General features: G+C 42.7%; 3 long non-coding RNA genes across 8 annotated transcripts; 2 read left to right on the top strand and 1 right to left on the bottom strand.

The window, feature by feature from the left end:
- The first annotated feature begins 44,425 nt into the window (after nt 1-44,425).
- On the top strand, nt 44,426-80,769 carry LOC132685567 (uncharacterized). Of its 5 annotated transcripts, none has more exons than XR_009613214.3 (4): nt 44,426-44,635; nt 75,284-75,505; nt 75,660-75,839; nt 80,397-80,769. It is a non-coding gene; the product is annotated as an uncharacterized LOC132685567 (long non-coding RNA). The 5 variants fall into 5 exon arrangements; XR_009613213.3 differs by lacking the exon at nt 44,426-44,635 and adding an exon at nt 67,381-67,610; XR_009613212.3 differs by lacking the exon at nt 44,426-44,635 and adding an exon at nt 67,381-67,776.
- A 5,664-nt stretch (nt 80,770-86,433) lies between these two features.
- LOC132685564 (uncharacterized) lies at nt 86,434-130,054 on the bottom strand. The gene is made up of 4 exons (XR_009613210.2): nt 129,909-130,054; nt 115,241-115,312; nt 100,630-100,747; nt 86,434-86,613 (listed from the first exon to the last, which is right to left on the bottom strand). It is a non-coding gene; the product is annotated as an uncharacterized LOC132685564 (long non-coding RNA).
- A 109-nt stretch (nt 130,055-130,163) lies between these two features.
- Nucleotides 130,164-143,695, top strand: LOC132685563 (uncharacterized). 2 transcript variants are annotated; one of them, XR_013550410.2, is made up of 5 exons: nt 130,164-130,282; nt 130,591-130,879; nt 133,301-133,450; nt 141,312-141,376; nt 143,196-143,695. It is a non-coding gene; the product is annotated as an uncharacterized LOC132685563 (long non-coding RNA). The 2 variants fall into 2 exon arrangements; XR_013550409.2 differs by having other exon boundaries at nt 143,045-143,695.
- Nucleotides 143,696-144,179: the final 484 nt, after the last annotated feature.

Genomic DNA, 144,179 nt, shown 5'->3' with positions numbered 1-144,179 from the left:
TAGTTCATTAATTATGGGGTCCTGACGTAATAGTTATCTGCAAGGGTCAGTCTAGGACCCAACAGAGTCCACATTTCACTGGTGACACATTTTACACATACAAGAGCAGAAAAATAAGTAGGAAGCAGTGTTAAATAATCAGGAATCTGGAATATTCTAGAGACCTTCTGCATATGGCTAGGGTTCCATAAAGGGAGCCTATTTTGATAGGAACACGCCCATCTAAACTTATTCAGGAAAACAAAGGAAATGGTCGTATTCACAGCAGGCACAGCCACGTGCACTACCGGGAATGGCTATGAAGGCTGCCTTCACAAAGCAACTTTGACTCCTTGCCCGCATGACTGCTTCTCTCTGGATGCCTTGATGCCTTCTGGTGAAAACAGAAGAACCAGTCACCAGCACCCATTTCCCAGCAAGATCTTCTCTGAGACGCACTTGCAGGGTATACTTTGGAAGAAGGTGAAGTTGTTGAGAAAGTCTCCAACGCCCCCCACACCCTGGTCCTCCGTGCACTTGAACCCTCCCTTCACTCCGACCCCCAGGCTGGTAAATAACCCCCCTGGGCTTCACATCCCTACGCAGAACCTTTCTTTGGGGTGAGAGACCCGTGCCCCTACTCGTGTTCAAATGTGTTATGTGACACGTACAGGCTCCGGCACTGCTTGCTTTCTCTGTCCCTTCTCTACGCTTCCCTTTGCCTTTGTCCCTATGTCCTTTTTTTCTGTCTTCTCCGTTTCTTCTTCTATTCTTTTTATAGCCAAAGTATAAACCTAGAAAGAGGATGAGTACTGAAGTGCTAACACTTGGCATCACGTATCACTCCCCATTTCACAGATGTCCACCCTCACCTCACTCCTCTGAGCTTACTTCCTGTTTTGTGTGAACCGAAGGCGATGATACTGGTCCCAAAGAGCTCCTGTGAGAAGGACATCGATGCATCACCTCAGTTAGTAAGTATCGCGAGAAAAGGTAAGTGCTATTTATTATCACCATCATCAATAAAATATCCCACATTTCCCAAGCCTTCTCCTGGTCCCCTGTGAGACAGTCCTTTGAGCCCTCTCACTTCTCACAACCTTGCCTCATCTGGCATTGGTGATGATGTTAACAATGAGGAGGATACAGTGAAGAGGATAAATATGACGGTGCAGACGGAGGTCGTGACATAGGGGGAAGAAGCGGGGAAACAGAGGATACATGAAGTTTAGTCAGTTCTCATTTGGGGCCAGATACCGCCCTGGGAGCTTCCCAGACATCGCCACACTTCCCTCGCGTGGCAGTTCTATGAGGCGGATGCTGTTATGACCATCACCCCCTAGCTTGAGGAAACGGAGGCCTGGCCACGTTCACAAGGGTAGTAAGTGGCAGGGCCAGACTCTGAACAGTCTTGCTCTTAATCGCCACAGCCCTCTGCTTGCCAAGGTTGCATGATGCTCTGAGACAAAGACATGATAGAAGCCACTTCCTCTGGTTCCAGAGAGCAGGGCAGGTACACTCTTCTCTAGGGAGGAAGAGGGGAACAGAGATGTGCTCATTAGCCGAGACGCTTGGGGAACAGTTCAGTGCACAGCAGTGCAGGTGCCTGACTGACGCGCGGCTCCCACAACCAGGCTGTCTAGTGTGGAAACCAAGGAAAGCACGAGAGCGGAGCACTCGCGACTGGGATGGGCGCCCTTACAAGAAGACACAGAAGGATCCCTCTCTCTATCATGTCAGAACACTGCAAGAATGCAAGCAGGGAGAGAGGACTCCCCAGGAACCCAATCAACCGGCATCTTGATCTTGCTGTTCCCAGTCTTTGGAACTGTGAGAGGGGCGCCTGGGGGACTCAGCGGGTTAAAGGTCCGACTTCAGCTCAGGTCATGATCTCACGATTCGTGTGGGTTCGAGCCCTGCTTCGGGCTCTGTGCTGGCAGCCCAGAGCCTGGAGCCGGCTTCGGATTCTGTGTCTCCCTCTCTCTCTGCTCCTCCCCCACTCGTGCTCTGTCTCTCTCTCTCTCTCTCTCAAAAATAAATAAACATAAAAAAAACTTGAAAAAGAGAGAATTTATCTTTCATGTTTCATAAATTTCCCAACTTAGGGTATTTCATGTCATATCTTGATAAACGAGTTTTTAAGACTGGGTTACAAAATCAGAAAAGAGCTTATTTTTTAGCTCTGTGAGTTTTAGAAGTTATTTACCACTTCTGCCCTCAGTTTCCCCACCCGTAAAATTAATATACGGAGAGTACCTAACCTTACGATGTTACGCTAAGGATGAAGTGAACTAACCTCTGTTGTCACCACTAACACGTTGGCTATGCTGTTTTTTGGTGCATGTATTACACGATGCAGTTTGGGAGCTGGGTCTGAAGAAGGGGGACAAGAAGAGGAAGGAGATCTACCATTGACCAAGTACTGAGTGTGTACGAGGCTCTGTGCTGAGCAGTATCCCCCAGGCTGTCTTTTATGCCTCACTGGAACCCTACTGCAGGCACTAAAATAATGCAGATAAGGAAACCAAAGTTCAGAGAAAACAAACAGCTTCCCAAAGATCGGCACAACTAGAAATTGGCAGATCTGAATCCAGCCCCTGTTTTCTTAGCAAGAATGCTACTCTGACTCACCTAAAAATGAGTGGCATCTTAGAGTATAGTGTGGCTTTAGGCTCCATCTTAAAAAAGCTTCCACGAGAAGATCAAAGATATTCATGAAAGCTTTTAGGAACTGACCAGCCCACCTCATCTAGAACAGGTACACAGATAGAAATTGAACCAGTGGTCCGTGAAAGTGCAGTCAAGGGTCTGTGATGCTCTCTTGGGTTTCTCTCATCCAGTGGCGGGCAGGAAGCAACTTCTGCTAACTGATCGCTTAATTTTCAGGAATACTGTAAGCTGGTTGTTATTTAGCTATTACTAAAATTTTAATTATATAAGCTTACAAATTAATTTCATTGAAACTGAAGGTAAAAAATACTCAAAACTGTTCACTTCACAATTAGATGACTACATTTTACTATTATCTATGCTTTTGTGGTTAATTACTTCTAACCGTATCTGTAGGTAGAAATACTATAAAACAGTGTGCCACTGTGACCTCTTTGTAACTGCATGTTGCCAATGATGTTACCTTGGAGCTTGACATCAGCCTCGGAGATGGTATTTACAGTGTGGATATCATCAGATGAAGTAACTCAAAGCTTGATTTATCATTGTGTTTATTGTTTACATCTAACAAAGTGATGGAAAAGAAGTTAATAATGCAGGTTGGAGTCAAAAATGTGTCTGTAGCTGTTATATTGTGAATAGGACAAAAATTGATGATTTAGTCTTACAGTGTTCAAAAATTACATTCTGATAGTATTTAGCAAAGTCATTCACTTCATTGACAAATGAGTGAAGATCTGGCATACATCCCTGTTTTATTTCCATCTTACGTGTTAATGCGAATGAAAATATGAATCAACATTCATGTCGGAACTACACTCATTCATCAGTTGCAATCACAGTTTGGCTATGGATACGTGAGTCTGGCAAAAATCAATGAAAGTTTCCGGAAGAATCAATTGCTGATACAGAATTCATAATCAAAGTATTGTATATTTTATTATTATTTATAAATGGAATGCTCTACGTTACATGAGTAAAATTGGTGACGAGCTTACCTACACATACGTTGTTTTGCAGACCCTGTGCTCAGCTCATCTTCACGGGGGAGGAGTTTTTCTATGAATCTGACTATTGCCCTTGGGTGCCTATCTTTCAAAAGAGTTAGAGACTGTATGCATAAATATCCATTCTGCCTTGTGATGCTGTTTTTCCATAATCCTGAGAGGCAAGGCAGAGACACGCCAAAAACCCAGGCGTCTCTGTTTCATTTGGCTGCCTTCTCTCTTTTTAGAACCATTTCGCTGTACTGAGACAGTGGGAAGAGTGAGCCTCACAGCGGCTGCAGCTGGTGCTATGGTTGCCTCAGACCCTTGCCATTCAAGCAGGGAGATCTGAGACTCAGGGGTGGGAATCCCAGTGATTGCCTCCCCTCAAAACTGCACTGGTAAGAGATCCTAAGCCTGCCCTTGGTGCAGGCAGATTATGTCTCTGTGCAATGGAGTTCTGCATTGTGTTTGGAGCTAAGGCCACAGCATAATGAAAACTGCCTTCTTGCCCATTATTTTGCTCTGGCAATATATATTCCCTTTGGAAACTGGGGATACCTTAACTGGATTTTCTTTTTCCCCAAATAGCATCTTAATCTCATCTTCCTGCACCTTATATTTATAATTATATATCTGACAGTTCTCACAAATTACAGAAACAGCCTGTCTCTCTGATTACACATGCACCCATCTCCCTTCCCTGCACTGGAGTCTTCAGCAACACTTGAGCTAGAAGACAAAGTCTGACGGGCTCCAGGATCTATAGGATCATAATATGGCTCCTTGAGGCCCCAGGGATGATAGGTAAAGCAGCATGAAACAAGGCAGAGATGGAAAAAAAAAAAAAAACACCCCAAATTTATATTAATTCTGTAATTTGTGAAACAAAGTCATGGTGCTAACTGTTCTGCAACAAGGTGAAAACTCTGTCTTTATCATGACAGAAAATCACACAAAGGGAAAACGAAGCCTGCTAGCTGGGAAAAGGGTTCACAGTGGTCAACGGTCCTCAGCACTCCCTCGTGAGGAAGAATAACTGCGTCCCTGACAGCCCATGATGTGGCACTGCCACAAAAGCCACACACACAGGGTTTGGAGCATGGAGCACGGTGGCCAGGAGCTGCTTTTGAATGTGCATGTTTCTTCCCCATGGGTGAGTAGATGCAAGGAATCTAGAAAAACAGATTTCCAGAAAATTCCATGACCGTTTCCAAAGACATATGCCCCTCTCATTCTGGCTTTCATTTGTCCACTTTTGAAGAGCAACTTTTCTGAGCAATGTTTTATTTTCCTTTTAGGTCTACTATCACAAAAGCTACTGCAAACATGACTATAAATGCCAACTAAGTCTCATTAGGGTAAAAATCAGAAAAGGATGTAGAATGTGGCAGAATAGGGAACCTGTCTGTCTAAACGTGGCATCTGCTACTCAAACCAAGCAACTGTTGTCCGTAGAAATATAGGACTGGTGTTGCCAGAGCTTGGGTTATTTTACAGAAGCCAGAAACATGGGTTTTATTAGAAATATATGAATTTTGGGGTGCCAGGGTGGCTCCGTCGGTTAAACATCGAACTCTTGATTTTGACTCAGGTCATGATTGCAGTATCATGGGATCAAACCCTGCACTGGGCTCTGCACTGGGCAGGGAGCCTGCTTAGGATGCTTTCTCCCTCTCTCTGCCCCTCCCCAACTCGTGCTCTGTCTCTCTCTGTCTCTCTCTTAAAAAACAATCTGAATTTTAAGGATGAGAGTTACCAATAGCTTAAAAATAATGATGACTTTGTAGACTGGAAACCTGTAGACTACCTGGGGGCCAATTTTGAGACGTCAGTTTACAACTAGTAACTGAAATCCATGAGGCAATTAAAAGGACATGAAACGTCTCATTTTACTACAAAAACTGGACACAAATGAGCTCTACGGACATACGGTGATTTAGCGCTGACAAACGGAGGGAGAGAACTCTTCACTCCATAGAATCTGATCTTTCCCACTTCCAAGGCAAATGATGCGAGTGATTTTGCCGTTGCAAAGTGCCTGAGGGCCTGATTACCATAGCTCAAGTCAGGCCAAGTAGTGATTCAATTACCTGATAGTGAACGATGAGCTGGACCTTCGGAGAGATTCCATGCTCTCCACTGACATTTTAATTACAAATTCCACAAACTGATCTATTGATACATCAGATAAAGGCATTCACACTTACCACAAAACCATAGAGTTCTGTAAATTTGTCACGTGGTATTTCAGGAGGCTGGTCTTTGTAAGTGCCTTTCATCAAGGAATGGATTTTTGTGATGAAGTCTTCAGGCCAAGGCCTTATCCATTTGACCACTAACAGCTAAGAAATGTTCCCCTTATCTTGTTTATCGACAACCAATTACATAATGACAATTAAAAAGTAAGACTGAAATTTGCTTACTTCTTGAATAAAGCAAATCTTTGCATTTGGTACAAATAAACAAGCCTAAACCAATAAACAGAGCTCTTTCTGATAAATTTATGAGCCGGTTTCCTAAAGCAACACAGTTGCCATTTCTGTAGACTCAGTGAGGCTCTTTATAATGTTCTCGTTCGATCAGAATAAGAAGCACAAATAAAATACAATGCTTCTGGTACCTTGAGGAGGGCTTAGTCAACACCAATGGCAAACAGATTCACATGTTACCAGTGACTCCATCTCCGAGATAAAGCTATAAACGTTTGACTAACTTCCAATGCAATATTTATGACAGTTCCCCCTAGAAGTAATTGCAATCTCCATAAATGCCTGCAATAAGAAAATATAGTTTGGGAAATGTAGGTTTTTTAATGGTTCAGCAGAAGGTTAGAGTCAGAGTACTTGTGAAGGAGAGGAAGTCAGGTCACCCCAATCCTTTCTCTGCCTAGCAGTCATCTGCAAAGCTTAAAGATTCAGGCTGCTGTTCAGGAGCCTGGGTGGCTCAGTCGGCTAAGCGTCCACCTTCAGCTGAGGTCATGATCTCTCAGTTCATGGGTTTGAGCCCCACGTCAGGCTCTGTGCTGACAGCTCAGAGCCTGGAGCCTGCTTCAGATTCTGTCTCTGTCTCTCTCTGCCCCTTCCGTGCTCATTTTCTCTATTTCTCTCTCTCTCTCTCAAAAATAAACCAAAAAAATTTTAAAAAATTCAGGGGGCTGTAAACACAGAAATATCTTTCTTGGTGAGAGAGTTTTCCTGTTGATCTTCTGCTTCTTAATGTCTCTGAAATCCAGCCATGATATGTGAACTGGATCAAGATCACCATAAATACTGGAAACATTATGTATATAATTATATAAATACTGGCCGGGTGAGACTATTTTCTGAGGCATGTATTTACGACACTGATTAAACAGAATACAAAATGTCACTGGTCTTGAATTCAGTGTTTACTTTCCTTGGGGTTACAACAATGGATGTGTTACCAAAGATGTCAGGGGGGAAAGATGTGGGTAAAACTTAATAAAAAATGAGAACAGTGGTTGGCTAATCCTGAGTTAATAAATAAGATACTTTCCCCCAAATGGAAAATGTCATTTCCCTGGGTATTTTTCAATAACTGAGGCTAGCTGGGGCTACCTTGCCAATGCACATTCTTAAAAAGTAAGAGGTAAGTGAATTAGAAAAGTTTTTGGGACTTCATGCTATCAAATTATAAGTTCAATGCATTTTTTTTCCACTGAAGTGACTAGTTGTTATGCACAGTTCATTTAAATTGAACGGCAGGTTAAACAGTACCCCATGTGACACTAAAATAGATTGACTCAAAGGGAAAAGTAACATCAAGCAGATTGGGTTCACACACATTCGACTGACTGATAGAACTTTCCACGTTCTGACCTTTCCCCGCGACAGTCTCTAAACTCCATAAAACCCGAAGACGTGTGTAGAGAGAAGTGAGTGTTTTGGAGGAGAAGATGTGACTTTTTCCTCTACGACTTTCCCAGGATTAAACGCACCATTAAGAGCACAAGATTCAGCCTCTCCATCCCTGCCCTTTTGGAGAAGGATGTGATACATCCTTGCAACGGCCTCCTGCGTACTGAGCAGACAGCCTGGCCCGCCCCCAGGCAGTGCTGAGAAACAGACCGTCTCGTCTGGTCTGGGGACCCTCCCTGAACTAGAGCCCTGCTCCTGCCTGATAACACCTCCGCCCCTGTTCCCACGCTGCCTGGTCGCTAGGGTGACTTGTGACTTGCAGCCACACCACGTTCAGGCCAGTATTTCTCGAGAGGATTCAAGATCCAAAACCTTTCTCAACCCAACGGAGACCAAAGCTTTAAGTGAGTGCTTTTACTGCCTGCTTGTGATAGTCTACTAACCACCGGAATCTATAAAGTTAAAGTCTGCTAATGCCTTAACCTTCCACAGGGACAGTTCCACTTCAGAGCACGAGTCTGACACAGGGGAGGTCCAGGGAGACCTCTGTACTCGCTGCTAGGCTGAGAGAGAGAAAGGGTTTGCGGTCTGGATCGCCCGAATGCTCTCGAGTCTGGGACGGCACGCCGTTGTTAACACACTGATTCAGATTCCGGCTACCAAGGTCACCGAGGGAGGAAGAACCACGTGTGCAGCTCTTCAAACACCCAGGTCGCGGGGACTCTGACTCGCTGCGGTCGAGGCAGTGGTCGAAAACTCGCGATTTGTTTTTAAAGCCACACGGACACTGAGGCACGGAGTTCGGTGCCACTTGGAACTGGATTCTGGACACCCCATCGTTACTGAGATCCGTTCTGGCATTACGTCTCTCTCTCCTCGATGGTGAGAGTAGAACACGCAGTACATTGTTTCTTCTGTCAAAGTTTTCTTGGACACCGAGATGTATAAGCAGAGATTTTCAGAACCCGCGTGGGGTTCCGTCAGGGTTTAGATCCCAGATTTTCCATTTCTTGGAATACTCCGCATTGATGAAGGAGCAGCGGAAGCCCAAGACGACTGCACTCCGACACCAAAATGAGTAAGCAGGACTCACAAAAAGCATCCCCGGCCACGCCGTCGATATGGTAAAAGCAAGTTCCCTGTGGACGTTTGAAAGGGCCCATGTCTCTTTCAGCCAGCACATCCTGGGTGGGCTTCCTGTGCAAGGGTGACTGTAAGAGAGACCCTCTCTGCTGGCCGGCTACAGGTGCCTCCTGGACAGCGCCACACGCCTTAACGGGAGCACTTCTGCCCCTGCGGTCCCAGGCTGCAGAAGGACTGTGTTTGGAGAGGACCACGTCAGGTCTAATTAAGTCTGCTTTCCATAGCCAAGGTCGACTCAGCACTGCACGAGAGTCACGGGAAACCCTAAGATTTCTGTAAATAACTGGACAGACCCATCCTGTCTCACTCACTCAAAAGCCAACTTGGAGTCTAATAAATTAAATCATTAATATTTAGATGCATGTGTGTGGGCCACGTTCTGAGTCAGTCTGGCTCCCTAAAACCGGCCACCAGGACACCGAATGTTTTTAGAGCCCTTCCTCATTACGAAGTCAGTGGAATGTGATTTCCCATGAGGTTTCTAAATGATAATTAATTTTTTTGCTCTGATTTGGAGGATAGTAGAGTCTGGCCAGTTACAACCATTTTATTTAACGTTCAACAAGAGGTTAAGAGTGAGGACTTTGGTATTTTGGTGCTGAAGTTCATATTTCATAAATACGATTCACTTCAAAATTATCTGTCCCTACAAAATGCCTTTGGCTCACAGCTCAGTGGGTTGAACGTTCCTATCTCTGAGCCATGTGATAATGGCAAAGACACTTCATCTCTCACCTTGGGCTTCTCAGCTGGAAAATGATAAGGCTGAACTTACCCTCAAAATCCAGGGAGTGGTGAGAAATAGCTACTACCCCTCATACATCTTGTGTTCAAAGATACGAATGCACTGTCAGCTGAAGCGATGCTCTTTCCCCCACTGGAGAAAGAGCCACAGAATAGTTAATGAGAAGAGATACAATTCACCGGGTGACACATTTGAGGAAAAAAGTTTAAAGTGACAAGCAGGGATTTCTCTTGACCCATCCAACCGTACTGCACTTTTCTCTGTCAGAGGTTTTTACGAAGGAATTACAGCTAATGACTCGCTGTCATCACGAGAATTTGGGAGAAGTCTACACCTGACCCTTCCAGTACTACCACTACTTGCGCACGAAAGAAACAATAATATCCTTTGATTGCCTATTATATGCCAGGCATTTTGGCATGTCTGTGTGTCTCATTTCATACAATAACCCTAAGGCACAGGCATAATTACCTCCACTTAGCAACGAGGAAACTGACATTCAGAGAAGTTAAGTAGCTACGCGAAGGTGGCACAGGCAGAAAAGGATAGAATCGGACTTGAACTCAAGCTCTGTTTGATGCCAGCATGGTTTTTCACATCCCATACTTTCCCAACATCCAGAAAATCCCAGTGTTCATGGGGAGCCAAAAGGGCATGCAAAGTCCTAGCTCCTCCCTCTCCTCCCAAACTCCCTTCATTTTTCTGCACTCTGAGCCCTTTGGCTCTGGTTGCTGGAAAACACAGCCTTGAAGAATTTCAAGGTGACCAATACGCCTCAGAGATTAGACCTTCCCGATGCTGTTTATACTGACAAGTCTCTCCAGCACAAGGCGTTGCCCTCTTTTTCCCTGGCCTGGCTCTGTGTCCTATGTGGGCTGCTCCCCGGCCCTCTGGCTTCTTCTGGGTTCACCTAATAGGGGACACTGGCAAGGATCAGAAAGCCGAAGGGGAGACGAGTCAGGGTGGGGTCATCACTGTCACCCCCCTCGCACATCCTGCCCACCTGCCGTCTGGCACCAGGCAGTTCTGCTTTTTTCCTTTCCTGTCTCCTGGGGCCCGGAGGTTGCCTGCCTCATGGCGCCTTGTCATCCCTCAGAGTCTGCTCACATCTCTGTATCTAGCTCTTCAATAAACAGGGGCGTGAACCTTCTGGTGAGCCGTCTGCTTCCTGCCCAGCCCCCCACTGGCACATGTAATTACAGCGAATTACGATGAACTGCCATTGTCACGCTTCCCAGGACTCTCAATGTACCCCCAGAATCTGAAACACAAATATGTATAACTCGCGTTTTTACAGCCCAATGGCCCAAATTCATTGCCCAAGCCCCACACACTAGTTCCTCAGTCTTGCCTCGGGATTGTTTCTCCCAGAGAATAATATCCTAGTCCTTAATATAGTCTCTTCCTTTGTCTCTGTACACAGAGACTAGCACAATTTTCTGTCTTAGAATCCTAGACATTCCACATCTCACTCAATCACAAGAGATATGCCTGCATTTCCACTTCCTAAAAAAAAGTCTGGAAAAAAGAGTCCAACACACGTAGGTTAAAAAAAAAGAAAAGTACAGTATAAATAATAAATTTAAACCAAAGAAAAAAACATGTGACATATATTGTCCTCTAAACTTTTGAGTTAGATTGCTTGGTAAGTTATAAATGTTTACAAATGTTGCCATCAATATGTCCTTGAGATCTAAATCTTTTTCCTTTGCCAGGTTTGCTACTTTTTTGCAGTCTTCATGGTTTCTTTGAAATTGGTTTCAGATACATTGTGTTTGGCGTAGGGCACTTTGATTCCAAGTCAATTTAGTTTGTTCCTCTGGACCAGGGAGTCTGGGGAGGGGGGAGAAGCAAGAGAGGCTGTGGCTGAGGGCAGGAGAGGCCACGTCAATAATTATTACAAAATGTATCTCTGAAAAGGAAAGGTCATTTTAGAAATGGCTGACTTCTCAGAGGTGGATAAATGCTCCCGAGATGTGGCTCCTGAATGCTTGGCTCACTGTCTTGATGGGGAGAAAAAGCCCTAAACCATTGTGGGGCCACTACAGACAGCAGCAAAGCCTGGGACAGTGACGGTGGCTCTAAAACTGTGTAGTGACCGTTGTCGCCAGCCACAATCCTTTCCCCAGTTCCCAGATATGACCGTTGCATAACACCTGCTTTGGCTTTCTACTAGTTCGGATGATCCTTGTAATAATACATCTAGAGGTTGACTGCAACATGTGTAAACAGTTATAGCTTATTAGGCAATTTACTGTAAAAGTTTAAAAGCCAGGATGTATCAAGTGCTTAACCCAATGGTTTCCTTAATTTCTATTTATTTACACTGTGCTTTCTCCCCGCTGTGGATTAGACTACTTCTTCCCAGCAGACAAGACACATTCCTGCTATGTAGGGCCCTGGATGGGGCTTCAGGATGACTGAGGATCTCTCAGGGTTTAGGTTAGAGGGTTCCCAAAGTATCATCAGAACCACCTGATCAGAGTTCCAGATACAAGTCCCCAGGCTCTACCCTGAAGCTTCTGGTTCGGGTTCTAATAAGGCTCTGAAAATTGCATTTATTTCTCCCCAAATGATTACAATCGTTTACCAGTGCAAAGGTTTTTACCAGTTCGAATATCTCGAGAATCTATGAGCCTCCAACTGGCAGGCCAGAAAAACACTGCTTTTTATAACCATCTCAACAGATCCAACCACTGAATGGACTTTCACAACTGCACAGAGCATACTTGCCACCTACCCAAGGCTTTAATAAAGGAAAGGATGTATATGGGAGGAGCAAGAGGGTACAGACAAATAGCAGGGCCCCCAGATCCTTCTAGGCACAGCTCTGATAAAGGCCTGTTCACTGGAGGTAGGTCTTTGTTACAGAGAACAGATTGCACATATTTCCAAAAGGTTCCTTTCTCCTCCTCCCTGACAAAGACACAGTCATTTTTCTTGGCTGTGTGCTTGGTGAGATTCCTGGAGGTAAGGGCCCTGAATGTACAGTCCCCCTCCTAAAACTGTGCTCTCAGGACTTTCTCATTCCCAAAGTGGTCCACACTGAGCATCCAGCATTATCAAAGTTACCACGTAAGTGTTTCTACGGTTTCTGCCCCAGCTAAGCTGATGTCAGTTGTCTTTCTCAGTATTCACTTGTCCCCAGATTTTGAAGTGGCCATTTGTCCCATGAGTTCAATTCTTTAACAGGTTCCAGAAAAGTTGTTGATTTTCTGTGCATTCAGCATTTTTCCTGTTGGAACAACGGGAAAATGACTTCCAAGCTGTCACGTGCCAGAGTTGAAACTTCAAGTACAACAATGTTTTTATAAAGAATTCCAGGGGCGTCTGGGTGGCTCAGTCAGTTAAGCGTCCGACTTCAGCTCTGGTCATGATCTCACAGTTCATGGGTTTGAGCCCCGCGTCAGGCTGTGCTGACAGCTCAGAGCCTGGAGCCTGCTTCGGATTCTGTGTGTCCCTTTCTCTGCCCCTCCCCTGCTCGCACTGTGTCACTCTCTCTCAAAAAATAAACATTAAAAAAATTTATAAAGAAGTTCTGAGTCCTTGTTGGGGTATAAGTGAGAGGAAGTCATGACGAAATATGACACGAGAAATGACCTGAAATATCTTTCATATTGTAGATAATACGTACAGAACTTTGCTGTTTTCCTGTCGGTGCAAAAGCAAGTTTATGAAAAAAATCAATGGGATAGACAAGCTTAATTAATTAATTAAATTGTTTTCTTAATTTAAAAAGTAAAGTATTTTTCTTACTTAAAAAAGTTAAAAAAATCAAGTCCATTTTAGAACATTTTTGTAATTCTTACTTAAAAAAGTAAAAAAAAAATCAAGTCCATTTTAGAACATTTTTGTAAAAACATTTTATTTGAGAGGTAAAAATTGTCAATTTGTTACATACAAATATTCAGGTTCTGTCATTTTGTAGAACAACCTGATGTTTCATCAACAGAGTGATTGTGGTCTCAGCCAGTCTTATTCTTCACAGTAAGCTCCTTCTGTTTTTTCTTCAAAGGTTTATTTATATATTTTGAGAGAGTGTTCGGGAAGAGCAGAGAGAGAGCGAGACTCTCAAGCAGGCTCAGGCGCTGTCAGCACCGAGCCCCAAGCAGGGTTCGAACTCCTGAACCTGAGATCATGACCTGAGCCGCAGCCAAGGTTTGGACGCTTAATGGACTGAGCCCCGCAGGCGCGCCCGTAGGAACCTCCAGATGAAAGGTACTGCTCATCCGTAAAGGATAAATGAGTGGCTCAGAGGAAAGTCTCCCAGGCGGCTTTGGAAGTAAGTACGCACCAGAAAGCACATTATCTTACTCACTTTTGCTGCTAGACACTGGTTATTCCATTCAGCTGACCCATATCACCTGAATTAAGGGCACGAGAAATCTGAAAACCGCATTCAGTGTGTGTGCTACGGAAGTCTGAAAAAAATAATGCTATCAATTGTAACAGGGTTCTTTTATTTTTTCCTTCGAATAAGGGTGATGATACGTCCTCTAGCCCTCTTCTAATCTTTGAAAATAGGTTACCACAATGCGTTTGGGAATGCACAGGTGCATACACACACACACCAATGATACTTATTTAGAATCACAAAGGATTTTAGACTGCCAGTTTTCACATGCCTCACAATAAAGATATGTTATTTCTAAATTTTCTGGCATGACGATATGCCAAGCGAGGAATGATTTAATCAGGCATTTGGAAATCATTCGGTTTTACATATGTGTGATCAGGGAATACAGATTAATTGGAAAAGAAAATGCAGTGTCACCAAAAGGAATATTGATCTTACCAGACGGCTGGAAGGTGGCTGCTGTAGTAATCTACTGGAAATATCCTGGCTGGCCCTTTAAAATTTATTTTTCACTGTAATTTAAAGAATTTGAAAGCCATATTCTTTCTGCAAGTTACAAAACTATTGTCTCACTTCAAAAATGTATCCTTTTCCCACTCCGGCACAAATTACTTATCGCTAGAGGTCTTCATAAGGGTGTGGGAAGTATGTTTACTCTAACACTGTCAGGAGGAAAACCTTTCCCTTCTTCCCTTCTGGGTTTTTTGGCCGGGCTTTCAATTATTAATTAAATTGACGGGAAACATAAACAGGAGTAAAACAAATTGAACGTTGTGTATGGGACTCAAGGAATGAACAAAAGAGACAGCCTTTATACCTTTTAGACAAAGAACAGTATATTTGTGAAGAATTGAAAAGACAAGGGAGTTGGGAGTGAGGTAGTGATTTAGTGAAGATCTGTTTATACAGCCTTCTGGGCCCAGAATTCCCCGTCTCTGATAAGGAGGTAAGATAGGCCCCAGAAGGACAATATGGATGCCTTCTACCCTCAGGGCCGCGGAGTGAGTGGGGGGAGGGGGGAGGGGGACCCTCAATGGAAATCTATTTCCTGCTTTCTGGGGGAAAGGAGGCTCAGAATATCCTTCTGGCACTTACTTAAGTAACTTCAGTTCAAAATGGTCACTACACCCAAGGGGCACATTTTGGGTGAAACGTTCTGCTACCCTTCAATATCCTTTTAACTAAAAGTGGAGTCCGATCTCCAGGGAACATTTAGTTACATCATGAAGGTAGGAAATTTGACTAACCTCTTGTTTTCTTATGACAGTGCTAATAAGAGAATTCTGTTTGATTTTTATGAAATCTCTTTTCCCAGAAAGAAAGCCCATACCTGACTGTAGGTGACAAGACAGATGTATTTACATGTTCTTTGCACAAATGGAGAAAAAAGATGAAAAGGAAATGTTGAGGTTTTTTTTCTCTCATTGTATGAAATTATATTGTGACTATCCAGTGTTGTCTTGTGTGTTTAGACATCTTGTGTAGAAATTTGATTTGTTGAAATAAATAAATAAGTAAACAAACAAATAACCATCCTCGACTGTTAGATGTTGTTCTATTATAACTTGGGTAAGTTATCTTTCTAAAACAAGGCATAAAGAATTGTGAGGCATATGCTATCTTAAATTGCAAGATATGTTAATGATAGTTAAAAAATTTTAAGTGGGTGTTGGAAACTCTCTGTTTTCTCTCTCTCTCTGTCTCTCTCTCTCTGTCTCTCTCTCTCTCTCGAGAGAGAGAGAGACAGAGAGAGACAGAGAGAAAGAGAATGCACATGAATGGGGGAGAGGTAGAGAGAGAGAGAGAAAATCCCAAGCACAGAGCCTGATGCGGAGCTCAATCCCATGAACCATGAAATCATGCCCTGAGTTGAAATCAAGAGTCAGATACTCAACCAACTGAGCCATCCAGGTGCCCCAGAAATTCTCTTTCTAAATCTCCTTGACCCCCCAAATTTCACAGGTCAGGAAGCTATGTCTCTGGAAGGATCACCAAAATGATAAGGTGGTAACCAGACGTCTGTTTCCTGATTTTCAGGCCCAGTGCTCTTTCCAAGTAAATCTCTAGTCGCTCATCCAGCCTGCAGCACAGGATGGCACCAGTCTGGTGGTTTTCGAGTGTGGGAAGTGTGCAAGAATGACAAGAATCCTGTCAAAGGGAGGGAGACACTCCCCAGCAACAACCTAAGAAACCAATGACCAAAACCAGCAAAGAACTTCCTTCTCAGATTACCTAAATCTTCACAAATTGTGAATTTACAAAAGAATAGATGGGCCCAATTTAAGAGCTTTCGGTTTTTCTAAGTGGAGCACTCACATGGTGAGTGAAAAAGAAATTGGCCAGGTCCATGAAGGCATTCTGATAGCCACTGAAGAGGAGAAAGAGAAAAGGAGAGGAGAGGAGAGGAGAGGAGAGGAGAGGAGAGGAGAGGAGAGGAGGAAGAGAAGAGAAGAGAAGAGAAGAGAAGAGAAGAGAAAAAGAAAGGAAAGAAGAGGAAAGGAAAAGAAAGGAAAGGAAAGGAAAGGAAAGGAAAGGAAAGAAGAGAAAAGAAAAGAAAGGAAAGGAAAAGAAAAGAAAAGAAAAGAAAAGAAAAGAAAAAAGAAAGGAAAGGAAAAGAAAAGAAAAGAAAAGAAAAGAAAAGAAAAGAAAAGAAAAAGGGAGGGGAGGGGAGGAGAGGGGAGGGGAAGAAAAGAAAAGAAAGAGGGAAGGAGAAAAAGAAAGTAAGGAAGAAAGAGAAGGAAAGGAGAAAAAGCAAGGAAAGGAGAAAATTTGTCTGAGAAAGCAAGAAAATGGGGTTCTAACAATAAAGTTGATGAAGTGTTAGCTGAATAGTGCTTTATGAATCTTTGTCTACAAATTCTCAGTCAGTTACTCATTTCTCATTCATCTGGGAGGAATGTGGATGTATTCAGGGACTCCATAAAGCCGAGTCCCGCTCCGGCTGGGAACACATGTGCCCACAGGGGCCACGGGGCCACTGCCCCAGTAAATCAGACCTTCCCAGCTGGTAGGAGGGAGCCTGGTGGGACCCACAGGTGCCGAAGTGCTGGTCCCCGTGCCCCTCAGGGAAGCTGGATGGAGCCCAATGCTGTCAGACCCCGACCAGCAAACAGAACTCTGCCATCGGGGATGGACCATAAAGTAGGGACTGTCCTCTCTGCCTGCCGCCTCCTTTTTAAACGACGTTTACAGGAAAGAGAGCATTTGGATTACACAAAAAATACTACATTCTGGCTCCTAATTTCAGCTCCAACACGTAAAGGGCTTAGAAATCAAACTCCCACCTTCACGACAACAAAACGCCAAACTGAACACTAACGACTTTTCTTAAGTCCTGCAGAGAACGGAGTTCACAAGGCAAAGCATGTGAATACGAAACCCCCGTCCCTGTGTAGTGGCTGCAGACTGAAGAATTTAGTTCCTCCGGAGGCTCCTGCTTTTCGTGTCCCGATTCCACCCTGGCCGCGCAGAAACACCTCCCTCTTTCAGCCCCGGGTCTACCAGGCCCTCCTCTCGGGATCTGTGCGGTCACCTGGCCCGGGAGACACGGAGGGAGGCGGTCCTGAGCTCGTCGGCACGGACGCCCTCACGCCGGAGCCCACAGCCCCCGGACCCTCGTCTGTACTCCCTCCCTGCTCACCCAGCTCCCAGCTGCCTGGGCTGTGGCCTTCTGGACGACGAGGCTCTCTTAACCCCTGTACCTGCGTGTGCCCTTTGCCCCAGTCCCGGCCCCCTTGACAAAGGTTCTCGTGGGGAGGGTCTGTCTGCCCCGTGGTCCCCAGCCAGGGTCCCAGCTGGGGAGTGGCCCCGAAAAGAACAGCAGAACATACCCACCGCTCGTTATCAGACAGGCGACTTGTGGGAGGGGGCTGGCCGAGTATTCTGAGTGCGCGCGCGCGCGCACACACAGATGCCCCTTGCCAAATACGGCGGGCGCACAGTCCAGTTGAAAGTTCCTGCACAACATGATGACGCTTCCCTTCCTGCTTCTGCGCCAGCACGTTAGAAGCAACGTTTTGGGGCGAAGACGGCACGCACCCCGGGAGCAGCAGGGCCAGGGCACGATCTTCCAGCCCTTAGGAACCAACAACAGCATCTCCAAAGGCAACATGGCCAGGTCTCCACCCGGGACACGGAAGTTGGAAGACTCATCACACTTTGGGAAGTCCAGAGCTCTGCCTCCCCAACTGGCACTTCTGGCCCACGCCGCCCTGCCGGGTCACAGGGAGTTCACGAGCGGGAGTCATCTCTCCCCCACGCAGTGCTGCTCAGGAACACCGCTGACATCCCCCCTGTGCTGGGGTGCCAGGCAAACGGGGCTGGGACGCCGACCCAAGGCAAACTCCGTCACAGAGGAAGGCGGGCGCTGTTAACCCTTCACACGACACCGTGCCCCGGTGGCACCCTTCGCTCACGGCGGAACCTTCCCCTGTGTCCACACGCGTATCAGGAACGCGAGGCCCAGCGCGGTGCCGTAAACTGCGAGGTACCGCACTGCCTTCGGCTCCCAGAGCGCCAGCTCACCCCCTGCTCATTTTTCATTTTTCATCGCAATCACAGAATCGTTTTCACGGTAGATTTAGAAAATAGAAATCGTCTAACATCCCCTCTGTGTTGCACTCTTTATTTATTTTTTAATTTTTTAATGTTTATTTATTTTTGAGAGAGAGACAGAGAGAGACAGAGAGACAGAGTGTGAATGGGGGAGGTGCAGAGAGGGAGGGAGTCACAGAATCCGAAGCAGGCTCCAGGCTCTGAGGCAGAGCCTGGCCCCAGGCAGGGCTTGCCACACATTCTCTCCCAGCACCGGCCGTCCTCTCTCCATAAGGGCGGCAGCGGAATAGGCCCCACGCAAGCCCAGCCTCTGGCCTGGGCCCCGGACGGAGGACCCCCCCCCCCCCCACCACATTCCCCGAGGTTCCCTCTTGCCGGGGTCACCCACATCCCCGGTCAGCGGGGCTGGTGAGCCAAGATGCTTCCCTGCTCCACCCTCAGCAGTGAGGCCCCAGCTGAGGCCTGAGGTGCAGCCCCAACCCAGGACTGGGAAGGGGCAGGGACACTAGGGAGAGCCCATGATCCAGACAGGGCCTGAGGGCCTCACTGTCTCAGACCTGCTGCTGAGGAGGGTGGCAGGTGAGGAGGCACAGCCTGAGCCCACCTCCCTTTTAATGAGCAGCTAGTATATTGCAGCCCCAGCTGCTGACCCGCCCAGCGGGCTCGACACAGGAATGCGCCCAGCCCTACTAGACCCCAAACACGGCCTTCGCCTCTCAGTCATCACAGACTGCCTATGCTTTTTTGTTTGTTTATTTATTTTGAAGGAAACAGAGTGTGTGTAGGGGAGGGACGGAAGGAGACAGGGAGACCCAGAATCCGAAGCAGGCTCCAGGCCCGGAGCTGTCAGCCCAAAGCCTGACGCAGGGCCCGAGCCCACCAGCCATGAGATCATGACCTGAATTGAAGTTGGGATGCTTAGCCAACTAAGTCACTCAGGCGCCCCCAGACTGGCCATTCCTTAACTCAGCTATAAATTATTAAGACCACCAAGGGGTTTTCAGCTCTTTCTTATAATGCTAGTAAATAGATAACCACCAAGGGATTTTCATCTTTCTTATAATGCTGGTAAATAGAAACATTAACAGAGGGAATGTTCCCTTGTTTTCCACACGTGTCTTTGAGCAAAAAAGCTCACACATAACACTGCATTGTCTAGGGAATAGTGGACTGATTCATCACATAAAATAATACTTCTATGTTCTAAAGAGTGTAGGGGTGCCTGGGGGGCTCAGTCAGTTGGGCGGCCGACTTCGGCTCAGGTCATGATCTCACGGTCTGTGACTTCAAACCCCACATCGGGCTCTGTGCTGACAGCTCAGAGCCTGGAGCCTGCTTCGGATTCTGTGACTCCCTCCCTCTCTGCACCTCCCCCATTCACACTCTGTCTCTCTGTCTCTCTCTGTCTCTCTCTCAAAAATAAATAAACATTAAAAAATTAAAAAATAAATAAAGAGTGCAACACAGAGGGGATGTTAGACGATTTCTATTTTCTAAATCTACCATGAAAACGATTCTGTGATTGCGATGAAAAATGAGAAAGTAAAACCACTTGCTTAAAAGAGTTTTCTATCCAACAATTAAATAGGTAGGATAAAGAAAATAGTTTAAGAAAAATTAAGAAGCCAAGGGAGTTAAAGATTTCAGGGTGTTTCCAGATTTTGACCACCAGGGTAGCCTGGGATGACTGAGTCTAGGAGATACAGCACTCCACTTGCTGGAGGCAGGTGTCCTGTGGAAATTAGGACAACCAACTGATCTTGATGGGGAAGCTCTTGGGGCCGCACAGCGCGGGCTTCCTGTGGGGGGGGGGGTGCAGGATGAGACTTCCTCTTGCAGTTACTCCCTAGTTAGACCCATGGAAACCTCCGGCTGGGGTAAAGAAGACGGGGAGGAGGAGAAACAGGAGGATATGTGACAGTCAGCAGAGCAGGGGCCCTGCATCACAAAGGACACACCGCCCGATGCACAGCCGTTAGGGATGCAACTCCCTCTGCCAAATGCTCCGCTGGGACCAACAGGTACACTAGGCCAGAGTTGAACTGCTCTTTCCATCAGTCTCTGTCTCAGATCTGTGACCTCCTGTCTGGAGACGATATTTCACTCAGCCTCTTATCCTGGGCTTTTGGTTCCAGGGACAGAAGCTGTCTCTGCAAAGGATAAATGTTTCTTTCCATCTTGCCTTTGAGATCCTGAAATCCCTGTCTGTAGATTTCACAGCTCAAGGGGTCCTTTGCTTCAGGACGTCTCATCTCTTGTTGCAAGTCACGGTCCGCCTTGCCAGGAAACCATCCTGCCAAGCTCCCTTTCTTTCTCTCGAAAAACTCAGTCACTTCATTTCCCTTCGTCACGAGACGCCGAACTGCCCTTCTGATCGAGGCTTCCGTGGTCTGGACATTGTACAATACCCGGTCACGTGGGCTCTGCTCTTAGTGCTGATGGTGTAGAACCGATGTTGCTCTAGACCATTATTTGACATTGCAGCGTCCTTCCTCTCCTCCACCGTCTTTTGCCTGGTCATCCACATGCTGTCCCTCCTCTGGCTCCACATTATCACTTGTGTCCTCTTCTCTCAGAAACCTGCTAATTCTTGGTTCTTGAGCCAGTGGTGCTGCAGAGACAACACCTGACTCTTCGCATGGCCAGAGACATCGGCACGGAGATGAAGAATCCTTTCAGTTGCCCACAGTACTTCTAAAGGTGTTCCAGCTTCTTCTGTTTGTGTTTTAATGGATTGCTGGTTCCTGCAACATCACGATCTTAACTGCGGTATCATACAGGTTCTTTTTCATCTGAACATCTGAGGATTGTCTTTCCCCAGTGTTTTACTATCATGGACATGATGTCTCTAATTATAGGCTTGTAACAGTCCGGGTCATCTGGCATTTTGGAGTTTATGTCATTTCCATTACAGAATAAGACACGTCGAGGACGTCTTATTCCATTTTGCTATGTCCAGCACTGGATTGCTACTGGCATGTTCCTTACCTCCTTATTTAAAAAAAAAAAAAAAAAAAAAAAAAAAAAAGCTTTTCTTTGACTGAAAATTCTGTGTAAAACCAAGATAATCTTGACCAGCTGAACAATCACACCACACTCTGTCATCTCCCACCAATATCCAGGGACAGCCTTGGTCTTCTATCATGATGTGCTTTTGCCATAAAACTCTTCGCTATTTCCTGGGTTGTTCAACCCTACAGATCCCCGCTCGATGGGATTCCTGCCTAGTGGTTCAGTCTGCAGGAGGGACCCCTGCAGCTATCATGGCTGACTGGACCACAACACATCATGGCCATCACTCAATGGAGCTGCTCGCTGAACCCAACCTGCACCAGAGAACCAAGGCTGACCGTGCCTGTGGAGGGCTGGGCGGGCAGGAACAGAATAATAAAGAATTCACATGCCCTCTCCTTTGCTCTTGGCTTTGTCTCTACTTAAACTTTTTCTTCTAGGTTCCCCAATGCCCACCCCGTTCTCTGTGCATACTGTTTCTTCTGCCTTTCCTCTTTCCTTGCCCACGGTGGGGGAGCTCAACCATACACAAAACCACGTCCTTCCTCACCCATGTTTCCCCAGCGACCATGGCGAGCCCGGCCAGGATGAGCTGCTCAGTGCTCTGTGCATGTTTATGGAAGGAATCAATGAATGAGCACCCAAATGAAGAAAGGAGAAGCAAAGCCACTACTGGTCATCCCTAACGGGTATTACATAATAATCTAAGTCGCTGGTTTCCTTAATAATTTAAAACTCCTGGCAATGTAGAACAGTGGAGTACATGTGATTTAAAATGTTGAACAAATGTTTAAGATCATGTGGCCATGCAACATTTATCAAAATGTACTAGTTTGGACAACAAAATGATCCTCAATTTTTTTAATTAAATTTTTTAAAATATTTATTTATTTTTGAGAGAAAGACACACACACAGAGTGTGAGTGGGGGAGAGAGAGAGGGAGACAGAGAATCCGAAGCAGGCTCCAGGCTCTGAGCTGTCAGCACAGAGCCAGACGTGTAGCTCGAACCTGCAAACTGTAAGATCGTGACCTGAGCTGAAGTTGGATGCTCGACTGACTGAGCCACCCAGGCGCCCCTCTCAATTTTTTTTTAAATAAAATATTTCAATGGAGCCAATTTCCTGTGGTTACGTTTCAGTAGAATTAGAAAAAAGCAGAGAAAATTGAAGTATAAACCAGGAAGCCCTCACCCAACAGTGAATCTGTGATCTTGGAATTTCAGCCTCCAGAACAATGAGACATAAGTTTCTGTCGTCCAGAAGCTCCCCCAGCCTATGGTATTTTGTTATAGCAGCCTGAATGGACCAAAACATTGTACATAGTAAAACAGTATCTTTTAGATTTCAGAAAGTTGGAGGACTTTAATTAGAACTTCCAGGGCTGAAACAGAGTGGCCATCTCCCTCTTTCTCTCTCTTACATAGAGAAGGTAGAAATTGAAAATCAGAAAGAATGGAAAAACAAAGATATAGAGGAAAACAAATCTCTAGCTCCTAGAATCTGTGTGGGGAGGTGCAGGGATGAGCCGCTGGGAAGAGCCGTGCTGGATTCCAGACCAGCCTCTCAGTGCCACCTGCCCCTCGGGCCCCCGCACTCCCAGCTCATCATGGAGGCAAGACTGAGAAAACACCCATCTAGGCTGGCCAGAGGGCTCCAGCCCAGATTGGAGTGTGGAGGTTGTGCAGGGCTGAAAAGCACAGCCTGGCATCACCACTCAGAGAAGTTTTCTGTCCAGGAGGACTGGGGATCGCCCTTGTGGCTTTATTTGTGCTCCCTTCTACGAAACAATTAGTAAGATCAATTCTGAAAGAGAGAAGTGGCAGATAATGAGCTAGGTATCTATAGGAGGATTGTTGCAAAATCTGGGATGTGCCTGTACCTGCTAATGGGATGAATGAATGAATGAATGAATGAGTGAATGAATGATGTGGACACAGCTGTTGGATGAATCTATGTACTCGCAATGAACTCTGTGAACTCTGTAGATGCTTTAAGCCATGGTGGAAAAGCCACATGCTGCTGGCAGGTTTTGGGGAGACACAAGCAAACCCACTCTACTCAAGGAAGAGCTGTGCTCACACAAGCTGAGGGCCAGTTGTGGAAAAGAGTTCAGAGACAGGAGAGGCATTGCTCCCTTAACGTCTGACCTTGCCCTCCTGTGGCTCTCAGGACAGGTCAGGACGGGGCGTGATGGGCTGACCTCACTGTCTATAGGGTAGACACCCCAACTGCTCTGTAGTGTCACCTGCAACCCTTGGTCATCACACGCCACAGAAGATGTTAGGGTCATCCTACCATTTTCCCAAGTGGTGGTACCCCTTGCTTTCTCCCCAGCAGAGTAAGGCAGTTCTGGTTTCCAGTGTCTGGGCCAATTCCTGCTGTGTTCATTCTAATTGCAGCCTTTTGCCTGAGGTGGTGAGTATCACCTCACTGTGGTTCATGACTATTTCCCTGATAAGAAATGGTGCTAATTACTTTATTGTCTTACTGAGCTTTTGTATTTTTTCCTTTGTACGTTTTCCTTTCAAGTCTTATGCCTACTTTTTTTTTTATTTCTTTGCAAGATATGTATTTCTAATATTTATTTATTTGGAGACAGAGTGAGCAGGGGAGGGGCAGAGAGAGAGAGGAAAAGAGAGAATCCCAAGCAGGCTCTGTGCTCTCAGCACAGTGCCTGACCCAGGTTTAAATCTCATAACCATGAGATCACGACCTGAGCCAAAATCAAGAGTCGGATGCTCAACCAACTGGGCCACCCAGGTGCCCCTGCAGTAAGTTTTATATATTTTAGGATAAGCCATTTCTCAGATGAATTTTATGAATATTTTCTTTTTTCTAATTTTTTTTTAAAAATTTTAATTTATTTCTGAGAGACAGAGAGAGACAGAGTGGGAGCAGGGGAAGGGCAGAGAGAGAGGGAGACACAGAATCTGAAGCAGGCTCTGGGCTCTGAGCTGTCAGCACAGAGCCCAACGCGGGGCTCGAACCCACTAACTGTGAGATCACGGCCTGAGCTGAAGTCAGATGCTCAACTGACTGAACCCCAGAGGCGCCCCATTTTATGGATATTTTCTAACAATGTTTCTCTCATCTCATTTTCTCCACTGGTGCCTTCTGTTGAGGAGAGTTTTCATTTTCAGTGAAAGGCAGTGCACCCATTTCTTTTTATCTTTGTTTTTGGTTTTAATATCCTACCAAGACTTTTAGCCTACTCCAATTTCATGAGGATATGCTCCTGTTTTTTGTAGAAAGCTTATTGACGTAGCTTTTATATTCAGTCATAAAACTGAGTTAATTTTACATGACTGTGTGGCAGAGGTCAGGATTGATTATATCTCTTCTGAGATACTGAGAAGTTTCAGCAATCTCTGTTGAAAAGACTTTGTCTTCTCCACTAAAGGTCTTTTTACATTGACTTGGAGAACCAATGTCCCATTTATAGAAACTGGGTAGATGTCTGGATTCTCTATTCCTTTTCACTGATGTACTTCTATGTCCCGATGCCAATTCAGTATTATCTTGATTCCTGTATTTCTACACATGAAATCATGAATTTTACACATGAAATCATGTAGTACAGTCCTCCCCTAATGCATCCTATATGAATTATGGAGTAAGCTGGTAATTTCTCTAGGGTTATAAATAACATTGAGTTGAATCTAGAGACTATTGTGTTGAGAATTGACACTGAACCATATTGATTCTTCTGTGTTCTAAATTATTATTTGCTAAAATATAGAAGTATAAATTGATTGTTGTACATTGTCCTTGTATCCTCAGACCTTGCTAGATATAAGGATTAGTTCTAGTACTCTTAAAAAAAGATTCCTTAGGACTTCTCCATATCAACTCATACCTTTGGTGAATAGAAGTTTTTCTTCTTCCTTCCAACATTCTCACTCATTTTCTCTTTCCTTTACCATATTGCACATACTGGATCCCATACCCAACACTGAATAGAGGTGGTAAGAGCTGATTTCTTGGCCTTATTATCAATCACAGGCACAAAATTTTTCTATGTGTCACCAATAACATTAGCCTAAGTTTCTTAACAAACATATTTTATTACATGGAGGAAATTGTCCTCTATTCCTAATTTGCTGAGATTTTTAAAAAAAAAAATAATGAATGGATCATAAATTTTGTCACTGGGTTTTCAGAATCTATTGAAATGATTCTTTTCTATCTCTCCCTGATTAAGTGAATATATTGATTTCAAAGTGTGACATGCAAACGTTAACTTGCATTGATGCTATTATAAATGCCACTTGGTCATGATATTCTGTATTTGTCATATGCTGCTAAATCAATATATTTTCTTATGAATTTTTTTGACCATGATCATGAAGCACATTGGTCTATAATTCTGCTTTTTACACTGTCTCTGACATTGGGTATCAGGAAATACTGGTGTCCCACAATTTATCACCAACTCTTCCCTTTTCCTCTGTGTTCTGAAAGACTTGGTGTAAGATTGTTTCTTCCTTCAGACTGATAGAATTCACCGCAAAGTCATCTGACCTTGAGGTTGACTTTATGGAGAAGATTTTCAATTGGATGTATCATTTTGGAAACTGGAAAATTTTAATATTTATTGAGTATTGGGATATTTTCTTGGCTGAACAACTGCACACTCAGAGACCTGGATCCTAGCACTTTCTTTCCACAGGTATCACCTCCAGGATCTGCCTCATTTGAATGACTCTGCAGTGCCTTCCATGAAGTGCTTTCTTAGGAATAATTTGTCCAGACTTAATCACTGTTATAGGCGGTTAGGTTAGACTAATCAATCACGGCCAGCAGGTATAACTCCCCAGAGCATCATGGAACAAAAAGAAAGGATCCCTTCCCTTCCAGCACCACTCTCATGCCCTAGTGAGGTGCAGTGGACAGGGTCGACTTCTCCTTCATAAGGATTTAAATTCCACCCCCACTCCCCCCACCCCCACCTGTGGTCTTGGTTGGCAAACTTTGCAGACAGAGATGGTGAGGAGCCCAGTGGGGCCATCCTGGGAGGTATCCCACAAAACCTTGTGTCCTTCGTACTTGCCCTTGGTAATCCAGGGAGGTCCTCACACTTGTCCAAAAGAAACAGGGGCTCAGATCTCATCCTAGGAGAAAGAAGAACTCTCCTTTTTATGCATTTCTAGGATTTAGCCCACAGACAGACAGACAGACATGAAGGCTGAGTTTGAAAGAGCAGACCCATGAGAGAGGCCAGGGAGGCCTGGCTCGCCATGACCCCCATCATGTGCACAGCCTGTACGCATAGTGCCAAGAGCCTATGTTTTTTGAATATATTGAAAAAAAAGTGAAAAGAGAAAAATTGAAGCGCCTGGTGTATGCTGCCCTCTGCTGGTCATTTTCAGACAAAACCGTCATTGATTACACACAACAGGGGAGACTTCTCAAAGTGAGGGAATTGTCTGGGAAGCCAGTCGCGTCTGGACAGTGGCTGAGACAGGGATGAAGCCCTACACGCTGATTTCTCTGGTGGTGATGCTGAACCATTACCTTCTCCTGGCCCCTCCTTGAAGCTAAAGGGCAATGAGATAGAACTTATCCCCAACAGGACATGTGGAGACCAGTCATCTACCCGTCCACAGGGCACGCAGCACAGCCTGGCTTCTAATAACCCTCATGACCCTTGTGACCACATCCCAGGCCTTAGGGTGACTGGTTAAGCTTTTACCCCCCTCTCACTGGTCACCTACATAAGGAGGTAGCCACAGAAGGCCCGTGACCTGCCCAGAGATGGGTCTCTCTGCCTTCGAGGAAGAAACAACCAGATCAGAGCAGGTGATATAAACAAATATAGGAACCAGAACAAAGTATGACTACCTCAGGCATGGGGTTAGGAAGGAACCAGAACAATCTGCCTCCAGCTGGTGCTGTTCCTGAGAATCTGTGCTGAAGGGACACTCTCTAATGGTGGACTGTCAGGCAGAGACACAGTATCTGCAGTGTGTTGGTATAAGATCCAGTTGGTGCTGGGCCCCCAAGTCTGGGACCCCCACAATCCCTGCCCCCACCAAAATCTTCTGTTTCACTAAGTTGATGGCTTGACAGGCACAGTGTGTAGCCCTCATGCTGCTTCTGTTTTCTGGGAATACCCTAGTGCTTTCCCATTCTTTTTTGCCTGGTGCCTGGCTCAGAGGTGCATCCTTAGGGAAGTCAATATGGACTACTGCCCACTTCTGGATATGTGCTGGTTTCCAGGGGACCCTTGACTCCTAGTGGAATCTTCAGGACCACTGGTAGCAAGTTCTAAATGTTGGACCCATGTAAGGTGGAAAACCTGAGACACAGTGACAGTCAGATGACCTGTAGGTTCTAGATCCCCATTACATACCTTGATCACACCGATATCAAGGATCTGAGGCATGAATCCCTTGAGAACCAACAGACTCTTTGCTCAAAATGGTTGAGTCTCTGGACCAGGATCCAGATGAGCAAAGACTAGCCTGTTCTACACGGTGGGACTTGCCTTGTCTCAGACAAAAACTCTTTGCCTAAATACCTGAGGCTCCATCCTTGCACCCTTCATGACCTTCCCTACTTGCCAAACCTGGGGACATGTTTGATCTTGTGTCAAACTAGCTGCTGGTCAGAGCTATTCCATACACCCTACTCCCAGACACCCCAGTACTTGGCACAAGATGCTACCAGGGACACCAACATGTAAGCCTAAAGATCGCATTGTGAAGAGAGTGACATTGGGACACACCCATCACCTAGATGATTATTTTGAGGGCCACAGTGGCCCAGGTGTCCTAGAGATGTGGGGCAAAGGTGAGGAGTTATAGACTGACCCACTCCCATCTTCACTGGATGTCTACACTAGCCTGGCCTCTTCCAGAGGCTCACACAGACACAGAGCAATACATATGGGTCCAGTCCTACATACTCGCTACTTCATTGGCTTCCCTCTTCAGTCTACCCACATGTCAGTCTTTAATTTGAGCATAATTTATTGAGATCATGAAGGAGTTTACACCTTTGTCTTATAATGCTGATGATAGAAACGTTGACAGAGAAAATACGTTCCTATTTCAAATTTCTTTGTGGGCTAAACTGCTCATAGATAATACCACATTGTTGAAAGAACAGTAGGATAACTCTTCAAATAAAAAAACCGCTACTTATATTGTCTAGAGAGGATCATACGATGAGATAACATAATCTCAGTTTTCCAAATCTATCCCAAAATGTATACTACTATCAAGATGCAAGACGAAAGTAAATCCACTTGCATAAAAAGAGATTTCTACCCTAAAAATAAGTGTATGGAGAAGTCAAAGATATTCTGAGGATAAAATAAGAAATGATTATTGTGATGTTTCAGGATTTTGACTGCTAATGTTGCATGGAGACTGAATGAAGCCAAGAGGTGATACATGTCCATTTTCTGGGTGGCAGTGTCCAGGAAAGAAGAACAAAAGGTCACTGCAGATGAAAAAGAGGACAACTGGGCTTGGGGGAGAAGGTGGTTTATGTGGGTGCCTGCAGCCTTCCTGAATGAGGCTGGGGAAGAGGACACTTCCCATGGAGACTCACAGAAGACCTCTCATTGGGGAAGAGAGGAGGACAACAAAATGAAGGAGATGGAGGGAGGAGTGAAAGAGGTAGTTAAGTCAAGTCCCATCTCAAAGGAAGTGGCATCCCATGCACAGAGAGCAGGGAAGCAATTGTTCTCGCCAAATGCTCCACTGGGGTCACCAATTACACGAGAATCCACTTCCAGAAGCTGGAGTTGAATCACTCTTCCACTTCTTCTTTGTCTCAGGTCTTCGCCTCTTGTCTGGTGACGATGAATTTTGTTCAGCCTTCCCAGCTCTCCACCAGTCATCAGGAGCTCTTCCTTCCAGGATCAGAATCTGCCACAGATGAGAAGAAATGTTTCTCTCCAGCTGTAATTCAAGACCTTGGAATTGCTTTTGGTAGGTGTCTACCTCTTCAGTTTCAAGACTTATTAGGCTGCCGGCCTCAGAACTTCCCACCTCCTGCTAAGGTCAAGTCTGCCTTGACAGGTAATACCCCTAGATGCTCCATTTCTCTTTGGTGATGTAGTTCATTCACTTCATTTCCTTTTCCCTCAAAATATTGATCCTCCCTTTCCACGGAGGCTTCTTGGGTCAGGCACCTGTGTGATGACCTGTCAGGTGGGCTCTCTTCTTCCCTTCTTTGGCAATATTGCCGTGGCACTGCTTTTTCTCTCTAACCCGAATGTTTCAATGCACGCTTCATGGTGCAGCATACTTTGGTTTCCTCCTGAATCCCATTTCCTGGTCCTCAACATGCTCTCCATTCCATGGTTCCCCTAATTCCCTATTCTCATCCATGTCCTCACCTTCCAGGGAAACTGCCATTTCTTCGATCCTAAGCCAATCTTCCTACAGAGATAATGTCTGACACTTCACACAGGCCATGGAGATCATGGTGGGGACCTTGAGTCTCTTTTCAGCTGCTGGAAGATGTTTTGAGGATGTATTAGCTTCTCGCGCTCGTGTTCAACAGCTTTCTGTTCTTGGTGTGGAGGCTGAATCCTTCTTGCTGTCTCAGACATAGGCTGCTCTTGGTCTGAACATGGAGGTCTTTCCCTTGCCCTGTGCCTTTACCATAATGCATACGACGTTCCTTCTTGCAGGTTTGGACACATCCAGGTCACCAGCTCCTCTTGAGTTTTCATCTTCCTCCAAACCTAGGATGAGGCTTGTTAAGAGTGTCACGTTTTACTACGGCTCGTGCAGAACTGCTCCCAGCAGGTCCCTCATCTCCCTCTGCAGAAAGCCTTTCTTTGAATGACCGTACAATTCTGCCTAAAAGCTCGAGAACTGTGAATGCTTGAACTATTGCAGCATGGACAGTGAGACTTGAGCTCATACTGTCAGGGGCTTCTGGCAGGAAATGCTCCAGCATCTCCTGGGCTTGGCAAAGGCACACATCCCCAGCAGGACGAAGCTCCCCCGCAGTGGCCCAGTCTGACACAGAGGTGACCAGGGCCACCACGGTCAGTTGGACCACACCACCCCATGGAGAAGTCTGCTCTGGGTTCCATCCAGAACCAAACCTGCACCAGGCCACCGGGGCAGACCATGCCTTCTGAGGGTCAGGCAGGTAGTCCCAAAGCAATGAAGAGCTCGACTCTGCCCTGGGCTTTTTCTTTCCTCACTTAAGCTTCTCCTTACGTGGCCCACAGAGGCCTATTGAATCCATTATGCACAATGTTCTCTCAGTCCAGAAAGCCCCTCTTTCCACTGCCCACAAATGGGGCACACACCCACCTTGGAACCACTCTTTTCTCCCCCCCAAGTGGCCCCAGTGCATGAAACAGGGCCTGGCCATAATCTTTCATGCCTGTGCGTATTTGTGGAAGTGATCTTTGAGGGCACATTTGAATGAAGGAAGGACAAAGCTATTCTTAATTATGCCACACTTAGTGCTCTGCTGAGCAGCAGATAATCCATTTTGGCGGTTTAATTCTTGAGGATGTAGACTAGCAGAGTACTGTTATTACAAAGGCTGAACAAATTTTTAATATCGGACAACCATGGCGCGTTCCTCAGAATTCACCATTTTGAACTACAAAGAGATCCTCAAATTGCTTTGAAAGATAAAATACTGCACTGGGGATCATTTTCTACAATCCCCCTTTTTAAAAAAATTAGAAAGAAGTAACAAAATCTGAAGTAAAAGCAACGACTGCCTGGGAAATTCAGAGACGTAAATAGCCTGTAGATCCAGTGAGCCACCAAATAAAATTCTGCACAAGATGTGGAAAGTACAAACAATGAACACACTAACCATTATGGTCTGTAGGACAAAGCCAATTCTATTCAAGGAGGAAAATCCACATCATTTAACACTGAAGAACTCAAAAAAGGAAGGAGAATGAGAAAGTGAATCGAACAGCCGAAGCGTTTCTAACAACGTTAGATATTCACCAGGAAACACAGATGAATCAGAGTGAGAGGCACAGGAAAGGCTAGCCCTGAGCGTCTCAGAGCTCTGAAAATCAGAAGACGGACGCACAACTCCAAGAGCTTGTCACAGGGAGAGTATGTTTCCTTTCCTTACTGTAGTTTTAAACACTGAATGTGGAAGTATGGAATTGAAAACTAGGAAGAGCTGAAAACCCAAAGACAGAGAAAGCAAGTCTTAAGTCTTCCCTCAGAACCGTGCAGGACGTGGGCAGACCAGGAAGTGGCGGCTCCCGGGCCACGGACCCTCGTTCCCCACTCTCACTGCCACCTGTCACCAGCCCCCCTGCCACCCCAGGTGAACAGCACATCGCCCGGGACTTGGCCACACATGTGGCCCGTCCCAGAGAGGGGAGTCAGACATTGCCACTGAGGCCACCCAGGTGGGCTGGAGTTGGGAGGAGACTCCAGGTGGTACAGGGTGAGGTGGTCAGATGGGGCAGCACCCAGATGGGTTTTCTCAACCGAGGGCTCAGGGATGGTGTGTTCGGCCTTGTTTGTATTATTTGGTATCCAGAATAAGTTGATAAATGAGATGATAAAAGGGTAGAATGACGGCTTCTGGATTCCCTTTCAAGGAAAACTGTTATCAGCAATGAGGCAAGCATAGACCTTCCTTCTGGGAGGTAGCTGGTAGTGTTTGTATAATGGATGAATGAACGAGAGAATGAGCGACTCAGGCATGAGGCCATTTTTGGCCAATCCATGGTGATGCACGGTGAACTCTGTGGACTCTGCAAGTCGTTCCCATAAGTGAAGCTTAAAATCATGGTGGAAAAGCCACATGCTTCCAGAAATTTTCAGGAGACAAGTGAGGCAACCCCACTTACTCTGTTCATGAGAGCAGTGAGCCCCATGTGCAGACGTGGGAGTGGAAGCTCAGAGAGAGGAGAGGCATTGCCCCCTAAACCACTGAGGCTCGCAGGACACGTCAGGATGGGCTGACCCCACCAATCTGGGGGGCGTCCCTCTCTGCCACATCCTCCAGCCCCTGATCCCCAGAGGCCAAATAAGATGTTACGGCCAAAAAAGAGCTTACCCTTTTCCAAAGTCAGGGTACCCATCTGCTTTATCCCCGGCAGAGTACGACAGCCCCGTTTCCTCATGTCTGTGCTGGTCCCTGTTGTGTCCAGCTGTGTCAACTGTAGCCTTTGTCCCAGAGGTGTGGGTCCTAGGTCACGGTGGTCTTCCTTGGTGTTTCCCCAATGAACCATGAGGCCGACCACTTTGTCGCGTGTTTATCGACACCTGTAATCCTTCCTCAGTGCGTGTTCACGTCTTTAGCCCATTTTTGTTATTTCTCTGAATTTTTATTGGAGAGTTGTAAGAATTTTTATATATACTAGCGAAAACTCTTTTCTCAGGTAAATTTTACAAATGTATTCTAACAATTTGTGGCTTATCTCCTCATTTCTTACTGCTGCCTTTGGGTGAGCAGAGTTTTCACTCTTGAGGACAAGTCATCTACCCATTTATCCACTTTTTCCCTTTTTTCTTTATGGATTTATGATACTTGGGACATTTTTGCCGACTCCAATTTCATGAAGGTACTCTCCTGTTTCCTTATAAAACCTCATTGACTTAGCTGTTATATTTTGGTCTTATATCAATCTTAATTTTTGGTGATAATGTGTGACAGAGTTCAATATGGATTATCTCTCTTCATAGATATCCAGCAGTGTCAGCAATATTTGCTCAAAATCTTTTTTCATTTCCCATTTCCATATGTGGAACTTCAAATAATCATTCTGTGTATAATGGTACTTATATTCCCTTACAATGTGCACTTATAATGGCACTAGACGTATATATATACTATATATATGTATATGTGTGTGTGTGTGTGTGTGTGTGTATATATATAGTATATATATATACATGCATATATCTATACCTATACCTATATACTATACATATACTACATATATTAAATTTTTTTAATGTTTATTTATTTTTGAAAGAGAAAGAGAGACACAGTGTGAGCAGGGGAGGGACAGAGAGACAGACACAGAATCTGAAGGAGGATGACAGCTCAGAGCCTGACACAGCACTCAAACCCACAAACTGTGAGACCCTGACCTGAGTCGAAGTTGGATGCTTAACCAACTGAGCCACCCAGGCACCCATATATACACATGTGTATGTGTGTGTGTATATACTGTGTATATGTGTGTGTATAGTGAGATAACACATATATAATAAGTTGTATACACATATAGTGAGGTGTGTATAAATACACAGTGTATATATGTGTATATATAGTGAGATAACATATAATGAGGTATATATAGTGAGGTGTGTGTACCTGTATAGTGTGTGTGTGTGTGTGTATAATGAGGTAATATATATATAATGAGGAATATATATAGTGAGGTGTATGTGTATATATATATATATATATATATATATATATATATATACACACACTCTGTATATATGTATATATATGTAGTGAGATAACATATATATAATGAGCTCTATATATATGTATAGTGAGGTATATATATGTACCATATATACAGTGAAATATATATAGGGAGGTATATACTCACTGTCCATTATAAACAGTGTTAGAAACATGTATGATTTACAATTTTCTAGAATCCCCATAAAATCAGTAAAAAAAAAAAAACATGTGAAGTTAACTTTGACTATATTTAACCCGAAGTATTCAAAATATTATCATTTCAACACATAATCATATAAACACATTATTCTTTTGGTATTTCTCAGTTATTCCTTCCTTATAGCATCCTCAAATAAGGTGTGCATTTTGCACGTACAACATCTCAATTTGGACTAACATATTCCAATGGCTCAGCAGGTGCACCTGGCTAGTGGCTTCCTTGTTTGGGTAGCACATCTCTTTGTCTATCTTGGAGTCAAGGGGTGTGATGGCTAGTTTTATGCACCAGCTTGACCAAGATACTGTACCCAGTTATTTAATCAAACACTAACCTAGATGTCGCTGTGAAGGTATTTTGTGGGTGTGGTTAACAACTACAATTAGTTGACTTTAAGGAGATTACAGATTACCTTCAATCACGTGGGTGGGCCTCATCTAATCAGTGGAAAGCCTTAACAGGAGTAACTGAGGTTTTCTAGTGATGAAGAAATTCTACTTCAAGCCTGTTTCTGGCCTCTTGCCTGCCCTACGGACTATGGATTTGCCAGTCCCACTATTTCAAGAGCCGATTCCTTAATATAGTCCCTACTGTTCTGTTTCCCTGTGGAACCCTAACTGATAACAGAGGGCACCCACAATGTTGCTGGCGACTGAAATTCACAGCACCACGGTTTGTGAGAGCTCGTAAGTCACATCCACATTTTGAATCCTGAGGGAAGGCTGTCTCCAGCTATTAAGTGCTAATGGAAGGAACTAGAGTTAGCTTCTTTCCAGCACCAAATTACGTCCAAAGAAACTGCACAAATCGGTAGGATTGCTCTCCATCCAGCCCCAATTTGGTGTAAACAGATTCTAAGAAAAGTAGTGAAAATACAGATGTGGCCTTGCTCTCACCGCAACGTCACAGAGTCTGTGATTGTGCCCACTTACATCTCAGGAGTGTGTCTATGTCCGCGTGACGTGTGTTGAGAGGCAGAGAGGGAGGGGGCATCATGTCTCTGCCGCTGCGCATCTGTGCCTGTGTTTGTGTATCCTGACTGTGCGTCGAGTGGAGGATGTGTCCGTGCGTGTCAGGTCCAAGTGCTTGGAGACGGGTGTGTGTGTATGTGTGTACGCGTCGGTATCAGGGAACATCCGGATATGTGTGAACGTATAAGATGAGCATGACCCATGAGTTATGAGGCTCGGGCTTGTAAAACTCCTTTCTGGCCCCCAACGACAGCCTTGGGGGCCTTCCTTGCCAAGAAGCAACAAGCAGGACCAGCATCCATGTCCCCTCCCAGTCCTCTTGTTGGGAATAGAGTGTAACAACAGTGCTGGATGCCAAGTTGGGGTGCTGCTGGCCGGGAATATAAAGGGTTAGGACGGTGGGGGCTGAACCACAGCAGGACAGGACCTAGACCCCTCAGCAGTTATGTCCTGGGAGGCTGTACCCAGGGGATGCTTTGCAATCCTCCCCCGGCAAGAGGAGCATTTGAGACCCAAAAGATTTGGCTTGGCTCCCAGTCTAGGTGAGGCTGGTGCCAATCACCTGTTCTTGCACACCGCCTGGGGAACCACCAGCCCTCCTACCTGTCCTTCTGGTCTACCAGCAGGGAAATGGGATGGCCCAGCCACTGCCCACCCCCCCACCAGCAGGGAAATGGGATGGCCCTGTTCTGTACCTCTGTTCCCTCATCTACACAATAGAAAAAATAATACTATCTACCTCATACATTTGTTGGAATGGGTATACATAAAACAATCAGGGCTCATTACAGAGAAACACTAGTTTACATTGAGGTGAGTGGTTTAAGATTCACCCTATTTACTTCTAGTGACTTTCTAAACGTGTCAATATTTTTAAAGTTTTTCTTTTAATTCCAGTTAGTTAACATAAGGTAGTATTAGTTTCAGGTGTACAATACACTTATTCAACACTTCCATATATCACCATGTGCTTATCACAACAACAGCGCACTCCTTAACGTCCCTCACCTCCTCCACCCATCCCTCACCCACCTCCCATCTGGGGACCATCAATGTATTCTCTGTACTTAAGAGTTTGTTTCTTGGTTTTCTCTCTCTCTTATTTTTCCCTTTGCTCGTTGGTTTTGTTTCTTAAATTCCACATATGAGAAAACCTTACGATATTTGTCTTATTCTGACTTATTTCACTTGGCATAATACTCTAAACATGTCAGTATATTTTATGGAAAAACAAAATCAGGGGCGCCTGGGTGGCTCAGTTGGTTAAGCGTCCAACTCTTGATATTGGCACAGGTCATGATCTCACGGTTTGTGGGATTGAGGCCTGCGTAGGGCTCTGCACTGACAGTGTGGAGCCTGCTTGGGATTCTCTCCCTCTCTCTCTGCCCCTCCCCTGCTCTCTCTCTCTCTTTCTCCCTCAACAGATAAACATTTTTAAAAAATCATGTCTTCTCTGATATAGAGAAAGGTGTACTTAATTCTTTCCAATACTTTTGCCTGGTTTTTCTTTTCCTTGATACATTACAATGACTAGGAAAGTGTTCCATAAAAGTAAAATGAAGGGATATCCTTAACTCCTTCTTAGTTTAAGTGGTAAAACTGTACATGCTGCACCATTAAGGCTGATGGCAGCTACAGGATTTTTATTGCTTTCCATGCATAATGGCTTCTTTATTCTGAGTTTGCTAGAGTTTTTACCATAAAAGAGTAATGGATTTTGGGGGGCACCTGGGTGGCTCAGTCGGTTAAGCAACTAGCCTCAGCTCAGGTCATGATCTCACGGTTCTTGAGTTTGAGCCCCCGCCTCGGGCTCTGTGCTGATGGTACACTCAAAACAAATAAATATTTTTGAGAGAGAGAGAACTGACGAGGGGCAGAGAGAGGGAGAGAGAGAATCCTATGCAGGCTCTGTGCTGTCAGCACAGAGCACAATGTGGGCCTCAATCCCACGAGCCATGAGATCATGACCTGAGCAGAAATACAGAGTCTGATGCTTAACTGACTGAGCCACCCAGGCACCCCAAAGAGTAATGAATTTTTAAGTGATTTTTAAAAATCTATTAATATGAGTATATTGCTTTTCTTCTCTAGTTTGTTAATGGTAGTGGATTTCACCAGTTGATTTTTTACTGTCCACTTATTAATACAGATTTATTATTTTTTTATTATTCTTTATTGCTGGGATAAACATGACTTAGTCATGATATGCTATGTTTGTCACAGGTTGTTGGAAACATTTGGTATATTTTGTTAAGAATTTTTACAAACAGGGGATCCTGGGTGGCTCAGTCAGTTAAGCGTCTGACTTCAGCTCAGGTCATGATCTCACAGTTCGTGAGTTCGAGCCCCACGTCGGGCTCTGTGCCGACAGCTCAGAGCCTGAAGCCTGCTTCGGATTCTGTGTTTCCCTCTCTCTCTCTCTGCCCCTCCCCCACTCATGCTCCCCTCTCTCTCTGTCAAAAATAAATAAACATTAAAAAATTTTTTTAATAATTTTTACAAACATATTTATGAGGAGTATTTTCTTATAGTATATTCAGGTTTGATGTTGGGGTTATCCTGACTTTGTCAATAAACTGGGGCGTGTTACTTATTCTACTTTTCTGAAAGAGTTTGTGTCATTTTATTTCTTCCTTAATGTTTAATAGAATTCATGAGTGAAACCATCTGAGCCTGGAATTGTCTTCAGTGACAAATTTTAATAGGAAATTCACTGTCTTTGGTAGTTAGAGTGCTGTTCACAATTTCCTATTGGATCTGGTATTATTTTTGTTATCTTTTATTTTTGAAGGAATTTAACTTGGAAAACGTATTGACATGAAGTTGTTCATGGTCATCCCTTCTGCTTTCGATATCTATTGAAATCAATAATCATATCCCTCTTTCCTTCCTTCCTGATACTGCTAATTTGTGTTTTCTCAATTGTTATATTAAACCTTCTTGCTAGATATTTATAAATTTTCTTAATCTTTGCAAAAGCCCACTTTTGACTTTGTTAATTTTCTCCTTTGTTTTTCAGCTTGTTTACTATGAATTTCTCTACTCTTTATCATTTCCTTCCTTCTACTTATGTTGAACTTAATTTGATCATTAACTTCTAGTTTCTTAGTGTATAGATAATATATGCCGTACCTTTTTCCATTCCATTATGAGCCTTTAAGGCTATGCATTTCCCTATGAGAATTGCTTTAGCCATATGCCACAGATTTAAATGTTTCACTCTCATTATGACCCAATTCAAAATATTATCTAATTTCTCCTTTGATTCCTCCCATGACTACAGATTATCTAGAAACTACTGGCTGAAATGTGGCATATATTATTCTAGCATCCAGTTATGTTACTTGGAATGGTTTGTGATCTCAGGTCTGGCTTTTATGTGGGACCGGGGCAGGGCTTGGTCAAGAGCACATCATTCGCCTTTACTGAAGAGCACCCAAAGCTCCGTGAATAGTGAGCGGTGGGATTTGGCGGGAGAGGGTTGTTAGCCTCACTAGTCGGTACAGACGCTGCTGTCAGGCTTGTGTGTCGGGCACGGTTCATTCTAAGGTTTTCACACGGTTCTCTCCCTGGTCTTGGGCAGAATCCTGGCAAGCACACACTGGCGAGAGGCCCTCTGCTTTGGCATTCTTTCCCGGTATGGATGCCCGCACCCCCTCATCTTCCAGGTCTGTCTCCCCGAATCGGGGCATCACCTCCTTTTCTCTCCCTGTATCTCGACCTGTAAACTCTCTCAAGTCAGCAAGCTGGGGGTATCTTAAAGCTTGCTTAGATTTTTCTAGTTTCTCAGAGATCATTCTCAGGTGCTTACTATTCAATGTGTTAAAAACCACTGCTTCATTTTTTTTTACGATTTCAGCTATAAGCAAATGGTAGTGGCTGTGGACCGACAAGCCTTCATTTACCAAAACAGGTAGTGGGCTGGATTTGGTCAGTGGGTCTGTGATGAACTAGAGCAAGTCTAATCTATTTTACGATCAGACTCCTGAGAACGACTGGTTTTTAAAAAAATTTTGTCATATTTATTTATTTTGAGAGAGAGAGTGTGCATGTGTCCATGAGCAGGGAAGGGACAGAAAGGAACGAGAGAGAGAATCCCAAGCAGGCTCCACACTGTCAGCACCGAGCTCAACACAGGGCTCGATCTCACAAACTGTGAGATCATGACCTGAGCCGAGATCAAGGGTCAGATGCTTAACTGAATAAGCCATGCAGGTGCCCCCTAAGAGAGACTGTTTTGAAGAATGTTTTTCACCACCACAGAACTCTTCAAAAGCCTCTAGGTCCTATCCCTTCAAATTATGTATAATGTTTTGAAAAGGCCTAAGGAGACCGACAGACATTAATAAATATTTATTGATTTACACTGCCTGAGATTATAAATGAATTAACAAAAAAGAACTGGAACCAAAGTACAAAAACTCTATCACACAGATTTTTTGTTTTTAACTCTTCTTGCCAAAAAATAACATTTATCTCAAGTGGAAAAAAGTAATTCTCTATGTGAGTCTTATTGAGTGTTTTTAATTGGGATAAAGAATCACAAGATTAACTACACTGACATTAAAAATAAAATAAATAAAATAAAATAAAATAACATTAGAATCACATGAGCTTAAAAATAGTAGATCACACATCACGGCCTCAGATGGGGAAAAATTAAACACAAACCCTATTTTTATTTTCTCCTAAATCCCCATGACAGTTATTTTAAAAGTCTACTGTTATGTAATACATTAATTTTTCTTGTTATAATTATTGTTATTATTATTACTATATGTTCCAGTTGCCGTTAATACCAAGGACACAGTATCTGTTCATTTGTGGTGACATTTCTTGTGGAGACAGCAGAGGGCGCTCTTCCATTAAGATAGGCTACTTTATCCGCTAGGAAATCTGCTTCAAAATGTTTACTGAAGAGCAAGAAATGAATTCTAATACAATGATTATCTAAATGGCTTTCTTCAATTTATCAGTTTTCCAAAGAGATCGTTTCTTGAATTTATATACCATTAGTAGTATTCCTGTCCATTCAATCATCCTTGAAAATGTATAAAAACCACAGACCGGCCAAGAAAAGTCATCCACTCACATGTACATAAAAACTCAGTGAAGAATTTAGGGAGATACTAAAAATATAACTGGAATATTTCCAAAATGTGTCCATTAATTTTTCAAAGCCAGTTTAAAAATTTCTTTTCTTATGGAAAAATTCAAACATAAAAAAGCAGAGAGGGGCGCCTGGGTGGCTCAGCCTGTGTAGTATCTGACTTCATCAGCTCAGGTCATGATGTCGCAGTTCGAGCCCCACATTGGGGTCTGTGCTGACAGCTCAGAGCCCAGAGCCTGCTTCCGATTCTGTGTCTCCCTCTCTCTCTCTGCCTCCCCCACTCACATGCCTGCGTGGGCCTGCGTGCTCTCTCTCTCTCAAAAATAAACATTCAATTTTTTTTAAAAAAGCAGAGAAATTAAAATGATGAACTCATAATCCCTATCCCTTCTCCACTACGTCTCCCCCAAGAAAAATACACTCTGGATGATTTTGAACCCAGTTCCAAAGATCACATCAATCCTGCCATCAATTATGTACCTCAGAAGGATAAAAACTTAAAAAAAAATAACCAAACAGTATTGTCACACCTAAAAAAATGAACAAAAATTCCTTAATATTATCAAATATCGGACTATTGTTACCTCGTAATTTTTTACATTGATTGGCTTAATGGACCTGGAGAAAGGTGTAGTAGACTGCATTTGATTATTACATGTCTGGAGGCACTTTGAATTCATAGGTCATTCCTTTTTTTTTTTCTTGTCCCCCCTTAAGAAATTAAGTTTACCTTGAGCCTTGTTGCTCAAAGTACAGTCCATGGGCCACCAACTCTGACAGCTTCTGACGGTTTATTACAAATGAAGAATTTCAATCCCACCCCAAACTACTGTCAGACTTTGCATTTTAACAAGGTCGTCGGGCAATTTATACGCATGTTCAAGGATGAGCACTCCTGTCGAGTTTCTTAGCGTCTGTATTTTGCAGATTGCAACTCTGTGATGCCATTTAGCATGTTCCTCTGTCCCCCGCATTCCATGTCACTGTCATTAAGTCTGCAGGACTGACCAGACTGAAGGGTAGAACTACTTCCTGGGTGTTTTGTGTACTCTTACCGGGTTGAGTGTAATGTCTGACTTCAATACTTTTTATGTTATCATGAGCCACTGATCATCATTGCTTTTGCCTAGTAAATTATTTCATAGTTTGCAAAATGATACACTACCTTTATCACCTCTTCTTTTATTAACTGAGATAATTTTAAAAAGAGAAAAGATTTTTCTCATCTACTTGATCTATTTGATCTAAAGTTTGTGCAGAAAATGTAAGCTCAGTTTTCAGAATGATAAGTCATTCCCTAGTCAGGAACCAAAGGTGTCCAGGAGGTTTTTTTAAGTGTAATTATGAATTCATGACATTTGAAAAAATCACATTTGGCTGTAATTCACCAAATCTGGTTCTTGTTGATTAGTCAGTTGATTATTTTGTTGATTTTTCGGTCCTTATGCTTACTGATTTTCAATTTGTCCCAATTGCGGCTATTAGGATACACTTCTTGATGGTTCCTGATTCTTCTGACATGACCATGAGGTCAGGATTCTTTGATACCTTTCCCTGCTCTCTGTTATCACAGTATGTTCCAGGCTTATCTTGTACATTTCCTGTCCCAGTCCTGAAATCAACCATTTTTCTAAGGATCCTTAACTGGATTTAGGAGAAAATGGTTTTTAGAGATTGGAAGTTATGCATTAGAATGGTACTCACTGCAGTTGAATAATCATTCATTATTGGTTCTAGGATATTTTCCAGGATAGAACTAAGAAATGCACTTTTATATGAGTATATATCTTGAGTTATACTAATAATTTCAAATTCAAATTTGTTAATACAGGATTTTTGTTTCTCAAAATTTTTATTATGAAAATCTTGATTCCTAATGATATTAACATAATCATTTACAATTTTATCCTTTTTAAATTTTTAAAAAATTTAAAAACAATTTTTTTAATTATATAATTTATTGTCAAACTGGTTCCCATACAACACCGGGTGCTCATCCCAAAAGGTGCCCTCCTCAATGCCCATCACTCACTTTCTCCTCTCCCCCACCCCCCATCAACCCTCAGTTTGTTCTCAGTATTTAAGAGTCTCTTATGGTTTGCCTCCTTCCCTCTCTGTAACTTTTTTTTTCCCTTCCCCTCCCCCATGGTCTTCTGTTAAGTTTCTCAGGATCCACATATGAGTGAAAACATATGGTCTTTCTCTGCCTGACTTATTTCACTTAGCATAGTACCTTCCAGTTCCATCCACGTTGCTACAATGGCCAGATTTCATTCTCATTGGCAAGTAGTATTCCATTATATATATAAACCACATCTTCTTTATCCATTCATCAGTTGATGGACATTTAGGCTCTTTCCATACTTTGGCTATTGTTGAAAGTGCTTCTATAAACTGGGGTACGAGTGCCCCTATGCATCAGCACTCCTGTATCCCTTGGGTAAATTCCTAGCAGTGCTATTGCTGGGTCATAGGGTAGATCTATTTTTAATTTTTTGAGGAACCTCCACAGTGTTTTCCAGAGTGGCTGCACCAGTTTGCATTCCCGCCAGCAGTGCAAGAGGGTTCCCATTTCTCCACATCCTCGCCAGCATCTGTAGTCTTCTGATTTGTTCATTTTAGCCACTCTGACTGGTGTGAGGTGATAACTTGGTGTTGTTTTGATTTGAATTTCCCTGATGAGGGGCGACATTGAGCATCTTTTCATGTGCCTGTTGGCCATCTTGATGTCTTCTTTAGAGAAGGGTCCATTCATGTTTTCTGCCCATTTCTTCACTGGATTATTTGTTTTTTGGGTGTGGAGTTTGGTGAGCTCTTTATAGATTTTGGATACTAGCCCTTTGTCCGATATGTCATTTGCAAATATCTTTTCCCATTCCCTTGGTTGCCTTAGTTTTGTTGTTTCCTTTGCAGTGAAGAGGTTTTTATCTTGATGAGGTCCCAATAGTTCCTTTTTGCTTTTAATTCCCTTGCCTTTGGAGATGTGTCAAGTAAGAAATTGCTGCGGCTGAGGTCAGAGAGGTTTTTTCCTGCTTTCTCCTCTAGAGCTTTGATGGTTTCCTGTCTCACATTCAAGTCCTTCATTCATTTTGAGTTTATTTTTGTGAATGGTGTGAGAAAGTGGTCTAGTTTCAATCTTCTTCATGTTTCTGTCCAGTTCTCCTACACTATTTGTTAGAGAGACTGTCTTTTTTCCATCAGATATTCTTTCCTGCTTTGTCAAAGATTATTAGTTGGCCATACATTTTACACATGCCAAATAGTATTAGAATAACAAGACAAAATTATCACCAATGACATAATTACTGAAAAAAGTTTTATGTTGGTTTTGTTTTGAAGTTATTTGTTCTTAGCATATATCCCAGTAAAAACGTACAGCCAAATTGCTGTGCTTTAAAATTAGTCTGAAATAATTCCCATTTGGTTCTGTCACCAACTCCATGCAGAAAGTTTATTTATTTCATTTTGTTTTCTGTGTTTAGGAATGCTTTTCATTTTCACTTTGATTTAATTTTGCTTTATGTATGTAGATCATTTTCAGGGTTCCAAAGTGAAATCTCTTAAAACAGGATGTATTCTGAGAAGTGAAGCCAGGAGAACCTATTTTCAAAAAGTCTACCTGGGTTGATTTCACAACAGGAAACAGCAGCTAAATCAGGTCAAAAGTGCACGTGTTCCGGGGCCAATGCAGCCCAGGTAGGAAGCCTGGCCGGCCGCTCTTGGCTCCTCAAAATGCAATGCGGGCCAGCTGAAGCGGTCTCCCGGTGCACAGCCTACTCATTTAAGAAGTGCTTGTATGTGTCATTCACGCACTGTCGTGTGTCAGGCTGTGAACAATCGTACCACACTTTTTGGGGGGGGGGGGGGGAATTGAGATCATGAAGGGAAGAGAGGCGAACATGTATGTTTAACCCGGGGGAGGTCATTTCATCTTTCCGGTTCTTTCATTATCATTATTATTTGTCTTCATGAAAATGATAAAGTTGAATCAGACGACGGTTCAAATCCTTGCGGGCACTTGGACTCTGTGCTGTTGCGCGCCTGGTAGGGGGATCCCCACGACGGCCCGTCCGCGCCTTGCCGCCCGCGAGCCGCTCGTCACACGGACCTGGAGACCGACGCCCTTCCCTTCGGGTCCGTGGGCCCACAGGACTCAGCGGAAGTCGGTTCCAGGACTCGAGGGGATGGTCCTGAGGAACGTGGCAGCGTCCGCCCGCGCGTGTGGGGAGCTCCAGTTCCGGAGGGGGCGACTCCCCGGCTGAGCAACACACCTCTCCTGAGACTCTCCCGCCGGGAGCCAGCCCGAGCCGGCCTCGCGGAGCAAACACGAGCGGAAGCGGAAGCGGAAGCGGAAGCGGAAGTGTCCGGCCGGCCCTCGTCTGTTCCCGTCGCCTCGCCTTCGGCACGCGCCATGGAGCGTGAAAACGCCTTGTTACCTGTCACGCCGAGTCGGGCCCCCAGATGACCCGGCCGGGCTGCGTCTGTCTGCAACCACACGACAGACTCGGCGCAGGAAGTGCCCGACCACCCCCCCCCCCCCCCCCCCCCCCCCCCCCCAGTCCACGGAAACCTGAGAAGTGCTGAGAAACTAACCGCCAGCTTGTGGGGTGACTTTGGAAACGGTAGGCAACCAAGATAACATATGATAATTGCTATACGAAAAGTAATCCAAACGCACGAAAGAAGGCAAGACTAACTTTGTGGGAAATGGGGACTTTCAAGAAGGCATTTTGGTGAGGTCTTGAAGGATAAGAAAACACACTGAGGACATCTACGGGGGCAGAAGTATAATAGGGAATATCTGGGGGAGGCTTACTATCAAGAGTATTTTAGGGGTGCTCGAGTGGCTCACTTGGTTAAGCGTCTGACTTCGGTTCAGGTCATGATCTCAGGGTTCATGGATTCGAGCCCTGGGTCGCGCTGTGTGCTGACAGCTCAGAGCCTGGAGCTCAGAGCCTGCTTTGGATCCTGTGTCTCCCTCTCTCTGCCCCTCCCCTGCTCATGCTCTCTCTCAAAATAAATAAACTTAAAAAATATTTGCAATTAGGGGCGCCTGGGTGGCTCAGTTGGTTAAATGACCGACTTCGGCTCAGGTCATGATCTTGCCGTCCCTGAGTTCAAGCCCGGCATTGGGCTCTGTGCTGACAGCTCAAAGCCTGGAGCCTGCTTCAGATTCTGTGTCTCCCTCTCTCTGCCCCTCTCGTGCTCATTCTCTCTCTCTCTCTCAAAAATAGGTAAATTTTTTTTTTTAATTTTAAAGACTATTTTAATATAAAATTCAAAAACTCAATATTTTTTATACTTTCATTATTAAAAACCAAAAACATGTCACGAAAGAAAACCTCAACTAAAGCAAACTATAGTCCCATTGCATATCCATATCCTCATGGCGGATCTAAATTTAACCAATAATAGCATATAAAGTAGCGAATGGCGAGAACGGTCCATACAATGTCCAAATAGTTTTTACAGTTCACGCTATTTCTCTCAGCTCCTCTCCTTTATATGAGTCAGAATCAGACATTTGCTAACACAGGTGCAGAGTGCTCGTATTCTAGTTTCACATGCCTGAAAACCAGGTAAGGACATTAGAAGTTGCTTATATTTGGGTGAAAACTGCAGACTCTGATTAAGCTCCAAGGAAGACCATCCCTGCCCTGCCTGCACTAGGATGTGAAAGACAACTTCAGGCTATCAACTTTTGTTTTGTTTTGTTTAAGCTTATCAGCGTATTGTGAGCATTTCTTCATGTCCTAAGTGTTGTTTTAAAACACAGCTTGGGGGCGCCTGGGTGGCTCAGTCGGTTGAGCGTCCGACTTCAGCTCAGGTCACGATCTCGCGGTCTGTGAGTTCGAGCCCCACGTCGGGCTCTGGGCTGATGGCTCAGAGCCTGGAGCCTGCTTCTGATTCTGTGTCTCCCTCTCTCTCTGCCCCTGCCCTGTTCATGCTCTCTCTGTCTCAAAAATAAATAAAACGTTAAAAAAAATTTTTTAAAAATAAATAAATAAATAAAACACAGCTTGAATTGGCTGAATATTATCCCATCCTTGTGCCTTCTCATATTTAACTACTCCCCCCACAGTAGGACATTTAGGTTGTGAATTTTCATTTTATAAATAATCTGTGATGACTATCCTTATGGTAAACTAGTTGTGCCCATATATGATTTTTTTCGTTAAGAAATGAATAGACGAGGGGCGCCTGGGTGGCTCAGTTGGTTAAGCGTCCGACTCAGGTCATATTCTCACAGTTGATGAGTTCAAGCCCCACGTTGGGCTCTGTGGTGACAGCCTGGAGCCTGGAGCCTGCTTCAGATTCTGTGTCTCCCTCTCTCTCTGCCCCTTCCCGCTCTCTCTCTCTCTCAAAAATAATCATTATAAAAAAATTAAAAATAAAAGAAATGAACAGAGGATCTTTATTGTACTTTTTAATCCTGGGTGTCTATGAAAAAAAAAAAAAAGACACAGAATGGTAAAATTGGCCACAGTTGAGGATATACAATAATTTAAAACATGATACCACCCTGCTTTCTCTCAAGCATTATTTCTCTCTCACATGGTTCCAGACACAAGTGGTATAAATGTTAGAATAAACAACAAATTTGAAGAAGCTGAATTTAAAAAGTTCTCTATTATAGATGTCTACAATCTGGAGTCAAACTTGGTCATAATCATCCTGGAACATTTTTAGGCAGCTTAGGGAAGTGATTTAAAAACTTCGTTGCACATTATAATCATCTGGGAATTTATTTAAAATAGGAATTCCTAAGTTCCAAGCCTCTAATATTCAGTGTATTCTTTCAGAACTACTGGCTGAAGACATAACTGTACTGGAGACCTGGTACACATATGCCTGAATTAAAATATTTAGCTAAATTGTCCTAAGTAATTCTAGGCCACACAGTATCCTTAGTATTCTCAAAATTGATGCTGATGATTATAGATTCATCACCTTGTGTTTTACCTCCAGATTCCTAACACATATTTGTTATATTTTCCCTTCTCTTCTTTCCTTTATCCCCCTCTTTGTAGTGATTTTCTAGGAGAGATTGCCTTTTATCTCAATGATTCTTTACCATATGTAATTTTCAAGCATGATCATGGAAAAAATGCAAGTTTTTCTTTTCAGATAAAGTTCTCTGTTAAGTGTTCTTCAGACATCAATTAAAGGAATAGTACATCTTCTGATTTGAGACTCTGGGCAGACTACTTGGAGCAGGTGATTTGGGACAGGGTGGTATTCAGGTCACATCGTGAACACAGAACAAACTGCAGAAGCAAAAATGTTTCAGGTCCATAGATATAAAAACTAAATCACACTTTGGACATATCTTCATCAAATACGATATGAAAAATTACTTGCTCAAAGGTAGCTGTGGAAATTTGTTACAACTTTTTCATTCTAATTTATCGTAAGAAAGCCCTATTGAAGATACTACACAACCCAAGGGAAAGAACTTGGACCTGGAGACTAAACTATAAAGGGACTGTAAGAAAGAGCAAAAAGGAATGAAATGGAGATGAAATAACTCACCCAATTATCCCTCCATGTGATGGATCTTGGAGAACAGCACGCGTACTCCTCTTTCCCACACACTATCAATCTACCAGTACACAACAGTGTGTCCTCGAAACAGGCTCGTCAAATTGCCTATTTTTTTCTGCTATGTTAGGATTTTGTCAGGGGTTCACCTTCTCAGGGAAACCGTGGTTTTGATTTTTTCATGCTTCCCAGATGTTTGCTTCATTCTCCCATCTTTGTAAATTGCCCAGTTTACAGTCCTAGGTAGTAAAATGGCTGACTATGGGGAGATCATCAACATAAGTGATCACAAATCAGATTGTTTCATGACCAAAAAAAAAGAAAAAAGAAAAAAAAGAAAAGAAATCATAAACTTGAGTTGTTGATAGAGAAAGGGAATTTGTTTGTAAAATCAAATGAAAGACTGGATGATCAAACAACAGAAGGAATATGACACATCTGGGTCCTAACACCACCTGGAACCTGACACCCATGTGCCCCAGAACTCACTCTCCATTTATTCTTCAGGAGATATTTGGATGCAGGGACACCAATCACACATTATTGGCCCAACTTGCTAAAGAGGAAGCAAAGGCTAGAGGGTATAAGTGGCTTCCTGAGTCCATACTGGCTACTAAGTAAGAGAGTCAGACTGGAAACGGGACCAGTCTGTCTCCAGAGCCTGAACTGGGAAACTCTACGGTCTGAACACACCTCACTTGTTATGTAATGTGCCAGAACTAATTTCTTAATGCCAGTCATAATTAAATAGACTAAAATCTGTTATTTATTCTTGTTGTGTTAAAATAAATGAAAATTAGTGAAAATTAATCGATGGTTTAATTCATATCTTCAATATATTTTCATCATTTAAGAAGTGTATCTAAAATACATTGAGTTGAGAAACCCAACATTTGAGATAGAAAATAAAAGTCAATCATGGTCGGTACTGTGGACCTAAAGGCTACTTACCTTTTTCTACATGCTACAAAAAGTAAACTTGGATTACCCGAGTATGGCTTGGAAAACAGCAATTGCATCATCATCGACAACAACAATCTGATGTACTGATGTTCCACCATGTTATTCTAGTATCTTGACTGTGACAGTGAAACTGATGACATCCTAACAATGCAAGCCATTATTACAGAGCCATAAAACCTAACTTTTAAATGTTTTTGAATTAACAACAAAACAAAGCTTCTCTTATCACTTACTTTGAATTCAGTATGTTGTAAGACTTATTAATCTAAAGGGAAGATTTGGGTTGGCATTTACCATCATCGTTATGTACTTTCATCAATAATACTCATTAAATGTACAAGCTGACCTTTATTATTTAAATACTGCCATTTATTCTGGGATCTTCTTGTCTCCCTGAGAATTAAATTCACCTAATGTTCTTCTTCCATGATGTACAAATCTATCCCAGAAAACCATTTGTAATATCTGAAAAGAAAAGTTAGCAGTAATTTCCTCTCTAGTTATTTTGTGTCTCTTTTAAAATATACTGCTGGTATAGTATGTGAAACACTTTAACAGAATTTCTCAAAGGTCAATTCTATAATTGTCATATCTCTTATAATAATCTGGTGGTTTTAAAAAAATCAAGGTTGAACCACTAAAAAATGAATTTTAAGAGACTTCTACATCAAGAAAGATGGAATAGAAGTACTTTTCTCAAATTCCTTTTGGTAAGTACAGCTAACAATCATGGACGTTATATATAAAAGAAACATAAAAAGACACTAGGGGCGCCTGGATGGCTTAGTGGGTTAAGTGTCTGGCTTCGGCCCAGGGCATGATCTCACAGTTTGTGAGTTTGAGCCCCACATTGTACTCTCTGCTGTCAGCACAGAGCCCGCTCTGATCTTCTCTCCCCCTCTTTCTGTCTGCCCCTTCCCTGCTCCCATGCTTTCTCTCCTCTCTCTCAAAAAACAAAGAAAGAAAAGAAAAGAGAAAGAAGAAAGAAAGAAAAAAGAAAGAAAGAGAAAGGAAGGAAGGAAGGAAGGAAGGAAGGAAGGAAGGAAGGAAGGAGACTCCTAAAGGCCAACCGGCAAGGAACATCAGTACTTAAAGAACAGAGCACCAAGTTTCCTAGTTTTCTTTTAGTTTCATATATTCCAGACAGGGTGCTGGACAAGAGGACACCCGGAAATGCAAATGGTACAAATGAAGAAGCTCCAGGAAAAACTGGATGTTCTGAGATAAAGGATCAGGAGAGTGGCAGCCTAGCAAGACAGAAAGCTTTTGGACAAACAAGCACTCTGCTTTAGCCAAAAGCCACAGAAGAAACAGAGGCTCCACCCAACAGCCAAGGGCAAGCAGGAGTCTGGTCCTCACCCTCTCCAGGCCGCAGTGAAATGCCCCAAACTCCCTGTTGGGGTGGCATCCCAGAAAACCCAAAGGGAGCCAGGGTGTTCATCCCCGTGGGGGAGTTGCAAGCTCACACGTCAAAGGTGTCAGCGGAGGCTACACAGGGAGCCTGGGCTTCCACTCCACCTCTTGCGATCATAAAGGGTCTCCCCACAGTCATGCTAGAATGGTGACAGAGGGGGTCCAATGAAGAGTCGAATTTTCCCCACTGCTCTGCAGGAACAAAGCCACCTGGACCCCATGGTGTCAGTGGAAGACACGTGGGCGGTAGTAATGACACACCCCTGACTCTCCTTGCCAGGTGCTATCAGCAGAGGCCTCCTGAGAAGCCAGAAGTCCCAGCTCTACCTGGCGGCAACAAGGAGATACCCCTGCAGATGTAAACAGAGGCTGAGGAGGGAACTTGGACTTCCACCCCACTTGGAAATAAAAGGTGGCATTCACCCTTCCTTCACCAGAGGGTTTCAGTGGTTCTGCTAAAACAGAACATTGAAATAAAACTTCAGGCCTCATAACATAATGCCCCAAATGCCCAGAATGTGATCAATTATGACTCCACACCAAGAACCAGGAAAATTCTAACATGAATGAGAAAGGGAACGGATGAAATGTCAAGATGGTCCACATGTTAGTATTATCTAAGAAAGATTTTAAAACAACTAAAAAAATGTTTCATTGAGTAATACAAACATGCCTGAAACTACAAAAGAGAAAATTTTGCAAAGAAATAAGAAAGTCCCAGGAAAAAAAAGACATAAAAAGAACTAAATGAAAATTTTTTAAATGTAAAAATGCAATAATCAGGATTTTTTTGAAGCCCTAAAGGGGTGATCTCAGAAACACAATGCAGAGGGTAGAGGACAGAATCAGGGAACATAAATACAAAACAGAAATTACCCAATCCAAACAACAAAGACAAAATAGATCTCTCCAAAAGAATAGTACCTCAAGGTCATGTAGGAATAGAACAAAAGATGTGATGTTTATTCCATCAGAGTCCAGAAAGAACACAAGCAAAAGAGAGGAACTGAAAAGATATTCAAAGAAATAATGGCTGACAGTGTCTTAAGTACGGCAAAAGACATAAACCAACAAAGTAAAGAATCTGAGTGAATCCCAAATAAGGTAAATCAAAGAAATCCACACCAAGGCCATCACAGTCAAACTTCTGAACACAAAAGACAACACAGGAATCCTCAAAGCAGTGGAAGAGAAACGATACCTTACATTTGCACGTATTACATTTCTCATCTGAAACCATGCAGGCCAGAAGGAAGTGTCACAGTATTTTAAGTGCTGAAAAAACAACCGTTGACCCTGAAATCTATATCCAGTGAAAATAATCTTTAACAATGAAGGGGAAATCAAGTTTCATATGAAGCAAAGATAAAAGAATTTGTCACTAGCAGACTTACCCTAAAGGAACGGCTCTCAGAAGTTCCCTAAACAAAAGGAAAATGACTCACATCAAAATCTTAGGACAAAAGGAGGGCAGAGAGAAGAACAGAAAAAGTAAAAATGCATTTCCTTCTCTTGATTTTTCTAAATCATGTTTGATGGTTAAAGCAAAATGATAATATTTGATGCGGTTTTCACTGTATAAAGAGGAAATATTTTAAATGATTACAAATAAGAGAAAGTAAAAGTAAGATTCCTGCATTTCACTTAAATTGGTAAAAAGCTGATACCAATAGACCATGATAAGATATGTATATACAATGTAACACCTGAAACACTATAGAGAAGTGAAGATGGAATTCTAAAAAATGTTCGGTTCAATTTTTTTCATAAGAAGTCATGAAAAGCAAAACAGAGAAATGAAAATTAGAACAGAAAACAGAAAATGTCAGATTTAAAACCTAACACTAAATGTAAATGGCTTGAAGACACCAGTTGAAAGACAGAGTTTGGTAAAGTGGATTAAAAATGTAACCTAACTAGGGGTGCCTGGATGGCTCAGCCGGTTAAGTGTCTAACTCTTTATTTGGGCTTGGGTCATGACCTCATGGTTCATGAGATAGAACTCCATGTCGGGCTCTGCACTGTCAGCATGGAGCCTGTTTGGGATTCTCTCTCTCCCTCCATCTCTGCTCCTCCCCTCCCCCCACCTCAAAATTGAAAAAAAACTTAAAAACAAAAAATAACCTAACTAGTTGTTGTTTACAGGAAACACACCAAATGTAATGGCATAGGAAAGTTGAAAGAATTATGAAATCTGTGAAAAAAACAGATAGTTATATTTTGCTGTGGGCAAGATGCAGAGCAAGGCCTCCAAAACCGATTTCTATTCTCTGTCTCATTATCTGCATGAACTTACCGTCTCTACCCTTTATTTTGCATAATCAGTTAAATGAGAGTTTTCCCTAAGGGGCTCCTAAATTCCATTTCAGCTTCCAGAGTTACAAAACAGATGATTATTTTGAATGAACCGGAATTCACTTTAGTCAGAGGAGATGCCGTCAGGCAACTCCGATTTCCCACTCCTCCCCTATAGCACAGCAGAGAGCCACGCACGAACTGCGTGGAAGCAAAGTGAGGAAACATACAGAAAATGTTGGCCTTCCTTCCACATTGGGAGAATTCAGGACTGCCCTGTTTCCACTACACAGTGATGTTTCACCTGTCGTAAAATTACAATGTTTCTGGTTTGCGACCTCCATTTGCAGTATTAAATGTTTCTTGAAACACTATGGTCAGCACTAAGACTTAACTGCTAAGTAACAAACAAGGTTTTAGTGTAACTAGAAAAATGCATGAAGCATTCATTTGGTCATACGGCCTACAGACTTCTCCTGGTTTTCCCTGTTATGGGAACAAGCTAATGACTGGCTCAAGTGTAACTACAATTGGCTGTCGCTCAGCAAATATCTGTTGAATCCTCTCTACGTGCCAGACACAGTCCTAATCAGTGAGGCAACCATGCTGGGCTGTGATCCCTTCTCTTGAGTCTGACCATGTGACTAAGACAATTTACTATAAGTCTAAATATAAGGTATGTGGCTAAGTGTAACCATGGGAGACAATGTAATGAGAGTGGACTCTGCCACCTTGGTGTGAGCACGTGCCATCCACGCGACCTCTCCACGCTTCAATATCTTCACTTCAAAATAAAGATGTAAGGATTATTCTATTTTTATATTTTTAATGTTTATTTTTGAGAGAAAAAGAGAGACACAGGAAGAGTGTGAGCAGGGGAGAGGAAGGGAAAGAGCGAGACACAGAATCCGAAGCAGGCTCCAGGCTCCGAGCTGTCAGCACAGAGCCCGACGCGGGGCTCGAACCCACAAACCACGAGATCATGACCTGAACTGAAGTTGGACACTTAACCAACTGAGCCACCCAGGCACCCCTATTTAGTTTTTAAATGTTTGTTTATTTTAAGAGAGAGAGAAAGCGTGCATGCGAGCCAGGGAGTGGTAGAGAGAGAACCCCAAGCAGGCTCCGTGCTGTCAGCACAGAGCCTGAGGTGGGGCTTGACCCCAGGAACCTTGAGATCATGACCTGAGCCAAAATCAAGAATCAGATACCTAACTGACTGTGCCACTCAGGCACCCCAGAGACAGAAGGGTTATTTTAAAGACTGAATGACAGTACTATGTGCATGGCCTGTAATAAAGGTTCACTAAAACTGGTTATTGCTAGTATTGTTATGCAAATTACATCAGTTTTGCAATAGAAGTTGAAGACAAAACACAGCACAGAGGTAGGAACAACAGAAGTTGAAGACAAAACACAGCACAGAGGTAGGAACAACAGAAGTTGAAGACAAAACACAGCACAGAGGTAGGAACAATAGAAGTTGAAGACAAAACACAGCACAGAGGTAGGAGCATTGCCTTCCTAAATATCTACTCATCGAAGTAGCATTGGGTAAGAAAGCCCGAAGGAGGCAGAGTGGACTGAGAGAAGTTTAGAATCCAGTAAAGCAGAGTTCACGTCTCAGCCCAGCCATAGGCTTCGTGAGTTTGGCAACTTCCTAAGCTTTTCTGAGTTTCAGTGTTTTCCTGTACAAATGGAGACAACCTGTCTTGCAGTGTTCAGGGCAATATCTGTGAAGCTAACACCTAGAGTGCTGCGTACAGGGCCCAGCATACGAAGAATTTGCCATAAAAGGTAGCAAATGTGATAATGAGGAAGAGGGGTGTATAAGTGGATAAGGTTTGAATCAGGACCCAAAGTTCTGATCCACAGTAAGTGAGAATTCTTTTACTTGGAGACATACTAACTCTCGAACTGGCAGTAGAGGCTCTGCAGGCTTCTCTGTTTCTCTCGGTCTCCATCCTTGTTCAGACTTCAGCCACGCTGAGAGTCTTCCCACAGACCTTGCTTCACTTAGGAAGCAAAGGGACGCTGAAGACGGACGGACGGGTAAAACAGAACCTCCGCATCTTCTCCGTTAGTGACACAGATGGCTCCTTTTAAAACCACACCAGGCAGAGTTTTACCTTTTACATTTTAAAGTCAGAAGTCATAAATTCTTATCATCTGTCTCCACGTTCAAATACTAAGACTGTCACATGGCCACAGTTCTGGGAGGAAGGGCCCCTTGGGTTATTGTAAAACTAGATGGTTATGATGTACAGTTCACGCTAATGAAGGTAGGCTTCCAGTCAGGAAGTGGAGTCACTCCCTGCGGTGAGGCCGTTAAGTAGCCAGGAATGAGACATGTCTATAATTAGAGAGGCATTAGGCGTTAGTGATCCCAGTGACCAGGGAGCCTGTGCCCGGTGGACTAGTCAGACTGGCTGGCTACCCACCCAGAGCAATTTCCTCCATCTTTCAAAGTCCGAAGCAATGTAATGAGGGGTGGGCTAACAAATACCACTGAGCTAAAATCATCCATTCAAAAACAATAATAACTCTTGTGAAAAACAGACTCGGAAACTGTGCACGCGTAGAGCAAGAACAAAGCAAAACAAAAATCCATGGTATCCAGAAAACCAGCAGATTGATAAGGCGAAACAAGGCAAAAGCAACTGCCACAACTATGAGTAGCAAATCACAGAGTAATTTCACCCCATTGTTCATCTTAATCCTTCACAGGATCTGAAAATAAAACAGCCAAGAAGTCCAGGACGAGTCATTACATTTTTCTGGAATATATATTTATTAAGAATGCAGAAAGTGTTCAATGTCAAGGGCCCCAGCATAATCATCAAGAACATTTTGAAAATGTGAGTTTTGGAAAAGACGGCAGAAATGTTACTTTACCTTCATTGTTTCACCGATGAAAAAAGTCAAAGCAGGGAGGAACAGAAGGAGAGTTGATGTAACCTCCGCTATTATTAAGATGCATATTTTCCTGTGCATTTTCTAGCCTTAATTTCTCATTCTTTTCCTTATTTGATCCACTGAGACAGTGACGTATCATTACTCACTTGTTACACACAAGAACACTAAATACCAGAGAGGATGAATACATTTTAACGTTTATTTATTTTTGAGACAGAGAGAGACAGAGCATGAACGGGGGAGGGTCAGAGAGAGGGAGACACAGAATCTGAAACAGGCTCCAGGCTCCGAGCCGTCAGCACAGAGCCCGACGCGGGGCTCGAACTCACGGACCGCAAGACCATGACCTGAGCCGAATTTGGCCGCTTAACCGACTGAGCCACTCAGGCGCCCCGAGGATGAATACATTTTAAATGCCCATCTTTGAAATCAGCTCCCTCTGAAGCTGGGTTCCTAATAAGTACACAGCATGTGTCTCGTCTAATATTTCAGAGCTACCAGCATTGGCAGAGCCAGAATTGAGATCCAGATTCTGTGGTGTCAGGCATCCCCCCTGGTAGGCCAGACTGCAAGACTATAAATTCTGAACACATCTCTGTGGACTGTTTGCTTCTAGTTGTGGAAATTCAATGGTATTAAAAAGGAAAATTCCCTGGAAGAAGTGAGTTAATCCAGAAACTGTCCAGTGGTACTGTAATAATTTTCCTTGTTTATTTACATATTTCATTTGTTGTGTTCATCGGTTTATCCTTATTTCCTAGAACAGAGCCTGGAACACCGTAAGTGCCTAATTAATAGCTTTTAGGATGAGCGACTTTATTATGTGTCTACAATATGCTGCTAGACCCTGTTTAAGGGGCTAGGACAATGGTGAAGAAATGAAGGTTCTACAATATGGAACTTCTAGTAGTTGAGAGAGATAGTAAGTGAGCACACAAACACCAAAATAATTTTCAAAAGAAGGTTATGAAGAAAATAAAGTGGGACAATGTGACACAGCATAAGTTGGTGGGCACCTCAGGGGAGTTCTTTTCGAAGTGTTGGATGCTTGAGATGAACTCTAAATCTCAAGAAGAATGCAGCTGTATGAAAATCTGCGGGGAGAGGAATTCCAGATAGAGAGGACAGCAGGTGCACATGCTCTAAGGCTGGAATAAGTTGGGGGACTTTGAGGAAGAGAAGGAAGTGTGGCTTGAGCTGAGAGGATGCACAGGAATGTGAAAGGAAGGGAGGCAGAAGACGTAGGTGCAGGATGGAGACTGGCAGTCCCTGGGGGACTTCAAAAATACTGATGCCCATTATAGATTCCAGTTATAAGGGAGACCATACATTTCCCTGTTTGACTTGTGTCATTTAGCATCATGCCCTCAGGTTTTATCCATGCTGTTGCAAGGGCCAGGATTTCCTTCTTCTTCTTGCAGCTGATTAATATTCTATTATATGTGTTACATATATCACATTTTCTTTATCCATTCCTCCATCAATAGACTTAGCTTGGCCATTGGGAATAATGTGGCAATGAATGTGGCGATGTAGATATCTCTTCACAGTACTGATTTCGTTTCTTTGGGGCCAGGGGCTGGGGAGGTGGGGGAAATGGGGAAATGTTGGTCAAAGTGTATAAATTTTCAATTGTAAGATGAATAAGTTCTGAGGGATCTAATGTACAGCATGGTGACCACAACTAACAATATTGTATACTTGAAATCTGCTAAGATAGCAGATATTAAATGTTCTCATCACACACATAAATGGTAACTATGTGATGTGATGAGTATGTTACTAATCTTACTGTGGTAATCATTTCACAATATGCATATATATAATTTATAATTTAAAATTTTTAATATTTATTTTTGAGAGAGGGATAGAGCATGAGTGGGGTAGGGACAGAGAGAGAGGGAGACACAGAATCCGAAGCAGGCTCCAGGCTCCTAGCTGTCAGCACAAAGCCCAACACAGGGCTCGAACTCACAAACTGAGAGATCTTGACCTGTATGGAAGTTGGACACTTAACCGACTGAGCCACCCCGGCACCCCTAAAATTTTACATTGATAATTAACCAGTTTGTCTAGATTGAGCTGTGCAAAAGGAGTATTTTTAAAAGCTATTTTTGTAATTTGGGGGCTATCTCCCCAAACAAAATTGGTTGGGAGAACCATTTACTTCAAGCATTTGGCAACTGTAGGCAGACAAGGCAGGTAACTCAGACTAATTATCATACCTTTTTTTGCCGAATATATGTGTGCATTTAAAAGAATAATGTGCTTCAACCTCTCATTTTCTCTGTTGGAGCACAGTCTGCCCCTATTTATTTTAATGCTTTTGGTTGCTGTTGGTAACTATGATCTTATGTTTCTGTTGATTCAATTTTAAAGATCGTACTTCATTAGATTACAAAAAGAGGGGGAAAGAAAAGCACCTTCAAATATTTAGATTAAAGCATCCTGTGTAGTAAGAGTCTGATTGTCAATTACAATAAACTTTGTGTGAGGAAACAGAGATCAACAGTAAAACCACAGAAAATGTCTTCCCCACCCCCCCCCACCCGCCTCTCCTTCAGTGGGTGGGGTTTCCTCTGGGGTAATCGCCGTGGGCTTGTCAGCCAGCCCTCCCAGTCACTGGTGCTCCTGCTCACCCCTCACAATGTACTTCACAGTCCTGTTCCATCAGAGAGAAAGAACTTTCCTTTACTGTTAATTAGAGTAGCCATGTTTCCTCAGGCGCAGGCAGCATTCTGAGGGATGATGTAACCCAAAACCAGGGTTGTGTGATAAGTCAGTACAATTTAATGCAATAGAGAAGGCATTATTTTCTCTGTGGAATACACGATATTACTTCTGTATCAGACAGAAAGGCTGAAAGCATTAAAGGCATTTTGTTTTCCCCCTTAGATTATAAAGATGGAGAGACAGACAGGAAATTCTTCCAGATTGCTAAATCAATCTAAGACGGTTTGTATATTAAAAACAATCACAGGCTTCTGACTCATTGTCAGACAATTTGTAAACAAACAGTTATCGATTCCTATCACTGCTCAGAAAGTGTGCTTGTGTGCTTGGGAACTGAAGCAGACATTACAAGTTGGTTACAAATATGGATGCATTTGAAAAAACAAACAAACAAACAAACAAAGTCAGGGAATGTGAACTGTGTTGTTCCCAAACATAAGCATTTTAATATGGGCTGCAGGAGAGCAACTCGACGACCTTGCAAGTCCCTAAGTTTAAGGCAAAAATTCTGTGGTTAAAATGCTCTTGGCCATTGTATTTATCGCTCTCAAAACTTCCCAAGGTTACAGGTTGCTGTTTTTAGATATCCTCAGTTTCAGTGCTACCAATTTTATCTAATGCTTTGGTTTATTTCGAGAGGGGGAGTAGTTTGGGGAGAAAAACATTCTGTTCCTATTGTTTTACTCAGAACGCAAAAGTGGGCATGTCTGAGGTTCACTCTAAGAAATAATATACTAGAAAAGCGGTATGTTTAGTGTTTAAAAAAAGCTGTATCTGCTGGGGCTTATAAGCCCAAGGAAAAAAACTGCCTACATATTTTGAGAAAGGACAGTGAAATGTGTGCTTCTCTCTTTAAAAAAAAAAATTAATGTTTATTTACTTTTGAGAGACAGACAAAGTGTGAGCAGGGAAGGGGCAGAGAGAGGGAGACCCAGAATCCAAAGCAGGCTCCAGGCTTCTGAGCTGTCAGCACAGGGCCCGACGCAGGGCTCGAACCCACAAACTGGGAGATCATGACCTGAGCCGAAGTTGGACACTTAACTGACTGAGCCACCCAGGCGCCCCAAATGTGTGTTTCTCTTAAACACATCGATAAGTTCCCTAATACATGAAGTAGAGTGGTCTGCTGAGGGACCAGCCATGAGATATGGGGCAGTTGTGAAAACTCACCTGAAGTTCTCAAACCTGCTTTATTTTCTGAGGACTGAATCTATTCCACAGTAAAGCAGACAGGGGCTTTTGAATAATTAAATCCACTGAGACTTAATGATTAGGACTCAAGCTTCTATTTCACAATGTACCCATTCTCAAAAATGTCAGCTAGCATTAGCTGTGAAAAATTCTTTTCTATGTGTCTGTGACACAGTCCCTTCCTAGGAAAAACTAAAAAAAACTGTACAGCACAACCTAGCAAATAAGCACCATAAAGACAGTCCAAAAGGGAACCTCGAAAAGGGAAGGATGTGACAAAGATTTATTTGCTTATTTTGCTTTTTGTGTTTGAAATACTGAACTAAATAGATAGCCAAACAGTATACCTGGTAATAAAGATATACATTTTTGTAAATTACTGATTAAGCCTATTTTTAATAGATTAGAGATCATTGCAATTTGCTCCAATGCAGTGACAGAACAGTTTTCAGTTTCCTGTTAGAGTAAATGCAACATTCAAAAGCATCTAACTTGCTAAATCAGATGGGAAAATCCCTGACATTGAGATTTGCCACTCTGAAACTTTTTCACTAAAATACCCATAATTAGTCCCGTAAATAGAAGAAACTTCTGCTCCTGAAGTGTGTGTTTAGTCTGAAAACAGACTCTCAAGACTTAATTTTTTCGAAGACTCCTATTTTATAACCCTATGGACTGTGGATGTTATTCTATCATACACACTTTGGTCTCTATATGTTCTCCACCAAGTGATAGTGTAAAATGATGCCATGAAGCCGTGCTGTCGTGTCGGACCTGACAAATCTTCCAGCCCAGAACAAAACAGATGGTAGAAATAAGCGTGTCTCCATTATAAAGAAACTCATTGGGGACAGTGGCACTAGACGGTACCTCGAGTTTTTTCCATATAAATAATGTATTCTAAAAAATGTACAACATTTATTGCAGATAAAGTAAAGTGTTTGGATTGGCTATTTTAAGGTCAACCCCAGACTAGAACCAAACCCACACTTGTTACATGACCTGAAAGAGGCCAAGTGGGCTGTGGTCACGATTGTGTATACAAACTGCCCACTCAGGGTGCCATGCCAGGGTTGCTGTGTGTGTGCCAGCCGTTACTGTTACACACGTGGAACTGTACACGCTTGTTCTGGGTATGGCAGCTGGAGCAGGTGCTGGCACCAGTGTGACGAACAGCCAGCCAGAAACAGGCTGATGACAGGAGGATGAATCAAGCAAACCGACATGTATCTATGTTACAAAGACTCTCGCTGTCTGGACGAACTAACTATACAATTGATTGCAAAACTGCAGTAACCATTGGAACATCCACGATACATCATTTTAGGGGACAGGACCTTCATTCCTGTCTGCTGACATATATTTTTCCATTAAAACAATCTATGATTGGGGCGCTTGGGTGGCTCAGTCGGTTAAGTGTGCCGCTCAGCTCAGGTCATGATCTCACGGTTCATGGGTTCAAGCCCTGCATCAGGCTCTGTGCTGATGGCTCAGAGCCTGAAGCCTGCTTTGGAGTCTGTGTCTCCCTCTCTCTCTGCCTCTCCCCCACTCTCACTCTGTCTCTCTCTGTCTCAAAAATAAATAAACATTAAAAAAATTTTTAAAAATCTATGATAGTGAAGCATCAATCCATCAATAAACTGTAAATTCTCAATCAATTAGAATGCAAGACCAACTGAAGATTTTAAGATAACCTTAAAAATCATTCCAAAGGAGTAGGCACACACTGGCAAAATATGGTTCACAGCAATGTACAATTTACATAAGAGATTTGCATTCTTAAAAGGAAAGCATTTAAGCCCATTAGTGGATTTATCTTTTTAAACTTTTTTTTAATGTGTATTTATTTTTGAATGAGAGAGAGAGATAGAGAGACAGAGCACGAGCTGGGAGAGGGACAGAGAGAGAGAGACACACACAGAATCCGAAGCAGGCTCCAGGCTCTGAGCTGTCAGCACAGAGCCCAACACAGGGCTTGAACTCACGAACCACGAGATCCTGACCTGAGCCGAAGTCGGATGCTTAACCAATTGAGCCACCTAGGCACCTCTTATTTACATTTTCATTTTGCCTGAAAATGTGATGCAACTCAAAGCTCCCGTGGAACACCAGTCCACAGAACTTAACCCAAAACTCCAATCACACGCAGTGGTAATTCTGCACACATCTCCTGGCCCTCTTTACAGATGAGGTGCCTGCGGTGGTAGCTTCACCATGTCCGATAAATGGAAAGGTCAGCTGACTCACTAAAGGAAAGAAATCAGGCAAAGCAAACTGTTGGTAACTGCGTCCTTCACTTTTCTGTCTGTAGTAGTAACACCACAATGTCATCCTCAGAACACATACTAAGAAAACAGGACATGTTTGGAAATTGACACCGGCACTCAGGATCAGAATTGGAAGACACTTTAATGAAATCTAAGGCAAACAAAATGCCATGTTAATAAAGCAGAAATTCTTGGTAAAATAAATGTCATATAATACTCATTTGTACACGTGTTATATGAAAGAACTCCTTCCTCACTGTAGTATTAAAAGGACTAATCTAGACATTTTGAGTGACATTCCAAGGTTAATGTTCCTAGTGAATGTCAGAGATTTTTAGAACCCTGGTTACCAATATTCTTTATACATCGTGTAAAAACGTAGACTAAAGGTGATGATATATTTATTATATATATAACAAAGTAGGGTGGCCATATAATTTATCATCAAGCCAGCACCCTTTTGGAGATGAAGGATGCTGATAATAACTGCATCAGGATATAGAGTATAAACAGAGATTTTCCTGGCCTAACAGAGACACTTGCTTCCCCTAGAAAGGGTTATCACAACTTCACGCACAGGACAGTAAGGGAGAAAATTTCGGCTTGCTTCACGATCAGAGAAAATGTGAGGTTTTGCGAACTTAAATACATTCTCTGTCCCCATCTCATTAACAGCAGAATGTATGTCCCAAACATCAAGTGTGGAACAGGTGCTCACATGTGCTGTGATTATTTGGATACAGGGAACATACAGATATGGGGTAGTTTTGACCCAAGAAAATTAGAGTCAAAAGTCTAAGAACAAGGAAAGACCAAGGGAAGTAAGTTGATTCATAAGAGCTTTGTTATAATTTTAAATCATAGGACAAAGTCCTTGGAACTAATTTTTAACACAAGTTTTCACTAAAACTGAATTAAAACTATAAGTTAATTTTATAGATTCAGTTATGACTATCTAAGTATCCCACTGTTCAATATATTTGTTTCATGGCTGAACATAATGTGTATGTGTTTTTTCTATTTTTTCTACATTATAAACTAGAACTTTCTCTTATTATATTTATTATGACTCCTATTAGAAAAAAACATATTCTATGAAGTGAGTTTACTCGGTTATTTGCATGACATTTTAACCCGAAGTTGTGATTGCTTGTCAAAGGGTAACAGGAATAAACATTTTCTCATTTATCCTCTCACTCAATAAATATTCATCACAATGATTCTCAAAATTAGCAGAAATAAGAGTTAACCTGGAGTGAGGGCTAGTCACAGCACAGCTTACTGGAGCCTGCCTTCAGAGTTTCAGATTCAGGGGGAATTCAGTAGGGTCTAAGAATTGGCATTTCTAACATGTTTCTAAAAAGTTGCCAGGTCATTCTACCGCTGCTGGTCTGGGCGCTACACTTTGAGAAATGCTGATGTATTGAACATACAATATTTGCCGAGTGCTGTGTGCTGGGGAGACAGCAATAAATGGCAAAACAGGCAAACATCCCTGACCTCAGGGGCTGTATGTTCTAGTGGACGGAGACATCCAATAAATATGTAATTCAAATATACGGCATGTTAGGTAGTAGTAAATGGCATGCCGTGAAGAAAACAATACAAGAAGCGGAATGTTTGATGAAGTGTGTGTGTGTGTGTGGGGGGGGGGGGGGGGGGATGAACAGGGTGGTCTGAGAGGCCTTACTCAGCAGGTGAGATTCAGCCGAAGACTTCAGAGAGCTGGAGGGTGAGTTAGAGACGTCTGGAGGGACAGTCAGTTCAAAGGCAGCGAGGCCGGAACGCCTGGCCGAGGTTAAAGAACAGGAGGAAGAGCAGAAAGGGTGGGGTTGGGGGAGTGACCAGGAGAAGAAGGGGACAAGGCAGGGAGGCAGTGGGAAAACCATCCAGGTGGGGCCTTGACAGACCCCGGAGCGGTCTTCGGCTTTTGTTCTGGGCAACGAGTAAAAATGGGTAAAAATTTGAGCAGAGAAATGGCCTTAGCTGATGTGCATTTTCATGGCTGAAAATAAGACTAGAATACCAGAAGTCGGTGTGGGCTGGATGTACATTTGGGAGCCACCATCACACTGCTGTTTATAACTGTGAAACTCATGAGCTCACCAAAGAATGAGTGAATCCACAGAGGAGAAGTCATCCAAGAACTGGCCCTGGGGAAATCCAACTTTAGAGGCCAGATAAAATAAGACAACAGCAAAGAGGTTGAGAAGGAGCAGCCTTGAAGTAGGGTGAAAACCAGCAGATACTGGCATTCTGGAAACCAAGTGAAGGGGTGAATCATTAGGAAGGTGATTCTCAGCTGCTCGTAGATCAACTAAGGAGAGTGACAGGAACGAGCTCCTCACCCAAGCAGCGCCAAGTCAGGTGGTGACATTGGTGAGAGCTGCTTCAGTGGTGAGGTGGAGACTGAAGCTTGACTCGAGCATTTCAACGTGCAGATGGGAAGCCAGGGTGGAGAGAGACAGTGCATGCAGGCAACCCATTCTTGAGTTCTGCTGTCAGAGGAGAGACACATGGCGGGAGGGTGGTGACAGCTGGAGTAAACGTTAGAGCAAGGAGAGGGTTTGCTTGGCTAAGATGGGAGAAGGTACCGAAAATCCGTAAGCTGGTGGTTATAATCCAGTAGAGGGAGAAACATTGATGGTGCAGACAAACAGCAGATCATACTGGCACGATACGCTCGAGGAGGAGGGAGAGCTGAGGTCTTATGCGCAGGGAGAAGTTACATCAAAACACAAACGTTCATCCATAGTCACAGGAAGGGAGACACAATACGTGGTGTAGATGCAGGTGCATTAGGAGCAGTGGTGGGTGTTCCAGGGGAAATAGGATCACCGACTGAGAAAAAGCACAAGAAAGAGACGCCAGAAGGTTTGAGGAGAGAGGAGGAGGTTTAAATATCCTCTAGTTGAGAGAGAGAAAAAGAACGAGAGGAGAGAGATTGAGAGATTGAGCTTCATTAGACGGAGAAGTGGAAGTAGAATGGCTGGCAACACGAATACAATCCATCTGACATTTTGAAATTATTCCAATTAATATCTCCTGGGGATTTTTCCAAGTATTCGTAAAGCTACTCATCAGAGCAACATATAACTTCCCACGATCTCCCTTATTTAGAAACTTGGCAAAAAAGGAAGGTCATTTGTTGGATCCATCCGTGAGTCTCTCCATACAGAAATACACTCAACTGGGATTTCAAAATAAATTAGGATAAAACACACTAGTGAATTCTTGCTTTGTGAGATTTAATATAAAAATATGATGGATAAATTAGTATTGTATTTAGTGCTGTATCTCTTTGCCATCTTTGAAAACTTCAAAAACAGAAGTGTCTTAGTTGAGGTGAAAGATATTAAGGAGACAGGAACTTTCACGTGCTGGCCCATCAGACCATCTAGCTTTGCTCCTCAACTATTTTGTCCGAAGCACTCTAGGGGTCCATGAACTCTCCTACACGTGAGGCCCCCAATTTTAATCAGTGTGTGTTTTTTTTTCCTACAATAAATATATACGGTGTTACAGCAGCATCTGTCAGGAACAGCAAGCATCTCCTAAAGGTCATAAGGGACAGAGGCAACTAGCTGTAACCGGCAAAAGGGATAGTATAAATGCAAACGTGAGATGCAGAGACATGTGAAAACCCGGCCTGGTACATGTGTGAGCATCGACTCAGGGCAGAAAGAAAGGTTATCAATCAGCGGTGTAACTCTAAAAACGTCTGAGGGAATACGAAGATAATTACACATGCTGGTATGGACGTCTTTGTAAAGAATGCTGCCTTTGTCAGAGACAGTGCTCTCGTGCAAGGTGCAGATTTCCACTGGAGGGTGAGAGGATACAGAGCCGCACAGGGGAAAGGGCTCCGGAGGATGTAGGACACAAACCATAAAGACTCGGTTCTCACCTTCAAGAGGCTTAGAGTCTAATCAAGAAAGTACCTGTAAATCAAGCAGCAATATAAAAAATTCAAGATACTAAACTTTAAATATTTAGGGTTTTATCAAATGCACGTAATATCCTCCAGGGTGAAACCGTCATGGGGAAGTTGGGTCCTCAGTCACGCGGCTGTCTGCTGGGAGCCCCATGGCGCGCTGGCTCACTCTGACTGTCCTTGTCAACCTGGACACCCTTCAGAATGTTCTTGCAAGCTTTCCAGAAACACGGGTTCCTAGCCTCCACCATATCACTACTCAGGGGTCTGATGCCCATACCTGGCCATGTAAGTTGTAGAAGGAGCTACTTCTCCTGAGACATTCTTATTTTCTCATTTCAGCTAAATCACTCAGATATTTTTTATCCAGAAAAAAAAGTGAAAGACACTGTCATCACCATCAAGAGAGATGGTTTCCTTCATTCATTTCTCCTAAACACATCCGGTTCCTGATCAAAATAAATGAAATCCAGAAGTTCTGTGTCATACAATAAAGTCATGCTTTCTGATCTCATGTAAAATTATACCTTTCCTATATTTTATGCTGTATAAATCAGTTATAGTACACATTTCTTTTTTTTCTTAAATGTTTATTTATTTATTTAGGAAGGGATAGAGAGAGCAAGCATGAGCAGGGGCGGGCAGAGAGAGAGAGAGAGAGAGAGAATTCCAAGCAGGCTCAGCACTGTCTACACAGAGCCTGAAACAGAGCTCAAATCCCCAGAACCACGAGATCATGACCTGAGCCTAAACCTAGAGTTGGATGTTTAACCAACTGAGCCACCCAGGCTCCCCATACATGTTTCTATCAACTAGAAACTGTCAAAGCCTCATTTCTTAAAATTCTTGCCAAATGTAACCTTCTCTACGAACCCAACCTGGACCACCTCCAAAAAGAATGATCGTTCCCTCCTCTGAAAGAGCACTGTGCCTGTACATACCATCAGTCCTGTCATCATTAGCGAATATTAAGATTTCTTATTTACTTATTAGTATGGGTTAAACTGTGTCTTCCCTCCTCGCCAAATTCATGGGTTGAAACCCAACTCCAGTACCTTTAAAGAGGTGATTAAGTTAAAATGAGGCTGTTAGGGTGGCCCTGAGCCAAAGCGACTGGTGTCCTATAACAAGAGAAAATCTGGACACACAAGAGACACACACATAGACAGACACGTGTGTGCACAGAGGGGCCGCCATGCGGGGAAGCACGAAAGCAGCCATCTACAAGCCAAGGAGAGAGGCCTTGGAGGAAAGCAACCCTGGATGTCCAGCCTCCAGAACCGTGAGAAAATAATTTCTGTTGTTCAAGCCACCCAGCCTGGGGTATTTCGTTACGGCTGCCCCCACCTGACTATTTCCCTTGTCTACCTGTCTCACTGAGGATGAGCTCCTTGAGGGCACCCACTGCGTCTCACATGTGGTGCCCAGCACGGTGTCTGGAGCCTAGTAAATGTCCAGCCAAGTGTTGGCTGAATGTATTTACTCTGGAGGTAACGATATATCTGATTACATGTAAAATTATAAATTAAAATAATTTATCAGAAGCTAAAAATTATGTTTAATTTGGAAGGAAATTGAAAAATAAGAAAAGGTATAAAGAAAAATATTTAAAAGCCATTTATAATCCCATCCTTGGGCATGACCCCTTTTAGTATTTTGGTATTTTTCTTTCCAGTTCTTTTTTAATATTGACATAAACTTTAAGATTTCAAATATATATAAATGAAATATAAACACATATAAATAAATCCTAAGAAATGTATATATAGACATACACACAGAATTTTATATTACTCCTTTTCCCTGAACTATACATATTTATATTTATATTTAATCATATACATATATAACCATTGCCTGTATTATTATATAATCTTTAAGAACATACTTTTTAATAGTTACATAATGTTTTATCACATTTATCTATCAGAATTTAACTGTCTCTTACTTACATAGTTTCTGAGCTGATACTACAGTAAGCCTCTTTGTATAAAAATCTTGACTCATGTCTCTACTATGTCCTTCAGATAAACACGGTCAGGACTTGACACGTGACTATCCAGCAGCTGTGACAGTATGGAAGGGTCATTCTAGCAGGGTCAGACTCAGACTGTTATCCACGACTTCCATGATTTTCTATCTGTAGAACAGACTGAAACACAACATGCCAAACTCTGCATATGGCTTTCCTATGGAAATGAGAACACTGAGGTCTGAAGATGAACAACAGAAAGCAACAGAAAAGTATATTCACTAGGTCTGCACAAATGCACACAAGAATCCACCGTTTTACTATAGAGGATGTTACGGAAGGGCTCACCCGTGTCATGTGTGATGATCCAGGTAAGGAGAGACACAGAGTCTCCTCTGGTCTCTCCCTTCAGAGAAGGGGAAAATTGCCGTGGTTGACTGCCACCTGGGGAGGCTTCAAGGAAGGGACGGACCAGGCACTGAAGAACAACTGAATAACTATAGATTACAAAGGAAAACAGCCCATATGTAGGAATTTGTGAGTATCTCACCTTCCATGGCAAAAGGGGAATTCATGTACTAGAAGAAATGGAGGTTGCTAATCATCTGACCTTCAACGAGGGAGATTATCTGGCATTATACGGGGTGGGGGTGGTTTGTAACCTTAAATGAGGAAGAGGGAGGCAGAAAAGTCACAGTTGGAATAATGAAGTGTGAGAAAGACTCCATCAGGCATCCCTGGCTTTGAAGATGGAAGGAGCCAGGAGACTTCAGAGGCAGGCAGGGTTCTGAAACTGGAAAAGGTGAGAGAGAAATTTTCCTCTAGAGCATCCAGCAGGAGAGGAGTCTTGCTGAGACCTTGACTTTAGACCAGTGAGACTCTTATGCCAACTTTTAAAAAGGTTTTTTTTGATGTTTATTTATTTGAGAGAGAGAGAGTGAGTGAGAGAGGGGCAGAGAGAGAAGGAGACACAGAATCTGAAGCAGGCTCCAGGCTCTGAACTGTCAGTACAGAGCCCTATAGGGGGGCCTGAACTCATGCACCGCAAGATCATGACCTGAGCTGAAGTTGGATGCTTAACTAACTGAGCCACCCAGGTGCCCCTCTTATGTCAACTTCTAATTTCCAGAACTGTTAAAATAATTAATTTGCATTATGTTAAGCCACGAATTTTGTGGTGGTTTATTACAACAGCAATAGGAAATACACCATAAAAAATAGAACTATACCAAAGGCACAAAGTCAAAATTCATGTGGGACATGAAATAAGCATATAGATTCAAGATTTCTGCAGGTGAACAGTGGGAGACAAGTCAAGGGAGCTAGGTTCAGGTGGGAAGGGAGGAAATTAGGAATGTCCTTCAAAATAATTTTTAAAGTTTTATCCTGCAGATGATAGAGGGCATTTAGGCAGGACAGCGACATAACAAAAGTGATTATGTTTCAGCAAAATTAATCTGGTGGCATCACGTGAGGGAGATTTAATGGAGAAAGAGCAGCTAAGGTTTTAGAATAATCTGAGTGTGAGACGGTAAGCGCCTGGCCTGGGCAGCAGCTTAAATAGAAATGGATGCTCAGACATGAGAAACATTACAAAAGATAATCCACGTTCATATTCTTCCTGTATAGAGATCATTCTATAGACTTCCCCTAATTCCAGAAGTTCCAACCATCTAGGTGCACTGCGAGAAATCAAATGGTCCCTCAGTTAGAGCTCTCCACAGAGAACACGTATCCCCTTTTAAAGTTTGTACCGTTCTACACTGAAGTATTTAGAACAAGACTGATGCTTTCTCTCGTTTCACCCCGTAAACCCAGATGACGAAAATCTATTATTGTCTAGTGAGAAGGACTGTGAAACGAATTGCCTGGTCCCAATGTCACTGCATCTATTTAAGCACGTAATTGACTCCAGACAATGGGAAACTTCCTTCTTTCAGTAACTGGGCTAGACTCTGCCTTCACATACAAAATATTTTTTAGAGAAAAGCAAAAATAAACCATTTAATTCTGTTTTCAAAAGAGCCCATGACCAGATGAAACTGAAGACCGTTTTCCTAGTATTTTTACCAGTAGATATTTTGACCTAAGTAAGTAGAATGATAAAGTTGCCACAAAAACTTCCCAATTTCCCTTGAGTGTGTGTGTGTCCACCTTATTTACAGCCTCTCTAGGTAAACTGCATGTGATCACTTGGGTGTCAACTTGTGAAAAGTAATGTATTTGTTGAAAGGCCCCTTCCAGAGTCTGATCCTACCAATCATTCCGTTCCTTCAAGAGAGATATTCTCCTTAGTGTCTGGACTCAGAGTAGCTGCCCAGGTAGAGTTTGATGAATGGGTGACAGATGGATGGATTGATAAATGGATTAGAATCACAGGGTCAAATAACGTCCACGTTATCTACGGACTATGATGCATGCAGCTGGGATGCTTCCTAACAACAGATTCCATCTCACTAGGAAACGTTCCAGCTCACTGTTACTACACCAATTAATACTTGCTGTACTAAGTTTCTGTGAATTTGATGTGTCCCTCCGTTGAACAAAAGTGAGATTAGATATCTTCCAGGTTCATTATATTCATGTTTTTCCTCTTTGGCCGGCTGTGTGTTCATTTCCTGGGTCCATTTATATGGAGAGCTGGGTACGTATCTTAGGTAATATACACACACTATTTATAAATAAGACCATTGTGGCAAATGTTTTCTTCAGTTTGCTATTTGTACTTTGGCATAAGTGATTTTAACAGGCAGAAACCTTATATTTTAATATGCTCAAAATCTTCTATATTTATATACTCAGAAAGTTCACCCCAGAGGTATTTTACCTCACTCTCCTCACCATGCACTGTGGCCTATGAGCCTTTTTGCACAACTTTCCACAGGCCTAGGTCCAGTCCCTTTATGGCCTTGCATATGGTGTCTCCTTGTCAGATGTTCTTCCCTCACATCTCCTTGTCTGTTCTTCGAAACTGGTTACCTCCTGCACCCCCTTCCTATCTTTATAGCTCAGCTCCAATATTCCTTCCTCAGGGATGTGGTCTACATCAGGTATTGTGGTCAACACTCTGCAGAGTAACTGAGTAGTAGTTATATAGTCTTAAAGCCAATATTGAATTAATTTCTCTTTGGGTTAATGTCCATCCCTTTCAGCAGAGACTGGTTCTCCATTGCTCATCCTTAAACCCACAATGCCTTAGCAGGATGCCTGGCAAACAGACATTTTGTCAGTATTTATTGTATTAATTAATTGTGTTTAATTATAAAGAGGGGTGGCATCAATTCTGTTTTTATATGTTGGGCTATTCTATTTTTTTCCATTTAATTCTTATCCCTCTGGATTTTATATGTTGGCATGTGTTGTTGAGTTAGTCCAGTGCTTCCCAGACTTATTGGATGGACCATGCCACTTGCCATCTTCAAACACATATTAACCCTCCAAAGAACTAAACTTCTAGAGGATACACTGCCAGAGTATTTGAAAACACTCTCTTGTTTGTACAGATGACAACCTAAGACACAGAGATTTACTTACACAGATGCAAAACTGAATCTTGATTCATAAATAACTGTGTCATAAAAATAAGCTACAAATGATCAGTGAAGATGAATGACATAAAAATGACGAAAGAGGTAAATTGTGTAAAGCATCACACAAAAAAATGTAAGTGGTGTATTCTTAAATCTCATCCTTATACTTAAATTGATTAATTAAGAGAAAAAATAGTCAGTTGGGTTCCTTGCTATGTACTGATGACCTGGCTAATTTATTTTGAGCAACTCAGTTAACCTTTTCATTCCTTATTGTGCACATTTTTCAAGGGAGAACAGTATATGAGTAATTTTCCATATCCAATATGTCTGGTTTTGTAAAAAAAGAAAAAAACTTGTAAGCTGATGTCCATTATATGTATGTTAAAGGAACAATTATGTGAAAGGTATCTATTACGAATCATTACTAATTTGCAAAAGATTTGGAAATAAATAGCATGCAAAGCTATATTTTATACACATCTATATTAGAAAGATATTTATGAATATCTATACTATGGACTTTTATGGACATACTATAGTCCATTAAAGAATGGCTAAATATGAATAAAATAGAGAAGCTATCCTCGAAATACAGGATAAGAATTTAAAAGCAGAAAGATATGTAAAAATACATTAACAAAAGACCAACTATAAAGTTTCTGAAGACACATGAAAATGGTGCTGTGAGAGTTACCAGTGAGCAGGGGTGGAAAGAAGGCACATTTCATCGCTTATATATAAGGTATAATTTAAGATTTAGAGATTTAGAAATACTTTATATATATATATATATATATATATATATATATATATATAAACATACATATATATATAAAGTATATACATAGATAGATATTATATAGTCTGCCTTTCTTTCATCCACAAACCTTATTAAATGCCCGTGTGTTATTGTCTGACAGTACAAAAAATAAAGAAGTCCGTTCCTCTGCTAAGGAAGCTTCCAAATGTGAGAACAACTTGCACTATGTGAAATAAATGCCACAACAGAGGGACGTAAAAAGCCCCGCTGACGTCCAGAAAAGGCCATTGAGACCATATGGGAGGCGGGCTTGCAAGACTGTTCAAGTGCTCGTGCATGGAGAAGACGAGTAAACCCCTTTGATCAGAGGCAGCAGGGTCCACAGGGCAGGAAGGTACAAAAAAGAACACAAGGATTCGGTCATAAAAAGTAAGGCCATCATTTACGGACCACGTACTACATACCAAGCATTTCACATCCTGTGTCTCCTTCAATCTTGTAACAGCCAGAGAGAGAGTCCTCTACTCTCCTCATTTTAGGTATAAGGAAACTGGGACCCCCAGGGGTCGAGTAAGTCATCTAAGGTCCCAAGTGACAATCTGTGTGCTTGGACTCAGATTCAACTGACCACAAATGGCTCCTAATCATCGTGCCCGTGTAAGGACTGCCCTGGTTCGGCCCTCGCGCCTGGGACAGGATGGGTGGAAAACCATCACTGAGCCTGAAAGCAGACCAACCCCCCACAAGTGGCCCTGTGTGCCAGGTTAAAAAATGTTACAACAGTAACAGTGACAGCATTCGGAGGATGATCATTTACGCAGCATTCACGAAACACCAGGTAGTTCACTGAGAAGGGGAGAAAGCGGATGAGGCCCCAGAGGCCACGGGCACAGGATTTAAGGAGGCGCTGGCCTCTGGGCACTTGACATGTAAGGTCGTTTAGCCAGAAGCCCTAACGGTTGGAACAATACAACAGAGCGAGAACTCCCCCACTCTGGAGCACAATGTTCTCAGTGCACAGGAAGAGAGGGTGACAGCTGCTTTGACCCCATCGGGATCACTCACCCCCCTCTTTCCCACAGGGGCCAACCTGGGGGAGCTCGGGCCACTTCTGTCTGCTCAGGCACTCTGTGCCCCCTCAGGACCCACGGGAGCTTTTCCCCATTTTGACAAAGTCTAGTATGTCGCTTAGCACCCGTGCCCCTGGAGGCCGGGGCACGGACACTGGCTAGATTTCCCAAGGCTGCGCAACACAGGGAAACACAGGCTGCCATGAGGGAAATGCAGTTCCTCCGTCCCATCCCTCAGGAACCTCACTGCAGACGGCTGGCGGCAGGGGTCGGGCGTTTCATCAGAAGGGCCACTCCTCGAACGAAACGTGAACGTGAGCAGCCACGGAAGGCGCTCCCCGAATCAACAATATTGCACTTGGAAGTTTCCTGCAGACGATGTCTAAGGAATGCGCGAAACATCTTAGGAGAAGGTGGGCTTTGACACCTTGCAAGCCAGTGAGAGTCCCCTGCACAGGGGAGGTGACCTGCCACAGGACGACAGCGCCAGCCACACAGCCTCAGTCCTTTGCCTTTGCAGACGCACTCCCCTCTCCCCTTGGGCACAATTCAGAGACTAGAAACCAGGCAACCTGAACATCTGTGAGCCCGCCAATCCACATGTTGAAATCCTAACCCCCGTGTGATGATGCTCCCAGCTGATGGGGCCCTTGGAAGTGATCAGATCATGAGAGTCACCCTCTCTCAAAAGAGACCCCAGGAGGCTCTCTGGCCCCTTCTGACACATGAGGACACAGCAAGAAAACAACGTCTGTGAACCAGAAAGCAGACACCGAACCTGCCAGTACCTTCATCTCGGATTTACCGTGCTCAGAACCACAAGCAACAAAGGTTTGTGGCTGAAGCCACCATGCAGACTATGATAGTTTTGTTACAACAGCTTTGAATGGACTAAGACAGCCAGGAGGGGAGAAGAGATCTGAGAAAGAGAAAACAAAGCATCCACATATCTTGAGGGATTGGTGAAGAGAAGCTTTAGGTTGGCCTTACGTTTGGACTTGCATACAACATGACGCTAGAATGTGCGTTTTAATTACTAAAGAGGGATTTCTCTAATGATTGAAATGAACTGGAGCAATTGTCCAGCCTACCTAAATTTAATCCATGTACAGAGAAAATAGAAACACTAGACCAAGAGGAATTTCAAGGGCAGTGGGAAAAGGAACAGAGGTGCTTCATAATTGCTCTCTGATGAGTCCTGTTTTTAAAAATACCCTGGCTGCGCCTTTATAATCACCCTTAATCCTCACAGGAACAAACTGAGGCAGGTAGTTACCATCGTCTCAGTTTGCCTGGCAAGCCTCCGTTCCGTCAGTGGCAATCTCACTCTGGCCACAGGAGAAGATGTACAATGTAAACATAATAACGTGCACACTCTTGGCCACGGGAATTAACTTGGGAAGGAGTAAGTGGCCCAGGGGAGGGCGTTCACCTCTGCACCGTTTTCCTGACTGTACCTAATAGGCAAAAGAGCCTCTCGTGTTGGAGCTGATGGCTTGCAAGCCTAAGGAGGTCAGTGCCCTCCCTATTCCTTTCCACATGGGCAAAGACTAGCCACAGTTGGAGAGAAGGAAGTCAATACACATACAGACACACACACACACACACACAGCAACCAAAAAACCTGAGGAGGATCCAATCCTTGGACCCCGTCATTTCTGACACTAACTTTTCTTTCCTGTGTCCCAGTTCTAGAAGCCAATAAATGCATCTTTCCTAAGTAAACCAGTTAGATCTGTCTTCCTGTCAATTTCATCCAAAAAATCTGAACTATTACAATTACAAAAATATTTAACTGAGGATGAGGCTAGAAAAATAAGCTGTCTTCCTCAAGGGCATAAATGTTGTAAGTGGCAAAAAGTGAACCAGATTTCTGGATCTTTCTGACTGCATAGTCTTTGATCTCAACAAATAAATCTATTTTGTGAAATTTCAAGGGCACCATTGAGGATTTTTTTTTCAAGTAGGCTCCAACACCCAGCATGGAGCCCAACACAGAGCCGAACTCATGAGTCTGAGATCAACACCTGAGCAGAAATCAACAGTCTGGCACTTAACCGACTAAGCCACCTAGGCACCCCACCATTGAAGTTTTAGGAGATTTTTTAAAAAGTATGGGGCACCTGGGTGGCTCAGTCGGTTAAGCATCTGACTTCAGCTCAGGTCATGATCTTGCAGTTTGTGAGTTCAAGCCCCGCGTCCAGCTCTGTGTTGACAGCTTGGAGCCTGCTTTTGATTCTGTGTCTCCCTCTCTCTCTCTCTCTCTCTCTCTCTCTCTCTCTCTCTCTGCCCATCCCCTGCTCATGCTCTGTCTCTGTCTTTCTCTCTCTCAAAATAAATAAACATTAAATTTTTAAAAATTATAAAAAAGTAGTTGGGCTTCTGCTTTTCCTCCTTCTTACGCCTTTCTCTTCCTTTCTTTTTTTTTCTGCCTTCCTTTCTCTTCCCCTTCAGAGCAATCTGGTCCTAATGTCCATGTGCACCTTGGGCAAGGAGGGTGACAAGGAAGGAGGAGACTGGGTGAAGGGGACATCCGCGGGGACATGGCCCCCCCATGAGCAGTCAGAGCAGACCAGGGCTACCCTCTCAGTGTGGTCAAAGGATTAAGACTGAGCCTCAGGAGACTGAGCTCCTGTTTCAATCTTTGCCTCACTTGGTGTTTTTCTATTCTCTTTCTCCAGCCCTCCCCTATTTTTAGTTTACTTTTTGCAATTCCCCCTCCATCTAAACCTTGAAAAACTGCAGGAAGTGCAGAAGCATCTTTTGAAAGTACCATTCTGCCCGTTGCCACGAAGGAATGGAACCAATGATCCCCAGCAAGAGGCATGAAAATCAGAATAATCCCCATTCTTTTCCATTGAAGTTTTTGTAGCAGATGAAGAGAAGACAAAGAAAACTTCAAGGTGGGCCCAACCACAAACACACAGACACCTCTCCTTGCCTCCCCCCCTGAGAAAGCCCAGCCGTGCTCCCATCTGGGTGTTGCCTTGATGTGCACAGAGTCATAAAGCCTTTCACCACTGCTTGGGTCGATAAACTACTGTTGTTCCTTGACAGCACCCATGTACAGAGGGACCCATGGTCCAGCATGCAGCGGCGGAGGTGAGGGGATGGGAAGACACCCACAAGAGGGGCAGCATGTGTGGGGCATCCGAGCACAGGGGCAGAGGGGGCATCCATGCAGGACCCAGAGTTCGCGACCTCATCTGTGATCGAGAAATCCCGGAAGCTGCGAAGGTAAGGGATTTTTACAAATGTTGTGCTGACGCATCCTTTAATATCGAACACAGGATGTGTCGATCCAAAATGAGAATGTGTTGATCCAGAATGAGAATTATGTGACGAATGAATGAGTGAATAAGCAGGGCATCTGCAAGACAGTTAAGAACACAAATGTGAAAACATTATTAATTCTAGCGTTAGCTGATTTTCCCTGCTTTTAAACAGGGGGAAACACATTTTTGTTTTATTAAGCCATGAAGTTGTTAGGGATTTGGTTTCCTTGATGAGAGAACTCTTCTGTTTCATGAATGTTAATCCTCGGTATCCAAAATGCCACTCTAAAGAAATACTTAGCACCACAACAATAAGACAAAGGCCCGAGTAAAGTAAACATTCCAGAGGCCTTCAGAGGTTAAATAGGAATCTGGAAATAATTATCCTATTGCTAAAAAATAAATAACATATGGAAAATATAAGCAGTGGGGGAGGACTTCCTCTTTTTAAGCAGAATTTTATTCTTAAAATTTTTTTTGACAAAATAATATTTGACTGATGTAGTCTAAAAAGTAAAGCAATAATATAATTATTGTTTGGTATTAATATTATTGTGTTCATAACCTACTTTTTATCATTTAGAAGTATTCCCTGTATATGAAATCATGGTATTTAATATTATTTTTTGCCCCACTTTTTATTATACAAAATTGTTCACATTGTATATAAAATGATTTAATTTGAGGTACAGAAGAGAGATTGACACATATATATAACCCATCACCCAGTCAAGAAAATTTAAAAATAAACAACAACCTGGATTTATTCTATGGCCTCATTTTCTGTCTCTCTCTCTCTCTCTCTCTCTCTCTCTCCCTCACTTCTGTTATTCTGTGAGCTTCTTCAAGAAGGCGTCTAGACTATGACCCCTTCCTCCTTTTGTCCACCTACAGCTGTCTGGTTTCTGTCCGCACCACCCCACCAAAACCGCGCTCACCCAGAAATTGTTCTGGGCGTTAAATCAGAGGGAAAATTCTTAGTTCTTAATTTACTTGACCACTAAGAACATTTAGCACCACTGCCCACTTCTTGAAACTCTACAGTCTTGGTTGTTCCCCACACTACATTCTTTCCAAATTTCTTCCTGATTATTTGGCCCCACCTTACCCTCTTTTTCTCTTCCTTACTCCATTATCGTTCCCTGTTGTTAACGTTAGGATTTTTTCATCCAGTCACCTGAGTAAGAACACTGGGCATCACCCTGGACTGCTGACCTCCCTTCTGCCCTCATAGTCAACTAATTCCAAATATATCTCCACCCTGTCCCCATATCCTTTCCCACTGCTGCTATCTTACTAAACACTCTCATTATCTCTCAGCAAGTGATTCTAAGAGGTTCCTAACTAGTCTCCCGCTTTCCAGCCAGATCCCCCCACATTCCATCCTTCAGAGCTGCCACCAGCATGACAGTACCCCATCACTCGCCAGTAACAACCTTTCCGTGGTTTCCCATTAATTGCAAGATAAAGCCCCAGCCCTTTGGGACAGCCGGCATACTACATTTCCCTCTCTAAAGTCTTTCCCTTTCCTCTGTAAACTGGCAAGTCTCCTTCCTGCACCACTAATCTACGAAGCTGGTTCTTCTGTACTCTTTTCAGCCTACTCTGCACCATAATCATCTGCTCCCGTAGCTTTTATATCTACAGCTCAAACCTCTCTTCTGAATATTAAAACACTGTATTCAACTTCTCATTGGACATCAGTCTTAGTTAAATCAGAGAGAAAATTCTTAGTTCTTCATTTACTTGACCACTAAGAGCGCTCGGCATCACTGCCCATTTCTTGAGACTCTACAGTGGCATTTTGTGTGTCTAAAACGTCGTCATCTCTCTCCCCAAATGTGCTACTATCTTTGCTATGTAGGTGACTGGCACCACCTAACTGTCCTCTGCAGAAAACCAGAGCCCTCCCTTGTGTCCTCCTCTTTCTTATTTTCTGCATGTCCATTTTCTACTCAGTACAGTTGATTCTACTATCAAATATAATTTAAACGGATTCACTCACAAGCATCTACACTGTAGGTGGGAACTAAGTCAGAACTGCACCATTCGCAACCAGCTCAATATCCTGTTTCGTTGCCTCCACCTCTATTACCACGTGACTTCCTCAATCCATTGCCCAATATCCTGCAGACTGAATTGTATTTATAAACTAAACACTTGAACATTATACCTCTGCTCAAAACCCTTCAACAGGTCCCTGTGATCAACCATGAGAATCTAAATTCATTTGCGTGACCTTCACAAGCTTCTCCACGAGTTCTTTGATTTATGTCACGACTTCTGCCACTAAGATGGCACACATTTGCTCCTCTGCGTCCGAAACCCCTCTGTGTTAACCGGGCCTTAGAAAGTGAATGGCTTCAAACTTGACCAAGGGTTATCATTTTTGTTTCTGAAAACGAACGTATACTATCATGAAACCAAATAAAAAATAAAAAAGTGAGGGTCGCCTGGGTGGCTCAGTGGCTTGAGTGCCTAACTCTTGATTTTGGCTCAGATCATGATTTCACTGTTTGTAAAATCAAGCCTGCATTGGACTCTGCACTGACAGAGCCTCTCTCTCTCTCTCTCTCTCTCAAAATAAATAAATAAAAATTTAAATAAGTGGTAACAGAAAAGAATAGGGCTTTACATGTTTACATTTCGACTTTTATGAAAAAAAGGTAACAAATGGCTAGCAGCCCTTTCTGTGTAGTTACTTAAAACAGAAAAAAAAAAACAAAACAAAAAAGGCCTTATAAAAGTGGCTTGATAATTAGAGAGATATTGTCATATTTATTAATTAAAGAAAAAAAAAGCCCAGAAATGGACCCCACAACTATATGGTCAACTCATCTTCAACAAAGCAGGAAAGAGTATCCAATGGAAAAAAAGGCAGTCTCTTCAACAAATAGTGTTGGGAAAACTGGACAGCAACATGCAGAAGAATGAAAACTGGACCACTTTCTTATACCATACACAAAAGTAAATGTAAAATGGATGGAAGATTTAAATGTGAGAGAGGAAACCATCAAAATCCTGGAGGAGAACACAGGCAGGAACCTCTCTGATGTTGGTTATCACACCTTCTTACTAGACACATCTTCGGAGGCAAGGAAAACAAAAGCAAAAGTGAACTATTGGGACCTCGTCAAAATAAAAAGCTTCTGCACAGTGAAGGAAAAAATCTACAAAACTAAATGGCGACCTTCAGGATGGGAGGAGATATTTGCAAATGACATATCTGATAACGGGTTAGAATCCAAAATCTATAAAGAACTTATCAAACTCAACACCCAAAAAGGAAATAATCCAGTTAAGAAATGGGAAGAAGACATGAATAGACACTTTTCTAGAGAAGACATCCAGATGGCAAACAGACACACGAAAAGATGCTCAGCATCACTGATCATCAGGGAAATACAAATCAAAACTACAATGAGATACCACCTCACACCTGTCAGGATGGCTAAAATTAACACAGGAGACAACAGATGTTGGCAAGGATGAGGAGGAAGAGGAACACTCTTACACCGTTGGTGGGAAAGCAAATTGGTGCAGCCACTCTGGAAAGCAATATGGAGGTTCATCAAAAAGTGAAAAATAGAAGCGCCCTATTTCTATTACACTACTAAGTATTTACCCAAAGGATACAAAAATACTGATTTGAAAAGACACATGCACCCCTACATTTATAACAGCATTCTCAATAGTTGTCAAATAATTGAAAGAGCCCAAATGTCCATAGACTGATGAATGGATAAAGAAGATGTGACGTATATGTGTGTGTACACACACACACACACAATGAAGTATTACATGGCAAACAAAAAGAATGAAGCCTTGCCATTTGCAACAACGTGGATGGAACTAGAGTGTATTATGCTAAGCGAAATAAGTCAGGCAGGGAAAGACAAATATATGATCTCACTCAGATGTGGAATTTAAGAAACAAAACAGATAAATAGAGGGGAACAAAAAGAGAGAGAGGCAAACCATATAACAGACTCTTAACAATAGAGAACACACTGGAGGTTGCTGGAGGCGTGTTTGGTGGGCAAGTGATGGTCTAAATGGGTGACAGGTACTGAGGAAGGCATTTGTTGGGACAAGAACTGGGTGTTATATATAAGTGATGAATCACTAAATTCTACTTCTAAAAGTAATACTACACTCTATTAACCAACTAGAATTTAAATAAAAACTTGAAACAAAAAAAATTTAAACTATTACTTAAATTTAGTAGCTGTAGATTTAGGCTGGAATATTTTGTTTCCTTCAGGAATATTTTTATCAAAATGATACTTATTATAAATGAGTTATATTTTCAAAAATAAATAAGTAAATGAGAAAAATAAATCTACTTCTTTGCAATATAATTTAGGTTAAAAAGGACAACAGTCAGGCTTTTTTCCCCTCAGTTAATTGTAAATTATTCCCCTAGAGTAAAAAATCTAAAATTGTACGTAGGTTTGTTTTTTTTTTTCCCACTAAGAAAACTTGAATTTTAACAGTTAAATTCCTTCCTCTTTTACAGACCCTGTCTTCACTGAACATCATTTGAAACAAATTGATATTTTTGAATCTTGGCAATACTCCAGGGACAACATTACCAGCAATGAAATTTCTTCCAAAAATCCAGAGAATGCAGTGAGAGACTAATCTGGGCTCAGTTAATTATATGTTTGTAAAGCACTCTGCGGGGTGTTTTTTTCCCTCACATATTTATTTTTAACACAAACATATACACTCAGCTGACGGCAGTGCAACTATGGTCATAGCCTCTAAACTCCATGAGAGTTTACCACCTGCATTTACTTATTGAGCATTCAACAAGTATTTACTGAGCGCCAGCCTGAGACACGCTTGACTCCTACCTTCATGGAGCTTAAATTCTAATAAACGGCGTTCACTGAACTATGTTCCATGTGTTTGTTGTGTTAAATGTTCTACTTCCGTCTTCCCCTTTAAGCCTTTAAGGTCACCATAAGGAAGCGACTATTTATTATTACTGCCTTTATTGTTCTTCTTACTATTTTGTAGACAAGAAGACAGGACTTGGAGGGATGAGCAACTGACCAGAAGTTCGAGGGAGGCAGTGGTGTGTTTAGCTCAAAACTCAAAAATCGTCTTCTTTGTAAGTAGTATTGGCCACATACACAGCATTAGCCAATGAGCTGCAAAAAGTTTTTAGGTGGTGTTTCCGAATGAAGCTCCTTAAGTAGTGCATGCTTCAGCTGGCGGATGCCCTTCTGTCCTTTGGAGTTCTTTGTTCCTTCCGCTGAGATTGGACAAAGGGGTTCATAGTGACCATGAAGAGAAAGACCACAGAGATGGTAAAATGACGCGGCGTCAGACAGCCCACCTCTGCTGAGGCGCACACCGGGTCCTATCACCCCCTTCTGCAGTGTGTCCACACCGCACAGGAACAGAAATCCATCTCTTTGCTTGTTTACAAAGCCCACTGCTTCCTGCCTGCCTCTCTGGGCTCATCCCAACCTGTCTCTTCTCTGTCTCCAGAAACCAACACAGGTGGCCTTCTTTCTGCTCCTAGAATGTGCCAAGCAGGCTCTTCAGGGCCTTCACACCTGCCGCTCAGGACACTCTAGGGTTTCTGCTTCTCCGCCTGACCGACCCTTCTGGTCAGGCAGATCTTAGCTCCTTGTCATTACTTCAGAGACGTCCCCTAACCACCTACTCTACGGCAGCCACCAGTAATTCCCTATCACGACCTAGCCTAACTCTTTGTGCAGGACTTCGGACTGTCATACTTTTTCGTGTCTATTTCCTCCTTGACCTGTGTGTTGTGTCGATCACCTACCGCACTTCCACCAAATATGAACTTTTGTGTCCACTAAGCAACCTCTGGCACATACATAATGCCTAGCATGTAGTCAGAGCTCAGGAAACATTTGCCACATCGATGTGTCGTGTACCAAACCTCCTCCTAAGAGATATAAAACACTCTAAGTGGAAATCTCTACATTTATCTCATGCAGGTTCTATAATTTGTACTACTGAAAATACTTCAGCATATTTCACTATATAAACCAACATTCCATATTTTCATTTCCTCAATCATCCTTCACTCTGATGACATCAATGCCAGAATAATGAGAAGAAGAGAACTCAGAGCAAGACCAAAAGCAATAAGGTGTCTCAAAATGAAAGACAGATAGATGTCAGACACATGGAAAAAACAATTTTAATCAGGCTTTTGCAGATTTTACTATGGGAAGAATCTCCATTTCTCATCTAATCTATATGTAGTTCCCAATTAATACTGTAACATTTGGGTGACTGAGAAAAATATAGTTTAATTTTTTGCTTCTATAGTTTAAAATGTTGCTTCTTCACCACATCTTGGGTTGAATGGGGGATATGCAGCAAGTTATGGGTTATGAGTTTACTCTGGGGATCTTTCTGAGAAGATAGACACACATCAGAATTATGGATTATGGAACACATTATGTTGGTTTATCCATGATTCCTTCTCAATATAGTGAGGTGGCAAAAGATAGTGGCTAAGAGCACAGGCTCTAAGTCCAAACTGTCTGGATTTGAATTCAGGTTCTGCCACTTATTAGTTGTATGGCCTTAAATATATTACATAACCTCTCTGTGCTTGAGTTTCCCCATCTGTGAAATAAATCAAAAGGATGTTTATCTCATAAGTTGTGTGGAGATTAAAAGAAGTAATAGAGGTGTTATGGGCTGATTATTGTATACCCTTCAAATTTGAATGTTGAAGCCCTAACCCTCAATATGATGATATCTGAAGATGGGTCTTTAGAAGGTAATTAGAATTAGATAAGGTCATGAGGTGTTAGTGACTAATAAGAAGAGGAAGAGGTCTTTGTCTCACTCTCTCACTCTCACTCTGTGCATGCACCTAGGAAAGGCCCTGTGAAGACACAGCAATAATCCAGTCATCTGCAAGCAAGGACAAGAGCCTTCAACAGGAATCAAATCTACCAGCACTTTGATCTTGGACTTCTCAGCCTCAAGAGCTATGAGAAATACATGTCTATTATTTAAGCCACTTGTCTGTGGTAATTTGTAATGGTAGCCCAAGCTGACAAAGACAACAAACAGGTCAAGCTTTAGAATGGCGCCCAGCATATAGTAAGCACTCAATAAACATTGTCGATTATAACCATACATAACCGTACCCATAATGAAATATACCAAGATAAAGCACTGTAAAGGAAGAGCTCTCTCAGTTGAAGTAAGAAGCAGTTAAAGCAGCTGGCCTGTGACCTATTCCTCTCCTGGTTGCCATGGTAATATTGCCGAAGTAAGAAAGAATGCAGGTGACCCAGTCTTATCTTCTTGGAAGCATGGTAAGTAGGTGTCTGAGCAACATCCTGATGATTCATGCTAGGAGGAATATCCACATATTTGGAATACTCTTGACAGTATGTCCCTAGTTCAGGATTGCTTACAGAATGAAGCATGGCTCCCAAGAGAAAATCACCTAATCTATATGCTCCTCAAAAAACAAGCAACACGTGGACTTCTTACAGACCTCCTATATTATTCAGGGCCAAAAAGCATGCATCTGGTGAAACAGAATGTGAGTAGTTACGCAGGTGTCCCAGACTTGTTCCCTTTCTCTTGTGTTTCACACCTGCACATTTCCTGGAAACTATTAGTAAACCAGAATACTGGTAAAATCTCTGACTGGTGTGAGCCCAATTTGACTCTCCAACACTCTGTTGTCAGTCAAATTGAAACCAAAGTTAGGACTGTATCTACTAAAGGGCAGAAAGAATTCTAGAATACTTTCAGATGTTTGGAATTCATGGGTGTTATCTCATGTAGTCTTCACAACAACCTTTAATGTAGACATTATCCCATTTTATAGAAAAGGAAACTGAAATTTAGAGACATTGGCTATATTGGAAGAACAATCACTATGTTTAAAGCCATTAAGTCTCTGAGAAGGATTGTGTATGGGCTCCTTGCCCATATCCTCTTACCCTTACCAATTTAAAGCACAATGGCCTAACTTCCAGTTGCTAACACCTGCAATTCTTTGCTTGCAGGCTTTTCCTGGTAGCCTGAGATGGCTAGGTCCATGCCAAAGAAAAGTTGCCCCCGAGGAAGTTAAATAGACAAGTTATTCAAGTCTGTCACATTAGAGAGAGACTGAACTCAACAATAGGGACAGCTGGGGATTTACAATCAACGAACAGGGTGAAGCAGCCAATGGGTGGAAAACTTCTAAGAGGAACTTAGGTATCAAGAGTGGGGAAGGGGAGCTTGATTAGTTATCAAGGATTAGGGAGTATCCCACTAAATCACCTCAAAAAGATTCTTGCTACAACTGGGCTTAGTGTACCAAGAACAAGTCCTAGTTGAGAAGAAGGTTCAGAGGAGCCTGACTCAAGTTCGGTCAAAGGAGTGCTTGTCACCTCTCCAAGAACAGGCCAGAGAATTAATGGTCACCAGGAGCAACCTGAACAAAGACTGAGGGGTGCAAACGCCTGGGCTCCCTCACCCCACAGGAGTACGCCTTGGAGAAAGGGGCTCTGTCCTGGCTCTCAGATTTGCACAAAGGGATCAAGCTTTAGTTATGCACCCTAGTAAACTGCTAGACAACAAGGCCAACTTTTGATTGCCTGTCTCACTTCCTGCTCCTTGCACATTTCCTGGGGCCAAATTCCAAATCAACTTACTTGCACTCAAATCCTTGTTTCAGGGAACCCAAACCAAAACATGAGTTTATGTATTCTCATTCAACAGAATAAGATCTAAACAACCCCAACAATAAAAAATATATATTAATAGTTTAGCGAAAAGATAAATGCTGTATTTAAAACAATAGTAATATGAATTTATGCAGTATAATATACTTTTAAAAACATACCCTGTGTTTTATCTCATGAGGTATTTATACCAACTTTGTGAAGCAAACAGAATATTTCCCCAATTTGACAAAGGTATATAAAATGTCGAAAAATTAGAATTTTCAAAACAGGTAGCCATAGCAATTTGCTTTATTGGTTCCCATGGCTACTGTGGCAAATTACCACAAATGCAGTGCTCTGAAACACCACACATTTATTTTCTTAAAGTTATGGAGGTCAGAGATTCAACAAGTGTCACTAGCCAAAATCAAGGTTATCAGTGGAGCTGTCTTCCTTCTAAAGACTCTAGAAAAGAATCCATTTCCTTGCCTTTTGCAACTTCTAGAATTCACTTACATTCCTTGCCTTGTGGTCCCTTCCTCCATCTTCAAAGTGCATAACTTCAATTCTGCATCTGTTGTCACATTTCTCTCTTTGACCCTCCCACCTTCCTCTCGTAGGAAAACAATGAAACCAACTGGATAATCCGGGATTCTTTTACTATCTCAAGGTCCTTAATTTAACCTCATCTGCCAAGTTTCTTTTGTCCTTTAAAGCATTCACAGATTCAGAGGATTAGTTACACGAACATCTTTGGTAGGGATATTATTCTTTCTACCACATAAATACACTATATAGCTTTAAATTAGAAGAGTCGTTTCAGAGACAGAACCAAGCATAATGGAGGCACATATGTGGGGGATATCATGGAACTGGCCAGTGCAGGTACATTAAAGAAAATGATATTTAACCTTATGTCACCTTAGCTATAGGAATTTACAGCTTTTCTCATAGATCATCAGAGAATGCCAGCCCATCCCCAAATACCAAGCCCGTTCTTGCTGTCTCTGGACTTCCTTTTTCCCCTCACAAATCTACACTGATGCAAATAAGGAAGACTCATGGGCAACCAATCAGCTAGAAAAGCCAAATAACGTCCATATTTACCCCGTAAAACTCCTTACTTTGTGAGCAACTCAGAACTCACTGCTTGTGGAGCCTTGACCTTCTCATCTTACAGACTGAAACTCTTGCAGTAAACTCATCTTTCTGCTTTATTTTACTTGGTGAACAGAATTTGGTTTTTGACAAAGAGAAGATAACTTATTCCAAGGAATGACATCATAGTTTTATGTGAATCAATCACTGATATTTTTAAAAGGCTGACATGTCTCAGAAGTGGGACAAATGCAAACCTTAACTTCCTCCGACATGTATTCAGGTATACGTGAATTGCGTGTACACCTAAATCATATACTTTTTACTTTCCTTGATTTAGTTCTTTATCCTTACTAAAAACTTACGTTTCTTCCTGGTCTAGCAAAAAAAAAAAAAATGTATTCACAATAGCAACACTTTGTTAGCCACATATAAATCAATATTGTAGAACTTGGACTCTTCCAGCCCTCTTTCAATTATAGTTTACTTTTCTCATTACCTGTACTTACTCATCTCTTCAGTATCCTTAACCCTTAAAAATGGAAAGTCTGACAACCAAAATTATTAGTGCTTTACTCCCATCTCACTTTTATCTTCTCATTATTCTACCACAACTGTCTATAGAAGCTTTATCTGATAGAAATACGTGAGCCACAAATGTGAACCACATATGCAATTTTCGATTTTCCAAGAGTAAAAGAAAAAACACAGATGAAATTAATCCTAATGGTATATTTTATTTAACTCAATATAATCAAAATATTATCATTTCCACATGCAATAACATTATTAATGAGATGTTTTACATTCTTTGTTTCATCGAAATCTTCAAATTCTGGAATGTATTTCACACTTACCGTGTATCTTAGTTGGCTTAGACACATTTCAAGTGCTCAACAGCTACATGTGGTCAATGGCTACTCTACGGGACAGCGCAGATTCATCTTATCCTATCAGCTCTCACTGAAAGCAAGCACAAAAAAACAATGGTATATCGTATAGCACCCACCACTGCTATATTAGTACGTGGCAGGGCCTCTGGCAGAACCATCCACACAGAGCCCTTTTGTTGCCAAACCAGGGCACCACGTGGTATTCTATGAATCCTAAAATACGCTGCATTCTGCGAGGGTGGCATCTTCCAAAGCACAATTCTGGATCTGACTATGCACAGGCTCAACTTCTAACCAAATCTTCTGAGGCAAAATTCAGAGTATCTAGAGGTGTCTCTGGAAGTAGGTAAAAGTTATAAGGCAGTGATATTCTTCCAAAATTCCTTACTTTTATCTTTCCTATAGCCTTGTTCAAATTTTTGGTCATTAGCAGGTTCCATTTCACTCAAAAACATCTCTGTAATGGATAGAATCTAAGTATTTTATTATTAGTTCCTAAGCACAGCTGGGTCACACTCTCTGTTTATGACACCCCACGATAACTACTGCCTCCGTGGGTTACCACGTGCTGTGGGGGCCCAAGGAATCAGATGACAATGTGCCTGTCATCTGATTGGTCCCTCTGTCAGTCAGGAAGGCTCTTTTCACCAGTGCCGGTGAAATCTGCATAAATTATTGCCTTTTTCAAAACACATCAGAGTTTTGTTTCTTTGTGGTAAATACCTGATACTATCTGGTTCAATAGTTTTTATACATAAAATACTCGCTGAACAACACTTCCTATTAAGAAAACGAACAAACTAGAAATGCTTATGCACAACAGTTTCTACAAACCATATTAATTTCAGACAATGGGAAACAAACTCTTTTTTCCATTTTTAAAATTTTTTATTTATCTTTGAGAGACAGAGCTGGGGGAAGGGCAGAGAGAGAGGGAGACACAGAATCCGAAGCAGCTCCAGGGCACAGAGCACGACATGGGGCTCAAACTCACAAACAGTGAGATTGTGACCTGAGCTGAAATCAAGAGTCAAATCCTTAATTGACTGAGCCTCAGGCGCCCCTTGTGTTTTCCATGTTGAAGAATGCTTCTCATGTTCAGTGAAGCAGGCCCTTGCAACGCTAAGTCCTGAGCACCCATCTTGTGCATCCTGAGGGGTTTAGCATGGGCCCCAACACAGGAGAAGGAACTTGAACTTTTAGTGTTCAGAATAATTGATATGGAAGTCATGTCTTTATGTTAAATCACCCATCTTCAAACTCACAACGGGTCATCCTTCTAGATAATAATTAGGGAGCGTCCCACAGAATCCAACACAAATCCGTGCTGCATATGTACCGAGCACCCCCTTCATATGACAGGCAACACTAGGTCTGGAAGACTCGTGGCAGCAGAAGATGGGCACTGTTTAATATCCCTGGTGCCCTGAAGAATATCCCTGAGTGTTTGGACACACTTAGTGCCCGCCATTAGCAGGCTATGAACACATGTTTACTGAAATAATTCTTTAATTTACCCATACACAGTTCTGCTATTTTTCCTGTGTACCTCTGCACAAGAAAGTAAGAGAAAGCTGGGTAGAAATATCCTGTAAGATAGGTTTAGGTGCAAGAATGAGGAGAAAAGACTGCAAAACCAGAGTTCAGCTCTGCAAGGCAATACAACCAAAATAGTACAAGGTAAAACACCCCTAGGTTTGGAATAAATGCTAAGTCTCTCTACATAATTATATTCTTTGCAAGTCTAGGCATGCATGTAGGTGTCTTACGATTTAAAATGATAATGTAAAATGTAGCAGAATCAGATATTTTTAAAAGAGAAAACTGGAGAGGTCATTACTTAGTTGATATGACTTGCTCTGAGTACCAGAATCTTGAAATTCTAATTGGTTGAACCCACCTAATCTGGTAGGTTCATTTTTTTTTTAACTTTTTTAATGTTTATTTTTGAGAGAGACAGAGAGAGAGAGAGGGAGGGAGGGAGGGAGGCAGACACAGAATCTGAAACAGGCTCCAGGCTCCGAGCTGTCAGCATAGACCCCGACGTGGGGCTCGAACCCACGAACCATGAGATCATGACCTGGGCCAAAGTCAGACGCCCAACCGACTAAGCCACCCAGGTGCCCATTACTAGGTTCTTTAATTCATATATTTAGTAGACACTTAGGGATTTGCTGGGAATGGCAGGACCAGAACATCCATGCATGTGTCTTCTACCCTTAAATTCAAAGCCTTCCCCATACTTTCTCTAAATGCCTGTGTTTGTCTCCATTACAATCTTCCACTTCCACTCCTACATCTGCTGCCTCATTTCCACCGTTCTGATTTCCATAAAACACATCTGCTGGAGAGAAGGATCTTGTTAATTCACTCTGCTGAAGATTCGCTTGGTTCTCTTGAGAGGAGACACATCACATCAATCAAAGTATCTCTCCCATTTTTGTGACTCTGCTGTCATGCCCCAGTGCCTCCCCCAAAACCCTCTCAACATGTGACCCTGAGACCAAAGGAAAGTCTCCTGGGAAATGCACTGCATTTATCCCCTGAATACTGTTGAATAAAACGCAGTTAGTGTGAGTCTGTGTTATTTGCCCTAGGGTCTGAAGATAATTTCTATTGTCTCCACACTAAAGAAACCATGAAAGTTACGACCAAGAAAATGTAATCGTAGTAAGATCTACATTTCTCTGCATTCAGCCTCCAATCTTCTACGATCCACACTGTTCTCTTCAAGGGAATCTGTGCTTAACTCGGTCCTTGTATCAGGGCCTCCTGACCACATGAAGATTGTCCCCCTCTGAATAAATTTCTCAAAATTCACTTTATGTTCCATATTAGGAAATGATTCTGTAAAGTTCTGCTGCAGGAGGTTGAACAAAATGCTGACAGCTGTCTGTGCTTGTTACCAAAGGAAAGGTTTTGTCTGTCTGTCTACACCCCAGCTCTTTTATTTGACTGTAGTCTGTGCCGTGATGTGGAGTCCCTCCTATGCTGTCACAAAGGGGAACATTGCATTTGTTCCAAAAATAGATTCTTCCCAATGTGGCACTAATAACTTTCTTCATGACACCACTAAGCATCTCTGGATGGTGGGTTTTCAGATGTATTACTATCTAACCATTTAAAACTCCTAGTCATATAGGTTCCCCTTATTTATAACAGCTTATGTGTTTAATCCCAGCATAACATAAGGTTTGAAATCCAATATGGATAAAATATATATTCTTATCATAGGTGCCCTATAACTTGCATTACAAATACTTTTATCCTTGAGAGAGATACAATGCGATTTTAAAGTGAAAAGGAAAATTACCTTATGGGAGTCTATGACTAAATTCAGAGACGTGAAATTGAGAATGTATGGGAATCCCAACATGATGAGCCAAAGTTTAAATTTATTCTATAACAACATAGTAAAAGAAGAATAGGTCAAGTGATCATTCTTAAAACTTAAGATGAAAAATCTTATAAAGCCTCACTTGAGAAAATCCGAAGAATAAAATCACCACTTACAATATCTGTATGACATATATTTCTCTTCGATTTTACTGTAAAGCCCTGTGTCACAGACACTTTTCACCCATCTTTTGAACCCCTCTACCAGCATACTGCCTTACACATACCACCGGACCGGAAACAGTTCTGAATGAACAAATGTGACACATTCTCTTTATCGTGGACCTGAGAGAAGGTCCCTTCTCTTTGTTTATAAACTTAATATTGCAAAATGGACCAAAATTAAAAATCCTACCATGGGAAGGTACTCTTTTGCATTGGGCAAATATTGACTCTACTAGGTGGGAATGTATGTCAGAGAGGTCACAGCTTTACCTTTCAATTCTAATTTTGTGGTTTTGGTGGTAAGAAAAAAACCAGAAAATAATAGTTTGTCCACAGCACAAGAGTACATGTTGGTAGAGAAGTAGTTAATGGTACCGTAATTAGCGAACGGCAGCCTGATTGGTCACAGACTAATTGTTGTCTTAACTCATTGTTGAGGTTGCTTTTAACCTCAGTCAGACAGTCCTCGAGACCATAACTTCATACAACATGATGATGTTGATAACACTAATAATAGCTTTCTATACACCAAGATCCTCAATTAAACATATGCTTACACTATTCCTTGTTCTTCCAGAATCACTATGTACCATACTTTGTAATGTTATGTTATTAAACAAAAGATCGCCAAACATTTAAAGTCTTATTTTGTGTGTTCCTTAGTTTTCTGGAGAAAAGTTATTTTTTTCTCATCCATTGATTCCACAGCTCACTACAATTAGAACTACCATAATGGTAGGATGTGGTGGTAGAAATATATGACCTCAGCCTTTGTAATCACCAGCATGGCATTTCCCGAAACAACACTACAGGGTATCAGCGTGGCCGAGCCTCTCTTCTCGGATCTAATGTTTTTTGTGCATCCCTGTCTGAAAGTGCTGACTGCATCATAAGCCTGGCTGCCAACACGAAGCTTGTAAAACAACAGAAGAGAGACAATAAAGCTGCTATTTGTGTTTTACGGAACCGTGTAAAACCAAGAAAACAGCAGAGTATCCAAGGGTTGGGATTGTAAATACTCCCAGTGGTGCTAATCTTTGTCCCCACTCATTATGGCAACACCCCCAAAGCCATTTTCTTTTTTAAGCTGTGCTGTATTTCCAAGAGAAATACGATGAAATCCTGATAGGAATCTGTTTGTGCATATCTAAAACTTCAATTACTCGTCAAACGGATGGCATTCTTTCGATGACTCTCAAGTCACGCTAGTACAATAGTCTACCTGATACCGGGAGAAACGGTTATATGGGATGTTTTAGAAATTAAGCAGATGGCTTAACTAAGTAAGCACTCTCAATTCTAAACTGCTAAAATATTTTTAGTGGTAATGTTTTCCAGGAAGTAGATTTAGCTTTATTTATACCCAGGATGGGTACACAGTGCTATAATGCTACAGCTAAGCACTGGGTTAACTTTTAAATGTTTACTTGCTTGAGTGTACGGTAAATAAAGTCGGAAATTTTATCAGCATCTCCCAAAATATCTGCAGGACTTTGAGTAACAGTCATCCTCATGTTAAGTTTTGCTGTGGTGGATGGCTCTACAATCTTCACTGCTCCTCCCACTGAAAGGTAGGGTCTGATTCTCTTCCCCTTGAATGCAGCGTGGACTTGGGAACTTATTTAATGGATATGGTGTTACCTCCTGGGCCTCTGAGGCTGACAGCAAGAAGCGCTGTGACATTCTCAGGCTTATTGAAAGTCTCTCTGTGTCCCTGAGCAACCATGTAAGAAATCTGGCTAGTTTGAGACCATGTGCTGGCCAGACCACTGTACATGTCTGGTCGACAATCCAGCCGGTTCTAACCTCTCATTAATTCTCCTTAAGTTCTGCAGAGGCCAGACCAGCCTAAGTACCATCTGGGTACCCCCAAGAACTTTCGTTGATAACACACAGAACAGAAGAAACATCCAGCTGAGCCCTGTCCAAATCCCCGACCCACAATTGTGAGATAGAATAGAATGGGGGTTGTCTTAAGCTGCTAAAGGGAACCTGTCTCCACTCAAAACACTTCTGATACCAAATATGTACTTTATTTATTGTTTTTACCACACCAACTAGTTCTCCAACTCTCCAGACACCAACTTAGTGTCCTACAATTAAATTCTGACACTACCTATCCAGAGTTAACATGGACCCCACAGATTAGGGGTATAAGACCGCCTCTCACTTTAGATGTGAATCACAAGTCCTGGGCCTCCTGCACTTCTGACTCAATGGCTTTAAATTGGAGGTTCTTACCACTTTCTCCTCAGAGTCACTAATTTTCTATAAAGGCTCACAGAGCTCAAGGAAATACTTACATTCACCAGTTTATTTTAAAGGATATTATAAAGAATACACACAAATAGCCAGATGCAGAGGTTCATGGGCAAGGTCTGGAAGGGTCCTGAGTGCAGGAGCTTCTGTCCCCCTGGGATTGGGGGGGGGGGCGCCACCTTCCAGGTAGGTGGATGTGTTCACCAACCTGGAAGGTCTCTGAACAGCATAGCTTAGGGATTTTAATGAAGGTTCGTCATGTAGGCATGATCCATTACGAACTCAACCTCCCTGGTGGATGGCTTGGTCCAGTCCCCATCCAGGACCCCACCAAGAGTTGTCTCATTAGAACAAATGATGCTCTGGGATGCCTGGAGGGCTCAGTTGCTTAAGCATCTGATTCTTGACTTTGACTCAGGTCATGATCTCACAGTCCATGAGGCCAAGCCTTGCATTGGGCTCTGCGCTGACAGCATGGAGCCTGCTGGGGATTCTCCCTCTCCCTTTCTGCCCCTCCCCTGCTCATGCACTCTCTCTCTCAAAATAAATAAACATTAATTAAAAAAAAGAACAAAAGATTCTCCTATCACCAGACAGAGCTGTCTGTATAAGACACTTCTATTATAACCATTACTCAGGAAATTACAAGGGTTTGAGGAGGTCTGTGTCAGGAATCAAGGACAGAGACCAAATTTATATTTATTATTATGTCACAGCTGCTAAAGAATGTGGATACTTTGTGAGCAGAAGAAATAACTGTAACACATGTCTTGTTGTATTGTCACACACAGTCTTGTCAAGTTGACTGAATTTTATAGTAGTATGAAACTCTATTTGAATCATTTTGCGTCAAGAAATTTCACTGTTTTTGCTTTTATTTTACCTGAAGCCTCTCTTTCTAAATGCAACCCACACTTTCTTTTGGGAAATCCACCAGTAACAAGTCTTGAGGAAAGGGAAGCCAAAGGGCTAAGTCCCTCCTCTACCCTAAGTAGCCAGGGGATAACACTTAAAACTTCAAGTCCTCTGGGACTTTGGATCTTGTGCTACTGATACAAGGATGTGAAGACGAGCAATACATTTCATAAATCCCGAAACTCCCAACTTGGTAGAAAGTGTCTTTATGGTCTGTTCCCAGTTTCTCTCCCCCACCTCATCTCTCAGTGGCCCCTGGAATCCCCAGCACCAATCACCTTAACTACTTATGGTTTGAACTGTGTCCCCTTAAACAGCTACACTGAAGTCCCAATGCCTACCACATCAAAATGGGACCTTATTTGGAAACTGGGTCTTTACAAAGGTAATCAAGGTGAAATGAAGTCATTAGGGTGGGCCCTCATCCCATATGACTGGTGTCATCATGAAACAGGGAAACGTGGACAGGGCAGACTGTGTGAGGACACTTGGGGAGAACGTCCCCAGACGACAGAGTACTGGACAGATGCCTCCACACATCAGGCAACGCCTGAGGTTACAGGAAGCAGGGGAGAAGGACGCATGGAGCAGTGCCTTCCCCAGTGCCTCCAGAGACAGTGTGCCCCACCAACATTGTCGTTTCACACTTCCAGCCTCAAGACCAGTGAGACAACACACCTCTGTTGTCTTAATCCACCCAGGTTTCGGAACTTTGCCATGGCCACTGCAGGCAATCAATACATCAGCCAAGAGTATCACACTTGTCTTCAAAAGAAACAAATATAAGGAAGGTTTACATAAAACATCCCAAGATTTTGGAAGAAGAGGTGGAAACAACCAGGGACTTTTTCATGAGAAAGGAGACATTTGGGCTGGGCATTATAGTTGATGTCGCTTTCCTCGGGCAAAGATGGGGGATGGCATTTCTGCCTCCATGAAGATTAGAAGCAGAAGTGTGAAGGCAGGAACATGTAGATCATGTGGAAAAGAACAAAGAGGTTGTGTCCTGGCTTTATGTAGTAGATGTGTACAGAGGATTCTAAGAATATCACTTTCAACAGCTCAGTTTAATTAAACTTCTTCTAGGGGCACCTGGGGGGCTCAGTAGGTTGAGTATCTGACTTTGGCTCAGGTCATGACCTCGCAGTTTGTGAGTTCGAGCCCCACATCGGGCTCTGTGCTGACAGCTCAGAGCCTGGAGCCTGCTTGGGATTCTGTGTCTCGTTCTCTTTGCCCTTCCTCCACTCTCACCCTCTCCCTCTCAAAAATAAACATGAAAACAATTTAAAAAAAAAACACCTTCTTCTAGAAGAACTTAGAAAAATAATCCAGTAGTTCCTTTGGTACCCTTTATTGTCTTTCCTCAAAAACTCTCATAATTGCTTTAGGACTATTGGTTATTCTCTAGAACAGAAGACCCCAGACATTTCGAAGTTACTAAGTAGTAACAGATTTGAAGAACAGACAGCATCATAAGGATATCAGCATCGTGTCTTGAGACATAGGAACATGTTAGATTATCATCATCTTTTGTTACCATGAGTTCATTAAAGGAATATTTTAATAACAAAAAAAATGAAACATCATCACTTCAGACCAAATTATCATCCTTTAAACTAAAAAAAAAAAAAAAAGATAGTTTTGTGAAAAATTTCCCACATTGTCATCTTTTCTCACTTTCCCAAACCAGAGAAAACAATGTGCTTTCTGGGGGTGAGGAATCACTGCTTTAAAATTAAACCCACTCAGGGGTGTCCGCATAGCACGGTCACTGTTCCTGCTGTGAGCTGAGGGAGCTGGCGACCATGGGTTTTATTTAACAGGTTTCCTCGTAGAGGGGCCTGAGAAACGCATGAAATTATAACAGATCCACCAAGAAATGGGCAAGTTTTTCTCTTCAGAAGAAATGTCGGTTCACCTGTTTCTACACCAAGACTATTGGTCTTTTCTAGAGTCGTGATTTTTTTTTTTTTTTTTTTGCCTAAGGAACCACAGGAACCTGGAAGGGTTTAGGGTGTCCTCGTGAACCAACCAGGAGAAAAGGATACACATAGCCTCCCTAGGCTCAAACATCCCCTAAGTCCTCTCTTTTACCCTTTGTATTCTCCTCATTTAAAAGATCATAAATAGAGTTCTAAAATAAGTAACAACAACTAATGAAAGGAAATGTAACTGAATAAGTACACTAAGAGCTAGGGTAGATTAGTTTTAAAAATCGGCTCCCATGTAAAATAAGAAGGTTACCGAGTCAAGCGAGAGTATATACTACAAGAAAAGTGAGCAAATGCTGTCTGTGCAGTCGTTTCACGGGGAAAACTTCACAGCCCTGGGCTCATAGGCTGGGACCCACAAGCTGTCTGCCTTCCCGTTACAGCCACATTCACGCTGGACACGGGATTCGCGTGCTCCAGCCCCCTTGAATTCTTCAACTCTTCGATCACCCCACGACTTAAATTCCTGAACCTGCGAATGCTGTGCCTCTGGCTCATCCCTCTCCTTCCCTTTGCACCATTTACTTGCTCTGCTCACAAAGAATCGCCGATCTTGCTTCCTACCCCCCAGATAGCATTTTAAGCATTCTGCCTACATCAGCTCACCCAATTCTCACTCCAGTCCTCGGATGCAGGGTGCCATGACACCTGAACCCCCATTTTATAGATGAGGACATCTCACCTCATCTCATTATGTCTTCTCAATGAGAACAGAGACTCCTAACTAACAAAGACGCGAAGCTGGAAAGAGTAGAGTTATAGCAGGAAACCTTTACAGAGTCCAAGCTCCCGGCCAGTGCCCTGTGCTCTAGAGTCCTCTGTGGAGACTCTACGAACACCTCAGGTTTCATGAGTCCTACAACGCTTCCGAAAGTATTTCTAAAGGTTCTACGTAATGGCCCTACGTACACTAAATCTTAAGTTTTCTTCAAAAAAAGGAGCTGCATCTTGTATTTCTTCTCACACCCAACTCTACTACAAACAACTGATAAAAGTCAATCAGAAAATATACACAAAGTGAATTAAATGTAGATAATTTTGCAAAACTCAGAGTGTATCAATCACTTTTTTTTCTTGACTAAGACATTTCTCTTTTTCCTCTTCAAAAATTTGGCAAGAAACTATTTTTGTTTTTTTTTCTCAACTTGGAATCAGACGAGATCGGGCGCGTTCAGGGTGGTATGGCCGTAGACTTTTTTCTCAACTTGGGGACTTGAACTCCCTAAAAAATAATGTCTTATTTTTTTTAATGATTTTTAGTGCCTATCTATGCAAGTTAAGTGGTATATTGAAAGAGTAGATGAAGCATTGGTTCTATTCATTTATATTCATTGCTTGGTTATTCATTTATTAAACAAACACTTCCTGAATTCCTGCATTTGCTAGCTCTTCCATTAGACAAAAGACAGAATTTCTGGTCTCTAAGAGCTCACGCTGGTAAATATACCAGGAAGCCAGGAAATTTAGGACAATGAACGGTGACCTGCAAGAAGAATCTGCACCATACTATGGTGGCGAAGGACACGGAAGATGATGGGAAGATCGTAAAGGCATCATGGACCACAGGCAACTGTGCACCTTTTATTCTGGGAAACTGCAATTCTAATGGCAGACTGAAATCCCATTAAATGTTGGTCATTTGCCGGGGGCTGTTGGTATGTGATTCCAATAGGGAAAGAATGGTACATGCCCATCTTTCTGGGCTCTCTTTGTGAGCTCTCTTTCTCTGTGACAGAGAAAGGTGTGAGCAGGGGGCACAGAGCCAGTTTAAAGGCTCTTCCCGAAAGGTGTGTTTCCCTACAAACAACACACTTCTGGCCTGATAGAAATTTGACGTAAGTCAAGATAAGCCTTAAAAAAATCAGGTAAGCCTTGGTGGACCCAAGTTTCAGTGGTACCCTGTAATTACTGAGATTGAGCTGCCACGTTTTTCATTTCTAAAACTCACTGCTTGGTGGTTTTTTTTTTCCCCACTCTGAGGGCTCAGTGTCTCCAAATGAGCACTTTTGGGAGAGCGGCATGTGTGACTGGGAAAGTTATCTTGCATTTGTAAATACTGAGGAGACCACACACATGAAATAGAGACAACCAATAATTCGTAAGATAGAGCCTTTATTCAATCCTTGCTTAATAGAACATTGATTCCATCTTCTGGCTCTCTGGTGTATTGAAATAGGGGGGAAAAAATCCAGAAGGCACTCACTTTGAATATCATGGAAAGTTTTAAGAGCGGAGAAAGAAAAACTTTGTGTAATGTTATTTGGCTCTCTTAGAGTCTATATTCATGAACCGATTCTGCAAATGCAGCCATGGCATAAATCATCTGTGAATTAAGAGTCAACAAAACAATGAATGAAAATCCCCAGTGGATGTTCTGCTCTTTTCATAAAGCACAAGAAAAAGAAAACTATAAGGCATGAAAGAAGTTAGGCTTATAGATGTTTGGAGTTTTCTAATCACTTTATATTTTTGTGAAAGCCAATCTTCCTGATGGTTAGTTCCTGCCTCATGCTGACAGTTTACAAATAAGAATAGCGAGGTCCCGGTTCAGAGCAGACAGTGTGGAGCCCTCCTCAAAAGCCTTTTTAAATTCAAGTGACAGAGCTTCACAAGCATTCCTGGCAGTAAAGGATGAATATTAATGCTTGAAGAAAACAATAAACTAGATCTGGATCTGTAGTCCTTCACCTCCCCAGCCCCCACTGGAAGAACAAAGGCAGACCTCCTGCACTGGATGTTTTGTCTTTTTGATTTTTACACTCTTAAGTGGAAAAGGCACAATCACATAACCCTTGTTAGCAAGACTTATCATTCTACTGATATACTGCTTCATTCAAGAACATTGTCTTCTGGATCCCTCCAAATCCAGACATATAAACATACGTACATAAGGCACGTTCAATAGGAAAATTTATTTTTTCAAAATGCTATGGAAATGAGGAACCCCACGTGAGGTAACATGGCACGGCCCGAAGACAGATCTATGTAAGAAATTCTGGCCTACTTTGTAGGACAGTGGTTTGTTTGCGTTATTGAAATATAATTAACATGCAGTGTCACAGAACACTCGTTACAGTATAATTCAACAGTTCTATACATTTCTCACTGCTCCTCGTGGTAAGTGTACTCTTAATCCCTTTTATCTAGTTCACCCATGCCCCCACCCACCTCCCCTACGCCAACCACCAATTTGTTCTCTATGTTTAAGTCTGGTTTTTTTGTCTCTCTTCTCTTTGTTCGTCTGTTTTCTTTCTTAAATTCTACATATGAGTAAATCATACAGAATCTGTCCTTCTTTGTCTGACTTATTTCACTTCACATAATACTCTCTAGCTCCATCCACATCATTGCAAATGGCAGGATTTCACCTTTTAAGGCTGAGTATATATATCCTATATCTTTTTTACCTATTCAGCTGTTTTTAATTCCTCAAATATTTCAGTTGCAACATGCATGAAATCAGGAGCTGACCCACCTATCCAACTATATTATCTTCAGATTGCTTCCTCATATCATGGAGAAGATCCTCAACTAAGATGGAAACCTAAGCTTCCTGTGTCTAGATTGAAAGCTGTTTGTCTCTGGAATGTTTCTCTTTGCCTCTGGGTACATAGTTTCATTTTAGCTTAGGGGAGAAGGCCTTTTAAAAAAAGTTCCAGACAGGTTCTGAACAGATCAGCTTCAAAATTGTTCAACTTCTGATTCTAGAGCTACTTAAAAAGTCCTTTCAACTGTCTTGTCAGATTTTAGCCAGGACAAAGAGTAAACATTCCTGCAAGTACTGAACAACCCTATGGATGAAAAAGGCATCCTCAAAGAGGGTACAAAAGATATCATCCTCCCAATATCCAGAGCCACCCCAAACACAGCCAAAGAAAGAAAGGGGCGCCTAAGTATACTGTTCAGTCCGTTAAGCATCCGACTCTTGATTTCAGCTCAGGTCATGAACTCATGGCTCGTGGGATTGAGCCCCAGGGTGGGTTCTGCACTGAGCAGGGAGCCTGCTTGGGATTCATTCTCTCTCTCTGTCTGTCTCTCTCTCTCTCTCTCCATCTCTCTCTCTCTCTCTCTGCCCCTCCCCTGCTCATGCACACACACACACACACTCTCTCTCTCTAAAATAAATAAACATAAGAAAGAAAGAGGGAAAAAAGGAAAGACTTAGACAATCCTCTGAGAGGTAGCATCAGTAGAACTTTAGCCACAAATGGAGTGCAATGTATATCTGTCCGGTCATATTTTGGGGTTCCCCCATCTGATGGCTGAGCTGCCTGCATGTGTAAAAACGGATAACCTGCATGTCCCAGGCAGGCAGAAAGCCACGCCAAGCTCTCAGAGCACAAAATGAGTAAGTAAGAAGGAATTCACTGTCTCTGGGAGAAAAGGATCAACAACCTATGGGTATCCCAAAACCAACTTAACAGGAGTCTGGATTTGGAAAGGAAGGGATAATGTGAAGCGTCAACTTCCTCTCTTGTCAGGGAACCACAGAGATGTGAGAGAGAGCAGACTCTGGCAAGAACTCTCACCTTTTGCTGGCTCCTGCCCATTTTCCCTGGACCCCACCTCAGGCTGGGAGGTCTTTTATGGTGCACCTCACTGCACAGGCATCTTCTTGAGGTTGGCAGGTGACCTAAAATCAATCTAACCTGTTCTGTGACCAATGTGCCCTAGCACAGGACTCTGAGAGTTAGGTAGCAGGCATCTAACAGCTCTACATGCACCCAGAAATTCTGTAGCTTGGGCTTCTTAGATTCCCATGAGCGACAGACCTATGATTGTTTCATGAGAAGATTTCTCTACAGCAGTGGACTCCCTGATGGCTTTTAATAGTCTGATTCATGCCTCATTAGATTTAGATTTTGATTTGAGGGTCTAAACAGTCCAATTTCTTGTCTTAATTATTTCTCCGTGTCCCCAAGTTGAAACTGGGCGAGTCGAGTCCCCCCCCCCCCATTACAGGATTGGACCTCCCTGTTTTTAGTGTTTTAACCACTTCTATCTGCCGTGGACCCGATATTAACTACCCAGGACCCTTTCCAGGACCCCAGAATTTTCTGGGAATCTTAACACACCTCAGAACCTTTCTGGGGTCTCTAGAAACTTTCTGGAAACTTTAACAAACCCCATAAAGGGGTCCCAGAACCTTTCTGGGGACAATATATAGCTTTCTCTCTCGCTCTCTCTTTCTCTCTCTCTCTCTCTCTCTCTCTATATATATATATATATAGTTATAGTTATAGTTATAATTATAGTTACAGTCATAGTTACGCACATATACATGGATGTTTTAAATAAAGTTAGTTTGGATCAGAGAGCTGCACACAAGGGAGCGGAGCTCAAATCTGAGAGTGACTTACCCTTGGCCTCTAGCAATAATGGGGAACAGTGAGCTTGAGGGTTTTAGCAGGTTCGTCTCCTTGTCCCATAGTCTGTTAGCAGTCAGCATCAGATCTCCTTCTTCATCGCCAAAAACTGCTAAAAAGGAATAAAGAAGACACTTTAGTTGATGCAAACAAACTTTATTTAAGACTGCAGGAAGTGAGCAGTCTCCATTCTCAAGGCTCTAGAGAACACCAACAGGAGGCTAAAACAAGAAGCCTTTATAAGATAAAGGCACGAAAGAGACAATAGAGAATATCTGGTTGGCCAGGGCCACATACCCAACCGTGTTGGGGTGAGAAGATCCAGAAGTGGCCTGGAATTTGGGGACTGACTGGTTACACCATAGACTTACTGGCTAAACGTGGGGTCTCTACAGGGACTCAAAAATCATCTAAGTTTTCTTTCGGTTTGCTGACGCGCCACTTGGGGTGACAGCGGCCCCATCTCAGGCCTGGAAAATGATTTCCACACCTATTAGAAGATAAACTTGGGCATATGAAAATTTTAAGAGTTGATTGAAGCACGACCCACAGGGGCTAGATGTGTAGGGAAAAGGTGTACAGGGAGAAAGTGCAGAAGCAAAGAAAGAAAACTGTTTGGCTAGGGCTTAAAGCTTAGTTGTCTTTTAGTGATTGGTTGTCCTTAGTATTTCTCTGTTGTAGCCTAAAGCATTTACAGGCTTGGAGTGGGGTCTGCCCAGGGGCTACCGTGGTTAGAGCCCACTCAGTCTGAGGGCCTCCTGGTGCGTCTAGTCTGATGGGTGTAAGGGGCAGCAGCCACCTGGCGATAGCAGGTGCTCGGTCAAGAGCGGCTGTGTTTACCGTTGCTTTGCTAGCGACAGTGTCATCATCAATGGCAGCAGCGTCTTGATGGAAGATGACTAATTAAATGCTAAACTGAGTTTCAGATCTACCGGGAGCATGAAACAGGGTGAAAAGCGGGAGGAGGGTGGTTTCAAAAAGCTTCAGACAGACCCAGCTCCTGGGCTGGCTCTGTCGTTACTTGTAGAGCCTGGGAAAGGGGCTTCATCTTTCAAACCTCTTATTTAACATGAGAGTAACAGGTGTATTTACTTTACAGGACTTTTGTGAGGCTTAAAGGAGACTTCAGGTGCAGTCCTAAGTATCATTTGTGGTTCGTAATTAAGTGCTCAAATAGTGTTAGCAATTATTAACATTATGGCATGTTATTATTCAGTCTCAATGAAGGACCATCCTCACAAGGGAACCCTAAATGTCAGATCCATTATAAGCGGGGGAAATACGATTTAAAAGGGTCATCTGAAATCTCTTACAAAAGAACAAAAGCAATAAAATATGAATCGGTGGGCAGGAAAAGACACAAACACGCCCCGAAAGTACTGGCAGGTGAGAGGAAAGACTGAAGGACCAACGGCCGACACTCACTGAGGGCCAGGCACCGTTGTGAGCACTTCCCAGATATTCATGTAGAGGGCCCTAATAATCTTGTCAGGCAGGTACTATTTGTGTCCCAAGTTTACAGATAAGGACAGAGGGGCCAAACAAATAACGCATCCCAAGTCACACAACCAGCCAGGAGCACAGCAAAGACATGACGCCAGAAAAATGCTCCGGAGTCTATGCATGTACTCATTTTGCTATTCAAAGTAGCTTCTCTTCCATACATGTTAAAAAGGTGTTCTCGAAAAGACCAGTGAGAAGCACTACTGGAAGGGGGACTTAGGAAAAAGGCAACGGTGAATCCTTGTATCAGTCACTGTCTTTGGGAAAGGTATGGACACGGAGTTAAGGGCAGGCCAAGAACCCAGTATACACGGCTTCAATAATTCCACCCTGGGGATGACAAAAGTCTGTCATCCTACCAGTAAAACATGAAGTAAATGTACGAAGTTAATTGGAGATGTAAATCAAGTGATAAGGGCCTGAAGGAGAAAAGGAAGTAAGATTGTATTTCCTCCACAGATGCCACTTTGGCCCAGGAATCCAAGTATGCCAGAGTCGGCACACACTCAAAGATGGTAACCGAACATGTCATTTTGGACAAAAAGCACACCCTGCCTCCATTCTGGGGCAACGATGGAGTGGAGTTTCCCAGTTGTTGACAGCAAGAAACACCCTGCCTCTCACCTGCTCCAACACACAACATCAAATCCTAAATATGTTCCAGTGTGAGGTCTTCATCCCTGCTATGCACAACTTGACCTTGACTATCTACTGAAACTAACAAAAACGACAACAATGCAAAAGGTGACCACTTTTCCTCTAAACTTTCTTATCAACATTTTACAGCTTCATGAAGTCTTCACCATGATAGATTCCTGGGGCATAATGATTTATTCACTAGCTATCATGGTAAGATCTCAACCACTCAAATTGTCACCTGCCAGACTTCAATACCTGACCTTGACTGCCCACCTGCTTGTACTCACCAACCTTTATCTCACATTTTCCCTTGAGCTCCTCTCTCCAGCTTATCTCTTAACTCAGGCAAATGAAAAGCGAAACCTTCCCTCAAGTGACTGTCCTGACAAGACCTCCAACCAGCCCAGACCATGCTGACCAGTTTGAGCTCAATCCCTTACTCACACCTGAGCCAATGGACCACGGCGTAACCTCCAGAAAGACTGACAACTATCTCTACCTCATTGCAATACTAAAACCTCCGCCCAGGGAGGAGCACAAGTCTCATTACATAACACGCAACGTGTGTGCAGGCAAGTTTCCCTAGGACATATGCACGACCCTATGTCTGCGTCTACAGATGATGACGAGGCTCCCCTACTAAATATCCCTCCTAACCCCAAACAAAGGAACCCATTCCCTCCCCAGAGAGCCAGGGCTTTGGAAGTCATTCCCCGTGATCTCCTTACTTGTTGCATATAAATTTTACTTGGTGTGACATCCACACCTGTTGTATCTGTGTCTTACCAAGGAGCAGACTCATGTTGGTTCCATTACAAAATCTACCTTTATCATGCTCCACGAGTTGAGCCCCAAGAGTAACAGTCAAGTTCAACTCCTGTATGTACAGTTTTGCGAGAAGAGCATTCTTCTACTAAAAATTCAGTGGGCAGACACAAGTATAAATTTGAATACAGAAGGTAGATTTGGCAATGTTTGTCAAAAAGACTTAAATTTTTGCTTACAATTTGATCCAGAATCCCTAGCTCTCATAACAATTGTAAGATATATACATTTTGTGCAATGACGTTTATCATATGAGTGTTCATGAAGAAAAAAATCATGACATCAAAAATTAAATATCCAATGACAAGAGACAGTTAAGTAATCTATAATATATCCACAAAATGTAATAAAATGCCCTCATTAATAAGATGTTGCAGAGGAATGTTTAAGAGCAATGTCATGGAGGGGTGCCTAGGTGGCTCCGTCGGTTAAGCGTCCGACTTTGGCTCAGGTCATGATCTTGCAGTCTCTGGGTTCAAGCCCCAGGTTGGGCTCTGTGCTGACAGCTCAGAGCCTGGAGCCTGCTTCGGATTCTGTGTCTCCCTCTCTCTTGCTGCCCCTCCCCCACTTGCACTCTGTCTCCCTCCTTCTCAAAAATACAGAAACATTGGGGCGCCTGGGTGGCTCGGTCGGTTAAGCGTCCGACTTCAGCTCAGGTCATGATCTCACGGTCCATGGGTTCAAGCCCTGCGTCGGGCTCTGTGCTGACCGCTCAGAGCCTGGAGCCTGTTTCAGATTCTGTGTCTCCCTCTCTCTGTGACCCTCCCCTGTTCATGCTCTGTCTCTCTCTGTCTCAAAAATAAATAAACGCTAAAAAAATTAAAAAAAAAATACAGAAACATTAAAAAAAATTTTAAAGGAACAACCTCATGGAAATGGTTCTTAATGTGTTGCATTTATCACATACAAGTGCACAGAAAAAGGACAAAGAAGATATTGTAAAACCTAAGAGGTAACAGATTTTCATTTTTACACCTTTATTTATTTTCATTTTTTACATTTGTGTCAGTGAACTTTTGCAATAACAGAAAAAATTTCTTTCCTTTTCCTTTTTTTTTAATGTAAAAATTTGTTTCCAGTCCTAGGAGTCCCAGAAGGACGAGGTCAGTGTCCCCGGGGCCTAATGCTGACAAGCAGAGACAGGACGGAACAGGGGATGTGTTGAAGACCATGGCCCACCTTACAGCGTTTCCTTCCCCACGTTTTGTTTGCCATTTTGCTGTTGTGAAACGCAGCATGTCATGTTCCCCAGCCAGATGTATATCACATTCTAGAACTCTCGTAAAGCCCTGGGCCCTGCACACCTTCTTACCTGTGAGCTGGGATGGATCCTATAATGAAAAAAACCCACAAGGACATCCTTGGCTTTTCTTTCCTTAAACCTCTGAGCCTAGGGAAGCACTGCCCAACGGACTCTGAACATTAACGGAGATGTTCCATATTTGCGCCGTACCTATGCTCACCACCAGACTGCTCTGTCCCTGCAGGTCTGAAATGTGGCTAGTGAGACCGAGAAACTGAGTGTCCCCGTCACTTGCGTTTTATTAATGAAATGTGCGTGGCCATGTGCGGCTGGAGGCTGCTGTGGCCGACGGTGCAACACTCACGTGGTCAGGAAGAGCTGGCGGACGTTTCCCGTTCTGGATTCCACTTTGGACCTTTCCAGCTCTTCCAGGTTAAAGTCCCTACACAACATTTACCTGCTCGCTTATTCATTCGCCTCTATGAATTTTACCAAGCATGCATCGTATGCCAGTCTTGGTACTGAGATCTATCAACCCGGGAGCCAACAAGACGGCCGTGGCCCCTGTTCTCACAGGACATACAGTTCAGCAGAAATTTTATTTTCTCGCTCCAAACTGCATGTCCTATGATTTGTGTCACAAAAGGCCACCAAGACTGAAAAGATGGGCTCTGGTACATCAGGTCACTCGCTGTGTGCTGTGCTGAAATTATGTGTTTAGAAGTGTATTCAATTGTATCAGCTCTCATCCACGGTCCCTTTTTCTCTACTGGGTGCTTGAATCTTCCAAGATCCATTCATTACAGTGAAGGGTAAGTGTTCTCCTATCTGAATTTCTCTTTCTGAGACGGCAGGGATTGCTTGATTCTTCAGAGCGCAAGGCCTTGCTCATCTGAGAAAAAGGGGACTGGACATAAAGGGCAAAGACACTTCTCTCTGCCGTTGGGAAATAAAAGAACTTTCCTACTAGCTAAAAGGCACAGAAGAAAACTCCATATATCTTCAAATTCAGTTTCTTTTGGGCCTTCATTATGTCTAGATCGTTGTACTAGGTATTTGGGGTGACCAAAGATCCGAAAGACTTGGTCCCGACCTTCCACAGAACCCCATTTGTGTAGAATCCAGGGGAAGTCGCCATGTGCGTCTGCTTTCCTAGAAAATGTAATTCCAGCAGTCCTCTTACAGCATTTCAAAGGAAGTGAAAGGGAACAAAACTCGGGGGCAGGGCAATTTTGTGTTCATCTTTCCATTTAAGACAAATAAAAAGGAAGGACCTGACATGTCTCTAAAACTATGCCCAGCCCCACAGCAAAGATGGTAAAACTACAGTCATTTAAAGGAGATTAGGAAATTAAAACTTACTTAGGTTTACATGTAGTTTGTGTGTCTTATGGATATAAAAGTATTAAATAAAAACTGTAACTAGTACTCAGGGTTCTCTAGAGAAAAAGAATCAATAGAATATATATATTCTCTCCCTCTCTCTCTCTCTCTCTGTGTGTGTGTGTGTGTGTATAAAGAGAATATGTATATATAAAGAGAATATATATATATATATATATATACACATATATATATATATATACACATATATATATATATATATACACACACACACACACAGAGAATATACATATACAAAGAGAACACACACACACACACACACACACAAATAGATTTGTCTTAAGGTATTGGTTCATGTAATTGTGGAGACTGAGAAGTTCCCTGATCCTCAACCTGCAAGGTAGAGATCCAGGAGAGCTGGGGTATAGGTCCAGTCTAAGTGCAAAGACCTGAGAACCAGCTCTGAGGACAAGAGAAGACCCATGTCCTAGCTCAACAGTCAAGCAGAGAGCAGATTCAACCTTCTTTGGCCTTTTTATTGCTTTTGGGCCCCAAACCAATTGGGTGGCACCTATCTATGCTGGGGACACTCTACCTCCTCAAATGCTAATCTCTTCCCAGAACACCCTTACACACACACAGAGAAACAGTATTTAATCAACTGTCTGGAGACCTTAATGCCTAGTCAAGTTGACCTACAAAATTAACCTCCACAGACTCTTCCCAAGAGGGAGGCCCCCCTATATGGCCTTTACGAGTCCTCGAAATGTGACCCGTGTGGCTGAGGATTCTGCATTCTATTTGTACAGAAAGGGCATGGTAGTGCCAGAGAGTCTGGGTTCAAATCCTGCGATTCCCACTGTTGGCAAATTTTTGAGCCCTCCGTCAGCTTCGTTTTCCTCATCCATAAAATGGAGACAAAACCTACGTCATGTGGATGATGCAAACATTGAAGATAATGTCTGAGCAGGGACTCCCACGGTGCCTACTTGTAACCGGCACCTAACACATTCTGGATGGATCTGGGGATAGTTTTTGAGGGAGTAGTTATTGCTAAATTAAAGTCAACAAAGCTTCATAATGTAGCATCAGAAAGTAGTTCTTCTCCAACACAGGGCAATGATGATGCTGTCACACGGTGTGAAGAGCAAGGTAGATGACACATGGCTTTCTCAATGCTTGTTGGCTGGGACCAAAAGAGCATCAAGCAGTGAATCTTTCTCTGGAGAGAAGACGGCCTGCAATGAATGCAATCTTAAATAATCCTAGTTACAAGCCGCTTGGTCTTTTCTGTATCTTTAGTGGTGTCTCAAACTGTCTCCTACACCCGGGGAAGAGGGACCTCCAGAACCATCAAGGCCCAGCCTGAGGCATCAATGTCGGCTGTGGGGTCGGCACCACCATCTCCATTTACATGTCCCAGGAGATAAGCCGAGAGAGTGCAGGCAGCCTGGCATCCTGCCATTGTTTCTCGGAAGTGAGGCTGGGAAAGCAGGTGCTTCCTGCTGGGCGGTGCCACGAGGGAATGTTCTCTCTAACCTGGACTGCCACTTGCCCCTGTTGTTAGCAGCGACTCGAGAGGACACTCTTCCTAACCACATTTCCCTTGTCATCACGTCTGTTCATTTACCAAGAAATGATGCGATGTCGCCATTCCAGGCTGTCCCTGTGAAGTGTATTAGCACTGGAGGTCACTGTTGTCCCAAGCAAACCCAACACTGCTGTGCCTCTTCCTCGTGATTTTCAGAATGGCCCGGGGCCTCAGGCAAGGGTTCATCAGGTCCTCAGGCAGAACCACATGACACTCCTCAGGCAACCTGCACTGGTGTTGCTATTTTCAGATTCCAAATCTAGTCCATCCCAGGAGCAAGAGTCCAGGGAAAAGGCCAGGAAACCTCGGAGGCACGGAACGTACATAGATTTACCCTCCACTCAGATTACTAGAAAGGTCTATTTGTGAGCAAGAAATTCTGTGCTTGCTGTGTATTTCCTGAAAACAACACCAATAACTTAATACCCTAAAGATACACCTGAATCAGAAGGAATGACATCATCATCCTGTGAAAAGAGTTCCAGAAGCATTTCTTCAATAAATGAGGCGCAAATATTAACTATCGCCTCTTATCCTGGCTACTCCATTACCAAATAACAAGTAATCCAGGCTATTAAAGCTCTCAGGCTGACCTTCTAAACTGCTCTCGGACATAAGCAAACACAGCAGGAAGTGCATTTTAGGGCAATTACAGGCACAACTCAAGTATTTACTGGACACAGCATTGTAAGAGAACAATCTTTTTGGCATTTCCGAGGGAACCGTTCAATCCTGCCACAGTGGTGGCCCATCAGTGGTGGGAAGAGACCATTTGCCCCTAAGGGTGGAAAATAATTTTGCAGTGCAAGTTACGGAGGGATGGCATTTCTTCCTCTACTACATCCAAAGCTGAATGAGTGTGCTACAGCATTTTCCCCCATGATTTCCTCGTGACAATGTTGTGGTTACGTTAGCAGGGGGTGGAAAACTGATAAGTGTAATTGCTGAATCACAGGATGTATAGGATGTAAATATTTGGAAGGCAATTAAAAACCATTTGCCTCCCTAGCTTCTTAAAATAAAAGGCACGACTGAACAGCAAATGAGTAGAGATTTTTTAAAAAGTAGACGAGATTGTAAGACAAGAATATGAAATGATTTATTGAACATTCATTTTGAGGTTCGGTCTAATGTGAATGGAGGAGGAAAAGAGAAAGATGCTGTGGATCAGGAGAAATGTGTCCTCAAATAACTAAAACTAACTTGCAGGAGACTCCCCCCAGGTCATAAACGATCACAGCGTGTGGGGCTGTCAATTACCTTCTCAAGTGGGGGCATTGTTTTGCGGGGGCAGGGGCGTGTCTAACTGCTAAGTTGCCCTTGTAACAAGCTATGGGGTTTGCCTCATTCGTACTGTAGGACGGCAGTTAAAATAACCACGTCAATACACCAGCATCCAATAATGACAGTTCTTCTCAACAAATAGCTTTTCTTTTCTACTCTATCTGTTTCACACGTAAAGATGTCCAATGTCTCATTCTATATTCGAAGTAACATTTTGATATTTGACTGCATCCGTTGAATTTCTAACATTCTAATCTTTACTGCCAGCAGAGATGGTGTAAAGATTACATTATACATATGCAGACCATGTTGGGTTTGCATAAGGCAGGAAAGAGGAGGATTAAACAGTACTCAGGTACTCCTAGAGCAAGTTTAAAATTCGCACACTACAGTTTAGATGCGCAAAAAGAGTAATTTATTATGTTCTACTATGGGCCTCATTTTGCCTTCGATCCTCTATTTCTCTGATTAAAAATAAAACACATTTTATTTATGATCAAAAACCCTAAGATTTGATGATGAAATCTGATGATGAATGGTAACTTTGTCTCTTGTTAGGTTATAAAGACTCTTGGGTTAATTCAGTCTCTTAAATCCTTAACCTATCTAAGGACCTGCAATCTCGTGAGGACACGGAAAGGGAACTTGGATCCACGTGTCACGCTCTGCTAGCCCTGCCGACTCTGACCGAGGAATAACCGATGGGTCTTGGCATCCACGGGTCTCTCCTCTCCCCACACACTTGCTGGCGTGTCTATGCATCATGGTGCTGAGGTCTGGACTGTCAAGGTAGACAGCGTGACTGCGCCCAGGGAGCTCAACAGACTCCGTGTGCTAGTTAGGCTCCACACTTAGAGTCTTTCTGGCTGTGTAGATTCTCTGACAGTTGGTGGCCTTTTCTTGGGGATCTCTGACTTTGCACAGGTTTTCTCACCCTGAGCCGTGGTGACTTTTTGGCAGTTAAGCATAATTTCATTTAGTTCTGCTTCCTTTCAATTCTCAGCCACCTTCTTCCTTCACACAGTCATTCTGGGACATGGGGGCCTTTTCCATGTCACGTAGGGGCTGCAGGTCGGGTGCTCGCTGCCCCAAGTCTACACATCTAGACCCTACCTCTGCCTGTACCGACCCAACACGCTGATGTCATGTTGCATGATGCAAAGGGAAGCAGAGCAGAAACTTGGTTCCCCTCACTTGATCTGGAATCCCAATGAGAGTTTCTATCCTGCTGCCTTTCCTTTTTCCCAACTCTCCCCCCAAGGGCCCCTGGGCTCATCCTCACTCACCTAGGTCGCTTGGTTTTTACAGCCTCTCATTTCCTAATCTCAGAGGTGGAAGAGCTTTCTACTCCCATCTCTACCTGAAAAGAAATGTGCTTTAACATATACTTTTTTCATAGAATTGGAGAACAAAGTTCTCTGCCTTGATTTCAAGTTCCATTCTTGATACAAGAAGGAAGTTTTAGGATTTAGGAATCTGTTTTTTCCCCTCACAAAATCTTTACTTCGTAGATACTGTTTTGCTCTGAACCAAAACAAAAACAAAACAAAACAAACAAAAAACCTTGAATTTGAAACTCGAAATTGAGCATGACTTCATTCTCTATTGTACCCATTGAAACAATACAAGCAATCGATTCTTGCTTTGAGAGTTATAAGGCAACAAAATTTGGGGAAAATATTTTAAAAAGCAGCTTAATGTCTTTAAAAAATATCATTTCAGTTACATTTCTTGTTCAAAAACTCTCAGGGGCACCTGGATGGCTCAGTCAGTTGAGTGTCTGACTTTTGGTTTTGGCTCAGGTCGTGATCTCATGGTTCATGAGATCAAGACCCCAAATTGGGCTCTACGCTGACAGTGTGGAGGCTGCTTGGGCCCCCCTCTCTCTCTCTCCCTCCCTCTCTCTCTCTCTCTCTCTCTCCCCCTCCCTCCCACCTCAAAATAAATAAAGATTTTTAAAAAACCCACACAAATTCTCAGTAACTACCAATGCTTTTTGAACCCACACAAAGGTACAAGGCACTAAAAGCATTTACAAAACCCTTCCAGGCTTCCCTCTCATGTCTGTGTGAGACAGGAAGAGACTTAATGATTCTAAGGTAAAAGACTCACAATAATGAAGAGAAATTGCCCAATCTAGTAGAGTCCCATGTAATGTCAGAATCAGGTTCTGAAATTAGCACTTGAGGTAAATTCTACATTTATAAAAGTTATCTTTGAACATTCCTTAAGTTACCCACAAATACATTAGACTCTGTACAAATGTCAAAAAATACTATCTTTGGGTTAGCCCGATAACCGGTCTTACTCCGGAAATAAGGTATGTTGTATGAAAAAGATCTTTAAACTGTGTAATCCTAGTCAGTGATGGTCACGTCAAGGGTCAAGAAAACTGTTACTTCTCCGCCCTTTTCCACAGGATGCAGAGTTTAAGCTGCCTCGGTTAAATGGGATTATGATGTGACTCCACTGTTTGAAAGGCCAGGTCCTGATAAATGCTGCTATTTGACAATGATGGGGGTGTGAATATGCCATCAGTGATCAGGTGTGAGATGAGAACAGATAACAGTATTTGCTTATCTCTGTGCTAGCCACGCACGCCATCACATTAATCCCCCCAACAACCCCAGGAGATAATGTATTATTATCTTGATTTGAAGAAAACTGAGAGGTAATATTCAGAGAGATGCGTATCTTCTTTGGCATTAAGTGATCAGCCTAGACAAGAGGCAAAATATGTTATCTTTAAAGTACAGTAATCTTAGAACTGTATATATTCTGACCTAAAAAAAAAAAAATCAGAAAATGGGGCGATTACCCTAAATAGCATAATATGAATATTTACATGAAAACCGTTGCAAAAATATTTTCGCTAGAAGAGAAATATATGTATTATTCTCTTGCTTAGAATTCTAATATAAAATAATTCATGAAATTCCTGAGAGCATTCAGAACTGAATAGGTATATTTTCTACTTGATGGATTTCTATTGTTTCCACATGTATACACCAATTAAAACAATTTCAGACTTAATTTGATATAACATAACATTTCAGTTTTGCAGAGCATGTTTTTAACATTAGACTTTGTCCCTCTGTGCATGCTAATCTTCAAAAACACTTTCTAAATCAGTCCTTGCCTGATAAATATGTCCATTTGCTTTAGTTTTTTGACTCATGTTCCATAATAATTCTGATTTTTTTTTTTTCTGAGCCATAAATTGGAGGCACGGGAAGAGTGAACCCACTGGGTTTTCTTTCCTCTTTGTAAGTTTACATGAAGGTGAGGAGACATGTCTCTCATTAAGTAGATAGTAACTCCTTAAAGTTTTTGGAACCAGATGGACGAAATGATAACCTCCCTGTTGATAAGAATGTCTGATTCCTTCTAAGAGACCCTAAAGGAAGCCAATTAGCATCAGCAGATGTGTGTGCCGTGGGGAAGAGGAAGGAAAAGAAGGCAGTAGTAGCTTTTCGGGAGACGTGGCTGGAAAAAAGATAAGACCGCTGGTGAAGGGGGACGCAGGGGCTAGGCTTTGTTTAGAAAGTCAAAGGACACAGCGCAGCACTGGGGTGGTGGAGGGGGGAATGCGGAAGGGCAGTCCCAGATTTGAGGGATTGCTGCTGGGTATGGAAATAATGGGGATACTACACACCCAGGTGTCTGTCAGGACTTTATGCCTAAGAGGTATGAGAAACCAGGAAAGCCCTCTGCTATCATGATGTCTTTCATTCTGAGACTGCACTGTGGAATCAAACATTGTAAGGATGTTAGGTCAAAATATGGCTACAAAATTTTTCAGGGCTCAGCCCAGCTCCCCCAAAATTCTGAGCACGGCCCAGGCCAGCGCGGCTCAATACAAGGATAATGAGAGCCATGGGGGCAATTTAAGATTTTATAGTAACTACAAAAGAAGAAAAAAGAAACAGGAGAGATTAATTTTAGTATTATACTTTAACCCAATGCCTAAAATATATTATCACTTCAACAAATAACTAATATTTTAAAGTATGAATGAGCTACTTTACATTCTTTTCCTGGTACTAAGTGTTTGAAATCCTGGTATGCAAATTAAACTTACAGGCTACAGCACGTATTCCACGGGAGCTAAATTTTTACTGGGAACGTATGATCTGTACTTAGATTTCATAAAATTTACAGTCGAAAGAACAGATTCACATACCTAATTTCCAAACATCCTTAAATGTTTTCCAATAACTGAGGCAAGTAACAAAAAATCATTTCTGTTAATATTCACATCCACATTGACAAGACTGATTCATCGTTCCTTAGAATAACCGCTCTGTCTTTGAAGCAAAAGTAGATCAGTATCTAACTACATCTACCACATTAAGTAAAGTTGTTAACTCTTGTGTCAGCTCAATATTATCAACATCAAATTCAAAGAATTTCATAGGTTGAAAAGCAATTCTAAAACTTTATCAATATCAAGAGTGTTCCTCAAATTTTTCTCCTACTTCTTGCAGACAATTTACATAATGTTGGCAATTACAACGAAAACTCTCCTGTATACTGATCCAGATTAAAACGGTGTAAAGTAATTATTATTGATTTATACTATGAACAGGTTCAGTTTTGACATAAATTCTTGTACCTGCCTAGCTAGATTGCAAACACTTCCTTTTCTTAGAACTTCAAATTTTGCCTATTTTTCTGCAGTGTGATATAAGTGAGAAAACATAAGTTCCACTGCTGTTTTTCATCTTTATTTCTTTTTGTTTCAAAATATCTTTATATGGAGGTAACAATACGAGAAATCTTTGTAAAATTCCCCCATGACTCACGTAATGAGCAGTAGCAAAGAACACAAGATTTAATGAATCCGTCGTCTTTGCTTTCAATAGTTCCATAAAATAGTTCATGATCTTCGAATATAAGTATATCGATGGTCTTTAAGTTTAAATTTGAGTGACTTCAACAACTGCATTCATGACACTTTTAAGACCCTCAGAACACAGAGTGCAAACATCTCCAATGTGCACCTTACAGTCGAATGAAGCTATAAGGAAAACATCAGTCTCCTGCTTTAAAAATTCCAATGTATTTAAATTTTTGACCTAATGTAACTAGAATCTATTAAGACAGAAATTGATTTTTTGAAACCTATTTAAAATTCTTCTTGACAGAAGTAAGAATCCAAACTATGTACAACACAGCTTAATTTTCTAGGCCATGAGTTGCTAATAGTTTGTGTGTGTGTGTGTGTGTGTGTGTGTGTGTGAACTTGGAAGGCCTTTTGAAACAAACTGTAACTAAGGTATTGTGAGTAATATCTCATATTGCATGACTCATCTAAACCTAAAGAAAATATTTCCATGTCTCAGATTTTCAACCAATTGATCTTTAATATTTTTAAGAATTTGTGTTTTATTGGTAACTGTTTGACGGTTTCATTGAAGATCTTTTTTATAAAATATATTTTTAACCTTTTTCTTATAACTATCTAACAAAATTGCCGTAGCAGAAATAATGACTTTTACCATCTAAACATGATTTTTTGTGTGCAAGTATCCATTTTATAACTTGTCAAGGTTACAAGCTCAGCTCCTATTAAAAATCATTTAAAATGTGTTTTTTAGACATTTAATTATCAGACTTACTATACATTTGCTAAAAACATCTCCGAACATTGGTTTTTTGGATTTGCTCAACAAAATGTAATTGCCTCGTATTGTTACATCTGCACATATATTCAAGTTTGTTTGTTTGTTTACCGTTCCCATCAAAATGCTAGTTCTTCCTTTCCAACGGACTTTGCATCAGATATATGCCTTTATTTTAAATTTGAAAAGCGCTAAAAATAAATTAAGTGTAGTTTGATTAAAATATTTTAATCTAATTACCAGTTACAATTTACATAGGTATTACTGTAACTCGCACTGCCTAAATAAAAAGCTCACATAAATACATTCCGAAAATCATCGCAACTGAGTCAATCGACACTGATTCAACGGACGGCCCATATGTTCGTAGCACCAGGAAAGATGTACTATCAACACCCCCATTAGGATGCAGCCATATCTTATGCAGTCCCATGGTTAATGTGCAATGAGTCTTACCAAAACTACAAAGCTGTGTTTAACAGAAAAATACTTTATATTGTTTCAGTGTTGAAGTTGAAATGAATTAAAATCAAATCAAATTCTTAGTCTTACCGGTTTCTCAGTCACATTTTCAAGTGCTCTCTAGCTACTGACGGCTGATGGCTCTCAGTGAGTAGCACGGCCCTGGAAAAGAGAAAGTGCACATTGTTTTTATTTGTTTGTATGGTGGAGAAGGGCGTGATTCTCAATTCTCTCCCCACCTACTATTGACTGCCCCCCTCAGTGTGGAGTTGATGGGACAGGCTTCCAGAACAGTTCGTTAGACCACATCTGCTAATCTTTGACCGCTCACTGCCAAGAGTCCCCATGGTTGGTGTGGCTCTCTCTCTTGGACTTTGCCCCTACACTTTCTGCTCTTCTCCTGCTTCCACAGGGAAAGTGACCCAGAATCCGGCCCCTTAATGCAGACCTGCCATCCTGAGCTCTCAGCTAGCCCGGGAAGAATAATTTAGACTTATAGATAAACTCATTTATTCCATTTTGCAAACCACTTGGCAGTAACAAGAGGGCCCTAAAAGAAGGCAGAAGGTCCACTTGGTGCTTGAGTTCAGATCATCTGTGAATGTCCAGTCTTCCAGCAAGTTCCAAATGGGGGCAGTTAGTAGGAGTCAACCCTAACAAAGGGGTGGGAATTAGTTTATCATCTGTTTGCCTCTTGTGAGTATCTCCTTCTCAGGAACTTCATGAGGTCAGAGTGATTAGACTCAGTAAATCCTAGATTTCCTAGCTAAATATCAGTTGATTGTAGCCCAACACCATGCATATTTCTAATAACTGCCATTTTACTTTAGCCTTGAGTTGTACTGTCATCTTTGTGATAATGACCCTGGAGAAAAAAGATGGAGTCCCTTTATTAACTTATATATACATGATACTTGGCACAGGATTATGTCTTTATTAAGACAATGATTTTTACTAATTGTAGTGACAAATTGACAAATTGTGAGGTTTATAGAAAGAACTGATGAAGATGTTAATTAATAATATTCCATGGCTTGTCTTAAGCCGGAGTCAGAAAGGTCCCGTGAAGGGTCACATTTGATCTATAATCATCTCATACTGATGACTGAGGTTGTATGGTTTCTCATTCCACAATCACCCCAAGGCCTATTGTTTAACCCTCTTGCTCCCGAAAATAATTAAGACGCCCTGAGCCACCACTGCCACCTAGTGGTAATTAAAAAATGGGTTGATCCAGAAGCGATTCCCTCCTGTAACCTTTTCCTGTATTAATTCTGTCTTTCCATATCTGACTTCAGTGAATGTCCTCCATGCTAATTTTTATTACATACGCTGAATGGAATCTGATGTGGTGGCTGGGAGTCCACTTCTAGAGCTAGACTTTCAAGGTTCACCTCCTCACCCTCCCCAGCTCTGTGGCCTTGGGCAAGTTGCCTGTGTTTTTGTCTCTCAATACCCACATTTGTAAAATGGAGTAATATTAACACCTATCTCTTGAAGTTGTTTTGAAGAATTAATTATACAGTTTATGTAAAGTGCTAAAATTAGGAGTTGGCCTAGAGGAAATGCTCTAAAATGCCAATAAATAGCAGATGCTATATACACATATCTTTTTTCGTCCCTTTGTACTTCCCCTTTTTCTTCTCGCTTTGGCTCTTTTTCCATTTCTCTCAAATCAACCTAAATCACATCTGACATGCCGCTATAATAAATAATTAGAGATATTGCCGTGTAAGAACGTACTTTGACATGAAGTTGGGTGTTAACTAACACAACTTACAAACCTCTTGGCAATACTGTGAAGACCCATTCAGAGTCTCTGGTAAAATCTTCATTGGCTTCCTGTTCTACTCTGTTCAAGCTACCGTAACAAACCACCACTAACTGGTGGTGTAGAAACAACAGAAGTTTATTTCTCACAGTCCCAGACCAAGGAGCTGGGACATCCGGTGTCAGGGGAGAGCCCCACGTCCTGGTTCACGCACTGCTCTCCTCCTGCAATACGCTCACTGGTTACAGGGATGAAAGAGCTCTGTGGGGTCTTTATAGGGGCACCAATACCACTCGTGGGGGCCCCACTCTCATGACCTCATCATCCCCCCCCCCCAAGGCTCCACTTCTGTGTAAAATCACGGTGGGGGTTAGGATTTCAACACATGAATTTGGTGGGGGGATACAGACATTCAACCCATAACAGTTTTTAAACTTCCTCTTTTTAAAAATCATCACCTATCAAGAAAAAATTTTCAAGTATATTTTTAAGTTTATTTATTTTGAGAGAGAGAGAGGGAGAGAGAGAGGATGGGCAGAGAGATAGAAAGAGAGAGAATCCCAAGCAGGCTCCGCACTGTCTGCACAGAGCCCGATGTGGGGCTCGATCTGATGAATCGCGAGATCATGACCCGAGCTGAAACCAAGAATTGGACGCTAATCAACTGAGACACTCGGGCACCCCAAAATTTTTAAATGTTTTATTAGAATTTGTCGGGTGTTTTGTTTTTTTTTTTTACTTTATTTAACATTTATTTATTTTGAGAGAGAGAGAGATAGAGTATGAGCAGGGGAGGGGCAGAGAGAACGGGAGACACAGAATCTGAAGCAGGCTCCAGGCTCCCAGCGGTCAGCACAGAGCCCGACCCGGGGCTCAAACTCACGAGCCGTGAGATCATGACCTGAGCCGAAGTTGGATGCACAACTGACTGAGCCACCCAGGCGCCCCTGTTGCTTTTTCTTTTTAATCAAATCAATGATTTAAAATTATTTGAAGTATGTGAAACATTAAATGAACACTTTCTTGCTCTACAACCTTCAATCCAGAGAGGAAGCAAAAATTCTCCTTGGCTCCATCCACCCCAATTCTACAAGTGGCCCTAGACACAAAGATTATCCCTTTCATGTATTTCCTTTAGGTCTTTCCCAAGCATTTCTTAAATGTTTGTTTATTTTGAGAGAGAAAGACAGCGAGTGGGAGAGGGGCAAAGAGAGAAGGACAGAGAATCCCAAGCAGGCACCGCACTGTCCGGGCAGAGCCGGACATGGGGCTCTAACCCACAAACCACGTGAGATCATGACCTGAGCCCAAATCAAGAGTCAGACAGTTAACCGCCTGAGCCACCAAGGTGCCCCCCACCAAGCATTTTTTCATCACCTCCCTCAAATATTTGGAAAATTCCTAACTGACTCTGGACGCTTCCAAGCTGGTCATCCCCACACGTCGTACACAATTCGCTGACCCTGGGCTAGGGGGCTTACGAATGTCCCCAGGGGATGGATGGCAGGGAGCTGTTGTCTAAGCCAGCAGATGTGCTGCCCAAGGCCCCTCCTACCTTACTCCCTGGTCCTATCAAGAGGCTTCCTCCTCTCCAATGTAAACTCTAGTCTTCTAGCTCTTTTCTTTCTGGACCCGTTTTCCTAGTCCTGTGAGCAGAAACATGGTCTCTTGATATTTGGGAGCAGAAAGCAAAAATCTTCCCATCTTAGACTTAAGTCAACAGTTTCTTTAAATTTCTGCATCCCTGTGGACTGAGAGTGCCCTTAAGGTTCAAGTGAGAGAAAGACAAATAGAGAGAAATGTGTTGACATGTTTATCTGCCACACCTAGATTTATGCACATAAATATATATATATGGTTTTGTCTTACCAGTTTTTCACACAAATATCACCACTGTGTAGATATTATTTTTTAGACTTTTTAACTTAACAACCTTCTTGACATAAATTTGAAAATATTTATGGAGCATTATTACATAGAATAAGGAGTTCATGAATTAGGAAGTAAGTACTCTAGTGGTGAAGAATGTCTTTTTTTTTTTTTTTTTTTTTACTATTTTTTAGTTCTAATGTGGTAAATTTAGCAATTTCCTTCAACTTTGCTATCTCTAAACATGTGCACTAACTTGCAAACTATTAACTTACAAATGAACCTTATGAAAATAATCTACTAATAAAGAGCTGACCTGTATTTATGGAATTTTTTTAAACCTAGCTATTTTTACTTATTCCCTCAAAAAACTAATTGCCTTTAAAACCTCTCTTGTGGAAAGGCACTTGCTGGGATGAGCATTGGGTGTCATATGTAAGTGATGAATCACTGAATTCTACTCCTGAAGCCAACACTGCGCTGTATACTAGCTAACTAAAATTTAAATAAAACAAACAAAAACAACAACAACAACTTCTCTTGTGGTATGGTTCCAAAATAACCCAAAAAATTCCCTTAAAATACACAATCATATTTTAAATATTTTGTGAGTGCCTTAAAATATAATTTGATCTTTCTACACAAAAATTTATATAAGGTGTTTTGTCATTGTCCCCCGTGGTAAATTGTATCTAAGGAGTTTTCCCACGCAGAGTTATTTGAAATCAAATGACTGCTTTGTCTAAATGAAAGTGGAATTAAGAGTGAAGCTGTATTACAGTTGATGAACCAATTAGAATATATATTTAATTCCTACTTCCTGCGCTCAGTGGTATGTATGTACAGAGCAAGTAGCTGAAGAAAACTCATTATTATAGACAAATACTAAGAGGCAAATTATGTTAAGTTTTAAACAACCTAGAAAGCTCACTACAATACTGTGTTTATTTTGGCATATAAAAGCCCACTTTCATATATATATATATATATATATATATATATACACACACACACACACACACATACATATATATATATATATACACACACACACACACACATACATATATATATATATATATATATATATATATATATATATATATACACATATAAAGCCCACTACAGTACTGTGTTTATCATGGACCCATTTTTCTTTTGCCTGAAATAATTCCCACTTTTTTATTCACAATGTATAGAACAAGTATTGATAGCTTTCCAACACTTCGGAACTTTCCTTTAAAATCAGTATTTGTAAATGACATATAACTGCCTACTGCAAGTGTAAACATTTGTCAAACCAAAAATTTAGAAAATTTGGCTTTAGAAAATTTAATTCGGGGTGCCTGGGTGGCTCAGTAGGTTAGGCGTCCGACTTTGGCTCAGGTCATGATCTTGTGGTTTCTGAGTTCGAGCCCCATGTTAGGCTCTGTACTGACAGCTTGGAGCCTGGAGCCTGCTTCAGATTCTGTGTCTCCCTCTCGCTCTCTGCCCCTCCCCCACTCGTGCTGTCTCTCTCTCTCTCTCTCTCTCTCTCTAAAATAAACATTTAAAAAATTTAATTCAACTGTACTTTTAAATATTTTTTAAAGAAAAGGGAAGTATGAATCAAGTGACTGACCCTTTAAATTGTATGAGGTTTTGGGGTGCGTGGGCGGCTCAGTCAGTTAAGCGTCAGACTTCAGCTCAGGTCATGATCTCGCGGTCCGTGAGTTTGAGCCCCGTGTCGGGCTCTGGGCTGACAGCTCAGAGCCTGGAGCCTGTTTCAGATTCTGTGTCTCCCTCTCTCTCTGACCCTCTCCCGTTCATGCTCTGTCTCTCCCTGTCTCAAAAATAAACATTAAAAAAAAAAATTAAAAAAATAAAATAAAATAAAATAAAATAAAATAAAATAAAATAAAATAAATTGTACGAGGTTTTTAAGATGGAGGCAGGGAAGGAGATTTTACAGTAGCAATTGCTACGTTTGCCAATAATGATAGTAAATTGGGTTCTTTTTCTTATTAACATATCAGTACTTCACTATTCTTTAGCTTTCTAATAAACTCAATACTGCATTCAAAATATACAGGACAGTCAAAGGTTTGGGTCCCTTTCATTTCACAAAAGTCTTTGACCATCAACCTGAAAACTATTTATATAGAACAGATTTGGAGAAAACCTTCTCACGTACAAGGGGCCACATCTACACTACAGGCACATCTTCCAGCATCAGAAGGTTGAGCACAAGTAGGGTGGGAGAGAGGAAAGGATGAAAGAAAACAAGAAATATTGTTTTGTGTCAATTTGTTTTTCTACTAACGTAGCACTGAAAATACCACTGCACTTACAGTGGTCAAGAAAATTATGTTTGGGTTAGTCAGTAAATTGGACATTCATCTGGGATATGAAATCACCCACTTTGTTTATTTTTATTTTTTATTCTTGGCACAGTTAGCACTTGGCCAGCATCTCCCGATGTGGTCACGGAGTAAGTACTTTCGTGATCCCATTTTTGCAATTACTATCTCTTGTTCCCAGGTAAGTGGTTAAAAAAAATGCATGCTGTGCATTTGTAGATCCTGAGTCTCTCTCAAGGGCTAACTGGTTTACATGCAGCTTTCTGTGGTTAGCCACTTAACGTGGAGGCTGTCTTTTACCTCATGATTCATGATTCATGGCACCCTTCTCACTATATTAGGTCTTAGAGCAATTGTTCTGGTGTGGCTGAGCATGTAATTATCTTCTCATCATTTCTGTTTTTGTCTCCCTCTCTGCACCATTCTGGGATCTTGCCAAGGTGACAGGAAAAATTTTAAATTAATGTAAAAGTTGTATCATCACCATAAGCTGAAGCAGCAGTGCCCAAAATCCAAACACTCACCAATCAGCTCTTCTGGAACTCTTGGATATCACGTAATGTTATGATATAAAGAATTTAAGGGGCGCCTGGGTGGCTCAGTCGGTTGGGCGTCCGGCTTCGGCTCAGGTCATGATCTCGCGGTCCGTGAGTTCGAGCCCCGCGTCGGGCTCTGTGCTGACAGCTCAGAGCCTGGAGCCTGTTTCAGATTCTGTGTCTCCCTCTCTCTCTGACCCTCCCCCGTTCATGCTCTGTCTCTCTCTGTCTCAAAAATAAATAAACGTTAAAAAAAAAAAAAAAAAAAAAAAAAAAAAGAATTTAAGTACCCTTCTGTGGTCACTCTTTCCTATTTCCTTCCAGATATCAACATCATTGTAAAATAATGTAAGACTATGTACATCCAAGTATAATATAATTGGTCTTTTAAATTTTGACATTAAATCGGTCGCTATTTAGTGATAATACACACGCACACACACACACACACATACAACTCTCTGCTGAGTACTATGGAAGATATAATACTTAGAAAGATGACAGTCTTCACAGAGGAACATGGTGGTCAAGACCACAGGCAGCTCTTTGACTGCTAGGGAGGGTCCCAGTCTCTGCCTCTCCTTTTCTAAAAAAGAAAAAGTCTGCCTCATATGATTGCTGGGGGGATTAAGTAACATTTATTTAGCACCTAAATAGTGCCTTCAATATGAAAAGCATATTGTTAAGTACTATTACATTAGTACAAAGCACGTCCATTGGCAAGTACTGAACTTCATGGGCTAGACCCTGGGAGCATAGACATTTGGAAATCGAAGTCTTCTTGAGTGCAGTGATTGTCAAGAAAGCTTTTATGGCCTTTGGGCTGGGCTTTAAATGAAGCAAGAAGGGCTTAGGACAGAGGAAATTAAGAACAAAAGGAGAAGGTGGCTTATCATCAGGAACCAGTAAGACCCACTGGCCAAGGAAGAAAGGATGATGTGATAAACTGTGCCGTGTGGGATTATATAAAGTGAAGGCAGAAAGTGGAACGTGTTGAATTTTTTGTACTTGCCAGTGTAGTTTTTGAATTTTTAATATAAACTGAGAAACTCTTCAGAAAGGCCTTTCGTTTTTAAGGAGAGCCTATTGTGTTTAAAATTGTGTTTTAAGGAGAGCCTATTGTGTTTAAAGGAGTTCATGGCCTGGAGACTCAATCCTGGAATCAGAGATCATTCCTACAGATTTTGATGGTCTTTGCCTGGGACAACAGTCAACTTATCTCAACAACCAGCCTGCTAAGATGAGAACTATTTTAAGAGAACATGAGCTTTCTGAGAACACTGGCCTGAAAAGGACAGGAAGAGGGAAGAGCTCCTCTAAGGTGGGAGGGGGAGAACTACAGACAAAGTAGGGTCCCGAATATTCATGGATGCATTTGCACCATCACAGCGGTGGAGCCTAAAACAGAATGTGAGATCTGTAATAACTAACTTTGTAGGGCTTTCTTCATTCTTAATGTTTCACTTGTTTCCAAATTCAGTGCTTTTTGAAAAGAATACACCCTTATCCTGAGGAACCCTTTTGTACTGTTGGTGGGAATCCAAACTTGTGAGCCACTGTGGAGAACAGTATGGAGGTTCCTCAAAAAGTTTAAAAATAGAACTACCCTACGACCCAGCAATTGCACTACTAGGTATTTACCTAAAGGATACAAAAACGCTGATTCAAAGCATGTTTATAGCCACATTATCAACAATAGCCAATTAGTGGAAAGAGTCCAAACGTCCATCAACTGATGAATGGATAAAGAAGATGTGGTACACACACACACACACACACACACACACACACACACACACACCGGAATACTACTATACTACTTGGCGATGAAAAAGAATGAGATCTTTGAAATCTTGCCATTTGCAACAACGTGGATAGAACTGGAAGGTATTATGCTAAGCGAAATTAGTCAGAAAAAGATAGGTATCATATGATTTCACTCATACATGGAATTTAAGAAACAAAACAGATGAACATAGGGTAAAAGAATGAAAAATAAGATAAAAACAGACAGGGAGACAAGCATAAAAGACTTAAATATAGAGAACAAACTGAGGGTTGCTGGAGGGGAGGTGGGTGGGGGTGGGGTAAATGGGCAATGGGCATTAGAAGGGGACTTGCTGGGATGAGCACTGGGTGTTATACCTAAGTGATGAATCACTGGGTTCTACTCCTAAAGCCAAGACTATGCTGTATGTTAACTAAGTTGAATTTAAAAAAATAATAATAATATACCCTTATCCTCTTAAAATCTCAGAAATACTGAAATCACCTCTGCACACTTCTTTTTAACTTTGGGTACGAACCAGACCATATGGAGAGACAACATTCAGTACCTTCTTGCTGTCTGGGCACTGCCCGGCCTAGGTTAGGGCTTAATTCACCGCTAACTCAAGGACAGACCAGCGCATACCTGGAAGTCCTCCACTGAGTCAACAGCATACCTCACTAATGACTGGCTAGACAGGCTGGTGTTTCTTTAAAGTGCCAGCCATGTATACATCATTATTTTCCTCCCTGAAACAGAGACACCCTTGTACAAATGTGGGCCAAGTCCAAACTCCATGTGATATGTGTCTTCTCTTATTCAAACATCCATTAGTTGGGTACAGTGGCCAAGAAGTCCTGGAAAATTATCTGACCCTCTACACATACTTACGTCAGTTCTCTCCAAAGTAGATCAATGCACAGTAAATGGCAAGTAGCAGCATAATAGAATATGATTCAAAAAATAATAAACTAGCTTACCTGCTCAAAGCTCTCTTTTCAACTGGCCTGAAAAAAGTCTGAGACTTCTGCCCACTTCTTACATGAAAGCATTAACTTCAGAAATATGTAAAAATGTGCTATTTAAAAGTATAACATGTCACCCATAATGACTTTAGCAGGATGAGGGACTGAGGGAAAAAGACAGAGGACAGGTTAATTTTGTTCTGACACATGGAAACGAGGATCTAGAGGATGATGAACTTTCCAGAACCTCCAGGACAGATCTGCCATACACTGAGGTCCCACAGAGAAACAGGAAGCTCCCCAAAAACATTTGGATGGGACAAGAATCAATAAAAACATATCGACCTTATTGAGATGATCTGTGTTTATTTAAAAAAAATTATATGTGGAATACATTTATAAAATATTATTTTGTCACTCCCAAAGCGGCAGAACTTTTGGATAAAAATTGCTCTTATTTTGTACTGGTCCATGCGATGTATGGACACCAAGTAACATCTTATTCAAGAATGCACTTACATTGATGCTGTGAATACTGTTGACAATACATCCAATGTACTTTTAGATTTCAAGGGAACAACGCACAGGTCTGGAAAAATTAGTCTTATGATATCTATCTCTAAGAATACTTTTAGCTATTAAAGATATATGTTTATCCAGATAAACTCATATGATCGAAGTAATTCTAAGATTTTATGAAAAGTTATAATGGACTAAATGATCTATAAAGCCTATAAGTTTATTTCACTTCTCTGAGTATTCAATTGTTCCACATAAAATGAGTAGGACAAGGAAACTGGTTTAAAATGGAATGAAATACTGAGGGTTTTTTTTTTTTTTTACTATATATCTAATCACAAACAAAAGTTGTTTTATTCAGAGGAAAACAGTTTTTTAAGTTTCATCAATTTGTCCAAGAAGAGTTTACGAAAGAATTTTGTATTTTATTAATGAATGAATCACCAGGAAGTACCTCTTCAGTGCACAACTGCTTGGCCATCTCAAAGGAAGAAAGATATACATGTTTAAGCCATCACAGGACACAGAGACATAAATATAAAAGATCCACCAAAAAGCAGGCTACAATAAACAATACTAAACACTGCAAAAATAACAATGTTGCCAAAATACATTTCACTGAGGGTTCTATCATACCACAGGCAGACTTTGCCCACTTTAGAGTATAAAACATTTTTCTGGATGCCAAGCCACACTCACAGCTAACCACATCACTTAGTGCTCTCAAACGCTGGGTCAAAGGAAACAGACAAAGAAAATCTTTAGTTCACTCCTCATAAATCCCTACAGGTTTCACTCGGGCATTTTGTTTGAAAAACGAAGGTAGGTGTAAAAGTGCAGCTCCAACCCATCCGAGTGGGTCGGTGACACTTGTCAAAATTTCAAAAGAATTGTTTGCCGTCCTTCCAAAGGTGATGCTCCAAAACCAGACAAAACCGGACAGACTTAAAAATCCAAAGAAAGCACATGCAAATTAGAGATTACCAAATGCTGTAAACTTAGCCTAAGAGCTTGCTGAAGGTTACATAACTTGTGCCTTGTTATTTTTGTCTACCAAGTTTTGAAAGACTCTCTGGGACGTCTCTTTTCTCTTATTAAGTTTGAGGGAAATCAGAGGTCTCCTGGGAGGAATGGGGTAAAGTTGATCATTGGCATTGGGTCTTGTACATTAAGCCTGATGGGTAACATCTGATGTGCTGACCGCAGTCTCACTGTGCTAGAGCGTATATCCAAGTCTGGAGCATACGGGGAGTCCTGGAACTCCGTGACAGGTCTGCAAAAGCTGCTAAAATCATCATATTGTTCACTTTTTGTCTGGCACAAGACGGTAAGCTGGCACATCTTCCAGTGCACCTGTAATGGAGATCATACGCCATGTGTGTGACTTGAGAAAAGGGCAAAGCTGGCCACTATCTGGCTTGAGTGTAAGCTAAGCACGTGTCTCCCGAAATCCTCCGCACGCACGTTCCACTATTTTACATCACTTCTATCACACATTATTTTTAAGAGTGGGAGTTGGGAACTCTGCGTAGATATTGTTGCAGGACTTTTGACCTCAATACCCAGGATTCGTCGTCTTGCCGTTTCGAAGAACAAAGAGGTGGACACAAAATGAGCAGCAAGTGAAAGTTTATTAGAGTATAAGGTCAGAGAGTAAGAGTACTAGGAAAGCTCTCTTTATAGAGAGGGGGCATTAGAAAGTGAATGCCCGTGACCACAGGCAAGGGTCCTTATCTCACAAGGCTCTGGTCAGCAACCCCTCCCCTTCCCCCTGGTTCATTCTCAGGTCCTACCCTTACTGGCTGGATGGTTGTAGGTGTTGGGTTGTCCATTCCTGATTGGCTCGTTTCCATTGTATGAGGGGTGGTCTACGGCCATACCATTCCCTGTGGGTCAACATCTTACGGTCTATTTATTTTTAGTCAGGTCTTTTGTCAAATTCCTCACGGGAAGCTGAGTGTGGCTAGGTGGGGTCTATTACATTCTTAAGAGGAACCTTGCGACCGAGGGACTTTGCTGTGGTCAGACACTGCCAGAACTGTTCCAAAATATGTCTTTCCCCACCCAGGGACCTCAGGTCCTAATCTTTCCCTCTCTGCCTATTTTATCCTGTCTTTCACTATCCTAATATCTGAATAGAAACTACGTAACAGACCTTTCAGACCCTATATCCCCTGCCTTAGAATCATAGAATTATTAGCTTTTAAAGGGCATTACTGACAACTTAGCCCAACCCCTACACCTCGTTAGGTGAAAAGTGCTGAGGCCTGAAAATATTTCTGACTTCTCCAAATCGGTTATCGCCATATTAAAAATAGTATTCATAACCACTGTCCCAGTAAACACTGATTGGCACTTTATTGTTTTTCACTACTGCTGCAAACGCAAATGCTTCACACGTCCCCACTTGACAGATGGACACACTGAGATGCAAAGCAAACGAGTAAGATGCTAATTCGTGGCAGAGGTAAGGCTCACATTCAGGTTTCTGATTCCAAAGCATGCTCCCAACATCCCTATTATAGCGATGATTAGATTATTAAAGTTTCGTGGAGATCTAATTGAATCCTAAGTGTCCACAAAATGCAGAGGAAAGACCGCCCTGCGTACTCACAAAACAACCGATCTCAAAGCAGTCATTGGATGGAAGATTTCACTGTGAGCATCCCCTGTGCAGATTCAACTTTCTGAAGGTTTTCAACTGACAAGGAGACTGGCGGGAATCTGCCGTAACGATGACGCACGTCTTGGCAACGGAGGCCTGAAGATGGTACTTGTCCTTGGATAAAGTCAAAGTTACTTTCTTTTCCTGACTACTGAACACAACCTGAGCAGCTGAGAGAAAAAAATGGGACAGAGGGAAGTCTCATGTGCAAAGTTGGGAAATGACACTGTTTGTGTATTTATATGACACTATTTACATACTGACACTAAAAACATTAAGAAATAAGTATACTTTCTATTTCATGTGGTCTCAAGTTGGGGTGACCCTACTTTTGAGGTAACACCTTAACTATATTTTTCAGGATGCATCAGCGTGTTTAGAAAAAAAAATATCGTTTTCCTTTTGAGAGTGAAGTTAAGAAAATATACTAAATTCAACCCAAATACTGTTGCTTGATAGATATAATTTTTATTAATCGGTGTTATTGCTGGAAAGACAAGGGTGTTGTTGTTGTTGTTGTTTTCTTCAGAGTGATATTTACTACCCTTTGTCTTGGTTTGATTTTGCAGGAGATTCCGGTCAACTTTAATTTGTGCTATTTTAACTGTTTTACTACAGTTCTCACCCCTTTTGAGAAAGAAGGTATTCCTCCTTCCCAATTTATGGGATTCCTTTACTACTTCTTTCTAGAAGAAAAATAAGGCAGGTTGCAATTACTCCCCTTGGAGTAACAGTTTAGGAAATCAGTGCTGACTCCATCCCTTCCTTTGCTCAGGTTTGCGAGGCCTTAAAAGGTCATTTAAGAGGTGAGATTGTAGGCACTTCCTCGCTGGGAGGAGGCGGGAGGAAGAAAGCCTGTCTCCAGAACAGTAACAGCCTCAGGAGGAGGCTGTCTGCAGGCCCTGCGCCCAGAGGTCAGCCGTGCTCCTCCAAGTCAGACGGCGGCGGTGACGGCCTCGGGAGGAGGCTGTCTGCAGGCCCTGCGCCCAGAGGGTAGGCCCTGTCAGCCTCAGCCGTGCTCCTCCAAGTCAGACGGCGGCGGTGACGGCCTCAGGAGGAGGCTGTCTGCAGGCCCTGCGCCCAGAGGGTAGGCCCGGTCAGCCTCAGCCATGCTCCTCCAAGTCAGATGGCGGCGGTGACGGCCTCGGGAGGAGGCTGTCTGCAGGCCCTGCGCCCAGAGGTCAGCCGTGCTCCTCCAAGTCAGACGGCGGCGGTGACAGCCTCGGGAGGAGGCTGTCTGCAGGCCCTGCGCCCAGAGGGTAGGCCCTGTCAGCCTCAGCCGTGCTCCTCCAAGTCAGACGGCGGCGGTGACGGCCTCGGGAGGAGGCTGTCTGCAGGCCCTGCGCCCAGAGGGTAGGCCCGGTCAGCCTCAGCCGTGCTCCTCCAAGTCAGACGGCGGCGGTGACGGCCTCGGGAGGAGGCTGTCTGCAGGCCCTGCGCCCAGAGGGTAGGCCCGGTCAGCCTCAGCCATGCTCCTCCAAGTCAGACGGCGGCGGTGACGGCCTCGGGAGGAGGCTGTCTGCAGGCCCTGCGCCCAGAGGGTAGGCCCGGTCAGCCTCAGCCGTGCTCCTCCAAGTCAGACGGCGGCGGTGACGGCCTCGGGAGGAGGCTGTCTGCAGGCCCTGCGCCCAGAGGGTAGGCCCGGTCAGCCTCAGCCGTGCTCCTCCAAGTCAGACGGCGGCGGTGACGGCCTCGGGAGGAGGCTGTCTGCAGGCCCTGCGCCCAGAGGGTAGGCCCGGTCAGCCTCAGCCGTGCTCCTCCAAGTCAGATGGCGGCGGTGACGGCCTCGGGAGGAGGCTGTCTGCAGGCCCTGCGCCCAGAGGTCAGCCGTGCTCCTCCAAGTCAGATGGCGGCGGTGATGGCCTCGGGAGGAGGCCGTCTGCACGCCCAGCGCCCAGAGGGTGGGCCCGGTCATCCGTGCTCCTCCAAGTCAGACGGCGGCGGTTTGCTGGGTTATAAACTCAGGCGTGGCCTCGCCCAGGTCTCCCAGAGCGCGGTGCAGGCCCCACTCCCGGCGCGCTGGGGGGCGCTGGGCAGCAGGGGACAGGGACCACCGCCAGGGACACAGCCCCTCAAGCTCTGAGCAGGCAGGGGGCGCTCGCCACAGGGGGCCGGGAGGGACTGGACCGGAAGGCGGCACGTCCCGCCCTGTGACATCACCTCCGCCGAGCCTCCGTCTCCGAGCGGAAGGGCGCCCCGCCCCCCAGGCGCGCGTCACATCCCCCCCCTCCCACCCACCCCCGCCGCGGTCTCCCACAGCCGGGGTGGGCTGCTGGGTCTCCCTCCGTCACGGCACACGTCCCGGGCGCCCGTCACCACAGCCTACCTTGAGTCACGCGGCTCAGGTCAGCGGCCTCCGTCAGGGGGCACCGCCGACGCCGCTACCACGAGGCGCAACGCGGGCAGCTCCCCTCGCGTCCGAGGTTGCCGCGGTCTGTCGGGCGTCCCGACGCCACGTCACGTCACCCTCCTCGGGTCAGAGGTCAGCCGCCCGCTTCTCCTCCCGTCGGGCGTGAGCGCCGCCCTCGCTTCCTCGTGATGCGCACGCGCACAGCTCGGGGCGGGGGGGGGGGGGGGGGGGTCTCCTCGCGGGGGCGCTGTGTCGTCTCCCGCCGTCACCGACGGCGTGAGCCCCGGGCGGCGAGGCCGGCGCTTCCCCCACAGCCCGTCGTCCTCGCGGTTGTGTGAGGAGTCCCCGTGGTGAGTCGGTGGCCGCGCCTCACTGCCGGCGGGACTCCGTCCGGGGTGGGCCGGCGGGGCGGGCGACCCCCGGGGGCTTGGCCCGCATCGCCCGGGGATGAGGGGCCACCGCTGTGCCAGGTCATTTCACGCCCCCTTCCGACGCCTTTCCAAGAAGCTTCTGGAAACGCAGGGCGAAAACGGACGGTGAAATGACAAAACCAAGTAGGTGGCCAAACAGGGATTCAAGCCAGCGGCGATTCATTCTTGGTTTCTCAATTGCTTCCAGTTGTGTTTTTTCCATTTTCAATTTTTTTTTTTCTTTTCAGCGCTGACATTCGCAGAGGCGACCTAAGTCGTGACCACTTTCTGTGACAAGTGGCTGCAAAGATGATCTGCGCGCAGCGGCAGCGAAAAGAAAACAGAGAAGCATGACGTGACCCAGGACCCTAAAGAGGCCCCTCCGCCAGCAGTTGTGACAGCTCCCCCCCCCCCCCAACCGTTCTTTCCAGAGCAGACCTGGTCAGTCGGCTGCAACCCCTTGTCTCAGCCTGGATTTGAACCCCGAACTACAAAATCTGAGTCCGCCTGCTGTCGCCTGGCCACCCCTTTCAGAAGGTAATGAATTTCAGTTTCTCACGGTCGCCTGAGGCTCAGCATGGGTAAGAGCCTTGCCCGAGACCAACCCTTGGAGGGTAGTGTGGCCGTCCCTGACGAACGCCCGCTGCCTCCAAGGCCGGTGCTCCTGACCACTGATTGTATTCTTGCAAATAGGATCGACAAATAGAATATTCAGTATATTGGTAAACGCTACAGAAAAAAAAAAAAAAAATTAGGGAAGATCAGGACGGAGGACTATGTATGAGAAGGTTGGTTGGGGACCTTCTCGGGAGAAGGTGACATTTCAAGGAGGAAGAACCGAAGGAGGGAGGGAGTGCGGAAGGAGCACTGCACAAAGCGGGGGTGCGAGTGCACAGACCCTCAGGTGGGAGGCCCGTGCCCACTGCAGCAGGGAGACCACGGGAGCGTAGGGGAGGCTGGGGAGAGCAGGTGCGGCGCAGCCTTACAGGAGGTGATGAAGCCTGTACGCTGAGCAAGGCAGGGAGTGGCTGGAGGGCTTTGTGCATCTGGGCTGTGTGTGTGTCTTGACTGACTCCTTCCCTGGGAAGAAAGAATTAAAAACTTACAACTGTGATCTCCTTAGAGTAACTATAGGGAAGCATGTTGTTATGGACTGAATTGTGTGCCCGCTCCACCCCCCCCCCCAAAATTCATACGTTGAAGTCCTAACCCCCAGAAGCTCAGAATGTGACTGTATTTGGAGATGGGACCTCTGCACAAGTGATGAAGTTAAAATGAGGCCAGCAGAGTGTCCTTGTAAGAAGAAGAGATTGGGGGGGGGGGGGCACCTGGGTGGCTCCGTCCGTTAAGCGTTCGACTTCAGGTCATGATCTCACAGTTTGTGAGTTCGAGCCCCACGTCGGGCTCTGTGCGGACAGCTCAGAGTCTGGAGCCTGCTTCGGATGCTGTCTCCCTCGCTCTTTCTGCCCCTCCCCCACTCATGGTCTGTCTCACTCTGCCTCTCAAAAATAAATCATTAAAAGAAGGAGGAGAGGGGCGCCTGGGTGGCTCAGTCGGTTGAGCGTCCAACTTCAGCCAGGTCACGATCTCACGGTTCGTGAGTTCGAGCCCCGCGTCGGGCTCTGGGCTGATGGCTCAGAGCCCGGAGCCTGCTTCCGATCCTGTGTCTCCCTCTCTCTCTCTGCCCCTCCCCCATTCATGCTCTGTCTCTCTCTGTCTCAAAAATAAATAAAAACGTTAAAAAAAAAAAAGAGGAGAAGGAGAAGAGGAGGAGGAGGAGAGGAGGAGGAGGAGGAGGAGGAGGAGGAGGAGGAGGAGGAGGAGGAGGAGAAGAAGAAGAAGAAGAAGAAGAAGAAGAAGAAGAAGAAGAAGAAGAAGGAGAAGGAGAAGAAGCAGAGGAGGAGGAGGAGGAGAAGAAGAAGAAAAGGAGAAAAAGAAGAAAAGGAGAAAAAGAGAAAAGAAGAAAAGGAGAAAAAGAAGAAGAAGAGATCAGGACACACAAAGAGACACCAGATGGGAGCTCACACAGGACACAGGCCGTGCACACGCTGAGGAGAAGAAACCCGACCTGCTGACACCCTCATCCTGGCTGTCTCGCCTCCAGAGCTGTGAGAAAATTTATCTCCACCGTTTAAGCCCCCCAGTCTGCGGTGTCTTGTAAAGGAGGCCCTAGTAAACGGATACAAATGCCTTAGTAAATCATACGATCAAGTGCACGTTTTCCTGGGGGGAATGAGCCCAGTCAGACCACAAAACAACAACAAACATACCTTTTCTTCCTATTCTCCCCCCTATGAAGATGAATGATATTTATATATATGATATATATTTCATAGATATTTTTTAGTGTTTTTTAATGTTTATTTTTGAGAGAGAAAGAGACCGAGTACTAGTGGAGGAGGGGGAGAGAGAGAGAGAGGGAGACACGGACTCTGAGCTGTCAGCACAGAGCCCAATGAGGGGCTTGAACCCACAGACTGGGGAGATCATGACCTGAGCTAAATAAAGTCAGGCACTTAACCGCCTGAGCCACCCACGTGCCCCAATTTCATATATATTCTTTAACATAAATATCTGGGCAGGGGATATCCTACCCCAGTGTGGCAGGTGGAGACACACTCAGGTGTTCAGCTTATTTTACACATGCATAATCTCGAAAGGAACTGCTTCACCTAAATTGCCACTAAAGTTTATTATCTGTAAGGGGGCCGTTGTAACTAACAGAGGTTTATTAACCATTTTCTTACTCGTGCTCTAAAGCAAATTCTAATTTGTAGATTTTTTTCAGTAATGATGATTGATTTGTGTTTAGTTACCTATGTTTTGGAAAGTGTTGGAATTGAGTTTGGTCCAAGAAAAGTCTTCTTGAAATGATTTAGAATCTTAAAATATTGTTCATTTTGTTACTTAGAGAAACTTCTTAATTGTTCGTCTTAAAACCTCCTTTTTGTCCTGAAGACTCTGTACTAAGGCAGAGCATAAATTGGGGAAATTCTGGTGTAGCATTTCTCTGACAAAACCAAAGAAAATGAAGAAAAGAAGGGAAGGAAAAAATGCAAATAAACCAAATACGTGAAGAGCCTCCGTGGTTGAGATTGTTGGGAGAGGGTGAGTATGGAAATCTGTCTTTAAGGTACCTCACTTATACTTCACACATGTGTGCACACACGCACACACACGCATACACAAACACGCACACACACCACATAGGGTGTGCTGGATAAAATACAGGACACCTGGCGAAATTTGAATTCAGATACAACAGAAACTTGTTTAGTATACATATGTCCCAAATATTGGCTGTATTTTTATTTTCTGAATCTGGCAACCCTCCCTCTGTCATCCCCTCAGTGGTGTGTGGAACTGGGCTGTTCAAGCTCGAAAGAGCCAATTGTTCAATATTCTGGAATTTTGCAGCCTGGTTGACATCAAGTTGGTAGCTTGAAATCGGACAGGATTGGAGTATTAACACCGCAGAAAGTGGCAAAATTTAAACATCAGGGCTTTTCTATTTGAAGAGCTGGCTGGTGAGCAGATACCAGAACACCACTGCTTTCCCTGAATGAGTGGGCGACTCACAGCACCATCTGAAACCATTTCTTTACTGGAATAAGAATAACTCACAATTGCAAAATACTTCACAGTTTACAAAACTGTTTCACACCCTTTGCGCCTCCCTGAACGCTTACAATAACTTGATGTTTGTGTTTAGTTAATGCATGGGGGGAAAGGTTCAGGGAGATAATATAACTTCCTTGAGGTGAGCAACAGGTTAGGAACCAAACAGTGAAAGAAAGAAGGACGGAGTTAGGAAAGATGAAAAATAACCTCCCAGATGACTGACTTACTGCAGAGGGGAAAATGGGTCTGTAGAGTAGAGATCTGATTGTAACCACCTTAACAACCAAGGGCTCAAATGAGGGCCAATGTGACATTGCGTCAATCCTCATGAGAAACAACATGAAATATACAATGTCACTGATGACCTATTCTTGCCACAAGTTTACCCTGAATCTAATCAAGCCTGTAGACCTAAATTTCAATTCATAGGAAATACAAGAGGTAGAAGAACACATTACACAGTACAACGGGTAAGCAATTAACCAGATTTGGAATGTGGAACGTTTTATGGATAAAATGGTTTGGACTTTTTAAAAACTAAAAACAAAAATAAAAAAAAGATGGGTGTGTAGAGGGAACTGCTCTCTAAAAGAAACTGAAAAGATGTAACAGCACATACAATGTATGAGCCTAGATTGAATTCTTCTTTAGAGAAAAAAAGAGCTCAAACATATATCCTTGGCATATGTGGGGAAATCGGAATATGGACTGAATATTAGATATAGCCAGGATTTTGTTAATATTCTTAGGAACGTTAATGCTATTACACTGATGTAACAGAAGGCTTTCATTTTGAAGAACTTAAGGGTGAAAGTAATTATGCTGTCTGAAGTCTATTTTCAAACATTTCAGAAAAAAAAAGTGTGTGTTCATGTAGAGAAAGATGTAAAACAAATATAGCAGAATGTGAATTGTTAAATCTGTGAATACAGTGTGCACTGTCCTAGCATTTCAAACTTTTTGATTGATTGAAAAAATTCTTTAAAAAAGTTGAGGCTATTAAACGCACCAGCACTGGATGTGGAACAGGGGCAAAGAGAGCAGACACTGGTGCAAATGGAGGGGCAGTGGTTGAGAGAGAGAGAGAGAGAGAGAGAGAGAGAGAGAGAGATCACTCAGGTCTCGCTAGGATTGGCCATTAGGCACTAGACTGGCCACTAGAGACACACCAAAGTGACATGTATTGACTTATTTTTTTGTTACTGGGTAAGATGCATGCTTATAAGATCAACCAAACAAAACTTTCCGAAATCATCCAGAACTGTAAGCAGGTTCAAGACCCTTGCTACTCTTTTGATCATACAGAGGATAGGAACCTCATGAGATTAAATTCCATTGCAAGAATACAAGAAATCTACATTCCTTTCTATTGCTCAAACAGCCTAATTTCTATTTGTTTCCCTTTTTATCTTTTTCTTTCCACGTTGCATATATATTCTAGGACTTTTTTTTAATGTTTTATTTATTTTTGAGAGAGAGAAAGAGAGAGACAGAGCATGAGCAGGGGAGGGGCGGAGAGAGAGAGGGAGACACAGAATCAGAAGCGGGCTCCAGGCTCTGAGCTGTCAGCACAGAGCCTGACGTGGGGCTCAAACCCACGAATGGGGAGATCATGACCTGAGAGGAAGTCAGTCACTTAACCTACTGAGCCCTCCAGGTGCTCCTTAGGTACTCTTGAAACAGCAGTCAGCTCTCAGAAAACCCTGGCCTTGGCTTGTCCATCCTCTGATGAGATGCACCTCATCTGTCTGGTCCTGGTTCTCTGTCCACTTTAGTGTTACTTGGGCATCCCTGTCCATAAGCCTTTCCATGTCCAGCTGTCTTTCAGTTATTTCCCCACTCCTCCCAAGGGCACAGGAAACGTGACTGGTGCTCTGTCTCATGACTCCATGGGGCCTCTGGATATACAGTGGAGCTAACTGAGGCCATGTTCCCCAGTGACCCATCTGACCATTTCTGTCTTACAGCCCAGGGTCATCCTGCTTAAAGCCACAACGCTGGGCTCTTGCCACCTTATTTGTGTAAGATTTAGGCCCCCTGTGTGTGAATTCTTTCACTTCCCGTCTCCACTCCCAGGCTGATGGCCTAGATGAAATGCAGGGCACAGGTCCTTTCTCAGGGATATTATCCTATCTACACTCTCTTGCGTTTCTTCCTCCCCCCCTCCCACCCCTAATCTGGGAAAGTTTCATCTGATTTTGGAGATAAGACAAAATCACTCGGACTGCTTATTCTCCCAAATCTTGTTTATGCTCTTAGGCTTTTAAAACTCACAAATAGGGGTGCCTGGATGGCTCAATCAGTTAAGTGTCTGACTCTTGGTTTCAGCTCAGGTCATGATTTTACATTCTTTTTCTTTTTTTTTTTCATGCTAAATCTTTGAAGCCCAGAGTGTATTTTATACTTACAGTATATGTATCAACTAGCACTGGCCACGTTCCAAGTGCTAAATACAGTAGCTACTGTATTAAACAGTGTGACTCTCACATTTTTTTCTCAAGGCACAACAAAATATCAGAACCTCGAAAAGTGAATATTGTTGGGGCGCCTGAGTGGCTCAGTCAGTTGAGCATCGACTCTTGATTTCGGCTTAAGTCACAATCCCGGGGTCATGGAATCAAGCCACGTGTCAAACTCCATGCCGAGCATGGAGCCTGCTTGCGATTCTCTCCCTTTGTCTGTCTCTTTGCACATCTCCCTGACTTGTGCTCGCTGGTTCTCTCTCTAAAAACAGGGAAAGACAAAATTTTTTAAAGAGAAAATGTTATTTATTTTTCTAAGTGGATGAAAGACTTCCTGATGTTTGTAATATTTTCATTTGATTCATGAGGGCAAACACATGGTAATGAAAATATCTATACATCACACACAGAAACACGTATGTCACCATAATCCTCTATCGTGGAAAATTATGCTTTTAGGTTTATGTAGTTTGCTTTACATTATTTTTGCATTTATCCATGATATGGCTTGTCAGTAGTAATAAATAAGAACTATAACTAAACTCTGTAAATACATAGGGTCATTGTTAATCAGATGATGAGAGTTTCCTGGGAGAGAACACTAGGTAGGGGAAGAGACAGAAAATGTCAAGAGAAAGAGAAGCTGAAGATATTTTGAAAAACTGGGCTTTTTCTATTTCAACTAGTGTTTCCTGATGACACTTAGCTGCATTATTTTTGGAAGGCAGGGTCAGTATAATTTATGAAAACTGGAAGAAAGCCTAGCATCTAGGAAAGTTCAAGTGAAACTTCCAGCATTTAAAAAGGAAGGAACTATGTAAGGAAGCATGGCATAGCCATTTTGAATGTAGTGGAGACACCATCCGTGGGGGTACATTTAAAGGCTATCTGTATACATGCTTACTACCTAGGGCTCCGATACTGTGTTTATGACATGTCTTAGGAATATAATATTTTCATGTCAACACGGCAGAAGGTACAACTTGTTGAAATCTGGCACTACTGTGAAATATCAAGTAACTGGAACATAGGTTATCTGATTTGAATTCTTTATATGCTGTAAGCAAAAGTCAAAAGTATGGCACTCGACATTATAATTTCCCCCCAGTTGATTTACGTTACACAATGGTTCCCACAAAATTCTGGGATTTGTGCTTTTTACAGGTATCCCATGTTCTATAGCATCCATCAATCTTTAAATTCCTGGATGGCTATGATAATCTCTTCCAGTGGCACCGCTATTTGGTGATCAGGCCATTCTTACAAATATAGCCAATGTCTAAGTAGTTCCTCAAATTCAGTTACTTTGTAACTAAAATGGTGGCTTGGCAATCCTATGGTAGGCAGCTAGCAATTACACTGGGAGCCAGCTCAGTTTAGTCCTTTCTAAAACCTATAGGTTGTTCAGTAATTTATTATGATGCTAATCTGATCAGTTGTATAAAATTGACTATAGGGTCATTCACATTTTTTAACACAGCACTACAGAAAGTTCCTATACCAATGCATCAAATACTAAAAATTACAAATTTGAGCCAAAAGCTTCTTGTCTTAAACTGGTACAGAAAATTAATTTTAGGGGCACCTGGCTGGTTCAGTTGGTAAAGCAGGCAACTTCTGATTTCAGGGTTGTGAGTTCAATCCCCATGTTGGGTGTGGAGCCTACTTGAAAGAAAAAAAAAAAGAGAGAGAGAGAGAGATACTAGAAAAAAAGGAAAATTTTATTTTTAAAGGAATTGCTTTAACTAGGTGACAAATATTTTCCTATGGATTAAGATCATAACAAAATTGGGGAAATTTTGATTCCACTTAACTTGGGCAGGCTTCTAACAATCTGGACAAATTGCCCAGGGAGTTTTAAAGATATAATGGGGGGGGGGGGGGGAATAATCCGATAGGAATGCAGCATTCTCTTTCTAAGAGTTGGTGTAATTTAATCTCATTCAGTAAAAAAACATGTCTGTGACTCTTTCCCAGTAAGGGATCTCATAAAATTTGGAAAATATCATTTGAAGTTATGCTCTAACTCTCTATGAGAACTCTTTGGAGAAAGCTAATGAAGGCTTTAGATTTCAGGGGATAAATATAGTCTAAAAGGGTCACTCAGGTATATTTGTTAGATTTATTATTTCCTTTAAAGAACTCATGTAGCTGCCTAAGATTTATCAAAGTGATGGATACCAAGAAAATAATCTGTGGTCTTAATTGCTAAGTTCCCAAACCATAAGGAATGATACTAGGATCAGAGGGTAAAATTGCTGCTTTGATCACACGAAACAAACATTATAGAATCTTTACTGCCACACAAATGCATCTCTATGAGGAATGGCTTTTTTTTTTTTTAAACATAATACAGAACAATTACATTGTTTGGGGTTTGTTCAGATAATTAAATGCCCAAGCTAACATTTAACTACAGTAGTGTTGATAGGCACTGTTTACCTAAAGATAATCAGCGGGACCAGATAGATGACATCTGAGGTGTTTCCCTCATGAAGTTCTACAATCCTATGAAAATTTTCAAATTTGGGAGAGAAACGGAGTTTTTGTTCCAGTTTAGGAGAAGCTTGTGGTTTTGAAATCAGTATCTGTAGCTTCAATTCCGAGCCAGTGAGCTACTAATCTGTACCTACAGCCCAAGTTTCTCCCTTTGGAGGCACAAATACGTAGAACCAACTTGCGTCTGAACACCTCCACCTGGTTCTGCCAAAAACACCTCAGACTGAACACATCTAAAATGGAGGACATTGTCATCTGCCCTCAACTTCATCTCTTCGTGTCACTTGCCCTGGTGGATTATGCCACTACCCCTTCAGTCTCCCAGGGCAAAAAATTTTGGAGACGTTTTATATGGCTCTTTACTATTCACATTCAGTCTTTCCAGAAGTTATATAACAAAATGCTGTGTGAGATAGGGATTGACATTGCTTCCCGTGTCTGGAAGTAATCGGTAGGGCGAGGCATTACGGTGAGGACCATGTCTACTTTCTGCCGGTGAGACCCTCAGTTTTCCCCCGGTACAAGAGAAGCTGCTTTGGCGGTCTTTATCAGCCAGAGGCACAAGCACGACCTGGAGGAAGGGGTCCTCACCTTCTGGGGACAGGCAGAGTCTGGAGAATGGTAGCCCTCCCATTCAGGTCTCACTTCTCTCTATGAAGAATATTCACCCTTTCCGTCCCTCTCCTACAAGATGACAGGTGTCAAAACCTTCCCTTTCCATGTCACACTGAGTGGGGACTGGTGAAAAATGCTTGTCTGGAAGTTGTTGAGCCATCAAAATGGCAGAACCTCCAATGGCGTTGGGTGTGAAGAAAGGGGCAGGCAAGACAGGGAGCCCGAAGATGCAGTCCGCGTTCCCATGCAAGGATGTGTGACTCTACATTTCCCTTCTTCAACGGGGCTCACGTCACACTTTTGGCTCCAGCACCCCACCCCACCATGGGCCAGGGGCGTTCCGTGGGTCAGGGGTCCTCCTCAGCAGGAAAACTGGGGGGTGAACAGATCTCCTGCTGGGCGTCTGGGAGGTATGGGAGCCTTAGGTAAGGAGAAATTGGCTCATGGCCAAGCCAGATCTCCCAGGTCAGAGGACTGCAAGGGATGCACCCACAAAACAAATGTACCCACAAAAGAGGACCGACAGGTGGAAGTCTGTCTGCGGACAGCTTTGCCCTGAGACGAAGTAGCCAAGAGAAGGGGGATGGTGTGCCTGTCAGGAGCAATTTGTGCAGTTCAGGGAAGCCAGCGCCCCTCCTCCCTCACACTCTGCCATTGGCAGGTCGGGGCTTGAGGGGTATGACGGGAGGGAAAATGGAGGGGTGGTAATGAAAAGAACCAACCAGGAGCCCCTTCCCACAAGTCTTGTCTGTGCTGAGGGAGGAGAATTCTGAAGAGCAGAAAAAGCTTTTTTAAGAGGCCAAGTGACCAAAATATTATGAAATTATACTAAGATGTCATGCAGAGTCTGCTTCTCAGGAGAAAAAGAAAGTCGATAATTAGAAGCTGTTTGGGAAAGATGCAACTGTCCCATGTTTACATCAGTGTGAGTGGAGACTTCTCAGTCCAATCCGTGCATGAATATCCAAGCTCCTAAATATTTCCTGGATCTACTCTTATCATTCTTGTTCTGTGATTGACCTCCACAGGCCAAGGCCTACATAACCGCCTCTGACCCCGGCTGTTACACTACTTCCTTTTTCTTCCTTTCAGGAGGCAACCTTTCCCCACCTTTCTCAGCACTTTTTCCCCCCTCTATCCTCCCTAACTTACAGATCTGATTGTCACTCTTCAATAGCTCTCATTTGCAGCAAACCAAGTTTTACTTATTTTGGGACACACTCAAGGCACTTAATGATCTGACTTCCTGCTTCCCCATCCATCATTATCTGTTGCTCAAAATTTACACAAATGCAAACCTGAACTACTAGGAAGCCCTGAACATTCATTGGCATGCATACATCCCTGTGTACTTGTCCTCTTTGCAAGCTTGGAATACCAGAAAGCTCTGCTGGGTAATTCATCAGTTCTCAAGAATGACCTAAATGCTAACTAGTCATCAGGACTCTCATTTCTTCAGGCTGACTCACATGTCCTTCTCCTGCCTTCCCTCTGTACTTTGTATACATCATTACCACCGCTTCATCGACTCACTGCAATTATTTGTCATTGCACAATAGAAAAATCAACTAGACTTGTTTTATAAGGATCCACAAGAGGACTTTCCCTTAGCTCTTAACATTAGGAAAAGATGTGCATCTCTTGAATAATGCATTATAATCTTTGGAAGATTATAATGCCCTCAAGGACACCTAGCAAATACTAGCAGATTAGTTTATTTTCCTTGAATGAATAAACTAATGATAATATGTCTTTTTTGCTTTGGCCACCAGGAAGTTCAAAACTAAATTTATGGCCCATCTTTATCATCCACTTAGGACCTCATGGCATGCGACTGGTATGTTAATCTTAATTTTGGTTTCACCTTAATTTTTTTTACACATTTTTGCTCTTTATTATACATATCACCTCATCGGTTTATTTTTCTTTTTTCACTTCCCATCAGAATGTATACATGCCTCATTTTCCTTCTGAAGGCAAAACAGAGTATAACCATAAATCGTGATTATACATTCATTTATTTAATGAAAGAAGAATGGATGTAAATAAGAAACCAATAGAATTCTGGAAGAGTTTAGTAAAAGAGGTCATTGAATTTAGTTTGCTTATAGACATAGTTATGGGAGAAAACAATAAAGTTTACCAAGTACTTTCTAATTCACTTTCACTGTTACACATGTCTAAACATACATAGTCTAAACCGTAGATGGGATTGTTTCTTTAAAAAAGTTGTGGCTGATTTCATCAGACTTTCCACAAAATACATTTCAGTGACAGGCATGAAATGATCAGAAAGATTGTATCATCCTAATTTTACTATACCAGATAGGTTTTTCTATAAGCACATCCTTGATGAATATCTGAAATCACAATGAACTTCTATTTTGAATTTCCCCAGTGACATAAAGGAAATGACTGTAACATAGGGGCTATTCAAGACTCCCTAAGTATGGTTCCTGTTAGGTTATCTGTACCTTCCATTCCTCAGCCCTTAGATAGGAAGATGTTTGTTGACCCCACAGGCAGGGAAAGCTTGTGCTTTGGGGAAACACGAACAGATCCAAAGCCATGATTCTTAGTGCTATTTTTATATCTAGCTGTGCGTGTGTGTATCTGTGTGTGTGTGTGTGTGTATACAGATGTATGTATATATGTATGTCTATAAAAGTGAAGTACAGACATACAGTGTTACACTAGTTTCAAGTGTACAACATTTTGATTTGACAACACTATACTACGTTCACCACACACGTAGTTGTGGACTGTATGTTACTTAAATCCTGATGAAAACGAATGACTGGATTACTATATTATTGAGGTTCCAGTATAAAGAGAAACACACTGGGCACGATTCAAGTGGAATGTACTTATGTGTCATCTGAGGAATTTGATGTCATCTCTCATTTAACTTCTCAGCACAAAGGATAATGACACAAACGAGGGGACAGTGAGCTTGGGGACTTCCCCAAGGGCTCCTGTACTGATATACGCTGAAACATCGGGTTGGGGGGTGGGGGGCGTGGGTTGAGAGGTAGTCTGGGATGAAGGAAAAATTATGAGCTGGATATGAATTCGAAGCTCCTGCCGGCCACTAGCCGGATGGCTTCGGGAAACCACTTACCCTCTCTGAGTGTCTGCAAGAGGATGACCGCACCTGCCTCTTATTGTTGTGAGAAATAGCTAGAACCGTGTGTCACAGAGTGCGGGCTAAATAAGCGTTCAGTATGTCAAGGAATAATTGAGTGGTGAAAAGTTCTAGCATGGTTTTAAATGAGGATTAAATGGATTAAGAGAGACTGACTAGCACATAATAAGTACCAATAAATGTTAAGTAATATGTTACTATTTTGTTGTTATTATTAGAGCCTCTAAACAATAATTATTTTAAGGTCCCTAAATGAACATAGTGATTATTATTATTATTATTATTATTATCATCACCATCATCATCTTACCAGGTTTGAATCTCAGTTCTTAGCTCCTGCTCCCTTGTTATCCTTAATAGAAACAAAAACCACCCAGCCCGTCCAGAGCAAAACCATCTCTCCTCAAAGTGAAAGGTGGGAAGAGGCAACTCTTTTCTGCTCTTGTCTCCGAACTTACAGACCTGCTTGTATCTCACACGTCACCTGTTCCTTCCTCGATGATTTTTCTAGCGTTCTGTACAGGACTTCACGGAACACCGCCCGTGAACATGGCCGCTTTGCAAATCGTGTCTCCCTCATTGGAGCCAGCAACGCCCCATGCTCCGTTTCTGCCAGCCAACGGCTGTCTCCTCGCTTCAGGAGAGATTTGATGCTGCCATTCCCGATTCACAAACCCATATGTCACTGCCGCAGACCTGGTTTTGATCTTCAAGGCACCTCTTCCCAAGCTGGTATCCTTGCTTTTAAGGGGGGGAGCCCTGGTGCCTGCATCAGATATGATTAACCTGAGGAGAAACATGGATCCTGCCATGACAGACGTGGCTCGTGACATAAGCATGCTGTTTCTCCAGGAGTCTGCTGTAGACACACAGTCTGACGGCGACAGCCCGGCCCGCTGACTGGCAGGACGCATGCAGGAAACATTCCGGACAAAGGGCTGGATCTGTTTCGAATTAGGCGAGGGGAAATACAGTAAGATGATTGCCCTCTGATTAAATACCTGAAAACTATTTATCAGTTCAGTAAGTTGTCACACCATCTGTCACATAAATGAGACAGTAAAACAGATTCGGCCTCTAACACAGTCTGATGAAACGCAAACTCTATCAGATTATTCCTTTTTAAACTCCCTGTTGTTATTACCCCTCTGGAATGAACTTCCTAGTTTTACTAGTCACTCGTCAAGAACTCAGCTCTCGCTGAGACCCTTGTGTTTTTTGCTCTTTCATTTTCTGAAATCTTATTTAGGAAAGCAGGGCTTGAAGACCACACCAAAAATCTGTTGCCTTTCCATTCATTTTAAGACTCAGTGAAACTTGAAATGCCCTCTATTAATAAGAGCTGCCATTTGTTGAGGAATTACTAACTAGGTGCCAACCTAAATGTTTCCTGCGCAGTCTCGTTTAATCCTCACAGAAACCATACCAGATAGGTTCTTTGGTTTTTAAATCCTCGTTCCAGGGACCGGAATGCTGTGCCTAAGAAAGATTAAGT

Source organism: Panthera onca, chromosome D2 (genome assembly GCF_046562875.1).
Source record: "Panthera onca isolate mPanOnc1 chromosome D2, mPanOnc1 haplotype 2, whole genome shotgun sequence".
Lineage (NCBI taxonomy): Eukaryota > Metazoa > Chordata > Mammalia > Carnivora > Felidae > Panthera > Panthera onca.
This window is presented reverse-complemented; position numbering and strand designations above follow the sequence as displayed.